This window comes from Ovis aries, chromosome 15, assembly GCF_016772045.2.
Source record: "Ovis aries strain OAR_USU_Benz2616 breed Rambouillet chromosome 15, ARS-UI_Ramb_v3.0, whole genome shotgun sequence".
In the NCBI taxonomy this organism is placed as follows: Eukaryota; Metazoa; Chordata; class Mammalia; order Artiodactyla; family Bovidae; genus Ovis; species Ovis aries.
This window is the reverse complement of record NC_056068.1, coordinates 21,010,772-21,154,950: the sequence shown is the minus strand read 5'-3', so window position 1 is coordinate 21,154,950 and position 144,179 is coordinate 21,010,772.

The window sequence follows — 144,179 nt, the reverse complement described above, 5'->3', positions numbered from 1 at the left end:
AGATAACCTTTATCCAAATTCATGTTTTTAGTTTTTGTATATGTACTTTAATTGCTATGTACTATTTCAGTGTATCAATAAACCACAACTAATTCTCCATTTATCTGTTGATCAGTCAGTCAGTTCAGTCGCTCAGTCACGTCCGACTCTTTCGACCCCATGAACTGCAGCACGCCAGGCCTCCCTGTCCATCACCATCTCCCGGAGCTCACTCAGACTCAGGTCCATTGAGTCCGTGATGCCATCCAGCCATCTCATCCTCTGTCATCCCCTTCTCCTCCTGCCCCCAATCCCTCCCAGGATCAGAGTCTTTTCCAATGAGTCAACTCTTCGCATGAGGTGGCCAAAATACTGGAACTTCAGCTTTAGCATCATTCCTTCCAAAGAAATCCCAGGGTTGATCTCCTTCAGAATGGACTGGTTGGATCTCTTTGCAGTCCAAGGGACTCTCAAGAGTCTTCTCCAACACCACAGCTCAAAAGCATCAATTCTTCGGCCCTCAGCCTTCTTCACAGTCCAACTCTCACATCCATACATGACCACAGGAAAAACCATAGCCTTGACTAGACGGACCTTAGTCGGCAAAGTAATGTCTCTGCTTTTGAATATGCTATCTAGGTTGGTCATAATTTTTCTTCCAAGGAGTAAGCATTTCTTAATTTCATGGCTGCAGTCACCATCTGCAGTGATTTTGGAGCCCAAAAAAATACAGTCTGACACTGTTTCTACTGTTTCCCATCTATTTCCCATGGAGTGATGGGGCCAGATGCCATGATCTTTGTTTCCTGAATGTTGAGCTTTAAGCCAACTTTTTCACTCTCCTCTTTCACTTTCATCAAGAGGCTTTTTAGCTCCTCTTCACTTTCTGCCATAAAGGTGGTGTCATCTGCATAGCTGAGGTTATTGGTATTTCTCCCAGCAATCTTGATTCCAGCTTGTGTTTCTTCTAGTCCAGTGTTTCTCATGATGTACTCTGCATAGAAGTTCAATAAGCAGGGTGACAATATACAGCCTTGACGTACTCCTTTTCCTATTTGGAACCAGTCTGCTGTTCCATGTCCAGTTCTAACTGTTGCTTCCTGACCTACATACAGATTTCTCAAGAGGCAGGTTAGGTGGTCTGGTATTCCCATGTCTTTGAGAATTTTCCACAGTTTCTTGTGATCCACACAGTCAAAGGCTTTGGCATAGTCAATAAAGCAGAAATAGATGTTTTTCTGGAACTCTTGCTTTTCCATGATCCAGCGGGTGTTGGCAATTTGATCTCTGGTTCCTCTGCCTTTTCTAAAGCGAGCTTGAACATCAGGGAGTTCACGGTTCACGTATTGCTGAAGCCTGGCTTGGAGAATTTTGAGCAGTACTTTACTAGCGTGTGAGATGAGTGCAATTGTGCGGTAGTTTGAGCATTCTATGGCATTGCCTTTCTCTGGGATTGGAATGAAAACTGACCTTTTCCAGTCCTGTGGCCACTGCTGAGTTTTCCAAATTTGCTGGCATATTGAGTGCAGCACTTTCACAGCATCATCTTTCAGGATTTGAAACAGCTCCACTGGAATTCCATCACCTCCACTAGCTTTGTTTGTAGTGATGCTTTCTAAGGCCTACTTGACTTCACATTCCAAGATGTCTGGCTCTAGATTAGTGATCACATCATCATGATTATCTTGGTCATGAAGATCTTTTTTGTACAGTTCTTCAGTGTATTCTTGCCACCTCTTCTTAACATCTTCTGCTTCTGTTAGGTCCAGACCATTTCTGTCCTTTATTGAGCCCATCTTTGCACGAAATGTTCCCTTGGTATCTGTAATTTTCTTGAAGAGATCTCTAGTCTTTCCCAGTCCATTCTTTTCCTCTATTTCTTTGCATTGATCACTGAAGAAGTCTTTCTTATCTCTTCTTGCTATTGTTTGGAACTCTGCATTCAGATGCTTATATCTTTCCTTTTCTCCTTTGCTTTTCGCCTCTCTTCTTTTCACAGCTATTTGTAAGGCCTCCCCAGACAGCCATTTTGCTTTCTTGCATTTCTTTTCCATGGGGATGGTCTTGATCCCTGTCTCCTGTACAATGTCACGAACCTCATTCCATAGTTCATCAGGCACTCTATCTATCAGATCTAGGCCCTTAAATCTATTTCTCACTTCCACTGTATAATCACAAGGCATTTGATTTAGGTCATACCTGAATGGTCTAGTGGTTTTCACTACTTTCTTCAATTTAAGTCTGAATTTGGCAATAATGAGTTCATGATCTGAGCCACAGTCAGCTCCTGGTCTTGTTTTTGTTGACTGTATAGAGCTTCTCCATCTTTGGCTGCAAAGAATATAATCAATCTGATTTCAGTGTTGACCATCTGGTGATGTCCATTTGTAGAGTCTTCTCTTGTGTTCTTGGAAGAGGATGTTTGCTATGACCAGTGCATTTTCTTGGCAAAACTCTACTAGTCTTTGCCCTGCTTCATTCTGCATTCCAAGTCTAAATTTGCCTGTTACTCCAGGTGTTTCTTGACTTCCTAGTTTTGCATTCCAGCCCCCTATAATGAAAAGGACATCTCGTTTGGGTGTTAGTTCTAAAAGGTCTTGTAGGTCTTCATAAAAGCGTTCAACTTCAGTTTCTTCAGTGTTACTGGTTGGGGCATAGACTTGGATAACTGTGATACTGAAAGGTTTGCCTTGGAGATGAACAGAGATCATTCTGTCATTTTTGAAATTGCACCCAAGTACTGCATTTCGGACTCTTGTATTGACCATGATGGCTACTCCATTTCTTCTGAGGGATTCCTGCCCGCAGTAGTAGGTATAATGGTCATCTGAGTTAAATTCACCCATTCCAGTCCAGTTTAGTTCGCTGATTCCTATAATGTTGTTGTTCACCCTTGCCATCTCTTGTTTGACCACTTCCAATTTGCCTTGATTCATGGACCTGACATTCCAGGTTCCTATGCAATATTGCTCTTTACAGCATCGGATCTTGCTTCTATAACCAGTCACATTCACAACTGGGTATTGTTTTTGCTTTGGCTCCATCCCTTCATTCTTTCTGGAGTTATTTCTCCACTGATCTCCAGTAGCATATTGGGCACTTAATGACCTGGTGAGTTTTGGTAGCCTATCATTTTGCCTTTTCATACTGTTCATGGGGCTCTCAAGGCAAGAATACTGAAGGGCTTGCCATTCCCTTCTCCAGTGGACCACATTGTGTCAGACCTCTCCACCATGACCCGCCCGTCTTGGGTTGCCCCGCAGGCACGGCTTGGTTTCATTGAGTTAGACAAGGCTGTGGTCCTAGTGTGATTAGATTGACTAGTTTTCTGTGAGTATGGTTTCAGTTTGCCTGCCCTCTGATAGCCATTTGAATTGTTATACTGGTATGAACAATAAGGAAATCAACTTTGCAGTTTTGTTTCCTTGTACATGTGTCTAAAAGTAGTATTTTTAATCTGACTTTTATTACAAAATCTCTCTCTTCTGTGGATGCACCAATGCACATTACCAATTGTGTGTAAGAATTATCATGCATCCGCATCTTCAACAAACTCAATATTATCTGGCTTGTAATTTTAAAATTTGCCCATCTTATATTATTGACACTAATGGGTTTTGTTTTAATTTGCATTTGCCTGATTACTAGTCTCATTGAACATCTTGCATATATTTTTGCTTCCTTCATGTGTTTGTTAAAGATAATATAAGATGAAAGGGAATGACAATGAATTGAGGTGCCAAAAGTTTCCATGGCTGAGAGTGGAATTCTTCAAAAACTGGGAGACATGATTACAAGTTGAGATGTCAACAGGGAGGAGAGTGGAAGGAGTCAAGAACGTCTCAGGATCAAGGGCATGTGAATGATGGTTTGGAAGTGGCACTGGGAACCCAAAGATCCCCCAGTGGAAGAACATGGGGTTGCCTCCAGAAGGCTGAAAGGGCATGGTCCAGGAGAGAGCCAGGTTTTAATTTAGGTGATGAAAAGAAGTAGCAAATACAAGGCGAGGAGTTGCTGACTGGGAGGCCCAAGGACCCATGTGAAATATTTGTAAAGAAAGGAATGGGTCAGAATTAGGCATAGAGGGAGCAGTGTGGAGATGGGGATCATGGGTGTGAGACATGATGTGGCTGCCCCTGACATTCCTTCAGAGGAGGGTAGAAACCTGTGTAGTGGGATTGTCTTCTCTCAGTGGTAGGACAGCTCCTAGGAGAGGGGTTTGGCTTGTTGCTCTTACTCATTGTGGATCCCAAGAACCTAATGTGGTGCCTTCATCTGAGTCCACAGTTTCCTGTTCTTTAAGAGACCTAGCTAAATGCGACTGGAACCCAGAGCCAGAAGCACTTGATAATTTCTGTTTCTAGAGCAGGGTTCTCAAAATGAATTCAGAATTTAAAAATAAAAGTTACTAAGCAGCTACCCTAAAAAGTACTTAAAAATATTTCTGCTTTAGCTATATAAATACAAGTTATTTTCTTTTCAGTTTAGCCTTTATAAAAACATGACAGGAAAATATTTTTATTATTTAAAACATGGCTTTCCACTGGGAGTGCATTTAATGCAAACACCAGTCCTGAATGAACTGTGGATTATGTGGCTTCATATACTACATATTATGTGTTTACTTTATATACAATGAACCACCATTAAAGGGATATATTTGGGGAACATTTGTTACTTGTAGTACTTTTGATGCTTATAAAAATAAAATTTTACTAAAATTTGGTGCTCATGGAAAAATATTTTCTTTTGTCATGTTGCATCAAATTTGTAAGAGCAAAGCAATTGCATCATTAAAAAAATACCAAATCATAAATCATCTAAATCAAAGTTCAGTTTAGTCTCTCAGTCATGTCTGACTCTTTGAGACCCCATGGACTGCAGCACACCAGGCTTCCCTGTCCATCACCAACTCCTGGAGTTTACCCAAACTCGTGTCCATTGAGTCGGTGATGCCATCCAACCATCTCATCCTCTGTCGTCCCCTTCTCCTCCTGCCTTCAGTCTTTCCCAGCATCAGGGTCTTTTCCAGTGAGTCAGTTCTTAACATCAGTTCTTCACATCTGAATCAATGTAGTAGTCGTAATTTCTTGAAAATTTGTGAAGACTTTTCAAATTTACCAAGAGTCAGCAGTGAGGCTAGACAGAGCAATTAAGGCTGAAACCTCCTTGGCGAGTGTTCCATGTCATGTCAGAAGGTGGGGAGCCACATCTTGCTCCTGGAGTTTGCATGTCACCAGGGGGTCTCTTGTCTTTGCCTTTTGCCCAGATTGAGATAACACATTTCTTGTAACTTTCATTTAAATATTTAAATGTGAACTTAAATACTTATTTAAATAATCAAATTTTTGGTTTAATAAAAACCTATTGTTAGAAACAAGAGAAGCAACATTCAAGAACAGTAAGTCTTACTCCAGTTTATCTTCCATTCTGCCCTTTAATTTTCCTACATTTCCAACCCGAAACTGGTTTTTCAGTTCATGATGTTTCAATGAAATGGAATTATCCATTGAAGTAAGAATGCGCCTAGCTCATCCCTTCAGGTCTAGTCAGTCAATCTGTACTTAAGTTTGGACAGTGAGACAGAGACAAGTTTGCAAGCTTCTCAAAGGTTCCAACTTGCTAACATTCTTTCATTCAACAAACATCCAGTGAGTGCCTACTATGTGCCAGCACTGTAGAAACTCTGGGGAGACAGAGGGAATAAAATGCCCATGAATGCCTGTCACCAAGCTTATATTTGGCATGGCGCATAGCCGAGCAGAGAACCTGCCTCCTCTGGCAAGAGGAGGCAGGTCATCTCCTAGTGCCTCCAGGTCTCTAGCCACAAACGAGGAAGAAGCACTTTCACTTTATTTTCCCCGAGAGTGCTTGTCTTTTAAAGAATCCCTAAAAAGTCAAGCAAAGCCTGGTTGAGTTGCTGATGTCATGGGGAATTTGGCTGATGTAGCATACAGGCTTAATTGTCAGAGACAACCTCCTTCTTCTCAAAAACATGCTCCACCTTTGAAAGCTTCTCCACAGCCATTTCTCTCTGTAACCCTAGTCCCTCGATGCCCTGTCTCCAATCTCTAGTCCTTCTGTCCTGTCTCATCCAGGCACATCACTCCTTAACTATACTGCAGTGTCTCTCCCATCTGTGTGCAAAAAAAAAAAGGAGATCTTTAAAAAAGGAGATCTTAGTACAGTTTCTGCCTTCTCATAACTTAATTTTACAGAATATTTAAGGCATTTGAGATGTGATCAAAAACAGTGTGTCTGAAAAAAAATATTTTCAGTAACACCATCATGAAAGTAGAAATATATTAACATAATGGATATTTTTTTTCCTTCAAAGTGACTACATTTGGTTGGATCCATAAATTCTGATATGTTTAAAAAATTAATTATATTGTAATTGGGAATGCAATGGGCTGTAAAAATCAGATTACTAAATTGCTGTATTTTAACACATAGAACAAAGGATGATGTGAAGAAAGACAATCAGGTGGTATAAAGAATGTCATGGATTGTGGTAAAGGTGACATAAGTGTGACTTCTAGTCATGGGGAAAGACCCTGCAGATGTTTGGAGTCCTGTGTTTGGCCTTGAAGGAAGGATGAGTTCTGGATAGGGAGGAAGGTAGGACAGAGTGGATGGGGTGTGTTGCAACCCTGAGTGGTATGTCCACTGGCTGGTCTGTCCCACTCCATTTTGGTGAGAGGAAGAGTGATCCCTTCACTCAGTCATTCCTAACCAAGGTGGATAGGGACTGGATCTACTTTGGGGTGTGGGAAGATGGGTTCTTGTAGAACTGAAGCCCTCCAGGTTTTCTACCTGGAGGTTGGGAGGTTGCCAGTTTCTGTAATCCAGGAAGTAGGGTTTTAATATCTGTGTGGAGTCAGACAATGGGTCTTTGGTCTAAAGTTAGAATGGAGAGTGAGCTGGACCCAAGGCTCCTGCATAGAGATGAGATAGTCAAAGGTTCATACAACAATAAAACAACAATACAAGTATAAATACAACAATAAAAGTATAAATTAAGAAAACAATTAATTGATATAGAGAGGCAACCAAGAAACCTGTCTGTCATGGATGGAGAAAAGTTCCTAAGAAGTGTTAAGGACAAGCTTGTGCATTATGTTTGCTTGGGGTTTGAATTTATGCTACCTGCTAAAAAATTAACATAAAATTTGTTTTGAACCAATAATACCCTGGCAAGAGGGAGTGTAAAACGACTCTGGAGGGGCAAATCCTTAGTTTGCATGCATTTACCATCAATAGGAGCCTACTAAAGATGAACTCACAATCTGTATTTGCCTAGCAGCATGTTCAATTCAATGTTTCTTGTGGTCTTGGAATTTTGACAGGAGCCCCAAAGGCTGAGAACAACACATGCTAGATCACTTACAAAGAACAAGTGAAACTTGTTGACTTTCTTTTGACCTGCCTTCAACATAGGTAAGGATAGGCTTACATTTTGTTTAAGAGGAATTTCAGAGTGAGAATTTCTTCAGAGAGAGAGAGAGAGAGCGCGCTGTAGTTGAACTAGGTGTTCTCTCACACTCTCCCAGTCAAATGTGGGTGGAATGAGGTGTCAAATATATACAAATAGGTCATGCTTCGATTAATGATGAATATGACGAGTGTGTCATGGACAAAGGATAACAATTGACCCAGTTCTGTGAACCTGGGGTCCAAAGGTTTGGTGGGAAGTAGTGGTAACATGGCATTGGTGCCTTCAGGTGATAATAGAAAGAGGAATGTTCTTTTGCTCTCCTAAAATGCCCAGGGTGCTCTTCAGAGATTCCCCTCTTCTGAGAATCTACATCTACACATTTCCAGTATGGGCAATTCTTCAATAGGGGCCACTCTGGAAACCCCCAATCCTTGGCTTCTTGGTTCTGCATTCAAAATATTCCTGCTGTAATTATCCCATCCCTCTAAGTGAACCCCTTCCTCAGTCTCCCATCCAACAGGTACATATCTGGCTCACAAGAAATATTCATTTTTACCCCCATTCAATGGAAATGTGGCTTCTTCCCATGGTGGTCTTCTAGCCTCACTTCCTCAGGGCATCTGGCCAGCCTCTTGCTGTTATACATTTCCCAGCATAAATGAAGGAAAAAAGAACAGTTTCTACATCTCCTAAATCCCACAGATACAAAAAATACTGAGTGATTATCCTGTCAAAAATTATCTTTTTAATCTAATAAGAACCCATGAAATAACTACCCCAAACAAAGCCAAGATCTTGGTAATAGTCTAAACCTAATGGTATGCGTCTCCCATCTCATTCCCCTGCCTCCCTCAGCTCTAAGTAGTCATCATTTTGAATCCTGTATTCAAAATTCCTTGGTTTCATTCTTCCATAAAATTGTTTTTTGAGGTATAATAAACATACTTAAAATTGTACAGATCTTAATACTACCACTCAATAAAATAATTAAAAACATTAATGCATGCAGTTGCTCAGTTGTGTTTGACTCTTCGTGACCCCATGGACTGTAGCCTGCCAGGCTCCTCTGTCCATGGAATTTTACAGGAAAGAATACTGGAGTGTGTTACAAAAACATAAATGTGATAGACAAAATTCTGGCAAAACTTATTAAGAAAAAAATAGGAGGTAAGACAAACAGACAATAATAAGAATAAAAGGGAACAACACTAGAGATCCAGTGAATATATAACAAAACAAACATCTGTGAACAATTTTATGCCAATAAATTTTAAATATAAAATATAAATTTTTCTGGAAAAATATAATTTAATAAAGCTGACTTAAGAAAAAAGAGAAAACATGACTAGATAAATTATTACTAAAAGAATTAAATCAGTAGTTAAAACCATAACACCTACCTTTCCCAAACAGACAAACAACAAACAAAAATCCATGAGACTCAGATAACTGCTGGAAAAATTGAGACATATACATTTCCTATGACTCTGTGTTTTGATTTTGGAAATCATCTTGCTTTGTGGATGAACTTGATCCACAGCCATATGAACTTAGATGTGGTATTTAAAAAATTTTCAATCCTTCAAAGAAAAAATCACAGGATTTAAAGAGATGTAGATGAATTTTTGGCATTTTAAGAATTTCATAAATAAGTAATTAGCCACAGTTTTAGTAAAAATAATTACTTTGAAGAAACATTTTTCTTGGTTTAAAAACATCAAGTGTTCTAGACAAATGTGTCCTTTTATAGCTAACTTTGCTAATCAATTCATACCACTGGCTTCAGAAGCAAAATATTTTCAAACTATGTAGGAATTACTGGAAATCCATCTTTTAGGTTAATTGTGTCATAGTAGCCCTTTCCTGGGCAGTTACAATGTTTTGAGAGACGTAATTCAGCCCAACTATGGCTAGATCTACATTTTCATGAGCCCTGCTATGATAGTACTCTACTGAGTCTTCTTCAGAATTTTTGTTGTTGTTCAGCTGCTAAGTTGAGTCTAGTTCTTTGTAACCCCATGGTCTGAAGCATGCCAGCCTCATCTGTCGTCCACTATCTCCTGGAGTTTGCTCATTTCATGTCCATTGAGTTGCTGATGCCATCTAACCATCTTATCCTCTGCTACCCCCTTCTCCTTTTGTCTTCAATCTTTCCCAGCATCAGAGTATTCTCTAATGAGTCAGCTCTTCACATCAAGTGGCTAAAGTATTGGAGTTTTGACTTCAGGATCAGTCCTTCTGTTGCAGAAACCAGTACTCAAGACACCTAGCACCATACTCGGAGAGTCGGAGAACTCAGGTTTATTATACCATGGGGCCTAGAGGAGTTAACACTCCAAGCTCTGAGCCCCAAACAAAGGGATTACAGAGTTTTTATAGGCAGACTGTAGTGGGTAACACTAGCTGTTAATAGGCTGGTTTAAACTAAGAGGTTTCACTCACGCGGGAACAGTGGTCAAGATGGGGAGGGGGATGCCTGGCCTGGACAGGCATGATTAAGCAGGGGCTGGGTGACTGCAAAGAGCAGGACAAGGGCGAGTGAGATAAACTCCAGTTCCTAGTATTGCAAGTCTCCACTTTCTGAAACTACGTGACCTATATGATCCAGATTTTGCCAGGGGCAAGGTGAGTTACAGAGGCAGATAGAGGTAATATTTTAACTTTTCCTCTTCATTCCCTGCCTCTTGATGCTTCCATCACTTGTAGAAAGCATCATCCCATGTTTTGGTAGGACATTCAGAGCTCCCCATCATTTAGGGGGCTATATTGAGCTATTACCATTTGTAACTTTATGGATTCAATCTGAGAGGTTCTGAACTAGGTAACTGCATTGAGAATACAAGGGCCAAACAAGAGCACCACGAAGAACATGAAGAGAAGAACTGTTAAAGGGAGAAGCCACGATGCCCAGCTCCGGATATTGTTCCAGTCACCCCAGGAATTTGCTAGTTCCTCTCTCCTTTTTATGATCTGTTCCCTTAGCTGTTGGGTCATGTCCCTGACTATTCCTGACTGGTTTACATAAAAGCAGCATTCTCCCTTCGAGAAGAGGCAGAGTCCTCCCTTTTCAGCTGTCAGTAGGTCTAGCCCTCTCCTATTCTGTAAAACCACCTCAGCCAGGAAGTCTAGTTGGTCCTGTAGGGCCACTAAATATTTGATTACCCTCTCAACGTCGTCTGTGAAGCCTTTGGGTAGTGTATGGTAAAAGGTGGCTGATGAAGCAATTTCTCCTATTTGCATACATATCTCAGCCATGATTCTTAGACCAACTAGTAGGGGTATAAACTGGATGGCTTTTTTGACCGTGTATGTGCTGCCAGAGTTATGGTCAAAGTCTGGTTGTTAGGGACAATATTCATCTGGGGAGTGAGGAAAACTAAGGTGCAGATACCCATCCAATTGACTGGTAGACATAAGTAAGCATCTGTCCCACAAACAAAGAAAAGGCCTTGATGGGGGTGGCACTATATTGTGTTTGTGGGAGATTGAGTGGGCCACTCACCTTTTATAGTTTGAGTACATAGGTCCCTGGCTAGACTGCCTACAGGTTGAGTTCAACCATCATTTGTAAAGCATTCTGGTGCCTTTTGAGTTAACTCAATTGCTCTTAAGACTGACCCATGTAAGGGTGGCTCTATAGGAGTTCCCATGGTTGTTGCATTATTTAATGGTGCTGGTGTACCTGAGTACTGTGGAGCTCCTAAGGATAAGCAGAGCCAGTAATCCCTGGCCAGCTGGGGGTTGGTGTGATCAAGAAGGTGAAGAGTTGCACTGAGAACCTGATACAGACGGGGGTCTAAGGGGAGTTAGCTCTGTAGCCTAGGTCTTACTGCCAACAGGCAGAGCCTAATTTTTTAGGGCAAGTTGGTCCATGATTTTGTCTCTCTGCATTATTGTCCCTGTCCAGTAGGTCTGTCCATTTATTTGACAGATAGACACCTGTTCTGTGTTGTAACATCTGCGTGGCATTTGGGGGTAAGATAGAGGCACAGGGGGCATGATGGCAATGCTATGGTGTCAGGATACTGCCCAGGTTTTGGATCTTCTGGTGGGGGAAAGGTAGTGGCAGCTGGGGGCATAACTGGAAAACATTTTTGGCACCCTGGATATATGTCACATGGTTATGAAGGCAGTAGGTCATTGGTCTATAGGATTGGCTATCTATACATTGTTCTAGCTGATGGCTGAGTAAGCGATTTTCCCAGGGTTGACTGTAATGTTGACACGTGCATGATGGATAAGGAATGACACCATCTGTTACAGCAAGGGACACCAGAAGGCTGCGAAGCAGCCTGCACATAACAGATAACTAAACACTAGCAAAAGGTTTTCTCCCCATCTTTGGGTTGTCATAGCTATAGCAACTGAGCCTATCGTGAAGGGGGTCAGTTATACTGTGGGGCAGTTTAGTTAATAGAATTGATCATAAAGGCTTCTAATAAGAATGAGGCTTCCCACTACAGTGAGATAACAGACAGCTAATCACAGCTTTTGACCCAAATCCCAGTCCTGGGGTGTGACTGAATCTAGTCCTATAGCAAAGAGCACAGCAATAATACCAATCAGGGGTAAAGTCCAGGGTTGACAATGAAAATCCATTGATATTTTGATAGCCGGATCCTCAAGCTTCCACCATGCAGTGACTAGCCAGCTGCCAGAGTATGGCTGGAGCAAGGAGGTAGAATCCTCAGACTTCTGTGGTGCATTGACTAGTCAGCTCCCAGAGCAACTAGAGCAGGGCTCAGCATCCTTCATGGGTGAGGGTCGTTGTTTTGGAGGGGATTTTATGGATCACGAACTGTTTTCCAGGGGTCCTCATCACAGGAAGCCGCTGCCTTCTTGACTCTGGTGTGGCAGATCCAAGGGATGACGCCTGTAACTTTAACATCAGTGGGGGTTGCCAGGACAACCGTGTGAGGACCTGCCCAAACTGGTTGAAGTGCTTCCTTTTTCCAGTCCTTAACCCAAACTTCATCTCCTGGCTGATCGGGATGAACCCAGCTGCCCAAAGGAATGGGTTTCTCAGGTGATATGGTGGAAGACTTTTCTCAGGGCCTGGAGGTGTTGGGACATCTCCAGGTCAGTTATTGCTTGGGGGTTTCCTTTGAGTTTTCCTATCACTGGGGGTGTTCTCCCATAAAAGATCTCAAAGGGAGAATAGCCTGAGGATCTTGGGGTACACAGGGCTCAGAGTAAGACTAGGGGTAACATGTCAACCCAAGATAACTGGGTCTTTTGACAGAGTTTACCTAATGTAGTCTTGAGGGTCCAATTCATGCATTCAACTTTCCCTGAGCTCTATGGCCTGTAAGCAGTATGAAGCTCCCATTTGATTCCCAGTGTTCTACATAAAGTTTGGATTATCTCAGACACAAAAGCTGACTCATTGTCAGACCCTCTGGAGAGAGGCAGCCTGTATCTCTGGATTATGTCTCTTAGTAAGGCCCTGGCCACTTCTCAGGGGGTGGGCGGCGGGTAGGCTTCAGCCCATCCCAAGTAGGTGCAGACTACCACAAGTAAATACTTATAACCCCTACAGGGCTTGACTTCAGTAAAGTCTACTTCTATATCTTCAAAGGGCAGTGTCCCAACTGTCTGCACCCCTGGGTTGGGTCTTGGTCTTTGGCTGGCGTTGTTTTGTGCACAAGTCACACATCTAGCCCTATCTGGGCACACAGGGTTGGGAGTTTAGGAATGAAATAGTAGTGGCTCAATAAACTCTCCAGTGCAGTTTTTCCTAAATGAGTTGTCTCATGATGTTGTTTTACCAGCTGGACTGCTATATTGTTGGGGACAAAGAGTCTTTGGTCTGGGAACTTCCGCCAGCCCTCTTTTTCTTTGATTCCTTCCTCATTTAGAGCCCATTGATCTTTCTTGGTGTATCTCAGGGATGGAGGCAATTCTGGTCCAAGACAACCTTAAAGATTGACTCGGGGCCCACTGTGGGGCTTGGTTGTGTCGCTGCCTTCTTGGCTACCTGGTCAGCTAATAGATTTCCTTTGCTGATTGGATCAGTTCCTTGCTGATGGCCTTTACAGTGGATGACTGCCACTTGGGAACGCTTCCAGACTGCTTCTAACAGCTGAAGGATTTCTTTTTTTGTTTTTAATCTCCTTTCCCCCTGCTGTCAATAGTCCCCTTTCTTTATAAATGGCTCCATGTACATGTAGAGTAGTAAAGACATACCTTGAATTAGTATAGATGTTGACTTGTTTCCCTCTGGGGTGCCTTAGCACCTGGGTGACTGCCACAGCTCAACCCGTTGTGCTGACCACCCTTGTGGCAAGGCCTCAGCTTTCACTATTTTCTCCGTTGTTATTATGGCATAGCCTGCTTTATGCTGTCCATCTTGGGTGAAGCTAATTCCATCAGTCAAGAGTTCCAGTTCTGGATTCTGGAGGGGAATAGCCATCAGGTCTGGCCTGCTCGAGTAAATTTCCTCTATGACCTCTTCACAGTTATGATCGGGGCTTCTCGTTTCAGTAGGTAAGAAGGTGGCGGGGTTTGGCATCCTCATAGCCTCAAGTTGGACCCATGGGTTTTCGCAAGGCAGTCCTTGATAGTGAGTCATCCTGGAGCTGGTCAGCCACTTATGCCCCTGGCTGTTCATCAGGGCAGTAACAGCATGGGGAACCTTTGCATTTATATTTTGTCCTAGAGTAAGCTTATCTACTTCTCTGACCAAAACCACAGTGGCAGCTAAGGCCTGGAGGCATGGTGGCCATCCCGTGGCCACTGGATCCAGTCGTTTGGACAGATATGCGACTGGGTGCTGCCACGGCCCAGTTGTTTGTGTGAGGACCCCAAGTGCAGTGTGATTTTTCTCATGTACAAAGAGGTTGAAGTCCCGTGTTACATCTGGCAGCCCTAATGCTGGAGCGCTGGTCAAGAGTCTCTATCTCCTTGAAGGCCTTTTCCCGTTCAGGTCCTCACTCTGGGGGTCCTTATCAGACCCTGCTCTGGCTTTAAACAAAGGCTTAGCAATATCAGAGAAACTTGGTATCCAGGTCCTACAGAATCGGCAGCCCTGAGGAACTCTCGGACTTCTTTCTTGGTGTTCGGCTGAGGTTTTGAACAAATGGCTTGCTTCCTCTCATGCCCGAGCACCCGATGCCGTTTTGAGATGACACACCCCAGGTACTTGACCTCCTGTCTGCAGATCTGAGCCTTTTTACAAGACACCTTGTACCCTGTGGTGGAGAGCAGAGCCAACAGGGCTTTGGTGCCTCTCCAGCTGTCCCTGTGGGCAGGACTGGCTAGCAACAGGTCATTCAGGTACTGGAATAGGGTGCAGTTTAAAGTTTCTCTGGGAAAGGCAGCAAGGTCCACAGCCAGGGCTTCACCAAACAGGGTAGATGAGTTTTTGAAGCCTTGAGGCAGTCGAGTCCAAGTCAGTTGTGTCTTTCTCCTGGTGTCTGGGTCTTCCCATTCAAAAGCAAACAAGCGCTGGCTGGATGGTGACGGCTGGAGGCAGAAAAATGCATCTTTCAAATTGAGGCAGGTGAACCAGCTTGCCTGAGTGGGTAAGAGACTCAAGAGAGTGTAGGGATTTGGGACCACTGGATGGATGGTGATCACTGCACTGTTGACGGCACGGAGGTCCTGGACAGGGTGGTAGTTGTTCCCTCCAGACTTTTTGACTGGCAAGAGTGGAATGTTCCAGGGAGACTGACCTTCGATTAGGATCTCTGCATCTCATAGGTGCTGGATATGGTCCTGAATTCCCAGGTGTGCCTTCCGTTGCACTGGATATTGTTGCTGTCTAACAGGAATGGCTCCTGGCCTCAGGTCCGCTATAATGGAAGCATGGGTTTTGGCCACACCTGGGGGTCTCTCCTCTGCCCAGACATCAGGGAATTCTTTTAGCAGGCTGGGGGGATTTATTTGTTCCCTCCCTGAGGAATAGAGACACCATTCATCTTCCCTGGGCACAGTCACAGCCATCATCAGAGCCAATTGGCTCCACAAGGTGAGGCTCGCAGGCTTTCTGGGGGCAAAGGTGATTTGTGCCCCCGGTTTTGTCAATAAGTCTCTACCTAGCAGGGGAATGGGGCATTCTGGTAAGTACAGAAATTCTTGAGTCACCAGATGGCCCCCTAGCTGACATGAACGGGCCTTGCAGAATGAACAGGCTGCCATGTCCCCTGGGGCCCCAACAACAGTTGCTGTTCAGCCTGTGAAGGGAGCTGCTGGTGTGGTTACCACGGAGTGTTCAGCTCTAGTACCCACCATAAAAGTCATTGATTGGCTACTTTCATCATGACCGTGGGCTCCTAGGGACCCAGTATCGGGAAGCCTGGTCTTCTCTAATCTGATTCTGTTCCGGCCAGGCTGATAAGGTTTTGGACAGCCGGCTCAGGCTGCTACTTTTCTCTGTTGGGTAGATTGAACTTCTTTGACCCTCCAGATGTCCATCTGAGATGGGGGCACTCATTCCTCCAGTGACCAATCTCTTTGCAATGGGTGCACTGGTCATAGTGTAGTGATGATCTCTTCTTAGTTTCCCCTTTCCACGAGGGAATGGTCTGTTTCACTGGATCTGAGCTCCTTAATGCTGCTGCTAGCAGGGCTGCTTTCTGTTTCATTTTTTAATCTGCTTCTCGTTGGGCTTCAAGGTCTTGGTTTACAAAGACTTTATTTGCTACCTCCAGAAGCTGTGTGGCATTCATCCTAGTGAAACTTTCTAGCTTTTGGAGCTTTTGTTGGGTGTCTGCACAGGATTAAACCTCAAAGGCAGTGTTAATCATCCTTTGATTCTCCGCTCTCTCAGGGTCAACCGGGGTGTATGTCCAGAATACGTCACACAGTCTTTCATAAAAATCGGTGGGCGGGGGGTCTCATATGCTTTTTGGATTATCGTTGTAATTTTGGACATACTGGTGGGCTTTTTGGCTCCTGCTTGAAGTCCATGTAGAAGGGCATCATGGTATCGACCCAGAATTTCTTGTCCTTGTCTGGTATTGAAATCCCAATTAGGTCTCGTCTCCGGCATCACTTCTTGTGCCCATCCTTCTGCATCTAAGACCTCTGTGGGAGCTTGTCCTCAGAGCCACTTTGGGATTCTGTCCAGATGCATCGCCTTTCCTCAGTGGTAAAGAGAGACATACGGAGCTGGCGACAGTTGTCCCATGTAGGCTGATGGGTGTAGAAAATGGACTCTAGGAGGTCAGTCATAGCCTATGGCTTATTAGAATAAGCTGGGTTATGGTGTTTCTAGTTTAGGAGATCAGTAGTGCTGAAGGGCTGGTAATAGAGGATGGAGCGACCAGGCTGGACTTTGTCGAGGAACTTGAGTTTCTTGCAGTGCTATCTGATGGGCCGCAGCCAGCTTGTTAGATTGTTTAACTGAGCAGAGTCGCCTCCCTACTGGCTCAGGGCTGGAGTCTTGCTCATCAGGTGGTGTGGGGGACACAGAGGGAGGTGGGCTGTCTGGCAATGGTCTGGCGCTGGTTGTGGCTGGGCTTGTGGAGTCAGGGGAACATATGGCGGGGGCAGTGGTAGGTCTTCCACTGGATCTCCCTGGAATATAGAGGTTTTTTTTTTTTTTTTTTCCTTCTTTCTTTTTTTCTGAGTGGTTGGGCCACAGATACCCTACTCTGTCCCTGCCCATTCATGCAAAATCTTGCCTATGGGGGCAGTGTCTGTGCTATTAGAAGCCAGGAGTCTACGTATGGAAACAGATCTGGATGTCCTGGAGTCCCAGTGACGACCTGGTGCACTGCTTGAACAGTGGGCAGGTCGAGCGTGCCCTCTGGTGGCCATCCAATGTCAAAGGCTGGCCAATCGAGCGCGCATAAATTACAAAGCTTCCTGAGGGTCATCTTGACTGTAACCTACAAAACCCTTCTTAAAGTTCTTTGTCATGCAATCTAAAACTGTTGGCTTAGAGCAACTTCCCCCCATGTTGACAAATGTAATCTACCTGGCAGGGTTTTGAGGAAAACCTAATCTCTGAGATGTCAGCTCAAGGAGTCAGTTGACAGAAAACCGATAACCCAATAATTTCTCCCTCCCTGTGTATCCCGCCCTGAGTCGGTGACACAAAGACAAACAAGGGTGGGTGTCCCCTCAAAAGAGGAGACCATTCAGGTGGCTGCTTGGCCACATCCCCAGAGGGAACTTAGGTGCCTCTTAGAATTGGCGGATCAGTATAAACCCCTGATCCGGATCTGTCTCGCAGGGAGGGACTGGGTCCCCCAGAGGCAGACACCACCTTGAGCAGTATGAGGTCACCATGGAACTGCAAGTTAGGGCCCTCTTGGACTCCATAGCCACAAAGGCCGTGAAGGCACTCCACTGAGCCTGAAGCGCAAGTGAATCAGGCCGCACACTCATTAACATTCATTTTTCATCCGCCTGGCCAGTCTCCAAGAGAGATTTAAGATGCCTTTTAGCATTGGCAGGTTGGTATGAACCCCTGACTTGGACCAGCCTCACAGGGAGGGATCAAATTCCCCAGAGACTGGCACCGCCTTTCAGCCTTATGCGGTTGTCACGGAACGGCAGGTTTTGGACCCTCTCATGCTTCTAGTCGAGGACTGTGGAGTTCACTTTCACTTCCTTCAGTCAGCAATCATGCATACACAGTCACTCAGAGGTTATCACAATACCTCCCTTTCCCAAGTCCCCAGGTCTCCCTATCTGATGCTCCCTTCCTGGGAGCCCAAGGAGGTGATCAATCTCCTCTTCTACCCATTGGAATAGGTTCCTGCCTAGGGACCGGCCCCGGGGCCTTACCTTATCCTGTGGCGTTCCTGGTGAGTTGGTCTGTCCCTCAAATGAGTCAGCTGGGGCTCAGCTGTCTGGAGAGTCAGAACACCGGTCGGAAAGAGAACCGAGAATACCATCAGGTGGTGCGCCTCCTCGTTCGTCTCGGGGCTCCTCCGCTCTGACCCGGCTGAGCCACCAGTCCGGAGGCTCAAGGGGGCAGCACGGTTGGAATCTCGCTGGGGCCTCCAGAAATGTTGCAGAAACCAGCACTCGAGAAACCAAGCACCACACTGGGAGAGTTGGAGAACTCAGGTTCATTATGCCGGTGGGCCCAGAGGAGTTAACACTCCAAGCTCTGAGCCCCGAACAAAGGGATTACAGAGTGTTTATAGGCAGACTGTAGTGGGCAACACTAGCTGTTAATAGGCTGGATTAAACTAAGGGGTTTTGCACACGTGGAAACAGTGGTCAGGATGGGGAGGGGAATGCCTGACCTGGACAGGTGTGATTAAGCAGGTTTGCAGGGGCTGGGTGACTTCAAAGAGCAGGACAAAGGTGAGTGAGATAAACTCCAGTTCCTAGTATTGCAAGTCCCCACTTTCTGAGACTATGTGACCTACGTGATCCAGACTTTGCTAGGGGCAAAGTGAGTTACAGAGGTAGAAGGAGGTAAATTTTAACTTTTCCTCTTCACTTGCAATGAATATTCAGGATTGATTTCCTTTATGATTGACTGGTTTGATCTCCATGTTGTCCAAGGGACTCTCAAGAGTCTTCTCCAACACCACAATTCAAAAGCATCAATTCTTTGGTACAGATTTTGCCTAATTATTCTATTTCTGTCTTTGTCATTTTTTCACTAACCCCACAACTCAAGTGATATTTCCCTGATAAATTAGTGGTTATGGATAGTTAACTTGGTTTATGGGTCATTGCTTTCACAAAATATTTATTTTTATTTTTTACAGAAATATTTTTTTTAACCCCTTGCCTGAGTTAACATGCAGAGTTTTGTGTGAGTTTCCTCCTCTGGCTAAGACAGAATTGATATTATAATTCTTCACTCAGTGAGTTATTCAGGCATCTATATATTTATTCATTCATCAATGATTTATTTTTCATTGTCTGTATAGCAGGCATTCTTAGGTGCTGGGGACACAGAGATGAAGAAAGTTTGGACCCTTTCCTTGAATAATTCACAGTGTAGAGGGGGATGAATATGTGCTCATAGATTTATGATGGTGGAATAGGATAAATGCTCTCACAGAGCAGGGAGGACAGATGGCGGAGGAGTAGGTGGACGTGGAATACATCTCTCTCCACAGATACGTCTGGAATCCACCTTCAGACACAGAAGTGCATGCAGAACACCAGCTGAGAATGGACAGGAGTATCTGACCACCAGAAAAGAATATATAGAACCACACAAAACTTGGTAGGACAAAGGAACTTGGGGGAAGAACACTGTTAGTAGGACTGGACCTGCGCTTGGTGAGTGGGGGAACTGAAGTAGGGGTCTGACCCCCACATAGGGGCAATTGTCTGGGTCAGAGGAGAAACATTTAAGGCTGAGAGTGAGGCAGCTGATCTGTGGCAGCTTAAATGGAATGAGAATCAGACAGTCCTTACTGCAGCAATACGTGCCCTGGACAGGGACGCAGGTCCCCTTGGCACAGCAGCTGGACCTGGAGCGTAGGGATTGTGGAATTGTTCCTGGGCGAGGGCTGCTACTGACTGCAGAGAGGCAGCCAGAGGAGACATGAGGGAGGAGACTGTGGTGAGAAATGCCTCTGGAGGAAAGCCGGGCAGACATGAAAGCAAGGCAATACTGCTGGGTCAGGAGCCATCCCTGGAGCCTCTCTCTCCCTATACACCAGCAGCGGCAGCTGAAAAATAGAGAGGCTGGCCCATCAAGCATGTGAAGCTCAAAACAACAGAGTAGGACCTCATGCAGGGTGCCCCTTTAAATGCTTGGTGTGCTCATCTACAGAGTAGGACCCCAACCAGAGGTGCCCTCTGTGAGCCTGATGTGCTGAACAAAAAAAAAAGGACCCTAAGAAAGATAGCCCTCTAAGTGCCTGAACTGGCAGAACTACAGAGAAAGACTAGCTAGAGGCCTTCTGATTGCCAGCTACCAGAGGCTCAAAAATAGACTGTGATAGGGCCATAATTCCTGCAGCTGAGGTAGTTTGTGTCCCTGCACACTAGGCAGAAACTGTGTCTATGGAATATAAAAAGAACATTGAGAGCTCCCATAAAAGAAAACATACTACTTCTGATATCTGTTGATATTGGAGGCAAGAATACACAGGCATAGGACCAGATTAGAGTCTGAGCTGTCCCCACAGCAGGTCCAGAGACCAGAGCAGTGTTAGAGTGCATCCTAGGGAGGTGAGGTGGACTATAACTCCCAGTGAGGGAAAAGATACTGACAGCAGAAACTCAAGAAAGACATTTATTTTTCCTATATTTTGACTTGTCCTGCAGTTTCTTTTGGGTTTTCTTTTCTTTCTTTTCCCCCATTCTGTTGTAGTTGTCAATTTTATTAGCACTATGAACTTTAATTCAGCTTTTGAGTTTTTTTCCAATCTCACTTTTCATTGCTGTTATAAATTTTTGCCTCTATGTAGGCCTTTTGCATTTCTGGGGAGTTTTCCTATTTTTTTCCTTCTCTTTTTTCTTTTTAATTAAAAAATTTTAAACCTATTATTATTTTTTTCTACATTTATTCCTTGGTTTGCTTTCCTACTGTTCTTTTCCCCTTGTTTATCGTTTGAGCTACAAGGAAGACCCTGCAGTTAATCTTCAATATATGTAAACCTTTATATACCTCTATTTAACTTTCTATTTGTATTCTTCCTTTTTCTTTCTTTCTTTCTTTTTCTCACCATATTTGTTAGTTTTGTTTTCATTATTTTATTCCCAATTGGCACCTTGCTTTAGTTATGTTTTCCAGTTTGTGCTTTAGTTAGTTTTGTTCTTAACTGGTGGATATCATTTTTGGTTTCCTTTGTTTGCTGGGTCAGTCTATTGCACTTTGTTTTTGTTGGACTGTTTTGACTTTGCTTTTGGGTATATTCCATTATTTTAATTATTAGTCTATTGATTTTTTAACTGCCATTTGTCTGGAGTTCATTTTTGGCTGGGTATTTATTTTATTCTCACTTAATGCCATAATAAACCACCTGTGGAATTTCCATTCCTGGCCAGAGATCAAGTCCTGAGCTTTGGAGCAGGAGCACTAACTCCCAAACCCTAGCCCACCAGAGAACTCCTAATCCTAGGGAGTATCAAATAGTGAGAACTACCACAAAGGAAACCACTTGAATACAAGACCAGGCATCACCCAACTACCACCAGCACTCTGTGCAGGACGCCTCATCCAAACAACAAACAAGACAAAAATACAAATCCAATCATCAGCAGACAGGGTTATAACCTCACTCAACCCTACCCATCAGAGGGGGGAAAAATGCTAAACACAAATCTCACTCCATACGAAGCTTACACATACCACTGGACCAACCTTAGGAGGGCATAAACCAAAAGGAAGTAAGAATTCAACCTTGAAGCCTGGAAAAAGGAGACGTCTAACAAAATAAGATTTAAAAAATGAATAAGAAGAGAGATACTGTACAAATGAAGGAACAAACTAGAAACACAAGGGTCCAAATAAATGAGGAGGAAATAGGCAAACTCCCTGAAAAAGAATTCAGAATAATGATAGTAAAGATGATCAAAAACCTTGAAAACAAAATGGAGAGAATGCAAGAATCAATTAACAAAGACCTAGAAGAATAAAAGAACAAACATACAGAGACAACTGCTTGTGATTATGAATGACTTCGTTTTTTGCTTCTTGTGCTTTTTGGTTTCCTATTATGTATATGTTAACTTTTAAGAAATAAATGTTATTTTAAAAACCTTAAAAAATACTCTAGAAGAAATAAATAGAAGAATATCTGAGACATAAGAATGAATCAGTGAACTGGAACATAAAATGGTGGATATAACTTCTGAAGAACAGAATACAGTAAAAAGAATGAAAAGAACTGAGGTAGTCTCAGAGACCTCTGGGACAATATCAAATGCATTAACATTCAAATTATAGGGATCCCAGAAGAAGAAGAGAAAAAGAAAGAGTATGAGAAAATTTTTGAAGAGATTATAGTTGAACATTTCCCCAATATATGGAAAAGGAAATAGTCAATCAAGTCTAAGAGGCTCAAATAGTCCCAAACAGGATAAACCCAAGGAGAAACAAACCAAGATACACACTAATCAAACTAGCAAAGATTAAACACAAAGAAATAATGTTAAAAGCAGCCAGGGAAAAGCAACAACTAGCATACAAGGGAAACCCATACACTTAACAGCTGATCTTTCAGCAGAAACTCTGCAGGCCAGAAGGGAATGGCAGGATATAATTAAAGTACTGAAAATATACAACCAAGATTACTCTACTTGGCAAGGATCTCATTCAAAATTGATGGAGACATCAAAAGCTTTTCAGACAAGTTAAGAGAATTCAGTACCACCAAACCAGCTTTACAACAAATGTTAAATGAACTTATATAGTCAAGAAATATAAGAGAAGAAAAAAGACCTACAAAATCAATTCCAAACAATTAAGAAAATGGCAATAGGAACATATATATTAATAATTACTTTATTTTTTTTATTTTTATTTTTTTTACACATGGTAGCGTTCACACGTCAATGCTGCTCCACTGGGAGTTTTATTTTTATTTATTTATTTATTTTTTAATTTTAAAATCTTTAATTCTTACATGCATTCCCAAACATGAACACCCCTCCCACCTCCCTCCCCATAACATCTCTCTGGGTCAAATTACTTTAAATGTAAATGGATTAAATGCTCCAACCAAAAGACAGACTGGCTGGATGGATACATAAACAAGACTTATATATGTGCTGTCTACAAGAAACCCACTTCAGACCTAAAGACACATGTAGACTGAAAGTGAGAGGATGAAAAAATATATTCCATGAAAATGGAAAGCAAAAGAAAGCTGGAGTAGCAATCCTCATATCAGACAAAATAGACCTTAAAATAAAGATTACAAGAGATAAGGAAGGACACTACATAATGACCAGTGATCAATCCAAGAGGAAGACATAACAATTGTAAATATCTATGCACCCGACATAGGAGCACCTCAGTACTTAAGATAAACACTAACAGACATAAAAGGAGAAATTGACAGTAACACAATAATAGTAGGAGACTTTAACATCCCCTCTTACATCAATGGACAGATGATCAAAACAGAAAATTAATAAGAAAACACAAGTCTTAAATGATACATTAGGCAAGATGAATCTCATTGATATCTTCAGGACATTCCATCCAAATGCAGAATAATACACCTTCTTCTCAGGTGCACATGGAACATTCTCCAGGATAGACCACATCATGGGTCACAAATCAAACCTCAGTAAATTTAAGAAAATTGAAATCTTATCAAACATATTTTCTGATGACAGTACTATGGGAGTAGATATCAATTACAAGAAAAAACCCTGTAAAACACACAAACGCATGGAGATTAAACAATAGGTTTCTAAATAATGAACAGATTACTGAAGAAATAAAAAAGAAAGTCAAAAAATTCCTGGAAACAAATGACAATGAAAACACGATAACTCAAAACCTATAGGATGCAGCAAAAGCAGTTCTAAGAGGGAAGTTTAAAGCAATACAATCCTACCTCAAGAAACAAGAAAAACATCAAATAAACAACCTAACTTTACACCTAAAACAACTGGAAAAAGAAGAACTTAAAACCTCCAAAATTAGCAGAAGGAAAGAAATCGCAAAGATCCGAGCAGAAATAAATGAAATAACAAGAGTAAAGATTAATAAAAGTAAGAGCTGGTTCTTTGAAAAGATAAAATTGACAAACCCAATCAAAAAGTGGGCCAAAGAACTAAACAGACATTTCTCCAAAGAAGACATACAGATGGCTAACAAACACATGAAGAGATGCTCAACATCACTCATTATCAGAGAAATGCAAATCAAAACCACAATGAGGTATCATTTCATGCGTCAGTCAGAATGGCTGCTATCTAAAAGTCTACAAGCAATAAATGCTGGAGAGGGTGTGGAGAAAAGGGAACCCTCTTACATTGTTGGTGGAAATGCAAACTAGGACAGCCACTATGGAGAACAGTGCGGAGATTCCTTAAAAAAACTGGAAATAGAACTGCCATATGACCCAGGAATCCCACTGCTTGGCATACACACTGAGGAGAACAGAATTGAAAGAGACATGTGTACCCCAGTGTTCATCACAGCACTATTTATAATAGCTAGGACATGGAAGCAACCTAGATGTCCATCAGCAGACAAATGGATAAGAAAGCTGTGGTACATACACACAATGGAGTACTACTCAGCCATAAAAAAGAATATATTTGAATCAGTTTTAACGAGGTGGATGAAACTGGAGCCTATTATACAGAGTGAAGTAGCCAGAAAGAAAAACACCAATACAGTATACTATCGCATAGATATGGAATTTAGAAAGATGGTAATGATAACCCTACATGCGAGACAGCAAAAGAGACACAGCTGTATAGAACAGTCTTTTGGACTCTGTGGGAGAGGGCAAGGGCAGAATGATATGGGAAAATGGCATTGAAACATGTAAATTATCACATGTGAAATGAATCACCAGTCCAGGTTCGATGCATGATACAGGGTGCTCGTGGGCTGGGGCACTGGGACGACCCAGAGGGATGGGATGGGGAGGGAAGTGGGAGGGGGGTTCAGGATGGGGAACACATGTACATCCATGGTGGATTCATGTCAATGTATGGCAAAACCAATACAATACTGTAAATAAATAAATAAATAAATAAAAGAAGGAATAAAAAAAGACATACAGATGGCTAGCAGACACATGAAAAGATGCTCAACATTGCTCATTATTAGAGAAATGCAAATAAAAACTACAATGAGATATCACCTCACACCAGTCAGAACGGTCATCATCAAAAGTCTACAAATAAATGCTGGAGAGGGTGTGGAGAAAAGGGAACCTTCTTGCACTGTTGGTGGTGATGTGAATTGGTACAGCCACTTTGGAAAATGGCATGGAAATTCCTTAAAAAACTAGGAATAAAACCACCATATGACCCAGAAATCCCACTCCTAGGCATATAACCCGAGGAAACGAAACTCAAAAAAGACACATGTACCCTAATGTTCACTTTAGCACTCTTTATAATAGTTAGAACATGGAAGTAATCTAGATATCCATATACATATGAATGGATAAAGAAGTCTGGTACATATACACAATGGAATATTACTCAGCCATAAAATGCAACACATTTGAGTTCAGTTTGAATGAGGCAGATGGACCTAGAGCCTATTATACAGAGTGAAGTAAGTCAGAAAGAGAAATATAAATATCGTATACTAATGCGTATATATGGAATCCAGAAAGATGGTACTAAAAAATGTATTTGCAGGGCAGCAATGGAGAAACAGACATAGAGAACAGACTTATGGGCATGGGGAGAGTGGAGGAGAGGGTGACATGTATGGAGAGAGTAACATGGAAACTTATATTACCACTTGTAAATTAGATGGTCAATGGAAATTTGCTGTATGTCTCAGGAAATTCAAACTGGGCTCTGCATCAACCTAGAGGGGTGGGATGCGGAGGGATATGGGAGGGAAGTTTAAGAGGAAGGGGACATATGTATACCTATGGCTGATTTCATGTTGAGGTTTGATAGAGAACAACAAAATTCTATAAAACAATTATCCTTCAATTAAAAAATAAGTAAAAATTTTAAAACCAAAAAAAAAAAAAAAAAGCTATCATAGAGCTAGGAAAAGAGGGGCAGGGTCATGCAGAGAAAGGAGAAACTATTTCCTGTTCACTGAGGAGGTGAGTTTTGAGCTACATTTTGAAGGACTATAAAGAGGGAGGGTTAAGTAGCAGAATTAACAGAAATAAAGAAATGAATTCCTGAAAGTATCTAGGAATTTCTTACAAGTTCAATATGTAGGAGTATAAAGCACAAGGGGGAGTTTGGGAAGATAAAGTTAGAAATCTATTGTATATAAAATAGATAACCAAGTTTGTACTGTATAGCACAGGAAATTATATTCAATATTTTGTGCTAACCTATAAGGGAAAAGACTGTGAGAAAAATAGATATTTGTGTGTATCTGAATCACTTTGCTGTATACCTGAAACTAATACAACATTGTAAATTAACTATACTTCAGTGAAAAAAGGAAGATGTTTTGGGGACCATATTAGATATCTATTGATGTGTTAAAAACTACATAAAAACTTAGTGGCTTAAAAGCAGTGATTTATTTCAGTTTCTGTGGGTCAAGAATCGAGGAGCAGCTTAGCTTTGTGGTCCTATTTCAGGGTCTCTCACAAAGTTGCAGTCGAGAGGTCAGCTTGAGCTGTACTCATCTGAAAGCATGAATAAGGCTAAAGAATGCTTGTAGGTGGCTCACTCAAACCTGGGAAGGTAGTGTTGGATTTTGGTAGAAGGCTTCAGTTTCTCATCTCATGGACCATTTCAGAGAGTGTCATCACGGCATGCCAGCTGGCTTCCCCCAGAGCAAGTGACTGCCTAGGGTATAATGTAGAGGCCAGAGTGTCTTCTATGACCTGGCCTCCAAAGTCACATGTCATCATTTCTACAATATCTTAATGGTTCACAGGTCAACTATACACAGTACGGAGGGGACAATACAAGGAGGTAAATATCAGAAGGCAAGAATCACTGGGGCTATGAAGAGCCTGTGAAGAGCCTTGCATGTATGGCTTGGGAGTTTGGATTTTTAAAAATAATCATGAGAATGTCAGTGAAATTTGTCATTTCAAATAACATTGATGAAAGTAATATATGCACATTATAAGAGATTTGGAAAATATACAAAAATACAAAGAAAAAAATATCACCTTACCACCAAAGAGAACCGCTGATAACATTTTATTTTACTTCTTTCCAGTCTTCTCCTATTTATAAGGGTTTTCCCCTACTCTTTACTACAAAGTAAGCAGTTTTTCATATAACTGCAAAAAAAAAAAAAAAAAGATATTTTTAACAGAGTAGTTACGGAAGTTAAATTGGGGTCTTGGAACTCTTATGTCAGAGACCAATCAGTCCATGAGAAATAAAGAGATATTAGACAAAGCACTGGTAGCAGAGTTAGAGATAAATGAGTTGGGAGAAATTTCTGAGCTGGAATCCACAAAATTAGGTGGCTGATTGCATGTTTGGAGTACAGAAAGGAGATGCTAAGGGCAACACTCACATTTCTGGAGCACAAAAAGAATGTAATCATTGGCATGGGTACATGAGGGGTAGTTAGGAGTCTGTTCTTGAAACTTATTGAAAGAAGTGCCTGTGGGCATGTGGGCGCTCTGCAAGGGTCCAGTGGAGAGGAAGAAATTGAAGACCCAGGAGAAAGAGATGATAAGTGACAGAGTGTAACCGTAGAGGAGGCGTGAGCAATCCAGGTACGTGGCAAAAGGCTAGCTTTGGAGAGGATAAGCTTCTGAAGGGGCTTTTCAGGTGGCTCAGTGGGTAAAGAATCAGCCTGCAAAGCAAGAGATGCAGGAGGCACGGGTTCTATCCTTGGATGGGGAAGATCCCTCAGAGGAGGGCATGATAACCCACTCCAGTTTTCTCACTTGGAGAGTTCCATGGACAGAGAAGCCTGGTAGGCTACAGTCCACGGGGATCACAAAGAGTCAGACATGACCGAGTGGATATGCAAACACACAAGCATACTTATCTCACTTAATTCTTACAACACAGTGGGAAGTTCCTTCCTTCCTTCCTGTCTCTCTCTCCTTTTTCTTTCTTTCTGTTATTAGCCTCCTATAATTGGTGTGGAGATTTGTTTAGAATGGTTAAATCACTTTTTTAGGGTCATCCAACTAGTAAGTAATAGACCTAGGATTCAAATCCAGTTCTTCTTGGAGAGCGTAAGGAAAAGTTTGACTTCACTTTTGTTGTTCACTGAAAGCTTTTCAGCTCCAGTACTTTCCATTCTCATTCTGCCCCACATCTGGGCAAGAAACATGGGGAGCTTCCTCCTTTGGTGCTGTGGGAGGTCCAAGCCTATGCAGGGGCGCCCTCACATCCAGCCCAACCTCTAATCACCTGAGAGTGATGTCAGCCTCCTCTCCCTGCTCTTTCAAGCCATTTTGGGGACTTCTGAGAGCCCTGCGCTACTCTGCCCAGAAAGCGAGACATCAAACTTTTTATACCATTTTGGTGCATGTGTGGCAACTTCAGTCTCAACATTTGAACAAAATTTGGGGTGGAGGTTCATCCTACTCTATGGGGTAACCACAGCTACTATCATGAACATGATGTCTTGGAGATGACCACCACCACCAGCAGCGGTCTTTCTTCTCTTCTTATTTAGAGACGTTTACTGTTTCCTCCTCTGGGACAGGAGTTGAGGAAGGCAAGTTGGGCACGTAATACACACGTGTAAGGATGGGGTGAAGTGGCAGCAACTAGGTCATGGGAAAGAAAGAGAAGACAGATGATTTGGTGATGGCAGCGAGGTGGTGAGGCTTGCACATCTGTTAGGTGGAGTGAAGCACAGCAAACTGACCCAGCAGGAATGAGAGGACTGCTGGTCATCACTGTGAGTTACCCGTGCATTGTGGTGGCTCTAATTTGCATGGATGTGTATTTTCTCTAGCAGGGAACTGCAGCTCAGGAGAAGAATCTGCATGGAATTTAAAGACCCCCTGAAAGTCATTTAGGGGGCCAAGGACTGCAGGTTAATAGTTCTTCTGACTGAGAGATCCTCATGAAGATGAAGAACAGGCTTTGTTAGAAGAGGACGATGGGAGGAAAGAGGTGATTATATTTTAAAAAATAGAGTTATACATTTTGTAGACTGAGCAGACATTCTCCAGGGATGGCCATGAGAGCAGCCGGCTGAAGTCAAGAGGATGCAAATGTTATTGGAGGGGAGGAACCCAGGTACCCAGGACACAAACTTTGAAGATAGCCAAGCGCCTTCCCTTCAAGTTCTTTTCCTTTGTAGAGATTGTATGTGTATAAAATCTGAATGGGAGGTATAATGATTGATGAAATTAGCTATTATTTTTACCTAAGCCAGAAAGCTATTCCCAGTAGGATTACTGTTGGCAAGAAAAATGAATTTTTCTTCAATGTTGTCACTGACATGGTTAATATATGGAATTGGGCATCTTCTAAGACAGCTTATACAGTTCCACTGGAATAATGAGAACCAAGGTCTGTCTCTCAGGTTCAAGGATAGTTGATGGTAGATTTTTCAATCTTAAATCTTTTAATCTTAAGTAACAAATAAGTGAAAAAGAAGATATAATGATATAACTACAACATGGAAGCTACCACATCTGATAGATGAGAAATGCAGCAACTGGCCTTTCATTTGGAGGGAATTTTGTCTTGGTGTTTGTGACACTGGATCTGTCTTTCTGACAATATTCCAAACAGACTGTCCTTCACCGAGGAGTCAATTACCATCTGGTTGTTGGATTACAAACTGGCTGTGATCTTGAATAAGCGAAGGTTACATAAACTGAAACTATTCCTTAAGAACCAACCTAAACCAAATCAAAACACTGTATATGAAAACAAATCAAAAGAAATTAATAATAGTGTTTTGGTGATACTATGGAATGTTGTCAGTATGAATTTGGGAAGCGTTCCAGCTCTATCAATGAACTTTTCTGTTCATCCAAAAATATTTGTATATTCAACTATGTTAGATTTTCTGTTTTATAAAAGCTATACTCAGTACTCAGATATTGAGTATTTCCTTTTGCTGGGTGAATGAAATCCACAGATCTGCAGAATATTTATATTTACTAAAAATAATTAGTATAAGATCAGAGGGAAAACAGAGGCCCTCTCTACCCTTCAGGGGCTGAATGCAGATCGCCGTGCTCTGTAGGAAGAGTGGGAAGGAAGGCTTGCCCAGGGAAGGCTTGAGGCAATTTCAAGGGTTGAAACAGCTGGAGCTGTTTGTCCATCAAAGGAAAGTGTAACCAAAACATGAGAAGAGGTATTTTTCAAGATGGGGATGACTCTGGCTGAGAATGACTACTCTTCTTCAGTTTAAACTTCTATGGGTTCCTGTTGAGGGGCAGACTTTTGAATAATAAAATAACTGATCGAAACCATCTGTCTTGAAAACACTGTGCTGGCCTGAAGAGACCGCATGATGTTCTATTAAAAAGGTTGAAACTGTATCTGAAGCCAGATGTGTGGCTGATTACAGAGCTCTCTGAAAGCTTTAGGATTTCCCCCAAGACAGTCTATTATTGGAGGAGTTGCTCAAAATGAGCACGCTGTATAACAGCAATCATTTACTGCCTGTTTACAATGTGCCAGGCACTACATAAAGTCTCCCTGTTTTCATTGTCCAATTCTTTATCTCTCAAACTAAAATTCCAGTCCCTAATTGCACTTCCTTCTACCTCTTTCTTTGCATTCATACACACTTTCCTTCTGAGCTAATCTTTAGCTTCTTGAGTTCCGGGATCGTGTATGGGGTGATGTCCTTGGGATGCTAAAGTAGGTAATGCAGGCATTTTGTGTCTTCACAGAAGAACCTACACACTGACCCACAGTGTTCGGCTCCATGTAGAGCTCAATTTTGTCTAATGGATGAATATATATTTTTACAGGTGACACACATTTGCCTGGACAGCAGCAGACTTAATAAAACAGCTATATTTCTAGTATATCTGGCCGACTCTATGCGACCCCATGGACTGTAGCCCACCAGGCTCCTCTGTCCTCAGAATTCTTCAGGCAAGAATGCTGGAGTGGGCTGCCATTTCCTTCTTTAGGGCATCTTCCCAACCCTGGGATCAAACCCAGGTCTCCTGCATTGCAGGCAGATTCTTTACCATCCGTGTGAGCCACCAAGGAAGCCCTATCTGAACCATAGTCCTTGCCAGAGAAATCACTTGCTTCTTGTTTCACCATCCATATAGGGTATCTAATAGATTCATGAGAGACAATCAGAGGTATTCTGCATTTGTACAGTATCAAATTGTGACTTACTTTTTAGTACCACGGTTAACACTGGCCCTCTTCGGTGACTTCAATTCTCACTGATTTTGGTGGTGTTCTGGATATTGCCTCCTTCAGTCACTGCCAAGATTGGAGACCAAGTCTTCTGCTCTTTGACGTTAAGGGCACTCTTACTGGTGCCATGCACATCAGTTCCTTATTATTTCCTAATTTGTTGAGTGCTTTTATTCGACTTGTTCTTAATGTATTCCAGCTCCAGTTCTCGCTTTTATACATGTCACCCTCTCTCATATTAAACATATACACTTTTCTTGCTGTGGCACTCTACTTTTTCTACTCTGAGTGAGTTCCTTGTCCAGCTGGTATGGCACCCAGAATTTTTATTTTTTAAGAGGTAGCCATTATTCCTCATTATTTATAATTTTGGATTCTGAGGACCAAAGGTCAACACCAAGGCATTTAGTCATTGACTCTGCTCTGAGCTCACTAGACTCCTGGGAAGAGACCAGCCTGGCATCACACTGGATGTGCACTCGTCACCGTGACATTCTCTGCACATATATACATACGCATGGTCTGAAGTCTCCAGTTATCAAATGTCTTCAGTAACAAACTAATGTTGAAACTAACTCAGTTGTTTGAGAATCTGAACCGCACTGCTGTCCTCTACTTTGAGGAGGATCACTAAGCTGTGAAACCTGAGGTTTCTAATTTTCCTCACCTAATTTTCAAGTTCAATGCCATTTTTTATAACTCTTGTTCTACTTAATCTAATCTTGTTTTACTTGACTGGTGACATTTTATACTTCTGACCACTTCCTTACTGAAGTTGGTCTTCTCTTGACTGTTGAGACACTGCTTTCCCTTGGTTATTTATTTTTTCCAATTTTTATTGAAATATAGTTGATTGACAGTGTCATGTTCATTTCAGGTGCACAGCAGTGATTCAATCACGTACATGTATATTCTTTTTTTAAAAATTTTATTTATTTTTAATTGAAGGATAATGCTTTACAGAATTTTGTTGTTTTCTGTCAAACTGCAACATAGGTATACATATATTCCAGCCCTTTTGACCTCCCGCCCATCTCCCACCCCATCCCACCCCTCTAGGTTGATACAGAGTCCCTGTTTGAGTTTCCTGAGCCATACAACAAGTTCCCATTGGATATCTATTTTACATATGGTAATGTAAGTTTCCATGTTACTCTTGCCATACTCTTTTTAAGATTCTTTTCTATTATAGATTGTTATAAGATACTGAATATAGTTCCCTGTGCTATACAGTAGGTCCTTTTTGGTTGTCTATTTTATATGCCAGACTCCTGGAATGCAAGGTCAAGTGGGCCTTAGGAAGCATCACTATGAACAAAGCTAGTGGAGGTATAAAATTCCATTTGACCTATTTCATATCCAAAAAGATGATGCTATGAAACTGCTGCACTCAATATGTCAGCAAATTTGGAAAACTCAGCAGTGGCCACAGAACTGGAAAAGGTCAGTGTTCATTTCAATCTCAAAGAAAGGCAATGCCAAAGAATGCTCAAACTACCACACAATTGTACTCATCTCACACGCTAGTAAAGTAATGCTCAAAATTCTCCAAGCCAGGCTTCAGCAATACATGAATCATGAAGCTCCAGATGTTCAAACTGGAAGAAAAGGCAGAAGAACCAGAGATCAAATTGCCAACATCTGCTGGATGATTGAAAAAGCAAGAGAATTCCAGAAAAATATCTATTTCTGTTTTGTTGACTATGCCAAAGCCTTTGACTGTGTGGATTACAATAAACTGTGAAAAATTCTGAATGAGATGGGAATACCAGACCACTTGACCTGCCTATTGAGAAATCTGTATGCATGTCAGGAAGCAACAGTTAGAACTGGATATGGAACAACAGACTGGTTCCAATTGGGAAAGGAGTACGTCAAGTCTGTATTTTGTCACCCTGCTTATTTAACTTATATGCAGAGTACATCATCAGAAAACGCTGGGCTGGATGAAGCACAAGCTGGAATCAAGATTGCTGGGAGAAATATCAATAACCTCAGATATGCAGATGATACAACCCTTATGGAAGAAAGTGAAGAGGAACTAAACAGCCTCTTGATGAAAGTGAAAGAGGAGAGTGAAAAAGTTAGCTTAAAGCTCAGCATTCAGAAAACTAAGATCATGGCATCCAGTCCCATCACTTCATGGGAAATAGATGGGGAAACAGTGGAAAAAGTGACAGACTTTATTTTGGGGGGCTCCAAAATCACTGCAGATAGTGATTGCAGCCATGAAATTAAAAGACGCTTACTCCTTGGAAGAAAAGTTATGACCAACCTAGATAGCATATTCAAAAGCAGAGACATTACTTTGCCAACAAAGGTCCATCTAGTCAAGACTATGGTTTTTCCAGTGGTCATGTATGGATGTGAGAGTTGGACTATAAAGAAAGCTAAGTGCTGAAGAATTGATGCTTTTGAACTGTGGTGTTGGAGAAGACTCTTGAGAGTCCCTTGTACTTCAAGGAGATCCAACCAGTTCATCCTAAAGGAGATCAGTCCTGAGTGTTCATTGGAAGGACTGATGCTGAAGCTGAAACTCCAATACTTTGGCCACCTGATGCGAGGAACTAATTCATTTGAAAAGACCCTGATACTGGGAAAGATTGAGGACAGGAGGAGAAGGGGACAACAGAGGATGGGATGGTTGGATGGCATCACCAACTCAATGGACATGAGTTTGGGTAAACTCCGGGAGTTGGTGATGGACAGGGAAGCCTGGTGTGCTGCAGTCCATGGGGTCGCAAAGAGTTGGACACGACTGAGCGACTGAACTGAGCTGAACTGAATTGAACTGAATAGGTATCTGTTAATTCCAAACTCCTCTTTCATTCCTCCTCCTTTCCTCTTTGGTAACTACATGCTTGTTTTCCATGTTTTAGTCTATTTCTGTTTTGTATGTAAGTTCATTTGTATCATTTTTTAGATTCAACATATAAATGATATCATATATTTGTCTTTCTCTGTCTAACTTACTTCATTTAGCATGATAATCTCTAGGTCCATACATGTTGCTGCAAATGACACTATTTCTTATGGCTGAGCAATATTATATTATATATATGTATAATTGTATATATGTTAATATATATACAGTGCATATATACAGTTAATATATATAGTGCATCTTCTTAAGCCTATTGTTTGTCAGTGGGCACTCAGGTTGCTTTGGTGTCTTCCATGTCTTGGCTATGTTAATAATGCTGCTTGAACACTGGGGCACATTTATCTTTTCAAATTAGAGTATTTGTCTTTTCCAGATATATTTACAGGAATGGAGTTGCTGGCTCATATAGTAGCTCACCTCTATTTTTAGTTTTAAAGGGGCCTCTGTATTATTTTCCATAGTAGCTGCACCAATTTAAATTCCGACCAGCAATGTAGGGTTCCCTTTTCTCCATACCCTCTCCCCAGAAAGAAGTAGAAAATATGAACAGACCAATTACCGTACTGAAATTGAATCAGTAATTTAAAAACTCCCAAGAAACAAAAGTCCAAATCAGGTGGCTTCACAGGTGAATTCTAACAAACTTTTAGAGAAGAGTTAACACCTGTACTGTTGAAACTATTCCAAAAAATTGCAGAGGAAGGAACATATTCAACTCATTCTATGAGGCTACCATCACCTTGATAACAAAACCATTTAAAGATATCACACAAAAAAGAAAGCTACAGGTCAATATCACAGATGAATATAGATGCAAAAATTCTCAACAAAATATGAGCACACTGACTCCATCAGTATATTAAAAAGATCATATGTCATTATCTAGTTGGATCTATCCCAAGGATGAAAAGATTTTTCAGTATCTACAAATCAATCAATGTGATACATCACATCAACAAAATGAAAAATAAAAACCATATGATCATCTCAATAAATGCAGAAAAAGCAAATGCTTTTTGATAAAATTCAAAATTCATTTTATGATAAAAACTTTCCAGAAAGTCAGCATAGATAGAGAGAATATACTTCAACATAATAAAGGCCACATATGACAAACCCACAGCTAACATCAAACCCGATGATGGAAAGCTGAAAGCATTTCCTCTAAGATCAGGAACAACACAAGGATGCCCAGTCTCGCCGCTATTATTCTCATTTTTATTTCCTTCCCAGTATCTATCTTCCTTTGCACATTCCTTAAATGCTGATATTCCTTAGGGTTCCATTTTTTTCTCTTCTTTTTATGTTATATACTCCTTTTGATTAATGTATTTGCTTGGTCTCATAACTCCTAGGGCTTCAGACTTATCTATGATGGTAGATTATACCAATCTGCATCTCCAGAGTTTCCTCTTGAGTGCCAGACCTAATCTTCAAAGTACCTAGTAGACAAGATCACTTAGATGCCTGAGAGTACTTAAAATGAACATTCCAGGGAACATGTCCCCGGCTGAACTGGTTTTCATGTCCTTTGTCTTCCTTCCGCAGGCTTTACTTTATTTAAAGGCTAGACATCTCTATTCTGGCTGCTCAAGCCAGAAGCTTTAGAATCATCTTAGATTTACTCTTTCCTTTCACCATCTTCAAGGTCTCAAAATTCAAGTCCTCACAAGTGTATTCTTAAAACTGGACCCTCTTCTCTATCCTTGAAGTCATTTGTTTCCATGGTTTTGAAATTTGCCATCTACTTGTCCCCCAATTTGGTTCCTTTCCCTCCTTTTACTTTCCCCATCTGTAATCAGGGTAATATTTCTCAAATGGGGATTTGATGATGACTCTATCCTGACTAAAATCTTTCACCACCTACTTATGAACAACCAGGTAAAGGTTAAGCTCCTTGATCTGAGATATTAAGAACTGTGCCTCAGGCATACTGACATTGCTGTTGCTTCCTAAACAGTTTCTCCTTGCACATGATATGCCACCTTCAAATTTCCCTAAAGCTCTATGGATGGAAATGTAGATGGGACCTTCTGAGTGTGCCAGGATGGCACCAAAGAATCCATGCTAGGGCAGGACAGACTGTGGACATGGCTTCCAAAATGCTTGCTCATTTCTTGTAGGAGCAGATGGAACTTTTCCCAGGAGAGGATAGAGCCTTCAGGAGAGTGAGGATGTGAAGATGCTTTTGAGGGTTCAGGAGTAGAGAAGATGGAACTCTTAATAAAAAAGGGAGATAATCTGCAACATGGGGCCTACATGAAACAGGGCTCAGGTTATAAAATCTTAACAGTATCCCTGAGAGGATGTGCTCTTGGGGCCTAGTGGATCCTTATAGCAGATCTTAAACCAGAAAGTCTTTTGTTAAGTTCTGGGTTACAGAGTCATGATTTCACCAATAAGCAGAGCAATTTCAACTTGAAACTGAGGGATAGGTCTTGGACTCAGACAAAGAAGAAACTACTTTTCTAGTAACTAAGGAGTATGACTAATAACATATAGGATTTTTGATTATCTATTCAGTACTAAACACAGTTCTAAGAGTTTTATATTTACTTATTTAATCTTTACAAATTATGAAATAGATACTATTTTATTCTTATTTTACAGATGAGCAAACAGAGGCACATAAAAGTGAAAACAATTGCCTAGAGTCATAGCCCCATATGGTAGAGCCAGAATTAGAACCCAGCATTCTGACCCTGAGCATCTTCTTTCAAGTATCTTGCACCAGGGTTGCAGGCAGGATGAGGCAGGATGCAGGCAGGAGGAAGAGTTTGAACCAGAGAAAGAACCTATGGAGCAGAGAGGATTTGTGGCTGCCCACTCATAGCTTTTACCATTCATGCACCATGTACACACACACACACACACACACACACACACACACACACACGCTCATGTACATATACAATGAGCCACCAAAACTTAGAGATGGCAGAAGGAGCACTTAGGTTTTGTCTTTGAAGAAATTCCCTCATTATTTCTAGTAACAGACTGGGAATGTTACCCTAGCAAGTCAAAACAGGAACAATGTGTCATTACAGTTGCTTTCACATTTCTTTTCTCATTTATGGGTAATTTTTAAGCTTAAAGGTTAAAAATGAGAATTTTGAGATGTAATTTTTGCCATAGCTATTTACAATTCAGTTTTAAACATAATTAAAAGATAACTTTAAAATACAAAACTAAGAGGAGATTTTGGTAGGTAATTTGGTTTGAAGATGTACAGAGTCACATCAAAGAAAGTGCAGTCTTTCCAACCTGAATTAGAGAACATTATTATTTCTACCTTGGAGGAGGAAATGGTGACCTACTCCAGCATTCTTGCCTAGGAAAGCCTATGGACAGAGAAGACTGGCAGCCTATAGTCCATGGGGTTGCAAAGAGTCGGATACAACAGCAACTAAATAACAGCAACAACAGCAACAATTATTTCTACCTACTGCTCTCTGAAGTGATCTGGAGCTCAATACCTCATACTGTTTCAATAGCAACAGCTGTGGAGAAGTTGGGACAATCTGGGACCTAGCTTCTGGTTTTGTCTGTGATCACGTCTTATGCAAAGATGACATTTGGAGAAGTACTCACCTATCTGAATTCCTGTGGGAGCAATTATTTCACCTGGGATTCTTCAGTGCTGAATGTTTGCAGCCTCCTAAAATATATCTGTTGAAATTCTAATCCACAATGCAGTGATATTAAGGGGTGGGTTTAAGTTAGATAGGCGGAGCCCTCATAAATGGGTTAGTGGCCTTTTAAGAGAGATCTGAGAGAGATACCTCCTAAAAGATACCTGAGAGACATCTCTCACTTTTTCTTCCATGGGAAGACACAGTGAGAACACAGCCATCTATGAACCAGGAAGCAGGTCCTCACCAGATACGGAACTTGCCAACACCTTGATCTTTGGACTTTCCAGTTTTCAGAACAGTGAGAAATAAATGCTCATAGTTTAAGCTACCCAGACTATGGTATTCTTGTTATAGCAGTCCAAACAGACTAGCACAGGTGCCAAGAAGTAGAATGTCACTCAGACAAGCTTACAAACTTGTGCACATCATTTGAAAATATACAGGACTATCTTGCTGAGACAGTAGCAATTATTATTTAAGTGCAGCCTACTTCCTCTCCTTTCTCTCCTTTCCTCTCTCACAGGCTGTGTTCACAAAACTCTGCTTTCTTCTCTGCCTGCATCATTGTTCTCTGGTTTTGCAAAATAGCCTTTCTTTGCAAGTCCCAGACCGGACTCTTTGTATCACTTTATGTGCATGTCATAGTCTGATCTGACTTTGAATTGCATTTCAGGATGCTGGAAGAGAATCTGATACTTCAGTTAGGTGCACACTTGGATCAAATAGCTGGAGCTGAACAGGTGGGCATGACTGTACAGCTGCCCACTCAGGAGAACTGTTGGTGCAGATTCTCTGAGAAATAGGACATGGGCAGAGAAGGGGATGGGAGGGATTAACTAGCAGAGAAAATGATTTCAGCGCCAAAACCACAGCAGAAAACGTTTTCCTGGCATATGCTAACTGAATGCCTCAAAGTCTTAAAAGCAGGTTTGTGTAAATGGGGTTATATTAACATTAACACTTGAATGTGAAGACACAGAAGGGTTAAAACAATTGTCCAAAGTCAGAGCCCTGTGTGGCAGAGGATTCTGCTCCCGAGCCCGTCCCTTAGGCATTTTGGATCAGGATGCATGGAAAAAGGGAACCAGGAGGAAGAATTTGGACCAGAGAAAGAAACTGAAGCAGAGGGAATCTGTGCTTGCTCACTTATAAGTTGCTGTACACACATGTACATACACACACAGATGTACACACTCTTGTCTACACACACACTCTCAATCTCAGCCCTTGCTGATGTTAAGACCCTCCCTTCAAGTATTTCTGGGCGTCTCCAAGGGGTGTCTTTACCTGTGCCCGTGGGTCTGAGTTACAAGTTACTCTTATTTTGAACTCTGCCAGACCAATGAGTGCTGCTGCGGCTCCAGCTAGTTTTGCTTGTTCTGCATGGGTCTCTGCCCCCCATGAGATCCAGACTCCTGCTGCTTCTTACTGTTCACTAACTCTATTAGCCCCCATCACACCCCACCCCCAACCCCATGGCATGAGGCGGGAAAATCCTTCCCCTTCTGTGTGGCACTTAATTGGGGCAGGATGGGCTTGGTGGGTGTCACAGTCCTGTCTTGTTGCAGCATTTGATGTAAGAGTTCCTCCCATTCTCACATGAGGCTCCTTTTCTCGCAGGGTCACACATCCTGCCAGGACGGCTGAGTTCAGATGGGTCCAAGAATCAGAAAGACAAATATCAAATGATATCGCTTATATGTAGAATCAGCAAATGATACAAATTAAAGCAAAAATAGTCTCACAGATTTAGAAATTTATGGCTACCAGAGGGAAAAAGAGTGAGAGAGGATATATTAGGAGCTTGGGATTAGCAAATACACGCTACTATATATTGATATAGAATAGATAAACAGCAAGGTCTTACTGTTTAGCCCAGGAAACTACACTCAGTATCTTGTAATAACCTCTAAGGAAAAATAATATGGAAAATAATAGATATATGTATAACTAAATAATTTTGCCATAGACCTGAAAATAACACAACATTGTACATTAACTATTTGTAGTTGTTGCTGTTTAGTCGCTAAGTCATTTCCAAATCTTTACCACCCCATGGACTGTAGAATGCCAGGCTACCATGTCCCCCACTATCTCCCAGAGTTTGCTCAAATTCATGTCCATTGAGTTGGTGATGCTGTCTAACCAGCTCATTCTCTGTTGCCCCCTTCTCCTTTTGCCTTTAATCTTTCCAATGAGTCAGCTCTTCCTATAAGATGGCTAACATATTGGAGCTTCAGCCTCAGTCCTTCAAATGAATATTCAGTTGATTTCCCTTAGAATTCCTGGCTTGATCTCCTTGTTGTCCAAGGAGCTTTCAAGAATCTCCAGCACCACAATTCAAAAACATCAATTCTTTGGTGCTCAGCCTTCTCTATGGTCCAAATTTCACATCTGTACACGATTAATGGAGAAACCATAGCTTTGACTATATGGACCTTTATTGACAATGTGATGTCTCTACTTTTAAATAATGCTGTCTAGGTTTGTCATAGCTCTTCTTCCAAGGAGTAAGTAAGTGTCTCTTAATTTCATGGTTGCATTCTCTGTCCATAGTGATTTTGGAGCCCAAGAAAATAAAACCTGTCACTGCTTCCACTTTTCCCCCTTCTATTTCCATGAAGTGATGGGATCAGATGCCATGATCTTAATTTTTTGAATTTGTTTTTAATATTGAGTTTTTTTTTTAAGCCAGCTTTTCCACTCTCCTCTTTCACCTTCATGATGCACAGAAGTTAAATAAGGAGGGTGACATAGCTCATAGCTTCATTGAGTTATGCAAGCCCTTTTGCCACCACAACGTTGTGATTCATGAGGCAGAACTCAACTATACTTCAGCTGAAAAGAAAAGAATCAGCCACTGTCTGAAATCACTTCTCCTTGTGACCCCCGAGGCCTTGCTGCTGATCTGCTCTTCCAGGAAATATTCTTTTTGATTCCTTCTTTCACTTTGGTCTCCATTGCATCTTTACTTCTGTTCCTTCATGAAGAGCTGGGGTATCTGAACCCCAAGACTGAACAGTTTCAAGCTTTTATTACAGCAAATACCTTGTTTCTGTGTAAATTAGTGATTGCAAATGAATATTTGGGGTATATGTATGTGTGCTACAGGATTTCCCTGTAGCTCAAATGGTAAAGAATCTGCCTCTGATGCAGGGGGCCAGGGTTTAGTCCTTGGATTGGGAAGTTTTTCTGGAGAAGGGAATGACAATCCACACCAGTATTCTCACCTGGAGTGCTCCATGGACAGAGAAGCTTGGCGGGCTACAGTCCATGGGGTTGCAAAGAGCTGGACATAACTGAGCGACTAAAACACACACACGTGTGTGCTATTTATTATTGACTCCACAAGCTAGACTTGCGTATGTCAGCTGAGACTCCAGACACATGCAACTTCACCGATTTTCAAGGGGTGAGACAGACTGTCTCAGGGTTGCATGGGGCTTCTAGCTTCCTTATAGACTACACAAATCTTTCACACATACTGCAGTGTTTTTCCTGGTCTTTGCTAGTGTACCAGAATTCTTTAAGCATAGATTTTACCAGTATTCTTTAGCATGGAGTTCTTCACCTGAATTTTGGACACCGAGGAGCTCTATGAGTGAGTACCAGGAGTCTACGGCTGCTGGTCTTTAAACACTCAAGCACTTAACATATATTTAATTTTAATATTGCTCACAAAATGAAGTTTTGATTAGAGGTTCAGAATGTTTCCAAGTTTTTGGACACAAACTTTCACTGTTGCCTATCATTCTTTCATTATAGTGAGGCTGTTATTATACATACAAGATACTATTTGCTTACTTTTAACTCCTTATTCTATCTTAAAGACACAAATGGAACTGCTTATAGTGATTATCAGAATTTATTTGCTTTTGCTAATAGACTAAGTGGTTCAGTAGACTAAGAAATTCTTTGTTTAACTAATTGTGTAGAATTGTGCAATCTTGGGTTTTTTAATTTGTCTGAGACCCATATTCCTTCATGGCAAAATGAGATTGGACTAGATTATCTTTAAAGATTTTAGGTTTCAATATCATATGACTTCAGACATTTTTTTTTCTTTTTGGGGGAAATAAATGGTACATAAATAATATCAAAGAAGTTAAAAAATAAATTAATTCTAACCCAGCGGCTTTGAATCCATGGTTTGTTTTCATCTGGATTCTGGGGAGGCCTTACAAATAGCTGTGAAAAGAAGAGAGGCGAAAAGCAAAGGAGAAAAGGAAAGAAATAAGCACCTGAATGCAGAGTTCCAAACAATAGCAAGAAGAGATAAGAAAGCCTTCTTCAGTGATCAATGCAAAGAAACAGAGGAAAACAACAGAATGGGAAAGACTAGAGATCTCTTCAAGAAAATTAGAGAAACCAAGGGAACATTTCATGCAAAGATGGGCTCGATAAAGGACAGAAATGGCCTGGACCTAACAGAAGCAGAAGATATTAAGAAGAAGTGGCAAGAATACACAGAAGAACTGTACAAAGAAGATCTTCACGACCCAGATAATCATGATGATGTGATCACTCATCTAGAGCCAGACATCTTGGAAAGTGAAGTCAAGTGGGCCTTAGAAAGCATCACTATGAACAAAGCTAGTGGAGGTGATGGAATTCCAGTTGAGCTGTCTCAAATCCTGAAAGATGATGCTGTGAAAGTGCTGCACTCAATATGCCAGCAAATTTGGAAAACTCAGCAGTGGCCACAGGACTGGAAAAGGTCAGTTTTCATTCCAATCCCAGAGAAAGGCAATGCCAAAGAATGCTCAAACTACCGCACAGTTGCACTCATCTCACATGCTAGTAAAGTAATGCTCAAAATTCTCCAAGCCAGGCTTCAGCAATACGTAAACTCCCTGATGTTCAAGCTGGTTTTAGAAAAGGCAGAGGAACCAGAGATCAAATTGCCAACATCTGCTGGATCATGGAAAAAGCAAGAGAGTTCCAGAAAAACATCTATTTCTGCTTTATTGACTATGCCAAAGCCTTTGACTGTGTGGATCACAATAAACCGTGGAAAAGTCTGAAAGAGATGGGAATACCAGACCACCTAACCTGCCTCTTGAGAAATCTGAATGCAGGTCAGCAAGCAACAGTTAGAACTGGACATGGAACAACAGACTGGTTCCAAATAGGAAAAGGAGTACGTCAAGGCTGTATATTGTCACCCTGCTTATTGAACTTCTATGCAGAGTACATCATGAGAAATGCTAGACTGGAAGAAACACAAGCTGGAATCAAGATTGCTGGGAAAAATATCAATAACCTCAGATATGCAGATGATACCACCCTTATGGCAGAAAGTGAAGAGGAGCTAAAAAGCCTCTTGATGAAAGTGAAAGAGGAGAGTGAAAAAGTTGGCTTAAAGCTCAACATTCAGAAAACGAAGATCATGGCATCTGGTCCCATCACTTCATGGGAAATAGATGGGGAAACAGTGTCAGACTGTATTTTTTGGGCTCCTAAATCACTGCAGATGGTGATTGCAGCCATGAAATTAAAGGACGCTTACTCCTTGGAAGAAAAGTTATGAGCAACCTAGATAGTATATTCAAAAGCAGAGACATTACTTTGCCAACTAAGGTCCGTCTAGCCAAGGCTATGGTTTTTCCTGTGGTCATGCATGGATGTGAGAGTTGGACTGTGAAGAAGGCTGAGCACCGAAGAATTGATGCTTTTGACATGTGGTGTTGGAGAAGACTCTTGAGAGTCCCTTGGACTGCAAGGAGATCCAACCAGTCCATTCTGAAGGAGATCAGCCCTGGGATTTCTTTGGAAGGAAAGATGCTGAAGCTGAAGTTCCAGTACTTTGGTCACCTCATGCGAAAAGTTGACTCATTGGAAAAGACTCTGATGCTGGGAGGGATTGGGGGCAGGAGGAGAAGGGGACGACAGAGGATGAGATGGCTGGATGGCATCACTGACTCGATGGACATGAGTCTGAGTGAACTCTGGGAGATGGTGATGAACAGGGAGGCCTGGCGTGCTGCGATTCATGGGGTCGCAAAGTGTCGGACACGACTGAGCGACTGAACTGAACTGAACTGAAATCAATTTTGAAAAAGTTATATTCTTCATACTTGTTTACTTATGTGTAAATATAGAAAATACTTAATATTCCTGCTGTGGAATTAGTAGCTGGAGTTCATATCAACTCCTCATAGATTTATGCAAGTTGGATTTAAAAAATAATTGTAAAGTAATGAGTTTGTCCTTAGAGTTTAGACAGCATAAAATTTATTTCAAATTAATATGGTCAGGTGTCATTGCTTTTTAATGAAATTCCTCTCTGACAATTTATTCATGAAACCACTCTCAGGCCCATGGTGATGGGCTCCCTGGCAGTTAGCATGCTTGCTTCTTTGGGAAGGTTCATACACTTGCTTGACAAAACAAGTGACAGTAGTGAAGCCTGGAGCTAAGTATACAGTCTCTGTCCACATCCATTCTTGTAGACATGGGATCTAGGTTTGGGGATGGAGTATTGCTCTGGACCATAGCTCAGCTACCCAGTGCAGAGAACTGTTCTCAAGACAGCGTTACCAAATTCCCTGATGGAAAGAACAATGGAAGATGCTTCTAAGACATATGACTCCACAAGCCACTGTCCTGGAGGCTCTGATTCCACAAGGTATGGGTCAGAACCTGTGAATCTGTATCATTGTTGAGAACTCCTGATAATTTATTTCATCAAGAAGTTTGGGAAAATATTTCATTTTGTAACACATCGTCTCCCTTCCTTTTTTTCATTTCTAAAATCATAAAATTACTACATGATTACTGCAATCAGGGATGCTCTTACTTTCTGAATGTTTTCCTGGATTACTGCCCCCCTCCCACCTACCATTCATTTCATATACCCTCACCAGCTTATTCTCCTGAAAATTCAGCTCAGATCATTATTTTCCTATTTAAAGAATACCTAAGCTGCTTGCAGAATTATTTCCAGATTCTCAGTGTGGGACTCATGAAAACCTATAAATTGTTCTCAGGCAGTTCTTTCAAATTCTTTCTTACCAAGTGCCTTTGTATACTTTAGGATTCAGGCAGAGGTGGCCATTTGATTTCTGCTACATACATTCTTTAATGCCCTAACTCTTTGCCTTGGCTTATACTCTTCTCTCTGCCTAGAGTACTATTATATATGTATGCCTATATCTTATTGCGCTTCCCAGGTGGTGCTGGTGGTAGAGAACTCGCCTACCAATGCAGGAGACATAAGAGACACAGGTTCGAATCCCGGGTCGGGAAGATCCCCTAGAGAAGAAAATGGTAACCCACTCCAGTATTCTTGCCTGGAACATCCAATGGGCAGAGGAGCCTGGAGGGTTACAATCCACAGGGTCACAAGGAGTCAGACACGAGTAGAGCAACTTAGCATGCATGCATGCACCATGTCTTATCTATCAGGGGCTCAAAAGTTACCTCTTTTCTGAGTGTGACCTCATTTAGTCAGTCCAAGAATAAGCATTTACTCACAACTGACTGTACATCAGGCACTGTGCTGAGTTCTTTATATGTTTGTCTCATTTGATTCTCAAAATAACCTCACGAGAGAAGTTTCCCTCCTCTGGATCTCATTTGCACAGTAGAGTTGCTCCTCATTTCCTCAGATTTCACATTTGTGAACTCACCTGCCCACTAACATTTCTTTATAACCCCATAACCAACACTCATAGGGATTTTGGTTATTTTTGGATGTGTGCAGAATGGTGAAAAATTTAAATCACTGCAAGTGAACTTCCCAGCTGAGGTCAAACAAGGAGATGCTCTGCCTTCTTGTTTTAGGTCATGCTTCTCACACTTTTGTTAGTAGCTTCATCTTTAAAATGGATGGTCCCAAGCCTAGTGCTGAGGTACTGACTAGCCTTCCTAAGTGCAAGAAAGCTGTGACTTGCCTTATAAGGAAAATCATGTGTTAGACGAGCTCTGTTCAGGCATGAGTTATAGTCTGCTGGCCATGAATTCGTCGTTAATGAATCAACAATATAGTCCATCCAGAAACAGGAAGGGGAATTTCACTGATCTGTACATGAGGCCGCTCTGGAAAGTGCTAAAGTGATATCTCTCATATGTGATGAAGTTATGGAAAAGAGAGAAAAGCAGCTAAATTTATGGATTCATGAGATGATGACCCATAAGAAAAGAATAATGGATGGTACTGTTGTAAGGCTGAGAGCCAAAGAGATTTATGGTCCCTGTTACCCAGGGTTAGGCAAACGTTAAACCCTTCTTGGCTAATGCTGTCTTGGCTGGCTCTTGCATTCCAAAAGCGATATGGCATAAAAGATGTTACACTTGCAGGCAAGGCGGTTCTCCAGGTCAAGAAGCTGCAGAATAATTTTAAAGATTCGTGCTAAATATTATACAGGGAGAGAATCGTGGAAAAGCAGATTTTCAGTGCTGATGAGACTGGCTTGTTTTACAAGGAAGTTGGCAAACAAACCTATATAATGCAAATGGCATTTCAGTTGATGAAAATGTTGTGATCTGAGGCTCTGGGGATATAGTCCTATATTTCCTCAGGGAGCCATAGTTTAGTATTTGCTAATTGAGTGTTCACAGTGATTTTATAGAATATAATGGCTGCTAATAATGAGAATCATTGTATTTTGTTTTAAACTTTTAAAATAAAATATTAGCTTCTACCTTGTTTTATAGATATTATGAGTGAAAGTTGCTCAGTTGTGTCCAACTCTTTGCTACCCAATGGACTATACAATCCATGGAATTTTCTAGGCCAGAATATTGGAGTGGATAGCCTTTCCCTTCTCCAGGGAATCTTCCCAACCCAGGGATCAAACCTAGGGATCGAATCCACACTGCAGGCGGATTCTTTACCAGCTGAGCCTTATACTCCGTACCAATTCCCCTACAGTACTATTAGTACTATTTTATAAACTCCTTGAGGGGATCCACTCACCATTCTTTTGGCCACAGTTTTGGAGTACCCGTTGTGATACAATAAGAGGCAGTGGATAAGACTGCAGCCCTGTCCTGGAGTAGTGTATAGTCTAGCAAGAGACACAGAGGAGTAAAGAGATGGTTGTCACAATAATTCAGAAAGGCACAGGAGGCTGGCTCTGATTCACTAAGGGATTACACATAATTTAAATGTCTAAGCATTGAATGAATGGATCTGCGATCTAAATATCTTCTTAATGTATACTTTACCAACGTTTGATTGTCTTTACCTCTGAGTAACTGATTCGATCTCTATCTCCTTATCTTCTTGAAGATGCATACTAATTAATGTATGACTTTGGTGAATATCAAGATAGTTGATTTATATTCTCTTACTATCACTAAGAAGAACACAGCTCTCCTTAGATCTTGAAAGAGGAGAACTGCACAGGCTCAGCCTTGTGAAGATGCAAGCTTGTGAAATGAGAAGGTAGCACCTACGTGGGCAGAGGATTAGGGCTGTGCCAGAGAACTGGGCATCCGTGCAATTCAGATAGCATTGCCAGGTGCTCAGTTGACCTGCATGCAAGGCTAGGAAGATGCCAGCATCACTGGGTGAGCACCACAGGATGCCTGGTTCCAGTGGCCTTGGTCTTATACACCAGCCCTAACTAACACTGGTTTGGATCAAGAATTTACAGTCAGATAACAAATGAGTCACTTCTTCTTTCCTATTTTGGCAAGAATTGAAAATAATTAGTGATCTATTCAGTGCTTCCAAATACTTCTGCTAGTCTATTTGGATGGAGACTTAAATGCATTTGGTTGAACTCTGGTTGATGTTCAACAGAGGCTGTGTTTTTAAGCCATTTCTTTTATCTCGTAAAGAAAGAAAATTGGACAGAAGCATTCATTTTAAGGGAGAAAAAGGAAAGAAAATGAAGTGGACCTTGGGCTAGCTTTCAAGACTTTTCTTCTCAATCTTCTCTCCTGGATTTTAGACTCACCTGCCCAGACCTTGACCTGATCTCTAGACTTCGCCAGATTCTTTCTGTGACCCCATCATTCTCCTTCTCCCAGGTGGCTGGGAAGGCCTCCTCAGAATGTCCCAGTCCCTGCCATCAGTGATTAGACACCCGCTCTGCCCTATTGCTGTGGTGTATAAAGTTGAGTAGGACCTGGCCTCTGATCTGGAGGAATTCATTGTCTAGCAGAGAAAAGTCATATAAATGAGATGATTTTTGATTGCTTTGTGATGAGTAGCTGTTGCTTCTTAGTAGCTAAGTCATATCTGACTCTTTTGTGACCCCATGGACCTTAGCCCACCAGGCTCCTCTAACCGTGGGATTTCCCAGGCAAGAGTACTGGAGTGAGTTGTCATTTCCTTCTCCAGGGAATCTTCCTGACCAAGGGATCGAACCCATGTCTCCTACATTGGCAGGTGAGTTCTTTACCACTGAGCTTCCAAGGAAGCCCTTGAAAATGTTATAAAGAACAGCAGAGTGGGTGAATGATGTAATTGCTCCCTATTACTTGGAGAAAAATCTCAGTCTGCCCAGAAATGCCTCCCTGCTCTTGCCTTTGGGTTGTCTCTCAACAGAGTTGTCCCTCCCTGGGTATCCACAGCAAAGTGGGGGGTTGGTTTCAGGACCCCCGTGGATACCAAAATCCACAGATACTCAAGCCTCTTATGTCAAATAATGTGGTTATTTGCATATAACCTATGCATATTCTCCTATAATCCCATAATCTCCCATAATCTCTAGCTTACTTATAATACCTAATACAATGTAAATGCTATGTAAATAGTTGTTGGTGGATGAGAAATTCAAGTTTTGCTTTTTAGAACATTTTGGAAATTTTGGGGAATAGTTTTAATCCCCAGTTGTTTGAATCTGTGACTGGGGACCACACATATATGGAAGGCTGACTGTGGTCTCTTTCTCTTCATGGTCCTCTCCATCCTTGACTCTCAGAAGGGCTGCCTTACTTCTGCTCCGTTGCTCACCGGTCCCTTGGCGTCTTGGAAGCACATTCCAAAGACATATGTCAACCAAAGCTGGTTCTTTCCTTTTGTGAAGCTGGCCCTTTTCTCCCACTGGTCTTGACTGGGATCGGGTCTATTTCTACTTGGGGCCTCATCGGTCACAAATCTGTTTCCCATGTAATAAGTTCATTCAGGTTTTTCCATAACACCTTAACAAACAAAAAACCTGGACGAACATTTTGGCCAACCCAATATCTCAGCTCATAAAAAGGATTATCAGCTCCTGAAGGCAAGCTTATGCCACTCACCTCATTAATGTATCTCATAAAAACCAATATAATTTTTGAGGCCATAGAAGTAGCTCCTACACAATGTTGAAATTTAGTTTTGTCAATATGGCCTCAGTATTCACAGGGCTTTGCAGACAGAATGAAAGCCGATAACGCAGAGAGGGGTGACCTAGGGAAATTTTTCAACTAGAAATTGTTATTTTTTGCATATTTCAAAGCTGATTATTTTTTATTTGACCTTGGTAAAAATACCTATTGAATTTTATAGAATAAACCATTTAATTTCACGTCCCCAGTGGTTCACACTCTCTGTCCACTTTCAGAAGAGCTTCAACATTAGTGTGATATTTTATCACTTACTAACAGAAAAGAAATGGAATAAAAAATCTCCCAGTCTTTTGATAATCTAAACTGGGACTCTTAAAAGATGGAATAAGGCTCAGAATTCAAAACGTTTATTCATCTCATCTGACTTTGGCCTCTATGGAAAGAGGTAGGATTCACATAACCTGAATCAAAATATTTCCCTATGTTTGGTAACTTCTGTGCTCAAACGTCTCATTAGTTCCTTCAAAGGTTTCTGGGACCTGTCAATTATTTGAATGCTTTTCTCCTACCTTGTAGAGATCATCCATTTCCTTCATACTCCTTCCATTTTCATCTTTGTGTGCGCATGTGTGTGTATGAATTCCACTTTGAGTTTTCACCCATTTACAGCACCCTGTAAAAAGATTAAAATTAGATCTTTTTGACATATTTTTCCAAGATTGTAATGAAAGGTTTGGTGAAGAAAGGGATTAAAATTACTGTTTTCCATGCCATGCTCACTCTTGATAATTTGAAAAGCATGGGAATTGTAAACTTTATTCCCCCAATAAGAGAGAAAAGTTTTTTTTTTTTTTGTATATGAGCCTTAAGTTTTTTTTTTTTTATGAATAGGATATTCCCCCAATAAGAGAGAAAAGTTTTTTTTTTTTTGTATATGAGCCTTAAGTTTTTTTTTTTTTATGAATAGGATTTCTTTGTAGAATATAAGACAATTCATTATCCTCATTTTGTATATTTCTCTATTGTTGGATTCCCTTCTTAGCTCAATCATGATATTATTTTTCTATTTCTCTCTTTAATCAAATTCTGTAGTGTAAAAACTGCCCAGGATCTCCCAAAACATGGTATTTTCATTTTCATGGCTTTGACCTTCCACTCCTTTCATCTGGAGAGCAAAGAGTATTCTTGGAACCAAACCCAGTGCTTCCATGCTGTTCTTTGGGTCTTATTCTCCACTTTTTCCAGCAGTTATTTGAAGAGAATAAAATCAACTTTGTTATAGACTAAGGACCCATTTTCTAAAGTGTGCTCTAGTTCAGCAAGATGCTTCACCGAAAAGGTTCTGTGGTCATAAAAGTTGGACACATGCTGTACATTCTTTGCCCCTTCTTGGAGAGTTTTGATGCACATCTTAGAACATAGTAAACGTAATAAAGTCTCTGAGAAATCTTGCCTTTGAAAAACTTATTTACTGTTGTTTACTTGTCGTTTCCCAAATGTGTTTGATCACCTACTGAACCCCTTCTAGAGAACATGCTATTGTTAGGCAAAACGTTCTGGGAAAGGAATTAGGGACTACAGCTCAGTAAGCCTGGATAAAACACAGATATGCAATGGCTTGGGCTACCCAGGTGGTTCAGTGGGTGAAGCATTTGCCTGCAGTGCAGGAGACATTGGGAGACATGGGTTCAATCCCTGGGTCAGGAAGGTCCCCTGCAGGAGGGCATGGCAATCCACTCCAGTATTCTTGCCTAGAGAATCTCATGGATAGAGGAGCCTGGCAGGCTACAGTCCATAGGGTCATAAAGAGTCAGACACGACTGAAGTGATTTAGTACACATGTACATGTGACTGCTTACTTCTATAGCTGGCTTTTCACGTCCTGTTTGTTTTATCAGTGAAATGCAAGCTTGATGTTCATCAGTTTTTATCCATTCATTGCTGAATCTCCAATGCTCTAACAGGGCCTCACGTGTATTTGCACTTGATACCATTTGGTATAATAACTGGAAGGATGTGTGTGCATCTCTGGACCATGGACACCATGACTTTCTTAGTTCAGTCCCAGGGGCAGCCCTAGTTTTGGATCAAAATTGGACTTTTAGAGTTGTCTGAATTCTTTAACCGGTTGTTTCTTCTCCCAGTTTTAACACTCAGAACTTCCTGAATTCTTTAACTCTAGTAATTGTGTGCCACACAGTCACCCTATTCATAGCTTTCCATCACTGTAATATTTTGGACGAGACCGTCTGTGTATTTGGGGAAATTCCATTGTTATGAATCTGGCCTCCCAGTGTAGAAGTCCGCACTCACATTTTCTGAATCTCTTCAAGGAAGATGCCTGACAAACATAAGTGCACAGTGTTGTAAGGAGATAGGTTTTGCTGTGGAGTTGGTGGCCCAGCTGAAGTCAGTTTCTAACGCCCAAACAGGAGCATCGGAGGGGTCTTTGGGACATAAGACAGGTCAGCAATTGCCTGATCAGGCCAGTCCTTCGAGTTGGTCTGAGCCTTGTTCTTGGAAACGCAGTTAGGAGTCTAGTTCTCCAGGTCCCCAGAACTGAAATCATTCCAATACATTCAAATGTCCCCACTAAAGTTGTCTTCCTCTACCACAGAACGTGACATCTATCTGATAATTCCACAGGTTAAAATTCTGTCTCAGAAGACTTTGTCTCATTGCTAAATAGTTGTCAACAGCACTTTTCTTATTTCACTCACGTACACATACACGCACTGCTTTCTTCCATTACTTCTTTCTGCTGCCTGTTTTCCTACTTTTCGATCACACTGTATGTATGATTTTCCCTTTCTGAAAACCAATGTCCATGATTCACTGTTCATAATGGGTCATTTGTTTTCTTTTGATAACTGAGGCACATGAAAGGACTCCTGATCTCCTAAATTATTTCTTACTGTGCCTCTCATACACCCCAGAGATTCTTCTTCATTGAAGTGATTATGCATAAGACTTGCAGGATTTTTTCTTTATAGCTTGGATCTAAGCTAAATTTTAATGATTTAGTTTAATCTTCCAATCATTACATCTGTCAAACAAAATTGGGAAGAGAATAGTGCACAAGATTAATTTTGGCTTCTAGTAAGAATGACCCAAAATAACTGACTTAAGTGAGACAGGGTTGTATTTTTACTCTTGAAAGACAAGTGTGCAAGTAGGCTGTTGAGAATTAGTATGGTGACTTCATACTAACTGGACCCAGTGTCTGTTCTCCTCCTTACCCTTAGTAAAAGGCTTTCATCTTCAGAGTAACCTCATTCTCGTAGCATGGCTGCAATAGCGACAGCTTTTTCAACCTCCCTGCCACCTGAGTCAATCTCCGCTTCAAGAAACAACACTCAGTGACTTTCACTCATGTCTCTTTGATCAGTCCTACCTACAAGAGACACTTAGAAATGTAATTTTATAACTGGGCAAACTGCCACACCCAGTGATGCATGGTTCTGTTCTCATACAAAGGAAGAAGAGGAAATGTATTTTGAGGAAGCAGCGAGGAGTCTCTGCTTTGGAAACTGAGCTTTTAATTTGCTGTTTTCCAGAAGGTGCTATTGACTGTAAAACCAATATAACAGTGTTGTGAAGATTTCTCATAAAACAGATCTTACATAGAAAATATTATGACTCAATTCTTTGTGTTTGGAGAACTTTCCAGGAGTTTGTGTGGTCTCAGGGGCCAGAAAGTGGGCAGCAATTACCTGTGTAAACAGCCGCTATAAACAATGCTGTCCTATGAAATCAAAGCCACGTTTAGGTTGCTGTTATAACTTCTGAGATGCTTTCAAAAGAGAGCACAAGATGCAAACCATACTCCAAATGAAACATTTTAATAGTGCTGCAACACAATGAATTCTTAAAAACAAGATTCACAATTCAAGGAATTTTGAGCTTTTAAAAAAGATTTATGTCTTCTGAATGCAAAACAGAGTCAGCCCTCTCTGGGCTCATTATAAAACCCAAATCATGGTCACCATCACAGAAAATAGCTTTGTTATTTCTTCTTGTTCCTTGGTAGATAATGGGAGGTCAGGTCAGGTTGATCTAATTCAAGGGAGGATCTGCTCAAGATAAAGACGGATGATGCAAAGAAGAAATAGCCCACCAGGGTGTTGCCTCGGAGAAGCTATGCTGGCACAAGTATTCTTTTGCCATTTTACAGTGACAGGTTCAAAGTTTAAAACCAGATTCTAAGATTTATAGCATATGACACATTATCTTTAATGACTTAATGAGGGAGCACTGGATTGAAATCAGTGATTCTTTTTAACACTTCTGTGATGTAATTACCTATTTTCTATTCAGGATATTTGTAATCCATCAAACATCAGCTTAAAAGTCTTTGTAGTACTCAGATATCCAAGAGCCAGAATATTGAATCATGTTTTTTTCAGTTACTTGTCTGAACTAATAATAAAGAACTCAGATTTAAACTGCTGTACAATTTTTGCCTGTTCTCCTCTTCCCTCCTACATATTCCATCCTTGTAACAAACAACTGGTTCTGCTCAGCCAGTGTGATGATCCATAACCACCCTCCCTTTCTTTTCCTTTTGTGGTTTGCTGCAGTAAAAGGAGGATCCAGTGATGACTGCCTCATAAACAATAAACACTGGCTTTTACCAAAATGAAGAAAGAATGATACCTATCAGAGGCCATGCCTCTGTGCCCCATTTTAGAGAAGAGGAAACACAGTAGTATTATATCTTGGGAGGATGGATGAAAGTTTCCAAAGAGACTGGTGAAGATAGGATGGGTGAGCTCTGGGTTGACCATGGTGTGGCTGGAGTCAGGCAAACGTGGAGGAGGCTGTGTACAGCAGTGACAAGTGGCTGTCTTCCCATCAGAGTCATGCTACAGGGCTGTCAACTGGCCCCCTCTCTGGTCTCACTCAGGCAGATGTCTAACTAGCCTAGTCTTCCCTAGCACATCCTGGGTGCTGGAGAAGCAAGACAGTCTTTCAGCACACTGGTGAGCTTTCCATTTAAACCCATCAAAGCTCAGCTGAGGTGGAGAATTACTCACTTATCCAAGAGGTCTCTGTGTGGTTCTGCTTCTCTGTGTGGTTCGGATGCATCCTAATCAGGGTAGAGTAGCAGAAATAAGACAGCAGCAAGGAGAGAGGGTGGGGGTGCTGCAGGCAGTGTGGCCACATGTACACACAGGGTGGCAGGTGGATTAGTGTAGTCACGTGCTTCTGGCATGAATAGAAGGTCAGCTTCAACTCTATGTCAGTGTAAGGCAGGCTATGGCAACTGACACCATCCCTCACAGGTCCCAAAATCAGATTCTCTGTGCTTTCTGAATCTGCCTTGGCAAATCCTATTTAAGTTATTTTACTCCTTTATCAGTTACTTAAAGTACAAAAGAAAAGATGAGTAAAAATATAAACAGTAGGTGCTATTAAGCACTTTAAAAGGAAAGAAGCCTTTCCTGACATCTTAATGAAAAACGTAAAAGAGCAGCAACATTTTTATAGTATACATTTTATGCAAAATTTTTACTTAAAGTCATCTAAAGAACATGTCAAGCTAAAACAGTGATTATTTCATTTTGAATAAAATTAATTTGTCTATTTCTTCAAACTCTAAATTATGAGGGAAGACAAGTGTGGAGCTTAAATCATCCTCTAATTTTGGAGCCAATTTTTTACTGTTTATTCATGAGGAACTTTCAATAAGGCACCTGCTGCCTTTTAATGATCAAAAGAAAGATTAAAAGAAAGCAAAGCTCAAAATAAAGCAAAGTAGAAACTCAGAGCCTAAGTTATAGTTCTGCCTTCCTGTTTTTGTCTGCTTGGGTTTGGCTACAGACTTAGTACAGCAGATGGTCTAGTGATGAAGAATATTGACTTGACTAGCATGAGAAAGGGTTTTCTAGGTGGCGCTAGTGGTACAGAATCTGCTTGCCAATGCAGGAGACAGGAGAGATGGGGATTCAGTCCTTGCATTGGGAAGACCCCCTGGAGGAGGGCATGGCCACCCACTCCAGTATTCTTGCCTGGAGAATCCCATGGACAGAACAGCCTGGTGAGCTACAGTCCATCCATAAGGTCACAAAGAGTTGTACATGACTGAAGCGACTTAGCACACAGCACAGTATGATAAAACATTTGGAGGATCAAGATCCTTAAACTATTATTTCCAGGAAGAAAATGGATTATGATGCCTTGGAACCTCTGATAAAATGATGATGATAAAGGATTTAGAACTGTATTTTTCCTTTTCAGAGCATAGATTATTAAGTTGCTAGGAACAACTATGAGATTTCTTTTTCTAAAATACTTTAGCATAGTATTTTGGGTGGTAAGTTTTTTTTTTCTTATAAAATTTGAATTTTACTTTGGCCCAAGAGGCACCTTTCTCAATAACGTTGACATAATCTTCTACTTTCCTCTCTTTCTTTGTATAATGTACACATATCTCTTTGTTATACAGACGTTTATACAGAAATTACATAGGAGATGTAGAAGCAATGAAATCCTCATTTCCAAACAGGAAATCACCCTGGAATCTAAAAGATTAAAAGGGCGCTTGTAAAGGAGAAGTAGGCATGTCTGACACATAGTAGGCCATTATTGACTAGTAAATGACTGTTGAAATGAAAGAATAAGGGAAACTCTCCTTCATTAAAGGGACTTCCCAGGTGGCTCAGTGGGTAAAGAATCTACCTACAATGTGGAAGCAGAAGATGAGGGTTTGATCCCTGGGTCAGGAAGATCCTCGGGAGTAGGAAATGGTAACCCACTCCAGTTTTCTTGCCTGGAGAATCCCATGGACAGGGGATCTTGGCAGGATATGGCCCATAGGATTGCAAAGAGTCAGACGTGACTGAGGGGACTGAGCATGTATACATGCTCCTTCATTGAAAGCCCTTTGCCATTAGTAGTGAAAAACATGATGGCATATTTTTTCTACATAATGTCATTCTTACAATATCCTTGGGAAATGAGTATGTCAGGTGTCATTGTTATTGCTATTTGCTGATGAGGAAATTGCAATGTGAAGTTTGAAAAGACTGGTAAGTGACAAGTCTGAGACTCGGCTTCAGTCAGATGACTTTAAATCCTAGGTATTTTTGCCACTTTTGATATCTGTCCTTTGTGTGTGTATGTGTGTGTTTACACTGAAGCAATTCAGTTTTCAATGATTGCTACTGCCAGCGTCTGAATATTTGTGCTGTCCCTAAATTTTTATGTTGAAAATCTGATGCCTAAGGTGGTGGTACTGGGGACTGGGGTATTAAGAAGCGTGGGAGGTGATTAGTAGGATTGTACGTGTTAGTCATTCAGTCATGTCCAGCTCTTTGCGACCCCAGGGACTGTTCCCAGTCGGGTTCTTCTGTCCATGTTATTCTCCAGGAAAGAATACTGGAGTGGGTTGCCATGCCCTTCTCTAGGGGATCTTCCTAACCCAGGGACTGAGCCTAGGATTTCTACATTGCAGACAGATTAGTTACTGTCTGAGCCAAAACCTAGGAAGCCTCATTAGTAGGTTTAGTGTTATTTAAAAGAGGCCCCAGAGCTCCTTCACACTTCCACCATGTGAAGATATGAGGAGAAGTGTGTGACTTGTAAGATAGCCCTCATCTGAACATGCTGGCCCTCTGATCTCGAACTTCTAGCCTCCATAACCGTGAGAAATAAATTTCTGTTGTTTTCAAGCCACCTAGTCCATGATATGGTGGTATAGCATCCTGAAAGAACCGAGACTTCTATCTACCCACAGTGCAAACCAGTCAACTCCTTGTTGTCAGGCCACATGATTATTTGATTTACATTGGATCACATTTTCCAGTTCCGTTTTTTGCCCCTAACTATTAATGTCCATCCTGTGTCACATTACTGGTTCTGGAATGGCTGCTGAAAAAGAAACTTGTTGAGATAAGAAAACAGAATGATAAAAGATAAATAATCTTGAGAAAGAAGAATTGTACTAGAAGGCTGATTTATATAGATACAGCATGGTGTTTTTATTACAAAGCTGCAGGTCCAAGGTCTTTGTGTTGGAGATTTTTCTTAGGCTAGAACATCCATCTCCTGTGTCTGTCCTTCTAAACGTGTGCACAGTTCAGCAGGACACAAAGGAGTTTAACAATAACAAACATTCAAGCGTCCAATCATCCTTTCTGCTCAGTGATGGGTTCTCAATTCTTTCTGTGGACACGGCCATCAGAACACCAGGCAGGACAGAGAGGCAGCAAGGCGTTTCTTGGCAGAAGCAGCAGCTCAAAGAACTAAAACAAATTCACACACCAGGGTGATGTTTTTCCTGGACACTGCAGAGAACAGCTGAAATGGAGAGAGGTCTGTGTCCTACCAGGGGGAGCCTCTGCCTGGTCTCTTCTTTCTGAGTGTGACTTTTTTCCTGTGGCATGCAACCTTTGGAGACAATAGAGCATAATCTAATTTTTCCTTCCCCACTGTTGTCACACATTTGTATAAGACTTAAGATCTGCAGATATATTATACTCAACCTTTTCAGCAATCCAGGAGTTGACCACAGGGAGAATACAGTAACATCTTGTGTTTATGTAATGTATTGTGCCTGGGAACCATCTGTGCTTTGGAGATAGCTCAGCAATGTGTCAGTCTCTGCCTGCTGGTCTCCAACAGCAAGAGCTGAAGTGATGACTGTCTTGAGAGCCTCTTTAGAGAAGAAAGGAGCTGCTAAGCCCATTTCAATAACCTGGTACACTGGAGGGTTGCCTCAGCTCCTGGAGGCCCATGCGAGCAAGGATGTATGGCTTTCTTACTTGTATCGGCATGGTATAATATTATTTGAACACTGTTTGGATAAGTTAAAGGGTTTAAAAACTCTAGAATAACCACTAAATATGGAATCAAGTAAACAAAATCATCCTGAAAAGATAAAATAATCTTGAAAAAGAAATCTTCATTCATTCATAGATACAGTACCATGTTATAAGGGCTTCTCAGTGGTAAAGAATCTGCCTGCCAATGCAGATTCTCCCCTGGAGAAGGAAATGGCAACACTCTCCAGTATTCTTCCTGGAAAATTCCACTGACAGAGGAGCCTGGTGGGTTACAGTACATGGGGTGGCAAAGAGTTGGACACAACTGAGTGATAAAGACAGACTAGATAAATACAACACAATGAGTTCAGAGTAAAATTCATGTCTAGACTAAGGCATTAAAGCAATTCAATGAGAAAAAGAAAACCTTATTAACAAATAGTGCTAGAACAGCTACAGAAAAGTGACTTTCAACCTATATCTCAGACTAGACACAAAAATTAACTAGATTTAGATTATAGCCTGAAGGTAAAAGGGGGTAAAAATTGGTTTTGGAGATTGAAAACACATAGATATTACAATAGTTTGTGGTCCTCCAAAGATCTATAGTATAAAAAAATATTTAGTATTAATATTTCATGTTGAGGGGTTAGGGTGATTAAAAACTATATAGAATAACTCCCTTGGAAGAATTTTGGGTTGAATTGTGTCTCCTCAAAAGATATATTGAAGTCATAGCCTCTGGCACCTATGAATGTGATCTTATTTGAGAATAGGGTCTTTGCACATGTAACTAAGAAGTAAGTGAAGATGAGGTCACATTGAAGTAGGGTGGGCCCCAGTTCAATATGACTGGTGTCCTTGTAAGAAGAGGAGAGGCTTGGAGGGACATGCAGGTGAGAAGGCTATGTGAAGACAGAGGCAGGGGTTGGAGAAAAGTGTTAACAAGCCAAGGAATGCCAAAGATTCCTGGCAAATCACCAGAAGCTAGTAAGAGGCAAGGAAGAATCCTGGCTCTTCTGACACCTTGATATTAGACCTCTAGTCTCCAGAACTGTGAAAGAATAAATTTCTACTGTTTTAAGCCACCCAGTTTGCTATTTTATTATGGTAGCTCTAGGAAATGAATATGGGGTTAACAATATAAAAAAGGTTGGGAAACATTTTTTCTAGAGGAAAGTATAGGAGAACATATTTGCACATTTGGGTTAGGTAAAGTTTTCTTAGATGCATCCAGAGAGCACTAGCCATCACGGAAAAAGTAATGAAAACTGCGCTTTATTACATTAAGCACTTCTGATCATTAAAAGATCAGACATTAAAAGGTTATTGTTGAGAAAATGGGTAGTGAAATTTACAGACTCAGAGAAAATGTTTGTAGCACATATATCTGACAAAGAACATGTCCAGAATATACAGAGAACTACAATTAAAAAATAAAGAGGCAATCCAATCTACAAATGAATGGAAGACTAGGATAATTCACAAAAAAAGATATTTGAATGGCTAATGTGCTTTGTGCTTAGTCACTCTGTCCTGTCAAACTCTTTGCGACCCCATGGACTGTAGCCCACCAGGTTCCTCTATCCATGGATTCTCCAGGCAAGAGTACTGGATTGTGTTGCCATGCCCTCCTCCAGGGGATCTTCCCAACCTGGGGATTGAACCCAGGTCTCCCACATTGCAGGTGGATTCTTTACTGTCTGAGCCACCAGGAAAGCCCATATGGCTAATACCACATTAAAAATGCTCAATATAATTAGTCATAAGAGAAATGCAAACTGGAGTTATGAGATTATATATATATATATATATATATATATACACATATATATATGATGTGTGTATATACATGTGTATATATATATTAGAATATTATTTGGCCATAAAAAAGAATGAAATTCTGCCACTTGTGACAATGTGAATGGATCTAGACAGTATTATGCTTATTGAAATAAGTCAGATAGAAAGAGACAAATAATCTGTTCTTTGTGTGTAGAATCTAAAAAATAAAACATATATATATATAGCTGTTAGTCTGACAGATACACAGAAACAGACTAACAGATACACAGAACAAACGAGTGGTTACCAGTGGGGAGAGGAAAAGAGAGAAGGGCAGCACTGGGTATGGGATTAAGAGATACAAACTACTGTGTATAATATTTCCCTGTGCTCTACAATATATCCTTGTTGCTTATAAGGATACATTGTACAGCACAGGGAAATACAGCCATTGTTTTATAATAACTTTAAATGGAGTGTAATCTATAAAATATTAAATCACTATGTTATAGATCTGAAACTACTGAAATATTGTAATCAAACATGCTTCAGTATAAAAAGAAAGACCAATAACCCCAAATATTTGCCAGGACAACATGAGCAGGTGAAAGTGTAAAATGTACAACTCTTTTGAAAAATAGTCTGTCATTTTCTCATGAAGTTGAGCTTGCAGTTGCTTCAGTCGCATCTTACTCTGTGACCCTATGGACTGTATAGCTGCTAGGCTCCTCTGTTCATGGGATTCTCAAGGCAAGAGTACTGGAGTGGGATGCCATGTGCTCTCCCAGGGGATCTTCCTGACCCAGGGATCGAACCCATGTCTCCTGAACTACAGGCAGATTCTTTACCCACTGAGCCACCAGGGAAACCCAAAGTTGAGCATACACCTACTCTGTGTCCTAGTGCTTCCACTCCTATGTATCTGTCAAAGAGAAATAAAAACATATGGATACAAAAACTTGCACACAGATGCTAATAGCCCCAAGCTAGAAACAAACCAAGTGTCCAAGAGAATGGATCAGGGTATTGTGATGCATACTATTCACTAACAATAAGAAAGAAACAATGGACAGTCTCAACCACATAGACGGATCTGAAAACATGCTGAATGATAGAACCACGCAAAAGTATACACACTCCACTCTTCCATTTATACAAAGCTCCAGATCAGAAAAAAATAAATTCAAACTGCAATGATAGAAATCAGATGAGTGGATGGCTGGAGTGAGAGTTGAGGAGATTTACTTCAAAGGAACATAAGGGAACTTTCTAAAATGATGGAACTCTGACATGCTGATAGGAATGTAGGTTACATGTGTATGCATGCTTAAAACACATCAAACTAATGAAGTAGTTAATATGTATGCATTGTGTGTGTGTATGTTCAGTTGCTCAGTCTTGTCCTACTCTTTGTGACTCCATGGACTGTAGCCCACCAGGCTCCCCTGTCCATGGAATTTTCCAGGCAAGAATACTGGAGTGCGTTGCCATTTTCTGCTCCAGGGAATCTTCCCGACCCAGAGATCTCATTGGCAGGTGGGTTCTTTGCCACTGAGCCACCTGGGAAGCCTCATCTATTTATTGTTTCATTTGTAAATTCTCTCTCTCTTTCTCCTTCTCCATCCATAGAGAGACACATGACTCTGTAGGAAGGTTACAGCAGCTGCCTAAGCACTATATACAGTTTGCTTACAAGAGTTTTTGATACCTTACCTTTTTCTTTTGGGCCCCAGTTTTATTATGCAAAATGAGGAGATTGGACTTCACGCTTTCAGAACTGTAGTACATTTGGATGTGGAGGTGCTTTCCAACTCTAACATTTTGTGTGACTTGCTATTTGAATTGCTTCACTTCATCAGGCCATCTGTTTGAAAACTTCTGATACCCAGTCACACCCTGAATAGATTAAAATAGAGCTACTAGGGTGGAGGTGGAAGAGCCTAACTGTTTCCCATTCCATGTGGCAAAGAACAGAATATATGAGTTTTCCCCGATGTGGCTGAGTCAGTATGGAGGAACTCAGTCAGGTGAGTGGATACCTTATTTGCAGACACATTGAAATTCCTGAGAGGACCCTGTTTGCATTGTGCAAGCTGAATGGACACAAGGGTAATTGTTGTGTCAGAATGTGGGGGCTGACGGTGCAAATGTAAAGCGTATCTTCTTCCAAGGCCAGGACCACCTTCCTAGGAGCTTAAACTCTGACACATCTTGTTGATGTGTAGGTAAATCAAAGGAAACATGAAGAAGCTGTGTAATGAAGGTCAAATCATAGTCAAGCCTTTATAAAAGGAATATTGGAAGTTCCTGGTGTAGAAACTCCTGCATTTTTACAAGAAACACCCCACTCACACCTATGGATAGATCAACTAAACAGAAAATTAACAAAGAAACACAAACTTTAAATGATACAATAGACCAGTTAGACCTAATTGATATCTATAGGACATTTTGCTCCAAAACAATGAATTTCACCTTTTTCTCAAGTGCTCACAGAACCTTCTCCAGGATAGATCACATCCTGGGCCATAAATCTAGCCTTGATGAATTAAAAAAATTGAAATCATTCCAAGCATCTTTTCTGACCATAATGCAGTAAGATTAGATCTCAATTACAGGAGAAAAACTATTAAAAATTCCAACATATGGAGGCTGAACAACACGCTTCTGAATAACCAACAAATCACAGAAGAAATCAAAAACGAAATAAAAATATGCATAGAAGCGAATGAAAATGAAAACACAACAACACAAAACCTATGGGACACTATAAAAGCAGTGCTAAGGGGAAAGTTCATAGCAATACAGGCATACCTCAAGAAACAAGAAAAAAGTCAGATAAATAACCTAACTATACACCTAAAGCAACTAGAAAAGGAAGAAATGAAGAACCCCAGGGTTAGTAGAAGGAAAGAAATCTTAAAAATTAGGGCAGAAATAAATGCAAAAGAAACAAAGAGACCATAGCAAAAATCAACAAAGCCAAAAGCCGGTTCTTTGAAAGGATGAATAAAATTGACAAACCATTAGCAAGACTCATCAAGAAACAAAGGGAGAAAAATCAAATCAATAAAATTAGAAATGGAAATGGAGAGATCACAACAGACAACACAGAAATACAAAGGATCATAAGAGACTACTATCAGCAGTTATATGCCAATAAAGTGGACAATGTGGAAGAAATGGACAAATTCTTAGAAAAGTACAACTACCCAAAACTGAACCAGGAAGAAATAGAAAATCTTAACAGACCCATCACAAGCATGGAAATGGAAACCGTGATCAGAAATCTTCCAGCAGACAAAAGCCCAGGTCCAGACGGCTTCACAGCTGAATTCTACCAAAAATTTTGAGAAGAGCTAACACCTATCCTACTCAAACTCTTTCAGAAAATTGCAGAGGAAGGTAAACTTCCAAACTCATTCTATGAGGCCACCATCACCCTAATACCAAAACCTGACAAAGATGCCACCAAAAAAGAAAACTAAAGGCCAATATCACTGATGAACATAGATGCAAAAACCCTTAACAAAATTTTAGCAATCAGAATCCAACAACACATTAAAAAGATCATACACCATGACCAAGTGGGCTTTATCCCAGGGATGCAGGGATTCTTCAATATCTGCAAATCAACCAATATAATTCACCACATTAACAAGTTGAAAGATAACAACCACATGATTATCTCAATAGATGCAGAGAAGGGCTTTGACAAAAATCAACATCCGTTTATGATAAAAACTCTCCAGAAAGCAGGAATAGAAGAAACATACCTCAACATAATAAAAGCTATATATGACAAACCCACAGCAAACATTATCCTCAATGGCGAAAAATTGAAAGCATTTCCCCTAAAGTCAGGAACAAGACAAGGGTGCCCACTTTCACCACTACTATTCAACATAGTTCTGGAAGTTTTGGCCACAGCAATCAGAGCAGGAAAAGAAGTCAAAGGAATCCAAATTGGAAAAGAAGAAGTAAAACTCTGTTTGCAGATGACATGATCCTCTACATAGAAAACCCTAAAGACTCCACCAGAAAATTACTAGAGCTAATCAATGAATATAGTAAAGTTGCAGGATATAAAATCAACACACAGAAATCCCTTGCATTCCTATACACTAGTAATGAGAAAGTAGAAAAAGAAATTAAGGAAACAATTTCATTCACCATTGCAACGAAAAGAATAAAATACTTAGGAATATATCTACCTAAAGAAACTAAGGACCTATAAATAGAAAACTGTAAAACACTAGTGAAAGAAATCAAAGAGGACACTAATAGATGGAGAAATATACCATGTTCATGGATTGAAAGAATCAATATAGTGAAAATGAGTATACTACCCAAAGCAATCTATAGATTCAATGCAATCCCTATCAAGCTACAAACGGTATTTTTCCGAGAGCTAGAACAAATAATTTCACAATTTGTATGGAAATACAAAAAACCTCGAATAGCCAAAGCAATCTTGAGAAAGAAGAATGGAACTGGAGGAATCAACCTGCCTGACTTCAGACTCTACTACAAAGCCACAGTTATCAAGACAGTATGGTACTGGCACAAAGACAGAAATATAGATCAATGGAACAAAATAGAAAGCCCAGAGATAAATCCACACACCTATGGACACCTTATCTTTGACAAAAGAGGCAAGAATATACAATGGAGTAAAGACAATCTCTTCAACAAGTGGTGCTGGGAAAACTGGTCAACCACTTGTAAAAGAATGAAACTAGATCACTTTCTAACACCACATACAAAAATAAACTCAAAATGGATTAAAGATCTAAACATAAGACCAGAAACTATAAAACTCCTAGAGGAGAACATAGGCAAAACACTCTCTGACATATATTACAGCAGGATCCTCTATGACCCACCTCCCAGAATACTGGAAATAAAAGCAAAAATAAACAAATGGGACCTAATTAAACTTAAAAGCTTCTGCACAACAAAGGAAAATAAAAGCAAGGTGAAAAGACAGCCTTCAGAATGGGAGAAAATAATAGCAAATGAAGCAACTGACAAACAACTAATCTCAAAAATATACAAGCAACTTATGCAGCTTAATTCCAGAAAAATAAACGACCCAATCAAAAAATGGGCCAAAGAACTAAATAGACATTTCTCCAAAGAAGACATACAGATGGCTAACAAACACATGAAAAGATGCTCAACATCACTCATTATCAGAGAAATGCAAATCAAGACCACAATGAGGTACCGTTTCACGCCAGTCAGAATGGCTGCTATCCAAAAGTCTACAAGCCATAAATGCTGGAGAGGGTCTGGAGAAAAGGGAACCCTCTTACACTGTTGGTGGGAATGCAAACTAGTACAGCCACTATGGAGAACAGTGTGGAGATTTCTTAAAAAACGAAATAGAACTGCCTTATGACCCAGCAATCCCACTTCTGGGCATACACACTGAGGAAATCAGAAAGAGACATGTGTACCCCAATGTTCATCGCAGCACTGTTTATAGTAGCCTGAAGATGGAAGCAACCTAGATGTCCATCAGCAGATGAATGGATAAGAAAGCTGTGGTACATATACACAATGGAGTATTACTCAGCCATTAAAAAGAATACATTTGAATCAGTTCTAATGAGGTGGATGAAACTGGAGCCAATTATACAGAGTGAAGTAAGCCAGAAAGAAAAACACCAATATGGTATACTAACACATACATATGGAATTTAGAAAGATGGTAACGATAACCCTGTATGTGAGACAGCAAAAGAGACATAGATGTATAGAACAGTCTTTTGGACTCTGTGGGAGAGGGAGAGGGTGGGATGATTTGGGAGAACAGCATTGAAACATGTATAATGTCATGTAAGAAATGAATTGCCGGTCTAGGTTTGATGCAGGATACAGGATGCTTGGGCTGATGCACTGGGATGACCCAGAGTGATGGTATGGAGAGGGAGGTGGGAGGGGGTTCAGGATTGGGAACTCATGTACATCCATGGTGGATTCATGTTGATGCATGGCAAAACCAACACAGTATTGTAAAGTAAAATGAAGTGAAATAAAAAAAGGAAAAAAATTAAAAAAAAAAAGAACACTAAGGAAAAAAAAAAAGAAGACTAACACAACATTCCAATAAATTACTAGATGTCCATCAGCTGACGAATGGATAAGAAAGCCATGGTACATATACACAATGGAGTGTTACTCAGTCATTAAAAAGAGTTCATTTGAATCAGTTTGAATGAGGTGGATGAAACTGGAGTTTATTATACAGAGTGAAGTAAGCCAGAAGGAAAAACACCAATACAGTATACTAACGCATATATATGGAATTTAGAAAGATGGTAACAATGACCCTGTATGCGAGACACCAAAAAAACACAGTGTATAGAACAGTCTTATGGACTCTGGGAGAGGGCTAGGGTAGGATGATTTGGGAGAATGGCATTGAAACATGTATAATATCATATGTGAAACAAATTGCCAATCTAGGTTTGATGCATGATACAGGATGCTCAGGGCTGGTGCACTGGGATGACCTAGAGGGATGGAATGTGGAGGGAGGTGGGAGGGGTGTTCAGGGTGGGGAACACGTGTACACCTGTGGTGGATTCATGTTGATGTATGGCAAAACCAATATAATATTGTAAATTAATTGGCCTCCAATTAAAATAAATAAATTTATATTTACAAAACCAAAAAAAAAAAAAAAGAAAGCCAGCAGTATTAGAACAAACAATTTTCATACAGCACCCCAAAGTCTCTCTTAAAAGCCTGCATTTGGCGTGATCATTGTGTTTGTTTTCTTTCCAGTTCTTGTTCGGAATAACTTTCCAAAGTCAAGTGGCAACTACTCTCTCCTGCTCCTGTTTCCCTTTCATCTTTTATGGAAAGGGTTCTTTACTTTCTAATTCCTTTTATATCTGATTTTATAGCTGATTTTAATGAATAGTGATAGCCATGGTTGTCCTCTCCAACACAAAGACCTGGTTGGAATGAAGCCACAGCTAGTAACTAAGAGGAACATATTGTTATGGCTTGAAGTTAGCATTGTAGGGAACAAACTGAGCTGTGAGCTTACAATAAAATTCCACTTACTCTTTCCACCCCATTTCAGCAGCATTTCAAAAGCAATCTATTTCGTTGGCAGGTGGTATGATGTGGATTATTTAACATTTGTTAGCTTTTAAATACTTGAAGCAATTCCTTTATTGTAGCTTAGTGGTTAGAATTGCATTACCTTCGAACCCAGTGCGTGATATAATGTTATCAATCACATATTTTTTTAACTTAAATTATGTTCCAAACTCGTTTTTCTGATCAAGCCATGAAAATAGCATGTATCTGTTGAATTGTTCTTACAGTGAGGTGACATATTCAGAGGAAAGTAGAATCTCCCTCCTCCAGAGTTATATAGTCTATTGTACCATCTATGTGGCCTGGAATTAGAGCTGGTGAGCTTTCAGAAGTGCAAGGCTACCCAATCCTGCTGGTAGTTATGCAGTCAACTCCCTTTCCCATCACTCAAAGTGATGACTCCTAAGTTCTGACTCTCACCTCTCCCCTGGGAGGTTATGACAGTCATTTTGGTGGGGATTTCAGGAGGGACAGGAGATAGTATATTGTGTGGCCCACTGATCGTCCTGTGGCTACCTTTGCCTGACCTCTGCTGTGGGCTCTTTTGCATCTTCTGTTGAATGTAACTCCTTCACCCTCTCTATTTCCTAACAGAATGTCACTGCATGTAGGCACAATGTAGGGACTCGATTTTTATTTGAAGAATAAATTGAATGCCTGCTTGTTTTGCATAGTTTTCCTACTTTCAAGAAATTTCCAGGACTTCTCCTAAGAGGCACTGAATTCCATATGGTGCTTTCTCCTTTTTGCTGGACATTTGCCAATCACCCAAACACTAAGCTCATATGCCAGTGTTTTATATTGAGGCTTTATAAATCTGTTTTTTAATCATGTTGTCCAAAATATCCTGGTTGCTATCAGTATAGCCATTATCTTTACAAATACGCCCTCAGGCATGTGCTTTGGGAATCTTTCTAAAAATTCTAATTTTTTTTTCTTCCAGGAAATTAACATTTATTGATCCAAGCGATGTATTCTACATACATCATCTGGGTGTTCAACGCTCATTGTGTAGTTCAGTACAAATAATGAAATTATCCCCATTTAATAAGATAGGAAATCGAGGACCAAAGTGGTTAAGGGACTGATCTAAGCATTCAGTATAGACAGTGTACTACTAATGGTCTTTTCCACTGCTCCTTGTGCCATGGGGTTCCCTGACAAGGGCTATTTGAGGATGACAGAAAGCTTGCTAAATGTTCAGAAGCACACAGTGCTAATGCACTTGAGTGATCCTACCCCATCCTCTAGGCTTCATAGTGGAGATGTGTTAGACTAGTCAGGTCAGGTTTGCCCTCACATCTGGGGAGGACGATGTGACCTATCACTCCCCAGGCCTTTTCACAGCCCTTAAAGTCACATGCTGTTTATCACCTTCCTTTATAGCCACTCACAAGTGTTTCTCTCTTTGTTTGCTATCTCTGTTTGCTTTCCAAATTAAGAAGCAGCCTGCACATTTCCCACAGACTCAGTTAGAGACTGCTGTGGGATGCCCCTACCTGCCTGCCTGCATTTATCCCCAGATTTCTGTGAAATTTCATTATTTTGGTTTTGGGCTTAAGGCAGAGGTGTCACTATTCAAGCAATGTCATTCAGTGAAAAACATTTTTTTTTTCTTCTAGTAGCTAGTACCAACTCTTAGAAAGTCACAGGGACCAGAGGATTCACTTAGAAGAACGTGATGAGTAGATTTCTTTGAGGATAGGAACTGTGTCACATGTCATATTTATCACTGGTGTCTGGCACAGTTCCTGGTACATAATTATTCAGAAGTGTTAGTGTCATAAAGAAATTAGATGTCATTGTCTGGTACATTAGAAAGCAGTTGTAAAACTCTAGTACCCAAGTGAGAGGAACATCTGTTTCTAGAAGCCAAATTTATCCCCTAGTTCCCACTTTCATGTATTTAAGATAGAGTCGGCATTTTTCAGACAAAATTGGCATTAAAAGAGGGATTTCCCCTACTGTTATTCCACTTTCTTACATGTTTTAAAGATGGCCCATTATTTTTTGAGTGCCTCTGTGTTTTCATTTTTTACAAGATAGTACATTTGGGGACTTATAGAAATTTAAAACTATGAAAATTCACATGAATTCTGGAAACCTGAGCCTGGGCAGAACTAGAGAACATGCAACTATACGAGAGAGTTAAATAAACAAATCTGCTTAGAAGGGTAAGAGAGTTACAAATCCTTGGTGCTCAGATGTGTCTTTCTACCAAGTCCCACCTGAGAGCTGGTTAATTAATGAGCAGAGCTTCTCCAGGTCAGGGCCAGGGTTCACTGGTTTTTGTTTCTCCAGCTCACCACTAGTAATTTGAACATAATAAGTGCTTAATAAGTTAGTTGGATTTATAAGGAATGATAAAAAATAGGATTTTTTAAAAATTTACTTTTTAATTGGAAGAAAATTGCTTTATAATGTTGTGTTGGTTTCTGCTGTATAACAATGCAAATGAGCCATTATTATACATATATGTCCTCCCTCTTGAGCCTCCCTCGTCTCTCCCCATCCCACCCCTCCTGGTCATCAAACAGCACCAGACTGAGCTCCCTGTGTTAGACAGCAACTTCTCACAAGCTATCTATTTTACACATGGCATTCTATATGTTTGGATAAGGCAATGGCAACCCACTCCAGTACTCTTGCCTGGAAAGATCCCATGGATGGAGGAGCCTGTGGGCTGTAGTCCATGGGGTCGCACAGAGTCAGACATGACTGAAGTGACTTAGCAGCAGCAGTAGCAGCAGCAGTCTATATATGTTAATGCTTCTTTCTCCTTTTTTCCCATTCTTTCCTTCCCCTACTGGTCCACAAGTCTGTTCTCTGTATCTGTGTCTCCATTCCTTCTCTGCAAGTAGGTTCATCCAGTTTTCTAGATTCCATACATATGCGTTAATATACGGTATTATTTTTTTTTTTTCGCTTGCCTTCTTGGAAGTCTGGGGTCTTCTGCCAGCATTCAAAAGGGGTTCTGTAGGAGTTGTTTCATATGCAGATGAATTTTTATGTATTTGTGGGGAGCAAGGTAATTTCCCTGTCTTATTCCTCTGCCGTTTTGAGAGTCCCCTCCCCTTCAGAAATGAAGTTTTTAATTTGAAAAATAATCAAAATCAAGAAGTTTGGGGGATATAAGAGATCTATTTCTTGAATGTATATACTTTTTAGGTGTTAGAGGATGAAGAGAATAACTGATATATTTGAGTTAAGGTTTTTGGCCTCTGAAAGCAAGAGCAGAAATGCTCTTCAGAGTGCGCACAGCCCTGCCATCTATTTATCTAAATGCATCTTTACCTGATATGGGATGATGGATTCATTTCACTGCTTATAAAATTTTCATTTTCACGTATTTAGACCAACGGCTCAGTTCTGAACTCATGGAAAAGCTTACACTTAGAATATTAAAAACACACAGAAAACAAATAGCTCTGGCAGCCACATTAACTCACAGTGTTGTCACACCCCAGCTTTGGTAGAGTCCTGACTACTGCTTAGAACTGCACTTGATAAGAAAAAATATGATTGTGGTTTCCGTCCGTCTGCCCTCTGATTCCCTCTCTCTGCGCCTACCATCTTACTGGGATTTCTTTTACCCTGGACGTGGGGTATCTCTTCACGGCTGCTCCAGCAAAGTTCAGCCGCTGCTCCTTACCTTGGAGTAGGGCATCTCCTCTCCGCCGCTGGCTGCTCCAATGCCGCGCAGTCACCTCTCGCCAGTCCAGCAATACGTGAACTGGTGAACTTCCAGATGTTCAAGCTGGTTTTAGAAAAGGCAGAGAAACCAGAGATCAAATTGCCAATATCCGCTGGATCATTGGAAAAGCAAGAGAGTTCCAGAAAAACATCTACTTTTGCTTCATGGACTATGCCAAAGCCTTTAACTGTATAAAATGAAAGTGAAGTCGCTCCGTCGTGTCTGACTCTGCGACTCCATGGACTGTAGGCTACCAGACTCTTCCATTCATGGTGTTTTCCGAGCAGAGTACTGGAATGGGTTGCCATTTTCTCCTCCGAGGGATCTTCCCAACCCAGGGATTGAACCCAGGTCTCCCGCCTGGCGTGCTGCGATTCATGGGGTCACAAAGAGTCAGACACGACTGAGCGACTGAACTGAACTGAACTGAACTCCCGCATTGCAGGCAGAAGCTTTACCATCTGAGCCACCAGGGAAGTCCTGTGTGGATCACGATTAACGGTGGAAAATTCTGAAACAGATGGGAATACAGACCACCTGACCTGCCTCTTGAGAAATCTGTATGCAGGTCAGGAAGCAACAGTTAGAACTGGACATGGAACCACAGACTGGTTCCAAAGAGGAAAAGGAGTACATCAAGGCTGCATATTGTCAGCCTGCTTATTTAACTTATATGCAGAGTACATCATGAGAAACGCTGGGCTGGATGAAGCACAGACTGGAATCAAGATTGCTGGGAGAAATATCAATAACCTCAGATATGCAGAAGACACCACCCTTATGGCAGAAAGTGAAGAGGAACTAAAGACCCTCTTGAGGAAAGTGAAAGGGGAGAGTGAAACAGTTGGCTTAAAGCTCAGCATTCAGGAAACGAAGATCATGGCATCTGGTCCCATCACTTCATGGCAAATAGATGGGGAAACAGTGGAAGCAGTGGCTGACTTTATTTTGGGGGGCTCCAAGATCACTGCAGATGGTGACTGCAGCCATGAAATTAAAAGACGCTTACTCCTTGGAAGGAAAGTTATGACCAACCTAGACAGCATATTAAAGAGCAGAGACATTACTTTGCCATTGCTTTGCCATCTAGTCAAGGCTATGGTTTTTTGAGTGGTCATGTATGGCTGTGAGAGTTGGACTATAAAGAAAGCTGAGCACTGAAGAATTGATCCTTTTTAACTGTGGTGTTGGAGAAGACTCTTTTTAAATTTTTTTAAATTTTTATTTTTTTAATATAAATTTATTTAATTGGAGGTTAATTACTTTACAACATTGTATTGGTTTTTCCATACATCTTGAGAGTCCCTTGGACTGCAAGGAGATCCAACCAGTCCATTCTAAAGGAGATCAGTCCTGAGTGTTCACTGGAAGGACTGATGCTGAAGCTGAAACTCTGATACTTTGACCACCTGATGTGAAGAGCTGACTCATTTGAAAAGACCCTGATGCTGGGAAAGATTGAAGGCAGGAGGAGAAGGGGAAGACAGAGGATGAGATAATTGGATGGAATCACCGATGCCATCACTCAATGGAGATGAGCATGAGTAGACTCTGGGAGTTGGTGGTGGACAAGGAGCCCTGGCTTGCTGTGGTCCCTGGGCTCGCAAAGAGTCAGACACGACTGAGTGGCTGAACTGAAGAAACAATGAACAGGAAGAAATATAAAATAGGCTCCCAGAGGGCTAACACAGGAGTGGCTTTTTTAACAAAAAACCACCTGCGCTTAGGTGACCAAACTTTCACTGAAAGCAGTAATGATTTCTGTTAATATTTCCAAAGCAAAATTTGGGGCAAGGCAGCTCAGTTGGTAAAGAATCTGCCTGACATACAGGAGACCTGGGCTCAATTCCTGGGTCTGGAAGATCCCCTGGAGAAGGAAATGGCAACCCACTCCAGTATTCTTGCCTGGAGAATCCTATTGACAGAGGAGCTTGGAAGGCTATAGTCCATGGGGTCGCAAGAGTCGGACACGACTTAGCGACTAAACCACCACCACCACCAGGAAGAATGTGGTTCAAAGGTAAGGTTCTTTTTTCCCCCTGAGTTCTGGATGGATGGTTGCCTTTTCTTTGTCCTCCCTCCCCCATCATCATTTATCATCTATCTATCTATCTATCTATTAACTATTTGTCATCTATCTTTGTAATCTATCTCTATATATGGCATATATCTACCTATGTATATATCTATCTACTAAAAGAATTGGGATGAAATCATTTACAAAGTCATATAAGTGCAAAAACATTATATTTAGGAACAAGGCCCACCTTGACCTCTTTACTCTTGTCTCAAACACTTATACTTGTTCAGGTTCTCGCACTTAAAACAGTTATTTTCTCACAGTGTATAGTGCCCATCTGAGCCAGCCTCTTCTCATTTTTTTTGCCTAAATATATTAATATTTTTACATTCCATAATGCCTTTAGGTTAGGTAGATACTCAGAAAGATTTATTAAATGTAAGACTATAGGAATCAAATACTGAAACAAATAAATGAAGTTAGTAAGCATAGTTGAATGCAGTAAACTGGTGTGTGTGTAATAAAATTGTGTGTGCATGTGTAATAGAAATTGTGCGAAGCAGGCAGGAGGATAGGTGGACCCTACTATGTACTAGCTGCGGGAATGTGCACAAATGTCAGAACTTCTTGACGGTGATTTCTCCATCATTGAGACATCTTAAATAAGAATGCAGTTTGATCATCAAAGCTGGTTCATTGGCCTCTCCTAATTATTTGACTTTATTGCCTGTCAATTCTATCCCCTTCACCATCATGAGTAATCAAAGTTAGGACTGTTCCATAGAAGTTTCATTATAGGTTAAAATTACATGTTTAAGAAAGTATTCTGATTAGGAAGCTACCTCTGAATAATAATTCCACTTTGAGCTTTCTGGGTATTACTTGTTCTTAGGCAAAGGATTTAACATTTTGAGAAAGCAGTGTGTATTTTAATCTGAGTAAACTATGATCCTGGAGACTTAATTCCCAAGATTGATGCATTAGATCTGTTGAATTGAAATCAAAGTGAGGTGTACATGTGTCCTGGGCCTCCTATGAGGCTTGGTTCTGGGCCAAGGTACATGTGAATGTAGAGGTGAAAAATGGGGACGTTCAGACGGGACCTCACGTTTGCAAATATCCATCAATTTATAGTTTTAGATATTGTTTTACAAATATGGGCTTCCCTGATCGCTCAGTGGGTAAAGAATCCGCCTGCAATGCAAGATACCCTAGTTTGATTCCTGGGTTGGGAAGATCCACTGGAGAAGGGATAGGCTACCCACTCCAGTATTTTTGGGCTTCCCTTGTGGCTCTGCTGGTAAAGAATCCACCTGCAATTCGGGAGACCTAGGTTCGATCCCTGGAGAGCCCCCGGAGAAGGGAAAGCCTCTGGCCTGGAGAATTCCATGGACTATAAATGGCAACCCACTCCAGTATTCTTGCCTGGAGAATCCCAAGAACGAAGAAGCCTGGCATGCTGCAGTCCACGGGGTCGCAACTTCACTTTCACTTTCAATTTCATATAGTCCATGGGGTTGTAAAAAGTCAGACATGACTATGTGATTTTCACTTTCACTTCTTTTACAAATGTACAATGGTTATAATCATATGTTAAAAGTGCTGACTTATTAAATCAAAGTTTTAAGGTAAAATTCTGTAATTATTAGATCCTTAAGAAATACTAATGGCTTGAGCTCTTTCAAGTTTTGAAGGTTTAACCTGCCGTGTGAGGCCGCTGTTGGCCGCTGTTGTGCTTGTGTTACCAACTTTTCCACAAGATGATGTGCTCTGGCACAAGCCATAGAATTGTTTGGATTCCTTTTACCTCTCAGAACACTAGTGCAAAGATTTCTCTGCCACATTGCCCTTTTACCAGCCAACCAGTAGTAGGATCAGTGATGGTGAAATCTCTTTCTAAATTAAGTGCTCTTGACATATTGTATGGCTGTACCTAGTCCCTGAATTCCAGAGATTTCCCTGAAACTATCAGCTAACTGGGTCTTGACATGCAGAAGCCTAAACTCTTAAGAAATTTCACGTGAAATGTTTGCTTCTGGCAGTGGTGGTTTGGACCAAGCTGACATATTTTAAGAAGACATTTTAAAAATATGTCAATCTATTTTTTTCCATGTGCTGATTTTGCTCTATGTATTTTGATGTGAAATTAGTAGGGATATATGTATATATATATATATATATATATTCATCTCTCATATATATTATATATATTCCTTATATATAAAATAAATATATCCAATATATATATTATATGTATCCCATATATATATAACAAATATACCCCACATATATGTATATACACATATATATGTTTAGAATCTTTCTGTCTTCCTGATGAAGAAAATCTTTATGTTGTTATGAAATGACTCTATCTGTAGCAGTGCGTTTTGCTTTAAAGTAATTTGTTACCTTTCTTTACAGTTTTTAGGTTTTTCTTGAGCCAGTACCATATTTGTATCCCAGATTTTGAGTAGAACTGAGAATTCCAGTCCTTGTTTTATGTTAGAAGTTTCAAAAAATACTACCTGGGAGATTTTTGGTACCCATGTTTCCCACAGTGTGAAAGAGATCTATCTTTTGGAGTTATTGTTCAGTTGCTAAGTTATGTCTGACTATTTGAGACCCCATGGACTGCAGCACACCAGGCTTCCCTGTTCTTTGCTGTTTCCCAGAGTTTGTTCAAACTCATGTCCATTGAGGTGGTCATGCTATCCAATCATCTCATCCTCTTGTCAACCTCTTGTCCTGCCCTCAGTCTTTCCAAGCATCAGAATCTTTTCCAGTGAGTTGGCGCTTTGCATCAGGGAGCCAAAATACTGGAGCTTCAGCATGAGGACTTCCAATGAATATTTAGGGTTGATTTCCTTTAGGATTGACTAGTTTGATCTTACTTTCTAAGCGACTCTCAAGAGTCTTTTCTAGCATCACAGTTTGAAAGCATCAATTATTCAGTGCTCAGCCTTCTTTATTGTCCAACTGTCACATCCATACATGAATACTGGGAAAAACTATGCCTTTGATCATTAGGGACCTTTGCCAGCAAAGTGATATCTCTGCTTTTTAATATGGTGTCTAGGTTTGTCATAGCTTTTCTTCCAAGGAGCAACTGTCTTTTAATTTTGTGGCTGCACTCACCATCTGCAGTGATTTTGGAGCCCAGGAAGATAAAATCTGTGATTTTTTCCATCTTTCCCCCATCTATTTGCCATGAAGTAATGGGACCAGATCCACAATCTTAGTTTTTTGAATGCTGAGTTTTAAGCCAGCTTTTTCACTCTCCTCTTTCACCTTCATCAAGAGCCTCTTTATTTCCTCTTTGCTTTCTGCCATTAGTGAGGTATCATCTGCATATCTGAGATTGTTCATATCTCTCCTAGCAATCTTGATTCCAGCTTGTGCTTCATCCAGCCCAGTATTTCTCATGATGTATTCTTCATATAAGTTAAATAGGCAGGGTGATAATGTTTAGCCTTGATGTACTCCTTTCCCAATTTTGAACCAGTTCATTGTTCCTTGTCTGGGTTCTAACTTGCTTCTTGACCTGCATCCTGGTTTCTCAGGAGGCAGGTAAGGTAGTCTAGTATGCCCATCTGTTTAAGAAGTTTCCACTTTAGTTAGAGAGAAGAAAACTCACCCATAGAAAGAAACAGGTGAGGGTTAGAGAGAAGGGGTACATGGAGTCCCATTTAGGTTGCTATTTCCAGTGGTTTCTGAAGCCAACTGTATATCTGACATTGCAAAGGTTGTCTTTCATCTCAGTCTTTCCCAGATTCTGAGACAATAAAACAAATCCCTAGCTCAAACTAGTTGAGTTGAAATTTAATAAAAATTGGATTTTTATCATTTGCAATAAAAAATCTTTATTAATGTGTTTAATGATGACTTTCCATTTGGCTATAGGAGGATATTAGGGTGTGGTTTTAAGGAAAATACTTTCAACTGGATGCTCTGTGGTAGTTGTTATAGCTCTGCTCTGGGATTTTAAGAAACACAATGTCAGGCAGTGCTACACAGGGATTAGCACAGTCAATGTAACTTCTTTTAAACAGTGATACCTGGAAAAAGTGTTTTATTCCATAGGGCTCATCCACAAAGCCTCACTTTTGGGTTATTACCAAAGCCACTACATGCAGGACCTAAAATAAGTGAGCATCAGTTGTGAAAAAAATCACCTTACAGGCATGATTCCCAGTTCTCTAGGCAAATGGAACAGTCAAGGGGATAAAAACAAAAAAAAAAAAAAAAAAAAGATAAAAAGTTCACAATTAGGGGATAACTGAGTGTGGATTAGTCTCACTTTGAAGCTTTATTATCACTATTACATTATTTGGGGAATTTATCAAAACCCCATTTTTTCCCCTCTTTGAATAAATGAAAATTAGTTTCAGGGATTGAAGTCTGCTTTGCTCTGTGAAGTTTTGATCTGTTACTCTCATGTCTCCCTCTGGGTTCACAGATAGCTGCCCAGTTCTTCCAACACCACTGAAAGCAGAGCCTGTCAAGAGATTGGTACCATTGCCTGTGGTAGCAGAAAAATAGCAGAACCAATAAATCAGAAACATTCCAAACTGACCCTGAGCCCAATATTTGTTTGTATTTATTTAATCTTAAGAATATTTATTTTCTTTTTGTCAAGAATAAGAGAGAACTGTTTTGGGAGTTGATGAAATCATAGGAAATGAGACCAAGACATAAATCAGTCAGTCATGAATTACTCTTTTCATTTCTACCCTTTACCCTGGGCTGTCAAATTAGCAGAAATTAGGAATTTGGATTATATAACATAGTTGGACTTTACAGAAATATTTACCTCAATAATTTGTTATGAGACTGTATCTGTAAATTTCATCTAGCTCACTTTGAATATGAATCTAAATGCCATGACTCAGCTGACACTGGAAACTGATTCAAGTACACAAAACATAAAAGTGGCAACAATGATGTGGTGGTTCCCTAATTAGCTATCATAATTAGAAAATAAGGTATTTTGCTTAAGTACATTTTATAAATAACTGAATGTTATTTTTAAAATCACCAAAACTTAAAAATTTAAAGATACTTTATAAAATATTTCTAAGATGGATTACACATTTCCTTGTCTTATTACATAGTTTAGGAACTACAGTAAACCTTATTTTTTTCCAGCAAATATCTATAAAACACCTATTATGTGCCAGGCACTGGGCAGGGTCCCCAAGCTATGAAAAAGAACAATACACATTGTTCTTGACCCCATGGTAGTACTTCTTAGGCATTATTTAATGACTCATTTATTATGAATATGCAGTATAAAAGTGAAGTTTTCAAGTGCTTTTGACTTAGGACTGAACATCTTTCAACAGTTAGTTTGGCTATAGTTGAATCCAAACACATTTTTTTTTTTTGCCTCATGACTTCTGATTTTGGAGTTTTCTTTTGTAAGACTTTCTACACTATTGGGTCACATAAAGCATTCTATATTTTATTTTTTGCTTATAGTTTCATCCTGCCACGAATGATTGGAATCAAACTCTGTATACTGTACAAAAAAGAGATACAATTTTTTTGAAATTTAAAAATTGAGGTAAAATTTTCATACCATATTATATTAGTTTCAGCTATACAACACAATGATTTGATATTTGTATATGTATATTGCAAGATGATCATCAAAATAACTAGTTAACTTGGGTCATCACACATGGTAGAACACATTTTTTTTTTCTTGTGATGAGAACTTTTAAATTTAATTTTATTTATTTTTATTTTGACTGCGCTGGGTCTTTCTTGCTCCTTATGGGATTTCTCTAGTGGTGGTATGAGGGGGTCTTCTCTAGCTGCAGTGCACAAGCTCTCTGTTTGGCCCATGGCACAAGGGACCTTAGTTTCCCAGTGAGGGGGTCGAAACTGTGTCCCTCTATCAGAAGGTGTATTATCAATTACTGGGCCACCAGAGTAATCTCTGATGAGAACTTTAAAATTCTACTCACTTAGAACTTTCAAATACAATGGAATATTAAGCTGTAGTCACCATGCTGTACATTACATCCTCACGAGGTATTTATTTTATAATTCAAAGTTTGAGACTTTGGACACTCCTCCCCCATTTCCCTGCTGGCTCAGACGACAGAGAATCTGCCTGCAATGCAGGAGACACAGGTTTGATCCCTGGGTCAAGAAGATCCCCGAGTCAAAAAGATCCCCTGGAGAAGGAAATGGCAACCCATTCCAGTATTCTTGCCTGAGGAATTCCATGGACAGAAGAGCCTGGTGGACTATTATAGTCCATGGGGTCACAAAGCATCAGGCACAACTGAGTGACTAACAGCCAGGCCCCATTTCAGCTCCCTCCTCCCCCGATACAGTTTTATTTTTCTTCATATCATCAGCCAGTTTTTCTAACATTTATTTAACTATTTATCTTTTTCCTATAGATCCATTGGCCTCCATTATCAGCTGCCAGTTCTCCGTGGATCTATTCCTGTGTTCTATTCCTATTCCACTGTTTGTCTATCCTTGTGCTTTTAGCATCCTGCTTCTTATCACTCTCATTTTGCAGGATGACCTATCTTCTAATAACCTGAACCTCCTTTCTTTGCCCTTTCTTTTCACAGTTGACTTAACTATTAAAAAGTTGTGCTGTTCCCTCTTAAATTTTAGAAAGTCAAGTTGCCACCAAATTCCCTATTTAGATGGAAATTGCGTACAATTTAGAAATTAATTTGGGGGAAAACTGACATCTTTACTATAACACATTAATTCTCCAGAACAAGGTATTTTTGTTTCATTCATTTATATCTTCTGAAAGCAAAGGAGAAAAGGAAAGATATAAGCATCTGAATGCAGAGTTCCAAAGAATAATAGCAAAGAGAGATAAGAAAGTCTTCCTCAGCAATCAGTGCAAAGAAGTAGAGGAAAACAACAGAATGGGAAAGACTAGAGATCTCTCCAAGAAAATTAGAGGTACCAAGGGAACATTTCATGCAAAGATGGGCTCGATAAGGGACAGAAATGGTATGGACATAACAGAAGCAGAAGATATTAAGAAGAGGTGGCAAGAATACACAGAAGAACTGTACAAAGAGATCTTCATGGACCAAGATAATTGGGATGGTGTTATCACTCACCTACAGCCAGACATCCTGGAATGTGAAGTCAAGTAGGCCTTAGAAAACATCACTATGAACAAAGCTAGCAGGGGTGATGGAATTCCAGTTGAGCTATTTCAAATCCTGGAGGATGATGCTGTGAAAGTGCTGCACTCAATATGCCAGCAAATTTGGAAAACTCAGCAGTGTGGCCACAGGACTGGAAAAGGTCAGCTTTCATTCCAGTCCCAAAGAAAGGCAATGCCAAAGAACGCTCACACTACCACACAATTGCACTCATCTCACATGCTAGTAAAGTACTGCTCAAAATTCTCCAAGCCAGGCTTCAGCGATACGTGAACTGTGAAATTCCAGATGTTCAAGCTGGTTTTAGAAAAGGCAGAGGAACCAGAGATCAAATTGCCAACATCCGCTGGATCATGGAAAAAGCAAGAGAGTTCCAGAAAAACATCTATTTCTGCTTTATTGACTATACCAAAGCCTTTGACTGTGTGGATCACAATAAACTGGAAAATTCTGAATGAGATGGGAATACCAGATCACCTGACCTGCCTCTTGAGAAACCTATATGCAGGTCAGGAAGCAAAAGTTAGAACTGGACATGGAACAACAGACTTGTTCCAGATAGGAAAAGGAGTACATCAAGGTTGTATATTGTCACCTTGCTTATTTAACTTCTATGCAGAGTACATTATGAGAAATGCTGGGCTGGAAGAAGCACAAGCTGGAAACAAGACTGCTGGAAGAAATATAAATAACCTCAGATATGCAGATGAAACCACCCTTATGGCAGAAAGTGAAGAGGAGCTAAAAAGCCTCTTGATGAAAGTGAAAGAGGAGAGTGAAAAAGTTAGCTTAAAGCTCAACATTCAGAAAATGAAGATCATGGCATCTGGTCCCATCACTTCATGGGAAATAGATGGGGAAATAGTGGAAACAGTGTCAGACTTTATATTTGGGGGCTCCAAAATCACTGCAGATGGTGACTGCAGCCATGAAATTAAAAGACACTTACTCCTTGGAAGGAAAGTTATGACCAACTTAGCATATGCAAAAGCAGAGACATTACTTTGCCAACAAAGCTCCATCTAGTCAAGACTATGGTTTTTCGAGTGGTCATGTATGGATGTGAGAGTTGGACTGTGAAGAAAGCTGAGTGCCGAAGAATTGATGCTTTTGAACTGTGGTGTTGGAGAAGACTCTTGAGAGTCCCTTGGACTGCAAGGAGATCCAACCAGTCCATTTTAAGGAGATCAGTCCTCGGTGTTCTTTGGAAGGAATGATGCTAAAGCTGAAACTCCAGTACTTTAGCCACCTCATGCAAAGGTTGACTCATTGGAAAAGACTCTGATGCTGGGAGGGATTGGGGGCAGAAGGAGAAGGGGATGACAGAGGATGAGATGGCTGGATGGCATCACCGACTTGATGGATGTGAGTTTGAGTGAACTCCGGGGGTTGGTAATGGACAGGGAGGCCTGGCGTGTGGCCATTCGTAGGGTGGCAAAGATTCGGACACGACTGAGCGACTGAACTGAACTGAACTGAATAATTAATTTTAGAACTTTTTCTGTAAACATCCTGTGAATTCTGTTAGTGTTAGTCACTCAGTCCTGTCTGACTCTTTGGGACCCCATGGACTGTAGTCTTCCAGGCTCCTCTGTTCTTGGGGATTTTCCAGGCAAGAATACTGAAGTGGGTAACCATTTCTTCTTCTGGGGATCTTCCTGACCCAGGGATTGAACCTAGGTCTCCTGTATTCTGGGCAGATTCTTTACTGTCTTAGCCACCAGGGAATTCCAGAGAAATCTGTTGGGTGACATTCTAAATATTGTATAGATTTTACTGCGCTTGTAAACAGTATAATATTTTCCAATTAATCATCACAGGTGTAGAGAAATTCTACTGAGTTTTGTAAATTGATCTGACAATAAAGCTTACTTCTTACATTACTACTTTTATTTGTTGATTCTGTTAGATTTCCTGGCTATATGATGACATTATCCGCATATAATGAGATTTTAGATTTTCTTTATAGTCTTTATATCTCTGAGCTTTTCAGTGTCTCATAGCTAACTAACCAGGACTTTGAAACATATAAATGGTAATAGTAAGAATCCTTGTGTTTTTTTTTTTTTTTTCTGATCTTAGTGGAATGTTTTAAAATTCTTCTGCAAGAATGATGTTTGCTTAAATTTTTGATACATGGTCTTCAATAACTTGAAGAAATTTCCTTTTATTCTTAGTTTTCTGAGTAGTGTTCTAAAATTATGAAGTAATTAAATTTCATCCAATTCATTTTTCTGCTTCAGTTGAGATAATCATATGATTTTTTTCTTCTTTAGTTCGTTAATATTATGAATTACATTGATATATTTCTAATGCTGAACCAACCTATGTTTCTGGAATAACCCTACCTAATCATAATGTAGTATTTTTAATATGCTTAGGTTTGCTTAGCATATATTTTTATTTGGCATCTCATACCAATGTTCCTGAATTGTTTTATAATTTTCTTTCTCTATCTTGTTCTTACCTGAGAATCAAGTTTTAGTAATTCCATAGAATGAGTAAAGTAGTGTTTCCTTTTTCCCTAAATTTTACAATGATAAAAAATAAGCATATGTTCTTTGAATATGTGATAAAACTTGGCAGCTATAGAATTACCTGGGATTGAAGCTTTTGTTGCATGAAGGATTTTAATACTGTTTCACTATTTCTATTTTGATTTAAGTATAGTTGATTTACAATGTTGTATTAGTTTCAGATATACAGTAAAGTGATTCAGTTCCATTTCACTTTTAAAATGACTATTTATTCCAGTTTTTAGTTTTTGAGTTAATTTTTATATATTTCCCTTTTTGTCTATATTATCAAATTAGTTACTGTATGATTATTATTCCCTTGATTTCTGTTGCAACTATTATTCTCTTTTTCATAATGCAATACTTTGCTATTTTTATACTTTTGCAATATGTATTATATAAATTCATGAATTAGAGACTAGTATATGACATACACAACACTATACAAAATATTACATATAATGTGTACACATGTGATATATATGTGATGGATATTTCACATGAATGTAAAAATACATTGTATCGTATATGATACTGTATATATTTCTATATACTAGTTCCATTACCATATATAAGTACAATATATGATAGAAATATAATACATATACTATATATAGTACAAAAGTTAGAGGCTATGATATACATTATTCAGAGTTATTACATTTCATTCTTTCTTTTTCTCTGTACTAGTGCGCTTGCTCTTGCTCTCCATGCCTCACCTCTACATTTCCACTCTTACTAACGGTTTATTTATATTACACATTTTTTCATATAGCTAGTTTCAGGCACAGTTAATCTCTACTGCTCTTTTATCTTTCACTGATTTCTCCTTTTAGTCGTAATGTTTCCTTATTTTGTTCCTTTGGGTGTGTGCTCCTTGCTCCTTTTTCCAGATTCTTGAGTTGAGAGCTGTGCACTTGTTTTCAATTTTTCTTTTTTGTTGGCAAATGTATTACAAACTAGAAATTTCCATTTAAGTACTTGTTTAACTGTATTCCAAAATTTTGGCATACTTCCTTGTGGCTCAGTTCTGAGTATTTTGTAATTTCCTTTATGGTATTCTTTACAACCCAAGGGTTAGTTAATACTATGTTACTTCACTACCAGGCATATGAGATTAAAAAATCCTCTGTTGCTGGATTCTAATTTCACTCTATGATGAACAGATGATATAGTCTGTATGATGACAACTTTTTTGAAATTTAATACATAGTTTTATGGCTATTCCATATTCACTTATCTCTGGTGTAAAAAATGTAGCAATGGTCATCTGTTTGATATAAATTTCTATACATCTATTGGTTTAGGTTCATCAGTTGTGATATTTAAATCTCCTATAGTCCTTTGATTGTTTTTACATGATTTAAAATTTCTAAAAGGATTGTGCTAAAATCTATGGCTATTGATTTTAATTCTGTATAACAATGTTTTAAATATTTATAGGCTATATGCTTAGGTGCATATATGCTCTTTATCCTTATATCTTTTAATTTATAATTCCTTTTACTAACATATATTGGACTTTCCTGGCAGCTCAGACAGTAAAGAATCTGCCTGCAATGCAGGAGGCTGGGTTCAATCCCTGGGTCGAGAAGATCCCATGGAGAAGGAAATGGCAACCCACTCCAATATCCTTGTCTGGAAAAGCTCATGGATGGAGAAAACTGGCAGGCTATAGTCCGTGGAGTCACAGTCAGAAATGACTGAGAAACTAACATATACCATCTCATATAACCCAAGCTTGGAGATACCAAGAAAGTGAGAAAATTCTAGATGGCACAAACATGAAGGGATCTGGTGACCAATCATATAAACGGGGGGCTTCCCAGGTGGCGCTATTGTTAAAGAACCCACCTGCCAATACAGGAGACGTAAGAGAGGTGGGTATGATCCCTAGGTTGGGAAGATCCCTGAAGAAAAAGAATGGCAACCTACTCCAGTATTCTTGCCTGGAGAATCCCAGGGACAGAGGGGCTTGGCGAGCTACAATCCATAGGGTTGCACAGAGTCAGAAGTGACTGAAGTGACTCAACATGGCATATAAATGGGAAGGTGGCTCCAGCTTTTAACTTGGAATCTGGATGAGTGAAAATATTAATTACTGTGATAAGATATACAGAAAGTTTTAAGGGCAGGAAGGAGTGAAAACGATGATATGGGCATTTATTCATTCATTTATTTCCTTGTTAAGTAATATTTACTGAGTGCTTACCATAATTTTTGCTGCAAGTTTTCTGGGATAATTTAAGATGAATTAGCCCTAAGTTTTCCCAGGTGGCTCAGTGGTAAAGAATCTGCCTGCCAAAGCAGAAGACTCAGGAGACATGGGTTCCATCCCTAGGTCAGAACAATCCTCTGGAGGAGGAAATGGCAACCCACTCCAGTATTCTTGCCTGGAGAATCCCATGAAGCCTTGTGGGATACAGTCCTTGGGGTTGCAAAGAGCTGGACACCACAGAGCAACTGAGCACACACACACATGCACACAAAGCACAAATCATGGTGTAAATGTTCACACACATGAAATTGAATATGGTGGGTTACATATGGTACATGATGGAAGTCAGCTCCATAAACTCTCTAATCATCTCCAGGAAATTTTTCAGGCATAAATAGATTTAAGGTAACAGATAAGCATTCTTTACAGTCTACAACTCAACTCCAAAATTTATAAAAAATTCAGTTTACTCTTGTATCTGTAATTATCCCATATGATAGCACATACATTTTCTCTTTTTCTATTTTGCATTTTCAAAACTTTTTTAAACGTTTCAGTTTTTAATTTTTACAATATTGTGTTGGTTTCTGACATATAACAACACGAATCAACTTTCTCTTCTGAGCCTCCTTCCCCTCTGCCCTCCAGGTCATCACAAAGCACCAGACTGATCTCCCTGAGCTACATAGCAACTTCTCAGCAGCTATGCTACTTTGTCCATTCATCCCACTCTCTCCCAAAGAACGAATTTGCATGAGTTCTAGTGAGATCGATGGAGAATTCTCTTGCCTGGAGAATTCCATGGACAGAGGACCTTGGCAAACTACTGTCCATAGGGTCACATAGAGTTGGAGCCTGTTGTACAGAGTGAAGTAAGTCAAAACGGGAAAACCAAATATAGTGTATTAACACATGTATATGGAATCTAGAAAAATGATATTGATGAACCTATTTGCAGGGAAGGAATGGAGATGCAGATGTAGAGAATACATTCTCTTAAAAGCAGTGGTTTTCAAAAGCCAGTGAGCCCATGAATCACCTGGATGATTAGTAAAAATGCAGATTCCTAGACTCCAACCTCAGAGATTCAGGAGGTCTGGAGTCAACCGAAGAGTTTATTTAACAAGTTCTTCAGCTTATCGTGATACTAAAACTGTATTTTGAGAAAAGCTGCTGTAAACTCTACTACTTCAAATAAAGAGTCTTAATAAACAAAATTTCCCAGAACTTACTGCCTCCCAGGCTAGGAATAGACAATTGGAATACCTGTAGATTTATTTGGAGGTGATCTTGCTTTTCAGATGCTGTAAATTTGCTTAAATACACGTGGAATATTTTTGCAATGTATTAATAACCTGAGGGAAATAATCTTCATGTGGTGTTGGAGAAGACTCTTGAGAGTCCCTTGGACTGCAAGGAGATCCAACCAGTCCATGCTAAAGGAGATCAGTACTGGGATTTCTTTGGAAGGAATGTTGCTAAAGCTGAAACTCCAGTACTTTGGCCACCTCATGCGAAGAATTGACTCATTGGAAAAGACTCTGATGCTGGGAGGGATTGGGGGCAGGAGGAGAAGGGGACGACAGAGGATGAGATGGCTGGATGGCATCACCGACTCAATGGACGTGAGTCTGAGTGAACTCCGGGAGTTGGTGATGGACAGGGAGGCCTGGCGTGCTGTGATTCATGGGGTCACAAAGAGTCGGACACAACTGAGCGACTGAACTGAACTGAACTGAACTGAAGATATAAAAACATAATTTTCTTATATTTCCAGCTGCACAGATAGTCTCCCAAGCTAGTCTAATTTCTATACGTGTATAAGGGCTTTATTTTCTACTCAGAGATTCCTTTTGAAATAATCTTTGCCACAGTGACTTCACACATTCTTTTCTAGCTAGCTCCATGATGAAAGGGGGCCATCTTGTTGATAGTTTCCTGATTTAGCAAAAAGAAATTAGTGAGGAATCTTTCTAGTTTTTCTTCTTAGCTTAGAAGGTAAAAATTTAATCATTTTGACTTTGCTAAAATCTTGTTTTCTCCTTCATATATCAGATAAATGCAGCAAGGCATAGTGTTCTTGGATTTCTGTAATAATCTTGGGAACATTTTTGGGGAAAATATCACAATACTCCTTATCAATAAAGAGATTATTTTTTCCTTCCCATTCAGGAAAACTCCCTTGAAATTGCACCCCACTGACAATTGCAGCAGGTTTGGGAAGCTATTCCAATTTAATCATAAGAGATTCTACATAGATTAAAGCCTGTTTAAATGCAAAACTGCTTTAGTAATGAAAGGTCAAAGTATAACTGAAAATAAGGTGACAATTGAGTCTAATTTAATATCCATAGCATTAAAAAGATCAAGTCAATCATTATATATTGACAGATATAGACCTTTGGACTAGGATAATAAGATTCCTCCCAAACTGGACATTCAATAGATAATGTAATGAATAAGCATATAAAATAGGCCATTGTGTTTATCCAGTTAGAAAATTATAAAAATTTATGGGTAAGCAATGTACAAGTGATTTTTCATAAAATATCCTGAGTTGACAGCTAGATAAAAAGGAAAAACATGCAGAAGATTGGAAGAGGGCCATTGTGAATGGAAAAGTACACACTGAAACAAATTAGTGTCATCAAACATGAGGCTGTTGGAGGACCTGGATTTAACCCAACAGCAAATGAAGAGACTTTGCTGCAGCAGGAGAGTGAAGAGACACACGAGACTGGAAACCAAGGAGGACACAGAGGTGCTAAGGATTTGGAAGCCTAGCAGCACACAAGTATTTCTCATCATGGAAATAACCGTCAAGTTCCGATGACTGTGTATAGTATTTGTAGCCTAGATTGTCTCTTATTTGCTGATCTAATAATATCTGATCTAAATATTAATAATCTTTGCTCTGTCAGTGTGAACTGTCAGTAGGAGTCCTAGGTCAGCAGCTCATGATACTGCTAACTTTTTTCTAACTATTTATTAATCACTTGATTGATTAATTTTTCTGGAATTTTGATAGGACTAGTATTAACTTTCCTGTCTTCTCATTTTCATATTCCTGTATCCTGCATCAAACCTAGACTGGCAATTCTTTTCTTATATGATATTATATATGTTTCAATGCCATTCTCCCAAATCATCCCACCCTCTCCCTCTCCCACAGAGTCCAAAAGACTGTTCTATACATCTGTGCCTCCAATTGAAATAAATAAATTAAAAAAAAGAACTCATTTTCATATTCCATTTGTTACTTCTCTTTGAAGAGCAGGGTAACACTTGCTAGTCTTAAGTTCTGGTTGTTAGAAAATGCATATTTAAAACATAGAGAGATATCATAAGCACATATTAGAATGACAAAAATTAGAACGATTGATCACATTCAGCACTGAGGAGGATATGGAGTAACTGGGACTCAAAACACTGCTGGTGGAAATATAAAATGAGTAAAAACCATTTTGAAAAACACTTTTTGGCTGCTTCTTAAAATTTTAAATGCCCACACTTACTATAGGATCCAGTCATTTCATCCTTAGGTATTCACCCAAGATAATTGAAAGCATGTACACATAAGACTTGTGTGTAGATGTTTATAGCAGGTATATTTGTAACAGCTGGAAACTGGAGACAATCCCAATACCCATCAATAAGAGAAATGGATAAACATCTATTTTATATGCGCAGATATGTTGTGGCTTCCCAGGTGGTGCTAGTGGTAAAGAACCTGCCTGCCAAAGTAAGAGCCGTAAGAAAGTAAGAGATAGAGGTTTGATCTCTGGAAAGATCCCCTGAAGAAGGAAATGGCAACCCACTCCAGTATTCTTGCCTGGAGAATCCCATGGACATAGGAGCCAGGCAGGCTATAGTCCACAGGGGGTCAAAGAGTTGGACACAACTGAAGCGACTTAGAACACATGCTGTGGTATATCTATTCAATGGACTACTACTCGCCAGTAAAAAGGAAAGAGCTATTGATACACGGCATGACATGAATGAATCTCAAATTTTCTGAATTAAAGAACCAGCAGAAAAAAAAATGTGTGTCTATTATCCCTTTTATTTGAAACTCTAGGAAAAACGAGCAAATCTGTCAAGACAGAAGGTAGCTCAGTGGCTTCTAAGCCAGGAGTGGGTGGGGAGAGAAGGGAGAAATTATAAAGGAATACAAGGAAATGTTTGTGCTAATAGATATGTTCTTGATAATGATACTGGTTTCATGAATGTACATATATGCCACCAGTCATCAAATCGCATATTTCAAATATGTGTTGTTTATCATAAGTGAAATATACCTCAATAAAGCTGAACAAAAAGTAAAAAAAAAAAAAAAGAAGAAGAAGCTACCATTAAGCTTTCACCACCAGCATTAGGAAAAAATAGAATGCATCTGGGTAAGGTGTACATAAGTGGCCCAACAGTATGTGTAGAAGCCATAAGGGTTTTGTGATCCCAATTCAAATCAGTTTCACTTGTATTTTTAGGTAACAAATGCATATATAATTTTCTGGCAAGCAAAATATGGTGACCATAAAAGCTTTGGTATGGTGATAGTCACAAAAGCAAATAACTAGGTGAGATTGTCATTGTTGGTAAAAATAGCACCGCCTGAAGAGAGAGCAGACCTGAGTTCTAGTTGGAGCTTCCTTTGACACATTATTGACAAGCTGCCAGTACTGGGCTGGGGGAGCCTCTGTTTTCTGTTGTGAAATTGATGATTATGTATACTGCCTGTGTGCTAAGTCACTTCAGTCATGTCCAACTCTTTGCAGCCCTGTGGACTGTAGTGCTCCAGGCTCCTATGTCCATGGGATTCTCCAGGTAAGAATACTGCAGTGGGTTGCCATGCCCTCTCCAGGGGATCTTCCTAACTTAAGGACTGAACCTGCAGTTCTTATGTCTCCTGCACCGGCAGGCGGGCTCTGTACCACTAGCTCCACCCGGGAAGCCCAGATTATGTATACTAATCACAGAGAAATAAACATGTGAAAACCCCCATTCTTGTGATGCTTCTTTGCTCTAACTTATAGAATTAGATCGCCTCCCCTTTACACCCTAAACATATTCCCTTCCAGTTATTTAAAAAACAAAACAAAACAAAAAATACCTATGGTCCTGATTTTAAATGCAGATTCCGAAGCCACTGCCAAGATACCTGGGAAGCCTGAGGTCAGGAGGAGAATATGCATTTTATGAATAGGTGGTGTGATGCGGAGGGGCTGAACATCATGCTTTATCTCTAGCCAGATAATAAAAAGGATATCTCATCTCTATCATTTCTCCAAATTATAGATTATTAAATCTAGTAAACAGCTCCTCCGTACTACTCTAGCTTTGAAAATTACAGGCAAGTGTTTTTCAATGTCATATCCTTACACAAGGAAAAAATTTTAAACCATTTTTATTGTTTCATCTATCAGAAAAATCAGTCAAAAATAGAAACACTTTTCACAGTGTTTATTGCTCTATCATCAGCCTTTCAGTTTGTAAATTACTGAAATAAATGCACTATCAGAGGATGGGCTCCCCTGGCCTGCATCTGCTATAAATTAATAATACTGTGGGCATAATAACCTTGATAAGCCCGTGCACTAGCAATTCAGTTTCTAATGAGGGTTGGTTAAGGAACTGAGTACCCTAAGTACAGATTCCAGAACATGCTAGAAATAACCACTACAAGATGTTCTGGAACCAAGCTTAATATTAGCTTAATAGATATTGGCAAGCATTCTTTTATATGATAAAACAAATAAGGCAGTGGAATTTATTGTACTATTCAGTAGGGGGGAAAATAAAAAAAAATCTGTAAAGAGAAAACAGAAAAAAACCCTTTGCTTTTAACAGAGCACTAAAACAAGCACCTTCTAAAAGAGATTGCTTCCCACATATTGTCCTCAGCATCCTTGTAGACATCCTCCTTTGCCCTCTCCCTCAGCCCTCTCTTCAGGCAATCAATTGCAAGGTTCTTATTGAATTGACATGCATACAACCTCTCAGCTTATTCTCTTCTCTCCATTACTCTCATCTGAGTTAGGCCTTCCTTGCCTTTCACCTGACCATACACCACAGCCAAGGCTAACTCACTGTTGAGTCTCCAAGTATGGCCTTCAAACCAACAGCATCACCTGGGGACTGGTGTCAGAAATGCAGATTCTCAGGCCTCTCTCCAGACCTCCTAAATCAGAAATTCTGGGGGTTGCAGCATGGAGACACTGGCTCAAGGAATCCTGCAGATGATTCTGATATGTACACAAGAGTGAGAACTATTGCTCTAATCCTTCTCCCCTCTGCCAGGTTCTCCTCCTAGTCACAATTATTTTATTTACCACTGTTAGTTTCCAAAGAACAGATATGATTGGGTCACTCTCTAGGGTAAAGACCTTCTACCCACCTTGTTGTTTATACCAGCCAAATGTATCATCTCCCACATCCTTGCTATGCGCTAGGTAGTGTGGCTCCTAGCACCATAATAAATATCGAGAAAAGGTGATGAATGGATGAGTGACCACCTGCTTTTTTGTGGTGCATGGACCCACCAGTGATTCTTAGCTCTGGTTACACATTAGAATCACCTGCAGGGCTTAATAAAACCACTCCACCCAAGAACAATTAAATGGGTCTTCAGTTCAGTCACTCAGTCATGTCTGACTATTTGTGACCCCATGCACTACAGCACTTCAGACTGCCCTGTCCATCACCAACTCCCGGAGCGTCCTCAAATTCATGTCCATCAAATCAGCGATGTCATCCAACTATCTCGTCCTCTGTCATCCCATCTCCTCCTGCCTTCAGTCTTTCCCAGCATCAGGGTCTTTTCCAATGAGTCAGCTTTTTGGATCAGGTGGCCAAAGTACTGGAGCTTCAGCTTCAGCATCAGTCCTTCCAATGAATGTTCAGGATTGATTTCCTTTAGGATTGCCTGGTTGGATCTCCTTGCAGTCCAGGGGACTCTCAAGATTCTTCTCCAGCAACACACTTCAAAACAATCAATTCTTTGGCACTCAGCTTTCTTTATAGTCCAACTCTCACATCCATACATGACTACTGGAAACACCATAGCTTTGACTAGATGGACCTTTGTCAACAAAGCAATGTCTCTGCTTTTTAATGTGTTGTCTAGGTTTGTCATAGCTTTTCTTCCGAGGAGCGAGTGAAGTGAAGTCACTCAGTCATGTCCGACTCTTTGCGACTCCATGGACAGTAGCCAACTAGGCTCCTCCATCCATGGGATTTTCCAGGCAAGAATGCTGGAGTGGGTTGCCATTTCCTTCTCCAGGAGATCTTCCCAACCCATGGATCAAACCCGGGTCTCCTGCATTGTAGGCAGACACTTTACAGTCTGAGCCACCAGGGAAGTCATTCCAAGGAGCAAGTGTCTTTTAATTTCATGGCTGAAGTCATCATCTACAGTGATTTTGGAGCCCAAGAAAATAAAGTCTGTCATTGTTTCCCCATCTATTTGCCATGAAGTGATCAGACAGGATGTCATGATTTCGTTTTTTGATGTTGAGTTTTAAGCCAGCTTTTTGACTCTCCTCTTACCTTCATCAAGAGGCTCTTTATTCCTCTTCACTTTCTGCCATAAGTGTGGTGTCATCTGCATATCTGAGGTTATGATATTTCTCCTGGCAATCTTGATTCCAGTTTGTGCTTCATTCAGCCCAGCATTTCTCATGATGTACTCTGCATATAAGTTAAATAAGCAGGGTGACAATATACAGCCTTGAAGTACTCCTTTCCCAATTTTGAACCAGTTCATTGTTCCTTGTCTGGGTTCTAACTGTTGCTTCTTGACCTGCATACAGGTTTCTCAGGAGGTGGGTAAGGTGGTCTGTTATTCCCATCTCTTTCAGAATTTTCAGTTTGTTGTGATCCACACAGTCAAAGGCTTTAGCATAATCAATGAAGCAGAAGTAGATGTGTTTCTGGAAGTCTCTTACTTTTTCTATGATCCAATGGATGTTAACAATTTGATCTCTAATTCCTCTGCCTTTTCTAAATCCAGCTTTTACATACGGAAGATCTCGGTTCGTGTAGTGTTGATGTCTAGCTTGGAGGATTTTGGGCATTAGTTTGCTAGCATGTGAAATGAGTGCAATTGTGCAGTAGTTTGAACATTCTTTGGTATTGCCAGCTTCCCATTAGCTATCTATTTTACACATGGGAGTGTATATATGTCAATGCTTTCTCAGTTCTTCCCATCCTCTCCTCCCCCAGCTGTGTCCTCAAGTCTGCTCCCAAGTCACCTCCCCTGTCTGAGGTGAATGTGAATCAGTTGTAGAGATGCCAATGAACCTAGAGCCTGTTATACAGAGTGAAGTAAGTCAGAAAGAGAAAAACAAATATCATATATTAATGCAAATATATGGAATCTAGAAAAATGGTACTCATGAGCCTATTTGCAGGGCAGGTATAATATTTATTGTTTACTCTGCATGCAGCTCCATAAGGAAGATTTGTCTGTCTTATTCACTGCTGTATTGCCAGTACTGGAAATAAGACATGACACATAGTGAGTGCTTAATGAATACTGATAGAAAGAATGAATGCCTGCCTCCTATGGTCAGGCTGCCAGTCCCCTGGTTCACTGCAGAGCCTGGGCTCTGTCTTGGTGGACCTCTCCTCCACCGTGGCTCCTCTAAGACAGGATCTCAGCTCTTCTCTGGCCTAGCTGTGGTAGCTGTAGAGATTCTGTGAGCATGACCCGAGTCTGCCTGCTCACAGCTATTGCCACCCCTCCTAGCCCTGCCTCTACCCTGCCTGTTGGCCTCCTCTGTTAGCCCACATCAGTCCGCCCAATTCTGCTGCTTATGTTGACCTCTGCCTATTTCAAGGCACCATTTGTAGTCTATACTAATCTGGTGGTGGGGACACCTGTGGATGGACCTAGTGTCCATGATATTAGCCTGTTCCATTTATCTCCTGTGCTCCAAGCTGCTTTTCTGATAGAGGATGTGTCAACCTTGTGATCAACCAAGATCAATCATTATATTTGTTATTCTATCTGCTGCCCATCTTCCTTGACAGTGAGTTCCAAGAGAGCAGGGGTTTTCACCTGTTTTTCATTCATTATTGTATCTCCCATGTCTATAACAGTGAGTGAGCCATTGTAGTCACACAATGTACAAATATTTGGTGAATGACTGAATCCATGAATTCCACTGTTATTGCTTAAGACCTTTGCTACTACTGCTGAATTCTCAATTTCTGAAAATTAAATAAGAAAATCAACACAAAGCAATGGTTCTGTTTGAGAAAATTTGTGGAGTAAGCTGCCATGATTCTTCATTAGTTCTTCATCATTCAAACCCTTTGTTGCTTGATCCTGAACAGTGAGTAAGCAAGAAATAAATCATATGTGTGGAAAGTCACTTCAGGAATGCTAATAAAGGTATAAAATAAATGGAGTTTCACAGTCATAATACAAAATCAACAGGCATCCACTTTGAAGTTTGAAAAATTGGCATCTCAAAGTTGCCAAACATCCAGATGTTAGATGAGATGTAGTACAAGCAGTTGTGTAATTGACATTTTTACTGTTCATGGTGAGGAAGTCAGAAGAGAAGCAAACTATTTTCTCTTATGTTGAAAAAAAAAAAGGCAATTCTGAATATCTTCCTAGAATGATATTTCTCAAGCCCCAACAGCTCTGGGAACAAAACCAAAACCAAACCCAAACCCAAATAAAATAGCCAAAGCTTTTGATGGTCACAGAAATGCTGGTTCTCCCTGTAGCCTCAGATTAAAATAATAATAATAATAATAATAATAATAATAATAATAATAATGACAATGACTCTTATTTGGTGAGGTGTGTGGGGGGTGGGGAAGAACTGTGCAGGAGACTTACATATATTATCTCATTTGGTCATCCCAGTTGCCTACTGAGAAAGAAGTCATTATCCTCAAGTAAAAGATAAAGAAACTGAAGTTCAGCAAAATCTAAATGACTTTCAAGGGGGAATTCGTGGAATCAGGAAGGAAAACCTCTCCTCTGCTCCTGGCTCCCATGCATCACCCACTTTCCTGACTTCCCTCCTTGGCTGTTTACATCTCTCTGCCCACAGCACTGGAAATCTTTGCATGCATGCTCAGTCACTTTAGTTGTGTCCAGCTCTTTGCAATCCCATGGACTGTAGCCCAGCCAGGCTCCTCTGCCCATGGGATTCTCCACGCAAGATTACTGGAGTTGGTATCCATTCCCTTCACCAGGGGATCTTCCTGACCCAGGGATGGAACCTGCATCTCTGTGTCTCCTGCATTGACAGGCAGGTACTTTATTGCTAGTGCTACCTGGGAAACCCTAGACATTCTTACCTTAACAATAAGCATAAAGCATTTAGTATGAATTCCATCTAGTCAAGGCTATGGTTTTTTCCAATAGTCATGTATGGATATGAGAGCTGGACTATAAGGAAAGCTGAGCACTGAAGAATTGATGCTTTTGACCTGCGGTGTTGCAGAAGACTCTAGAGAGTCCCTTGGACTGCAAGGAGATCCAACAAGTCCATCCTAAAGGAAATCAGTCCTGAATACTCATTGGAAAGACTGATGCTGAAGCTGAAGCTCCGATACTTTGGCCGCCTGATACAAAGAGCTGACTCATTTGAAAAGACCCTGATGCTGGGAAAGATTGAAGGCAGGAGGAGAAGAGAATGACAGAGGATAAGATGGTTGGATGGCATCACTGACTCAGTGGACATGAGTTTGAATAAATTCTGAGAATTGGTGATGGACAGGGAGGCCTGGCGTGCTGCAGTCCATGGGGTCACAAAGACTTGGACACAACTGAGCAACTGAACTGACTGACTGATGAATGTGGGACATATTTATATTAAAAACATCATTTGTTGTTTCTCTGAAATTCAAACTTAATTGGCTGTCTTGTGTTTTTATTTGTGGAATCTGGCAATCCTATTCTGGTTTATCCTTTTAAAGAATTATTTATTTTGTGCTGTGGTATGAGGGTTTAATAAAGAATAAGAAGGGAAGCTGCAAGAAGTATTGTACTTAGACACCTTAATCTGCCATCTCTTTCAACTCTTGAGCCTCTAACACCATTTACCAAACTGGGTCTGAAGCCACACTTATTTATGAGGCTTTGTCTCCATGTCCTCAGTTTATGATGAACAGCTGGGGATGGAGGGTTACCTGTGTGTCCTACTGCAGCCCCTCTCCAGGGCCTGGTTCTGTGCCTTCACAAATGGGCTGCGTCTGTTGGCTCTGCCCAAACTAAACTGGGCCAATCCAGAGGGGCTGGGCAGGGCAGGGAGCTGTGCCTGGAGGGGAGATCTGATCTGGTCACTCACTGACACTTACTTGTTACCCCAAATCAAGACTTGTGACACTCGTCGTCATTCACAGACAAGGCAGAATTGAGTTATTTGACACTTGTGTTCCTAGCTGAGGGGGAGCAAAGCCTTCTTGTTTCAGTTCATACAGTAAACAAGCGTCCTCTTCACAGTATATTAAGTGCCTTTTTTAAAAAAAAATTCTTTTGCATTTTTGTGCCTTTTGTTGCTGATTTTGTTGTATAAAGTGACCCAAAAGCATAGTGCTGAAGTGTAGTGCAGAGGCCCTAAGCACACTTAAGTGTGCCTTATGGAGGGAATAAGTATCTCAGGTAAGCTTCATTCAGTCATGAGTTAGGCTGTTGGCTATGACTTCAATGTTAATGAATCATATATATTCATAAAACCTTTAAACAGAAACAGGCATAAAACAGAATATATATCCATCTGCTGATGAAGATGTGGTCACACCTGTTAGCCTGTTAGCTTCACAGGAACCTAACTTACATTTCTCCAAGGAGTTATGATTCCAAAGTTTCTAATTTAGTGTTTGTGGTGATTTTTTGAAACAGAACTCTTGTGAATAATTGGAGAAGGAAATGGCAACCCACTCCAGTATTCTTGCCTGAAAACTCCATGGACAGAGGAACCTGGTAGGCTACAGTCCATGGGGTTGCGAAGAGTTGGACATGACTGAGCAAATTCACTTTCAACTTTCACTTTTTTGTGAATAATAAGACCTATACATCCTAATTATATGATTTCTAAGGCTGTGACAGACAACTCGTTGGCACATACACCTTGGAGGTAAGGGAGACAGATTATTAAAAAACACTTTTCTCAAAAGAGTAAAAGGTGACAGTCTCTGGTATTAGAATCTAGAGAGGGAATGCCAATGAACTTGCTAATTTTCCACACATTGAAGGTGATCCTCTTGAGAAAATACCAGTGGCAAGCTTTCCTGTTTCTAGCATTTATTTTTCCTTTACAAGCTTAATTTTTATTCATACTTTTCTGAAAGAAAGTTTCTTGGCAGCAGGTGATGGTACTTTGGGGATTTTATCTTGGGATCAGATATCTTTTTGTTCCGCTCCTAGAAAATCCAAGGAGAGAAAAAGCAATGGATTGCTTCAGAGTTTGACAGGCATAGGGTTAAGATGTTCCATGAGATGTTTATTAATATAACTAGGGAAGGCCAGGCCAGAAGGAGCCATTTATTCACATCAGTTCCCTTAACCTGTTTTGCCTGAATGATTCAATTTATTTATTCCACTGGATCTTGTTTCTTCTGGGAATTCTGAGGGATGTTAATTAAACCACTACAACTCAAGCATTTTGTAACTATTGCTTTTGAAAGAGAGCCTTGTCCAAAAGTCCTTTCATCTCCTGAAATGAGGGACAGAGATCTTTGAACAAAACCAGACAGGTAGACTAGATGTTCCGTCTTCAAGCACTCTTCCTTCCTTCCTTCTTTCTTTCTCTTTTTCCTCTAAGAACGTGTCTGACATGGAGAACCTGGCTTCTCTGGTCCTGCCTTACTGGGATTTGTTGGTTAACCAGCAGGTCCTTCTTTCAGTTCTCTCCCATGGTGCATTTGGCTCAGCAGATCCAGCCAGAAGCAGGTGGTGAAGTGACTTGTCCTTGATTTTGCTGCTCTTTTACCTCCCTAGTTATGGTCCCTGGTGTTCATTCTCTATCTTTTCCACTTTCATTTGCAGAAAAAAATTACCAATTTAAAGAGTGTTCAGTTCAGTGCAGTCTCTCAGTTGTGTCCGACTCTTTGCAACCCCATGGACTGCAGCATGCCAGGCCTCCCTGTCCATAGCTAACTCCCAGAGTCCCCTCGTACTCATGTCCATTGAGTCGGTGATGCCATCCAACCATCTCATCCTCTGTCATCCCCTTCTCCTCCTTCCTTCAATCTTTCCCATTATCAGAGTCTTATCCAATGAGTCGACACTTGCATAGGTGGCCAAAGTATTGGAGCTTCAGCTTCAGTATCAGTCCTTCCAATGAATATTCAGGACTGATTACATTTAGAATTGACTGATTGGATCTCCTTGCAGTCCAAGGGACTCTTAAAAGTCTTCTCCAACACCACAGTTCAAAAGCATCAATTCTTCAGCACTCACCTTTCTTTATAGTTCACCTTTCACATCCATACATGACTACTGGAAAAACCATAGCTTTGACTAGAAGGACCTTTGTTGGCAAAGTAATGTCTTTGCTTTTTGATATGCTGTCTAGGTTGGTCATAGCTTTTCTTCTAAGGAGCAAGTGTCTTCTAATTTCATGTCTGTAGTCACCATCTGCAGTGATTTTTGGAGCCCCCCAAAATAAAGTCGGTCACTGTTTCCACTACTTCCCCATCTATTTGCCATGAGGTGATGGGTCCAGATGCTAGGATCTTAGTTTTCTGAATGTTGAGTTGCAAGCCAACTTTTTCACTCTCCTCTTTCACTTTCATCAAGAGGCTCTTTAGTTCTTCTTTGGTTTCTGCCATAAGGGTGGTGTCATCTGCATATCTGAGGTTATTGATCCTTCTCCCAGCAATCTTGATTCAAGTTTGTGCTTCATCCAGCCCAGCGTTTCTCATGATGTACTCTGCATATAAGTTAAATAAGCAGGGTGACAATATACAGCCTTGATGTACTCCTTTCCTGACTTGGAACAAGTCTGTTGTTCCACGTCCAGTTCTAACTGTTGCTTCCTGACCTGCATACAGATTTCTCAAGAGGCAGGTCAGGTGGTCTGGTATTCCCATCTCTCTCAGAATTTTCCACAGTTTCTTGTGATCCACACAGTCAAAGGCTTTGGCATAGTTAATAAACAGAAGTAGATATTTTTCTGAAGCTGTCTATTTTGATGATCCAACAAATGTTGGAAATTTGATCTCTGGTTCCTCTGCCTTTGCTAAATTCAGCTTGAATATCTGGAAGTTCACGGTTCATGTACTGTTGAAGCCTGGCTTAGGGAATTTTGAGCATTACTTTGCTAGCGTGTGAGATGAGTGCAATTGTGCGGTAGTTTGAGCATCCTTTGGCATGGCCTTTCTTTGGGATTGGAATGAAAACTGACCTTTTCCAGTCCTGTGGCCACTGCTGAGTTTTCCAAATATGTTGGCATATTGAGTGTAGCACTTTCACAGCATCATCTTTTAGGATAGAAATAGCTCAACTGAAATTCCATCACCTCCACTAGCTTTGTTCATAGTGATGCTTCCTAAGGTCCACTTGACTTCACATTCCAGCATGTCTGGCTCTAGGTGAGTGATCATACCATTGTGATTATCTGGGTCATGAAGATCTTTTTTGTATAGTTCTCCTGTGTATTCTTGCCACCTCTTCTTAATATCTTCTGCTTATGTTCAGTTCAGTTCAGTTCAGTTCAGTCGCTCAGTCATGTCCGACTCTTTGTGACTCCATGAATTGCACCACGCCAGGCCTCCCTGTTCATCACCATCTCCCGGAGTTCACTCAGATTCACATCCATTGAGTCCATGATGCCATCCAGCCATCTCATCCTCTGTTGTCCCCTTCTCCTCCTGCCCCCAATCCCTCCCAGGATCAGAGTCTTTTCCAATGAGTCAACTCTTCTCATCAGGTGGCCAAAGTACTGGAGTTTCAGCTTTAGCATCATTCCTTCCAAAGTCCATACTATTTCTGGAGTGTATAAGAGTATAAATTGGTTCAGCCATTTAGTAGGGGCAATCGGCAATATCAATCAAAATTTAAAATGTGGCTACACTTTACCCTAGCAACCCTGCTTCTACAAATTTGTCCTACAAATAAATGCACAAAGATATATAAAACAATGATCATAAAGCATTGTTTTTAACAGCAAAAAAATTCAAAAAAACTAGAATTTAATCTTCAATGCCTTATGTGAAATCCATTTAAGAGAATAAAGCCCATCTCTCTGAACTGGATGGGATGATGTCTATAGCTAAACATGGCAAGTTTCAGGAAATGCATAGTATAGTGTAGCTGTGTTAGAAGAACATATGTGCATAAAATAATATACAAGGATATTTATGGTTTGTTGGTAATGGTGATCCTGAGGGGATGGATGGGGGAGAGGAGAAGCTGAAAGTGGCTTTTATTTATATTTTTTATATGGTTTACTATTTATTTTATTATAATAAATACTTGCTACTTTTATAATGCTATAAAAACACATGAGAGGTTTCCAAAAGTTTTATTTTTCATTCCAGGAACTTGGACTTCCCTGGTGGCTCAGACAGTAAAGCGTCTGTCTACAATGAGGGAGACCCGAGTTCAAGCCCTGGGTTGGGAATATCCCCTGGAGAAGGAAATAGCAATCCACTCCAGTACTATTGCCTGGAAAATCCCATGAACAGAGGAGCCTGGTAGGCTACAGTCTATGGGGTCGCAAAGAGTTGGACACGACTGAGCGACTTCACTCACTTCACTCTGTGGAGAGGCAGTGAGTACTTACCACTTGAGTGACCACGTATGACAATGTTGGGCCACCATATTGTCCATTTAATCTCCACCATCCATTTAATTGGTCCTGGATGTATTTAGATGCTCTGCATCTCATTTCTGACCTGTATAGGAGCATCTGTGACACACCACAAACAGGTATGAAGACTATGTATCCATGCAAAGAGCAGCTGCCAAGAAGTGAGGTCCAGTTGTATGCGTACACGCTCAGTCACTCAGTTGTTTAGTTGTATCTGAATCTTTGTGACCCCATGAACTGTAGCCCGCCAGACTCCTCTGTCCATGGGATTCTCCAGGCAAGAATACTGGAGTGGGTTGCCAGTTCCTCCTCCATGGGATCTTCCCAACCCAGGGATCAAACCTGGGTCTCCTATGTTTCCTGCATTGGCTGACAGATTCTTTGTCACTGAGCCACCTGGAAAGCCCTTTAGTGTGCAAGGAAGCCCTAATTGGTGTGCAAGAGCTGGAAGCTCATCTTTTCACTGAATTTTGATGACCTTAACCAATGTGAGTGGTTCATAAGTGGCACGACTGAGAGCTTGTCCTTTAACAGACAGCAGGAGGGACAAAGAGAGTAATTAAAGTGCTGCACTGGCCTGAATCCAGAGTGAGAATTCAGGAATTCTGCTTTCAACAGTTTTATACATGATCAGTTCAAAAGATGTTTGAGGCCTAGTCAGCATATTTGTTGAGATGGCATAATTAATTATGTGCTTTGTGAAAAGAAATATTCTTTGAGCTTTGATTTGATAGATTCATTCAGTTATTCAACAAGCATTTACAAAATTCCTAATATGTAATAAGCACTGGGCATGATTTAAATATGAAATGGATTATTCAGTTGTGCTTAGCAAAGACTGTAGAGAAATATTAAAATATTTCAGTGCTGAGGAGCTGACTGTTGTTGAGGTATGAAGCATGTGACTGCCATAACTATAAAATACACCACCATCTGTTATAATAAGAGAAACTGTTCGTTGCTTTCTTAAAAATGTTAATGAAGAAACTTCCCCGAGGAGGATATGTAAAATCTCTTCATTCAATTTTAAATTGCCATGTCCCTTCACCATGTTCTAAAACATATGATAAGTCAGTATAGCAAAAAAATTTTTTCTTTTGGCCAAAGACTGCAGGCAGAACCTAGGAGCTGTTTTTATTTCAGATCTCAAGAAAAATGTTAAAGGAGAGCAATTAAATGTCATTATTGGGGTAAAGATTCCATCTAAGGATGCGTCTTTAAAGAGAAGGAAGACAGGAGACAAGCAGGAAGAAATAACACAAAGATTCATGGCTGCAAAATTCAACAAGAAATGGATCAGCATAGATACTTCCTACATGGACTGATTTCAAAACAACTTCTGGTACTTCCTGGAAAGCATGGTGCTTATCCTTGCTTCATTATGATTCTCTTCTGGGCTGAACCTTGTCATCATGTCAGGGAGACAGCCATATCGGCAATAGATTGCAGAATTACCCTTGGCTGTCCCCTTTCCTTCATTCTTAGTCCTGTTTTCTGTACCTTCAGAATGCATCCCCAGCATATTCACCCCTCTGCAGTTCTACTGCCTACATCTGAGTCCAAACCCCTCTCTTCTCTCATCTGGATGAACTGGTCCTCCTGCTGCTCCTAACCCCCAACAATCCCTTTCCCTTATAGCAGCCAAAAGAATCTTTAAACTAATCCAAGTCAGATCAGGTCATTCAGTTCAGTTCAGTTGCTCATTCGTGTCCAACTCTGTGACCCCATGAATCACAGCACACCAGGCCTCCCTGCCCATCACCAATTCCTGAAGTTCACTCAGATTCACACCCATCGAGTCAGTGATATCATCCAGCCATCTCATCCTCTGTCATCCCCTTCTCCTCCTGCCCCCAATCCCTCCCAGCATCAGTCTTTTCCAATGAGTCAACTCTTCACATGAGGTGGCCAAAGTACTGGAGTTTCAGATTTAGCATCATTCCTTCCAAAGAAATCCCAGGGCTGATCTCCTTCAGAATGGACTGGCTGGATCTCCTTGCAGACCAAGGGACTCTCAAGAGTCTTCTCCAACACCACAGTTCAAAAGCATCAATTCTTCGGTGCTCAGCCTTCTTCAGAGTCCAACTCTCACATCCATACATGACTACTGGAAAAACCATAGCCTTGACTAGATGGACCTTAGTTGGCAAAGTAATGTCCCTGCTTTTGAATATGCTATCTAGGTTGGGCGTAACTTTTCTTCCAAGGAGTAAGCGTCTTTTAATTTCATGGCTGCAGTCAACATCTGCAGTGATTTTGGAGCCCCCCAAAATAAAGTCTGACACTGTTTCTACTGTTTTCCCATCTATTTCCCATGGAGTGATGGGACCAGATGCCATGATCTTCGTTTTCTGAATGTTGAGCTTTAAGCCAACTTTTTCACTCTCTTCTTTCACTTTTATCAAGAGGCTTTTTAGTTCCTCTTCACTTTCTGCCATAAGGGTGGTGTCATCTGCATATCTGAGGTTGTTGATATTTCTCCCGGTAATCTTGATTCCAGCTTGTGTTTCTTCCAGTCCAGCGTTTCTCATGATGTACTCTGCATATAAGTTCAATAAGCAGGGTGACAATGTACAGCCTTGACGTACTCCTTTTCCTATTTGGAACCAGTCTTTTGTTCCATTTCCAGTTCTAACTGTTGCTTCCTGACCTGCATACAGATTTCTCAAGAGGCAGGTCAGGTGGTCTGGTATTCCCATCTCAGAATCTTCCACAGTTTATTGTGATCCACACAGTCAAAGGCTTTGGCATAGTCAATAAAGCAGAAATTGATGTTTCTCTGGAACTCTCTTGCTTTTTCCATGATCCAGCAGATGTTGGCAATTTGATCAGGTCATTACCCTGCTAAAACTTTCCAATTGCTTCCTTTTGAATTTGAAATAAGACTTGAAGTCCTTACGCGGTCTGCCAGGCATCATGGGCCTCTGTCTCTTCCACTCCACCTGACATCACTCTCCTTGTCACTGCCTGAACCCCTGTCACATGGGTGTCTTTTCTACAGCTCATCTTCCCTCAGGATCTTGGCATTTGCTCCACTACTGCCTGAGCCATCTTTCTCACGTCTTTGTACAACTCCTGTAGCTTCAGCACAAATGCTCCTACCTTCCATAGGCTTTTCCTAATCACTTTCTTTAAAATATGCCTCTCCTAGTTTCATCCACCTCATTTGGTTTGAAGGAGAAACTTCAGGAGGCTTATAGTTATGTTTTATTTGGGATATGTACCGGAAAGTTGTCCAGGAAGCTCTAACAGACACCTTAGGGCTCTAAGCCATTTTGTCCACATAAAACTTGCTAAGCTGGTACCAAGTGCCTGGAGAGTAAAGCCATTTCTACTGCATTTGTCAAGCTGCACAGAGTAGGAGCAAGTGATCTGTAGAATTTTAGTAGTGCTCACCACATCCAGTCTGCTTTTCTTCCCTGGAGAGAATTAGTCAGGTGACCTCACTTTCAGAAGATGAGACTGTCCACTAGTTATGGCCAATAAATCGAGGAGAAGTAATATCCATCTCTTCCTGTCTGAAATGCAGATGAGCAAGGTGATATTTCCAGGCATTTTCTTCCCCTCCATTTTCTTCCCGCTATTGAGGAAGGAGCTTCCTGTCGAGTTGGTGGAGCCCCAGTTTTGGAGTAACCTGGATCCTTGAGTCCTCTGTGGAGATAAGCTATTCCAGAGGGTCATCTTGGCTCAGAGATGCATGAGTAAGAAAGGAATCTTTGTTGTGTTAAGCTCATGGAATTTCAGTTACTCTTTCTGCCTCAGTGTCATCTCAGTGTACTGACCTATCTTGCTCCAAACCCACATGTGTAAATAAGGCTGACCATAAGGGAAGCTACCACCTCTGAAATGACTTTTGCAAAGCTTTCCTCAACAGGAGTCCATACTGGACGTTAGCAACCAAATTCAACTAACACTTGTGTCCTAAGGGCACCCAGGAAGGATGAATCATAGGAGTTTAGAATTTGTATCCCCGCAGGTGACCCTGGAAGCTCCATGAGCTGCTCTGTGTCCCAGCATATGGTGCCCCATGTTACTTTCTGGTCCTTTGAGTCTTAGCAATAGTGCTTCTCAAACTTTTCCAGCTACGAACCTCTGGCATCCCTGGAGAGAAAACAGGAAATTAAATTTTCTTTGACCACTAACTACAGTCAACATTTATTGTGACACAGTCTGTGAAGCATTCCCTAATTTTTTCAGCTGTTCAGAGAAGCCTTCTCTGATCACCCATTTAAAACTGCTATCCCTCCTCATACTGTGACTCCGTATTCCCCTTCCCCACTGGCCTTGTCATCCCCTAATCTGCTGCATGATTTGTTTGTTGCTGTGTAAACTGTTTGCTCCTCCCAGTAGAATGTAAGCTCTACGAGGGCAGAGGGTGTCCCTGCCTTTGTCATTGTATCTTCAGTGCCTGAAGAGTTTCTAGCATGTGGTGGCTGGGTGTTGACTCTATGCAGTGCTCTGTAAGCAGGTAGAGAACACATTCCCCAAGAGTGTGGGCATCTGGGGCTGGGGAGGGGGGTAGGGCAGGTGGACAGGCAGGACTGCCCCCCACCCCAGGCAGCAGCTTGTGACAGACAGGCTGGTGCCGAGCACAAGCCTCAGAATGAGCTGAGGACACGGGCAGATGCGGAGCAAGGGATCGAGACAGCAACACAGCTGAAGCCCATGATGTCTGCAGAGCAGTCCCCCTCAGCCCCTAGGACTTCAGAACATTTACTACATTTTTGAAATGCTGAATGGTATTGGCTTTCTTATGGAAAACAAACAACAGAGCTTTGAATTTTGACATGGGGTCTGAGTGCTCTGGAGAGAAGGGAAATAATAGGCACATGAGCAGGCTCTTCCCTCATTCTGCGGCCATCCTGCTCAGAAGGCAAACTCTAGGTCACTATTTACTCTGCCACAGGCAGCGTGCTGTGCACTTGAAGGAAACTAGCCAACGTTAACTGAGACCCTCTTAAGTGCCGGGTAAATTTACTAACTGTTTTACACTGTTTAAGTCACTTTATCATCATAGCGTCCCTGTAAATCAGGTGTTCCTATCACCCTGACTCACAGAGGAGGGAACTAAGGCCCTGAGAGGCTCACCCACTTTTCTGAGATAATAGAGCTTGAAGGTGGGCACAGCGGATTCCATCTTGGGTGCTCTGATTCCTGACTCTGCTCCAGTAATGGGTGTGACGGTGCCCGTCTACTTTCTACCCTTCGTCTCAGTTCTTACACTGGACATATGTGATAGGGACAGTTAGAGCCCGAGTGTCACAGGTGAGGAGGCTAAGGCTTGAGAAGGCTGAGCAAACGTGGCCAAGGTCACCAAGTATTTTAGCACTGGACCCTGCGCTCAGATTTATTTAGTTCCTATTCCCTGGTGGCTCAGATGGTAAAGTGTCTGTCTGCAATGCAGGAGACCCGGGTTCAGCTCCTGGGTTGGGAAGATCCACTGGAGAAGGAAGTGGCAGCCCACTCCAGTACCCTTGCTGGAAAATCCATTGGACGGAGGAGCCTGGTAGGCTACAGTCCATGGGGTGGCAAAGAGTCTGACACGACTGAGCGAGTTCACTTTCACTTTTCATTGCTCTCTCTTATAGCACCCTGTAATTTCCCGTTGCTGATTTATTTACTTGTCAAGGCTGTACTAAGATTTTCTAGTTGGTGGAGAATTCTTGGTGTTGAACAAACAAGGTTATTGAGGTCCTGGGTTTCCCTCTGAGTGACTGTAAGTTCCCCATTTGCACCCCTCACCCACCATCCATTGGTCACTGTCCTTTGTAATTCTTTGTGCCCAGAGGTTCATTGCAGTGAACTACCTCACCTGGCTTACTTGTCCTCCAGCTTCCAGTTGGGTTCAGACAGAGGCACTAGCAGCACATCAGAGACTGAGAGGAGAGAGAGGCCGGTGTAGCCCAGTGCACCTGTTACCCTGCCCGTCCTCGTCTCCTTGCTGTGGCTGCTTTTGGGAGGCTCTTTTCCTATGGCTCTGAAACACGATAACATCACTCCTCCCTGCTACCCTTCACCCAGTCACTCTGTACCCTATAAAGCCTATAGGTGGTAATAGCTTTCCACTGTTAGTTTCCTTATGCTTCATCATCTCTTATAGGTGGATGTGTTGTTTCCTCACAGGTATCTGACCCTTAAACAAGTCACGTAAAATTTTAGAGTCTCAGTTTCCCTTTTTGTAAAATGGGGTGTGTAATACCTACCAAAATGGTTTTGTGACATTTCAGTTGCTTGGTGCAATATCTGGCCCGAGGTAAATGGCAGTAGATTATAGCTGTTTAATAATCACTACTGGTATAAATATTCTCTGCCTTGAGGACCTCAAGCACTTATATTCAGTGGTCTGTCACTATACAGAATCATCTTAAATGGCACAAATGTACAATGTACTTCCCCTTGATAGCCTCGGTGGGAATGCAAATGAGTGTCTTCATGGATTGACCAGTAAACCCATTACTTTTCACTGACGTTGACCATTGGAAATGACAATAATAGCTTTCTTGAAAAGTGAAAGTGAAAGTCGCTCAGTTGTATCTGACTCTGCGATCCCATGAACTATACAGTCCATGGAATTCTCCAGGCCAGAATACTGGAGTTGGTAGCCATTCCCTTCTCCAGCAGATCTTCCCAACTCAGGAATCGAACTGGGGTCTCCTGCATTGCAAGCAGATTCTTTACCAGTTGAGCTACCAGGGAAGCCCAACTTTCTTGAAGTCATACTTTTTTTTTTTTTTAATTAACCACATACTGTGACAATTAAGTAGTCAATTAATTCTCAAAATGATCTTCCTTAAGTGGTGGTTACCAGCCGTAACTCAGACAGATCTACCTGCCCCAGGCCAGTCTCAGCCAGGCAGAGCTGAGATCTAACAGGGGTCTAACTCACATTTTTCTGTCCTTGAAGCTGAGCTCTTCATCCTCATGGGAGCCAAATGAGAGTGGCAGTCACAGCAGCTCTCTCCACTCCTTCCAGGAGGAGGCTTGGCTGTCTTGGTGATGCGTGTCAGAGAATATAACACTCACTTCCCTTCTTTCCCCCCAAACCTACTTATCATTCTGTCACACAGAAGGCAAACTGGGTCCCCTGGAGTGCTTAATGAGTTTAGTAAGCCAGGGAAAGGGGCAGTGCTGAGACTCGAGGTGGGTGTGTTTGATGAAGCTGCGGAGACTTCAAAGTGAGGTCAGGGGTCTGTGGAATCCATCAAAGCAAGCCTCTTGCCAGGACCCACACAGAAGGATGATAGAGCAGGAGGGAGTCCTGCAGAGAGGGAGGGCTGGCCTGGGTGAGGGAGAGGGGACGGGGAGGCTGGCAAGAGGACTGCAATAAAGGCAGCAGCAGGAGTGAGGCCTCTGCACGGCACGTGAGGGGTGGGGTTTCTACTAATGAGAAACCTGGAGAGAGAGGGTCCCCATCAAACCTGAACCTTTGAGTTAGAAGATCAGAACGCCATGCCAAAACCCTGAGGACAGCGAGTTCAAATTTGCTTTCTCATTAGCTGAAATATTTGAAATAAATAAACTGATTTCTCTGGAGCCCACTTTATTACATTAGGAGTCATCTTTCATCAGGGTTGGGAGGCGAAAGACACTTGTGTCTCAGAGGTATACCCAATTTGAAAATACTTGAATAGGCTATTTGATCATTTATGAGAAATGAAGGTGACATACTTAAAAGTTTCCCCTTTCCCCCACCCTCAAACAAAGAAAACACTCCTTGTATATGTTAACCATTAAAAAAAGAAAAGAAACCCCAGCTTTTCTTGCTGACTAAGACAGTAGGAGAAGACAGCTGATATAATACATCAAATTCAAAGGCCACCTCACTAGGAGGAGCTTAGCAGGGAGCTGGGAGCCTTGACATAACCTTAAAATATTCAGTGAAGGGATTTTTTTTCTCCATAGAACAGCTTTTGAGGATGGGCTTTGATAGTCTCTGAATAAACTCAGCACTGAGTAAGTACCTGTAATATTTTTAACTGTTTAGCCCATGTTAGAGCCCCTGGGTCTCCCTGCTTCGTGAGAGTCAGATAAAATTGGCTTCTGTCATCTGTGGATCTATGTGGGGGTGTGGGTGGGTGGTTACATTCTCTTGGTCATTTTCGGGTCTTCCTTAGTTTATGCATCATTTCATTAGTCTATCTCCATCCCACGTGAGCAAAAGACCAAGACATAAAACTAGGCGACTTCCTTGATTGCCACTTTATAGTGCATATTGTGTAGTAAAATCATCTGGCTACTTTTGATGCTTCACATCACAAGTGTCTTGATGGTCTCATCTTCCTTCCAAGTGTCTCATGGTGTTGCTATGAATTGGATGTATCCCCCACAAATGCATATATTGAAGCCCTAAAACCCAATGTGATGGTGTTCAGAGGTGGGACCTTTGGGAGATAATTAGATTTAGATGAGGTAACAAGGGTGAAGCCCTTGTGACTGAATTAGTGCCTTGTTAAGAAGCAACATCAGAGGGCTGTTCTCTCTCTTTCTCTCTACCATGTAAGGACAAATCAATAAGGTTACCACTTACAACCCAGGAAAAGGGCTCTAACCAGAATCTTACCACACTGGCACCCTAATCTCAGACTTCCAGCCTCTGGAGCTGTGAGAAAAGACATTTTTGTTGTTTAAACCACTCAGTCTGTGATATTTTATTACAGCAACCAGAGCTGACTGAGACAGACATTTTCCCCAATGAAGTTAGTTTCTCCCCTGCCAACCACCAAAAGTAATTTTGGTATTGCTATTAATGCTTCCCAGGTGGTGCTAGCGGTAAAGAACCCACCTACCAATGAAGGAGACATAAGAGATGTGGGTTAGTCCCTGGGTTGGGAAGATCCCCTGGAGGAGGGCATGGCAACCCACTCCAGTATTCTTGCCTGGAGAATCCCACGGACAGAGAAGCCTGGTGGGCTACAGTCCATGGGGTCACAAAGAGTCAGACATGACTAAAGAGACTTAGCACGCACATTAGGACAACTGACTTTTTCACCCATCTCCCTCTCAAGTGTCAAAAAGGAAAACATCTTTTAATTCCTCCCTCCAGTACCATTTGTAGGTAGGAGATATGTCCCTGGCTTTGCTTCTAACTGGTTGGTTGGTCCTCGGTATCTGATTTTCCATTCCTTTTAGGTTTGTGTTTATATGCTGATCAAGTGCAGTAGCTGGAGCAGATGATTTGTAAAGTCAGTTGTTGTATTGAAATGCATGATCTGATGATGTACAGAGATGAAAAATTTTAGATAATCCCTGAACAATAGCAAAACCTTACTAATAAAGATAGCATAAGGGCTAAGAATGCAAATGGCTAGTCTCTGGGGACTTTATCTTTCAATCCAGAAAGATAATTCTGGGAAGATACTTTACAGTTCATTTTACTTGAGTTCCAGTTAATCTTAAAGTCAAGATTGAATACAAAGGAGGTTAATAATTTGCTCTCCTCTTCAAAGCCCCACCTCAGGGTCTATCTGTGTATTTTTGTGCCAGGATTGGAATTAAATAGTTGAGACATGATTTTAGTTATTCCATTAGTCTCAACAGTTTTTTAAGGAAAAGAAATTTTTCTATCCTGCTTCATTTAAATTCTTTATCATTTTTCAAGTATCTATGGAACCCTTAATAATTTCTCCTATTACTCTTGGTAACATGATCATTTATCTCAAAAAAATGTGTTCTTTGAATCATCTGAGGATCTTGATAAAAATAAATTCCCTAAATCCCTTTTTAATTAAGGAAGATTCAGAAGTCCGTTGTACCCTGTGCTGAAGCACACTTCCTTCCCAGCATTTTTCTCCTGCTTTATTATCCAGAGGAATGTAAGAATCCAGATAAAGACCATTTGGTTTTATCTAGGTCAGGCCTAAAAGTCTCCTCATGGGAAGCATGGATTCCCTGATATGACAAAGTCAAAATAATTTCTAATGCCAGTGAATTTGCAAAATTAAAAAAAAAAAGTTTTCAGAGAGCAACAGAAGGGAACAAAAAGCCAGTTAGACAATCCTTTTTAGGAAAAAAAAAAATACAGGATCTTGAATTAGAAAATGAGAGCTGTGGCCTCGGCTCTATCCCTTGGACACAATTTCCTGCTATTTACAGGGACATTGATAATACTCTCCCCATGGTGCTGTACCGTATGTTACCTGTGGTGGTACAGGTGGTATGAGTCTCCCAGGGAGCCCAACAGGTACCCCATCTTCGCTGATTAAACTCTGGACCAAATGAGAAATAAGAGGAAGTGTCAGTAAGCGTTCACTGATGAAAGCTAGCTTGGTAGGTGTAGCTTAGTATAGGAGCTAAAATTAATGTGCAATTCCTGACACCCAGGTCTCAACCCTGGAACACCATGGAGGTGGGGAGAGACATTGCTAATTCATATTGAGACACTGTATGTGTTGGCTTTCTCTTCTTCAAGCAACCAACCTGTTTAACTTAAACAAAACAATTTTATTAGAGGAATGACAGGAACTCAGAATGTACTAGAAGAAGGGTAAGAGCCAAGCTACCCTGGAGGCAAGGTTGGGTTGAGGAGGCCACATGACAGTCTCATGGCAGAAACATTAGGGTGAGGGCCCGGACCTTCTATGACTGGAGTGACAACCATTTGTGGTCTCCTTATTTTTCTGTTCAAGATTCAGGATCCAAGGAGGGAGCATCTGAGTGCCATGGCTTTGGTTACCTGGCTCTCCTTGGACAAAGGTGAGTGGAGCCCTGAGGGGGTCCTAGCACTCTCTGTGTAGTGCTGAAGAGTCAATACCAATGAAAGAAATTAGGCTTCTGTTAGGAAGGGGGGATAGCTCTCCAAAAGTAATAAGATTCCAGTGCAGTCACTATCATATTATGAATTCGTAACAGAGCAGGACCCTGTGAGGCCTTTCTGGACAGACCTTTTCCTTATATACTCTGCTTCAGCTCCTCTCTGAAGTACCCAGATAATACTATCTGATACACACTTCTTGAGTTGTTTACAGATGCTACAACTTCCACCAAATGGAAGAAATTAACACATTTGCTTTGGAATCCAGCCAGAACCAGGAAATATTTGCAATAATTTATTGCCCATTTATTTTGCTTCCCATAAACCAATTATAGTTGATCATAAGCTGATCATATACCCCTTCCTTTCCTTGCCTCTAGAAATGTTTTGCTGAAACCCATTGAGTTTGAGCTTTTTACGCATTAGCTGTCCTAGATGTTTGCATGGCTCCTTACAATAAATCCTGCCTGTTGCTTTCCTACTGACAGCACAACCTACTGTCTGTAGACTGGCTTTACTGCTCACGGATGAGTGGGCCCAAGTTTTTGTCTGGTAATACATTTTGCTTATCTATAGATCTATTCTAGGGTTTGTATACAAGGTCCTTTAGATTTTGTCCTGAGCCAAAATTTCTAAATTTCTAGTCTGATTTGTCACTTTCTCACACTTTCTACTCTGATCATTACTTGTACACACCACATCCTTTCATATTTGTGATCCTAGTTTTCATCTGCCTTTCTTAGTCTCTACCTTCTCAATTTATACCTGGGAAACTTCTACTCACCCTTCAAGAGCCAATTCCTAGGTTACTTTTTATCTTTGTGGAAGTGCAAAGTAGAATTAAACCATCTCTTTTTCTCATTGTCCTGTGCTACCATGCACTTATACATCTCTACTATTATACAACTTATCATTTGGTATTATAATTATTTATTTGTGCATTTGTCATCATGACAAGGGCAGGGACTATGTATGCCTCACAATTTGGTACCTTTTACAAAGTAGCAATTTAATATATTTGGTTTTTGCTTTTCTTGAAATCTTCATGTTATGATTATTGATGTGAAGATCATTAGACTGGAAGTCAGAGAATTAACTCTGTCCTGGCTTTCCATCTTTATGATTACATAATCATAATGTCTCAGTTGCCTTATCTGCTTGAGAAATAGATTATACTATATCATCAGCTTATACAAAAGAGTAGTCTTAAACAAGAAAAAAGTTAATTTCTCTCTCTTCCTTAGCAGGACATCCTGAGATAAGTGTTCCAGGTCTGCCATGGCAGTTCCACAAGGTTACCAGGGCTGTAAGTTTATTCCCACTGATGCTCCACACTGCTTAGGAGCTGCCTTGGAGTCCACGATGGCTGCTTGAGTCAGTCCAGGCTCTGTCAGTATGGAAAGCAGGGGAAGGAAGGGGTGAAGGAAAGTCCACCTCATCTCTTTAGGGAAACTTTCTGGAAGTCTACATGATGCTTCTTAGATCCAATTGGCCAAAACTTAGACACATCACCAAGTATGATGCAAAGAGGAATAAGAAATACAGTTTTCTTCAGCTGGGCAACAACGGACTCAGCTAAATGTAAGTGTTCTCTGTGCCAAGACAAAGAGGAGAAAGTACCAGTTCAGTTGAATTCAATTCAGTTCAGTCGCTCAGTCATGTCCAACTCTTTGCAACCCCATGAATCGCAGCACACCAGGCCTCTCTGTCCATCACCAACTCCTGGAGTTCACCCAGACCCACGTCCATCGAGTTGTTGATGCCATCCAGCCATCTCATCCTCAGTCGTCCCCTTCTCTTCCTGCCCCCAATCCCTCCCAGCATCAGAGTCTTTTCCAATGAGTCAACTCTTCGCATGAGGTGGCCAAAATACTGGAGCTTCAGCTTTAGCATCATTCCTTCCAGTGAACACTCAGGACTAATCTCCTTCAGAATGGACTGGTTGGATCTCCTTGCAGTCTAAGGGACTCTCAAGAGTCTTTTCCAATACCACAGTTCAGAGGTGATGTCTTGGCCATAGTGACTATTTTGATCAAAGTGATTGAAGAAGGCATCTTGGGGATTAAAAACTAAGTTTAAACTTGAAAGATGAGAATAACTTAGTTATGCAAAAGGCTATGGAAATAATATGTCATGAAAAATTAGCAAATACAATTGCCATAAGTTACTACACAGGGATCGTGTTACATGTTCATCAATTTCCTGCAAACTCCTGTATCATTTTCCTTTTTCTGGACATTCTGGAAGACTATGTCTCCAAGCCTATCTTATAATTAGGATGAGGTCTTGTGACTGAGGACCGACCAATGGCCTTTGTTCCATTTCCAGGGCTGGGCACCCTTCTTTTTTCATGGCAATTGTGAATCCATGTGTTGAAGGTATGATGTCCCAAAAGGAAAGTAGTCTGGATCTCTGAGTCACTTTTCAGAGGAGAGTATATCAAGCTTTGATATGAGTGATAAATAATAATTTTGGTAAACCACTGCTATTTTGGGATTATTTGTTCCCTCAGCATATCCTGTCCTATTTTGGCTAATTTTAGTAATAGAGAATAAATATGACTTGAGAACTGGAAGTGAAGTATAGAGTGGGATGGTATAAGATGAAATTGGAGAAAGAGGCAGGAATGGGATTAAGGAGATCAGGTAGTGAGGTTATGACAATAACCTAGTTCAGAGGTGAGGATGTTTGGATTAGAGTGATGGCGGTTGAGATTGAAAGAAGCAAATAGACTTCTGGAGCAAGAAAAAGTCCTTTTATTCAAAAGAAAAATAGAAGAGATATTTTGATTAAAGAAGAGGTAGGATCTAAATCCACAGCCATTTAGTGTCCTCTTTGCCCCTAAGGTTTCTCTACACAACTCTAAGATTCATGGAGACACCGTCTGAAAGTCAGTGGGCTAGATGATGCTGAAAACCTTTCCAGCTTTCGCACTCTGAAATTTTATTGACTTATTACTTATGAGATCTCTAGCCTGGCCTATCTTCAGTTTGGATATTTGGTAAGTTAAATGTTAATTTGAGGAGCCAGACTAAAAATTAATTACTGAATTAAATCTTTGGAAACTAACAGCTGAGCATAGTGCCAAAAAATTTAGATGCTTCATAAAAACACATTTTTAAAAAATATAATTTTTTCTGACTAAATAATTAATGTGTTTTTTATGTGAAATCTTTAAAAATGTGAGGAGAGAAAGAGATTTCATAAAAGTCACTTACAGTTCCACAACCCAGAAAGAAACAGCATTCATTTACATTTTGGTTTCATCAGGGTGAAGACTGGAGCCTTGCAAGATGGTCGTGTGGCAATTTGTCTGGGAAAGGGAGTGGGTACCATAGAACAGGTCTTGAAATCAGAAAGAAGAACATATACAGCACAGATACCTACTTGTATCTTTAGGTGCTCTGAGCTGTGTTCTAAGTTCAGCCACACCTAAATTGTGACTACTCCTCTCAGGCTCCAAAAACTCCTACTGGGTAAAGAACAGGATAGGGAATCTGAGTTTTCCAGATGAAATTGTCATATCAGAACCAAAAAGACTTGAGATAAGTGCTAATTCAGTTCAACCCCTTGGTTTATAGATGTGGGTGGCCCAATGAGTCACCATGTCTTTGCATGGCAGGGGAAGCACTGCGTGACTTTCCTGGGTCCGGAGGGGCAGCATAGCATGGTAGTTTAGAGGACAGACTTTGAAAACAGGCTGCCTGGGTGAAATCCCAGGTCTGTAACTTATCAGCTAAATGATGCGAGGCAAGGTATTGAGTTGGGAAAGAGTGAAGTAGCTGGACCAAAGAGGAAATGATGCTCAGCTTTGGATGTGTCTGGTGACGAAAGTAAAATCCAATCTGCAAAGAACAGTATTTCATAGGAACTTGGAACATTAGGTATAAGAATCAAAGTAAATTGGACTTGGACAGGCAAGAGATGGTAAGAATAAAAATCGACCTCTTAGGAATCAGTGGACTAAAATGGATGGAAATGGGTGAATTTAATTCAGATGACCATTATATCTACTACTCTGGGCAAGAATCCCTTACAAGAAATGGAATAGCCCTCATAATCAACTAACGAGTCCAAAATACAGTACTTGGGTGCAACCTCAAAAATGACAGAATGATCTCCATTCATTTATGAGGCAAGTCATTCAACATCACAGTAATCCAAGTCTATGCCCCTGCCACCAGTGCAGAAGAAACTGAAGCTGATTTGTTCTATGAAAATCTACAAGACCTCCTAGAACTAACACCAAAAGAAGATGTTCTATTCATCACTGGGGATTGGAATGCAAATGTAGGAAGTCAAGATATATGCTGTTACTGCTGTTGCTGCTGCTAAGTCACTTCAGTCGTGTCCGACTCTGTGCGACCCCATGAATCACAGCATGCCAGGCCTCCCTGTCCATCACCAACTCCTGGAGTTCCCTCAGACTCACATCCATCAAGTCGGTGATGCCATTCAGCCATCTCATCCTCGGTCGTCCCCTTCTCCTCCTGCCCCCAATCTTTCCCAGCATCAGAGGCTTTTCCAATGAGTCAACTCTTTGTGTTAGGTGGCCAGAGTATTGGAGTTTCAGCTTTAGCATCAGTCCTTCTAATAATATTGTACAGGAAGCAGCAAACAAAACCATCCCAAAGCAAAAGAAAAGCAAGAAGGCAAAGTGGTTATCTAAGGAGGCCTTACAAATAGATAAAGAAAGAAGAGAAGTGAAAAGCAAGAGAGAAAGGGAAAGGCATATCCAACTAATTGCAGATTTCCAAAATACAGCACGGAAAGACAAGAAACCCTTCTTCAATGAACAGTATATAAAACTAAAAGAAAACAACAGAAGGGGAAAGATTAGGGGTCTCTTCAGGAAAATTGGAGATATCAAAGGAATATTTTGTCCAAAGATGAGCACAATAAAGGACAGAAAAGGTAGAGACCTAGTAGACACTGAAGAGAACAGGAAGAGATGGAAAGAATGCACGGAAGAACTGCAAAAAAGATCTAAATGAACCAGATGACTATAATGGTGTGGTCAGCCACCCAGAGCCGGACATTCTGGAGAGCAAGTCAAATGGGCCTTAGGAAGCACTGCTGTTAATAAAACTAGTGGATGCGACAGAATTCCAGTAGAACTATTCAAAGCCCTAAAGGATGATGCCATCAAAGTGTTGCATTCAGCATGTCAGCAAATGTGAAAGGCCTACCAGCGGCCACAGGACTGGAAAAGTTCAATCCTCATCCCAATTCCCAAGAAGGGTAGTACCAAAGAATGTGCTAACTGTCGGACAATTGTACTCATCTCCATGCTGGTAAGGTCTTGCTTAAAATCTTGCATGCTAGGCTTCAGCATTATGTGAACCAAGAACTTCCAGATGTCCAAGCTGGGTTTAGAAAAGGAAAAAGAACCAGAGATCAAATTGCCAACACTCACTAGATCATAGAGAAAGGTAAGGAATTCCAGGAAAACTTTGCCTCTATGGCACTGACTATGCTGAAGCCTTTGACTATATGGAGCATAATAAACTGTGGAAAGCTCTTAAAGACATGGGAATATCAGCCCGTCTTACCTGTCTCCCGAGAAACCTGTATGTGGGTGAAGAAGCAACAGTTAGAACCCTATATGTAGCAACTGATTGGTTCAAGATTGAGAAAGGAGTACAACAGGGCTGTCTGTTGTCACCCTGTTTGTTTAACCTATACCCTGAGCACATCATGAGAAGTGCCAGGGCGAGTGAGTTACAAGCTGGAATCAAGATAGATGGGAAAAACATCAACGACCTGCTATTACAGTGGTAGGCAGATGATGCCTCTCTAATGGCAGAAAGAGAAGAGGAACTAGAGAGCCTCTTGATGAGGGTGAAGGAGGAGAGTGAGAGTCAGCTAGAGACTAACTATTAAAAACACTAAGATCATGGCATCTGGCCCCATTACTTCACACAAGTAGAAAGGGAAAAGGTGAAAACAGTGACAGATCTTCTCTTCTTGGGCTCTAAAATCACCGTGGATAGGGAGAGCAGCCATGAAATCAGAAGACATCTGCTTCTTGGCAGGAAAGCTATGACAAACCTAGACAGTGTGTTGAAAAACAGAGACATTACTCTGCCAACAAAGGTCTATATAATCAAGCTTATGGTCTTCCTAGTGGTCACATATGTTTGTCTGAGCTGGACCATAAAATAGGTGGAGTGTCGAAGAATTGATGCCTTTGAACTGTGGTGCTGGAGAAGACTTTTGAGAGTCCCTTGGATAGCAAGGACATCAAACCAGTCAGAGTTAAAGGGAAATCAACCCTGAGTACTCATTGGAAAGACTGATGCTGAAGCTTAAACTCCAGTATTTTGGTCATCTGATGCAAACAGATGACTCATTGGAAAAGTCCCTGATGTTGGGAAAGATTGAGGGCAGAAGGAGAAGAGGGCATCAGAGGATGAGATGGCTGGAGGGCATCACCAATAAGATGGGCATGAACTTGGACAAACTTCGGGAGATGGTGAGGGACAGGGAGGCCTGGAGTGCTGCAGTCCATGGGGTTGCAGAGTTGGACACTACTGGGTGATTGAACAGCAACAGTGATTGAGTTCAAATGGGCAAAAAGTTCATTCAGATTTTGCCATAGGAGTGTATGGAAAAACCTGAACGAACATTTTGGCCAACCCAATACATAAGCTTTTTGTGCTTCAATTTTCTTTTCCTGAAAATGAGGATACTAATGATCCCTACCTCACAGAGTTTCTGGTATAGTAAGTTTGTGGTAAGATATTTCAAACAGTGCCTGGAAGACAGTAACGTCACAGAGAATGACAATCATCATTATTATTTACTATGGGAGTTGAGACTTGATAACAAGCCTCCTGACTCCCTGACTTTGATGCTCATCACCAGGTTTTTCTTCTTAGCTTTCTTGTACTGAACATAACTGCATTATAGTCTCTGCTGCTGCTGCTGCTGCTAAGTCACTTCAGTCATGTCCAACTCTGTGCGACCCCGTGGACTGCAGCCTACCAGGCTCCCCTGTCCATGGGATTTTCCAGGCAAGAGTACTGGAGTGGGTTGCCATTGCCTTCTCCTGTGTTATAGTCTCTACATGGCAAGCATGAAGTGAAAGTGAAAGTCCCTCAGTTGTGTCCAGCTCTTTGCAACCCCACGGACTATACAGTCCGTGGAATTCTCCAAGCCAGAATACTGGAGTGGGTAGTCTTTCCTTCCCCAGGGGATCTTCCCAACCCATGGACTGAACCCGGGTCTCCTGTACTGCAGGCAGATTCTTTACCAGCTGAGCCATAAGGAAAGACACAAGGGAAGACATGGCAAGCATAGTCAGGATTAAAAAAATAAACTGGATCATGTCAGCTTCCTAGTTGAATCCTTCAGTGGTTTCCCCTGCCTGGCATTACATATCTCTTCCCTGATGGCTCAGATGGTAAAGAATCTGCCTGCAATGCAGGATACATGGGTTTAAGCCTCAGATCAGGAAGATCCCCTGGAAGAGGGCATGGCAACCCACTCCAGTATCCTTGCCTGGAGAATTCCATGGACAGAGGAGCCTGGCAGGCTACAGTCCATGGGGTTGCAAAGAGTCAGACATGGCTGAGCAGCTCTCTTTATCTCCCTTCCTGCATGCCTCTCTCCTTGGGCTTCAGTCACTCTCTTCTACTTGGTTTCCTCATAAAGCTCCATGTTTCTTTGGTCTTGAAACTTTTGCTTGCATTGTTCTCTTTAGAACATTTCTCCCTCCCTCCCTCCCTTTTCATTTTGCCTTTTCATTCCTCCCTGTCCCTTTTCATCTTGTCAGCTTTTACTCATCCTGCAGAATTCACCTCAAGAATTGCCCTCAAGTGAAGATAAACAGCAGCCTTTATGGGGACTTTCCTTGGTCCCCCATTATTTTAGCTGCCCCTGCCCATTGACATGCTCCTGTGATATTATATGTATTATACTTTCTATGAAGAAATTATGTGTATTATACATAATGTAAGGGCAAACCAGTGGTTCAGCGGTAAAGAATCTGCCTGCCATTCAGGAAATGCAGTAAACATGGGTTCAATCCCTGGGTCAGGAATATCCCCTGGAGGACGGTGTGGCAAACCACGCCAGTATTCTTGCCTGGAGAACCTCATGGACAGAGGAGCCTGGGCTCCAACATGACTGAAGCGACTGAACACTCATGAATGAATGTATGTACATGCATGCATCCACCAACAAAGCTCTAGGAATGATGAACCCAAGATCAAAATAGAATTTATTATAATTGGGCTTATTTCTGGGTTCTGGGACCCTAAATGACTTTGATAATTTTTTTCTCTCTCTCTTCTTTCTCTTGTCAAGAGTGCTGTAAAACCGTGAAATCTTTCTCTTTCCCTTTCCTTCTCCTAACACTTTGAATAGTTCCTTCCCTACTAGTTTGTAAGACCCATGAAAATATCATTAATATTATTATTATCACAAATATTCTATCATTATATTTCTTTGTACCTACATAATGTACTGGAGAAGGAAATGGCAACCCACTCCAGTGTTCTTGCCTGGAGAATCCCAGGGACAGGGGAGCCTGGTGGGCTGCCGTCTTTGGGGTCGCACAGAATTGGACACGACTGAAGTGACTTAGCAGCAGCAGCAGCATAATGTACGTAGTGGTACTGAATAGTTATTTCTGGAATAAATGAATAAAGGAAATAATGAATAATAATATTTTTACTGATACAGCATCTGTATGTATACAAGGGGTGACACTTGAGCAGAATACTTCTGGTTTTTATTACCCTTCATCTTTGAAAGTGTACACTTGTAGATTTTTTTAAAGTACTATTTGAATTCATTGCAATAGAACAGGTTGATTGTTAAACAACATTTCCGTTAGTATAAACTAGTTCCTTCTTCTTTCTCTGCCCAATGCTAGTTTACATAATACCACATTTCTGCCACTCTCCAAAAAAGCATAAACTGCTTTTCTGGAGCCTCACATTTTAAAATAGATCCTTACTTTCTGTACAGGCAAAAGCATTTTCTGTCTTTTCCTCTGATTACAGCATGTATCAGTTTCCTGTTGCTGCTATAACAAATTACTACAAATTTAGTGATTTAAAATGGCATAAGTATATTGTCTTACATTTCTGGATGTGAGAAATCCAAAATGGGTCTCATTAGGCTAAAATCAAGATATCAATTTGCTGCACTCCTTCTGAAGTGTCAAGGGGAAAACTGTTCCTTGTCTTTTCCAACTTCTAGAGGTTGCCAGCATCCATTGGCTCAAAGACACCACTCCAAACTCTGCTTTGTTGATTTCTCTCCTTCTCAGACTCTCCTCCTACCTTCCTCTTATAAGGATCCTTATGATTACATTAAGTCACTCAGATTATCCAGGATAATCTTCCCACCTCAAGGTCCTTAGTACCTTTGCAAATTCCCCTTTGCAAAGTATAGTGTGTACAGTGTGTACATGTTCAGCCGTGTCCTTCTCTTTGAGACCCCCATGGACTGTGGCCCACCAGGCTTCTCTGTCCACAGAATTTTCCAGGCAAGAATACTGGAGCGGGTTGCCATTTCCTACTCCAGGGGATCTCTCCAGCCCAGGAATCTAACCCGTGTTTCCTGTGTCTCCTCCCTTGCAGGATGATTCTTAACCACTGAGCCATATAGTCACAGTTTTCTGGGATTAGAAAGTGGATATCTTTGGTGAGAATGCGGCCTTCTGCTACTATACTTTGCTTTTCAGACAGGAAGCAGATTTAAAACAGTTGTTTCATCAAATCCATTCAAGACTTAGAAATAATACAGTTCAATTCTTCTTATAAATGAGAAGACAGAGTCGTTTAGGAAAGATGCAACTTGTCTTTGTCCTTGCTCACAAGAAGAGTGGGTGGTTACTGAGCTCCATGACTCCAAGCCAGAGCTTTCTCACGGCACAATGTTGTCCTAAGAGTGAAGGAGCACAGAGGGATGAGTTCACATGCAAGTACCAGCAGGCCTCTGAGTGGGTTTGCATTTCATAAGGTAATATGAGCATCACACTCTTCTAATTAGAATTATTAGTTGCTGGAATCAGAAGGAAGAGTTCAGAGTCTTTCATATCCTGGGCTATTGAAATGAAACAAATTTTACCCCAGGAATCGCTCCATATTTATGCCTTGTTTTAAGCTAGTTTTTTTTTTTTTTTTTTTTGAGCAGCTTGATTAGAATCTTACTCATAGTTGAATTTGTTCCATTTGCTACATGGCCTTTTACAGCAGACATTGCCCTGATTTTTGGGTTGGTTGCTTGCCATCTATACTAGAGCTTCTCTAATAGGCTGCCCTTGGCATTGGGCTGTGATCTTGGGCCCAATCAGTTAAGACTAACAGAATAGAATTGCTGTGATTGATTGTAAGATGTTGCTTTGCAAATCCCAAAGAGGTATAAGAGGAGTCTGTTCTTGTCCAGACCAGGAGGGAGGTACAGCCATAGCCAAGTGCCCTGAGGCCTCAGGTCCATCTAGAACAGTACAATTCTATGAAATACAGGGCAGAGAAAGGGACTTAGCCAGGCTCCTCAGTTTACTTGCATGCAAGTTTAACATCTGACTTAGCTGATTTTTTGGACCTTCTTTGGATAAATTGCAGTGACTGGAAAGAGTTTATGCCGAAGCATTTATGTACATGAGTTTATGTATATTGGTTCTTTTCACAAGTGGCACAAAAAGAATGAAGGGGCACTGACAAAAGCCTTTCAGTGCTCTTTTTGAAGTAATCTTAAAAAAAAAACTTTAGTGGAGAATAATTCACAATAAAACTAATATGATGAATTAATATACATAGACATTGTAGCATGATCACCAAGATCAAGATGCTTGACACATCTGTCACCTCACATAGTTAACTCTTTATTTTTTATGTGATGAGAATGCTTCAGAACTACTCAGTGACTTTTAACATAATATATATTATCAACTATAGTCGTCATGTTGTACACTGGCTCCTCAAAGCTTTTTCTTCTTATAACTGAAAATGTCTATCTTTGACCTATATTACCTTAGTTGCCCCCTTTTCAGCCCCTGGAACTGCTATTCTATTCTTTGTTTCTATAAAATGGCTTGTTTTTCAGATTCCACATATAAGTGATTCTGCACATTAATTGTGTTTCTCTGTCTGACTTACTTCACTCTGCATAATGCCCTCTAGTTTCATCCTTGTTGTTGCAAATGGTAAGATTTCCTTCTCTTTTATGGTTGAATAATATCCCATTTTAAATATATGCCACATTTTATTCATATATTCATCTGCTGAGGGATACATAAGTTGTTTCCATATTTTGGCTATTGTGAAAAACGCTGCAATAAATATGGGTATGCAGATAGGTCTTTGAAATCCTGATCTAAACTCCTTTGGATAGGCATCCAAGACAGGGATTTCTGACCATAACAGTTCAATTTTTAATTTGAGGAACCACTATACCTTTTCTATAATAGCTGTGCCAGTTTATATCCCCATCAACTCTATTCAAAGGTTCCTTTTCTGCACATCCTTGCCAACATTTGTTATCACTTGTCTTTTTTATAATAGCCATCCTAACAAGTGTGAGGTGATATTTCACTGTGGCTTTCATTTTCATTTCCCTAACGATGAGTGATGAGCACCTTTTCATGTACTCATTGGCCACTTGTATATCTTCTTTGGAAATACATATTAATATGCTGCAATTTAGAAATTTTGAAACTAGAGTTCAAAAGAGGTATTAGTTGGGTTGAATGCTTTTAGAATTACTAAATATAGACCACTGAGATAAACAAACCAGTGATGCTATTTCTTTTAGGTGTGCAGAAGATAAGATGTTATCTCCAGCCATTTGGAAACATTCATAGGCATGTTTACAGAAAGGATTTTTAAGTTATTATTTAAGGGAAGTTCTTCTATATTAGCATTCCAATACTTTTAGTATAGTGATCTTATATGAACTCATGTCATAGTTAGAGTCAAACAATGTTGAACTTTTCCAGATTTCATGAAAAAAAAAAATGAAGCTAATGAGTAGAATGGGCTTCCCTGGTGGCTCAGTGGTAAAGAATCCTCCTGTCAATGCAGGACAGTTGGGTTCGATACCTGGGACAGGAAGATCCCCTAGAGGAGGAAATGGCAACCCACTCCAGTATTTTTGTCTGGGAAATTCCAAGGACAGAGGAGCCTGGGGGGCTATAGTCCATGGGGTTGTAAAAGAGTTTAGACTTAGTGACTAAATAAGAGTGAGTAGAATAATCCATTTTTCTCTCATGTATGTCTTTGTGTCTGATACTACTCATTTAGCATCATATATGCATGTAGCTATTTCATTTTTAAAAACTCCTTATTATTGGAGTAGGCTTAATTTTTGCCATTTCATGGTAATCTATAAACAGTGTCATGACTTCCAGCCCCTTTACTATTTGAATAAAGTTTAGAATACAGTTTGAGCGCCCTATTCCAGGTCTTTCTTTCAATCTATAGGCCTAAGTCTCCAACTAATTGACATGGTGACTAAATGTATCTGAGTGCCCTCAAACATGATGATTCTGAAGTGTAAAAGTTCCTTTCAACCTGCCTGTCATCTTGTTTCCTCACCATTCTTCCAGCTTCCCAAGCTTGAGACTGAGAGACACTCTTGATTCCTTTTTTCCCCTAATATTTAAAGGATTGCCATGTTCTATCAAATTTACCTCTTCAACGTCCCTGTCATTCACCTCTACCCATTTCTGATTTTATTATTTTGACTCCAGTTTCTCTCTTGAGAATGAGATACTAAAGCAACTTTCCAATCTATTCCTGCAGTCTTTACCCTTACATCTTTTCTCTGTGCTGCACCCAGAAGGTTCTTTCAAAAACACAAATGTAATCATCATACCATCCTGCTGGAAAATAATTTGTTAGCCTCAGGAAAAAGCCAAAATTTCTATTATGGCCTGCAATACCATCTGGGAATAGCGAACTCCCTTTGCATCATTTGAAGTTAATGCCACATATGAATTATCTCTTTTAACGTAAAGCTTAAAGCTCAACATTCAGAAAACTAAGATCATGGCATCCAGTCCCATCACTTCATGGGAAATAGATGGGGAAACCGTGGAAACAGTGTCAGACTTTAATTTTGGGGGGCTCCAAAATCACTGCAGATGGTGATTGCAGCCATGAAATTAAAAGACACTTACTCCTTGGAAGGAAAGTTATGATCAGCCTAGATAGCATATTGAAAAGCAGAGACATTACTTTGCCAACAAAGGTCTGTCTAGTCAAGGCTACGGTTTTTCCAGTGGTCATGTATAGATGTGAGAGTTGGACTGTGAAGAAAGCTGAGTGCCGAAGAATTGATGCTTTTGAAGTGTGGTGTTGGAGAAGACTCTTGAGAGTCCCTTGGACTGTAAGGAGATCCAACCAGTCCCTTCTGAAGGAGATCAGCCCTGGGTGTTCATTGGAAGGACTGATGCTGAAGCTGAAATTCCAATACTTTGGCCACCTCATGCAAAGAGTTGACTCATTGGAAAATACCCTGATGCTGGGAAGGTTTGGGGGCAGGAAGCGAAGGGGATGGCAGAGGATGATATGGCTGGATGGCATCACCGACTCGATGGACATGAGTTTGGGTAAACTCTGGGAGTTGGTGATGGACAGGGAGGCCTGGCATGCTGTGATTCATGGGGTGGCAGAATTGGACACGACTGAGTGACTGAACTGAACTGACAAAGAGTTGGGAATCAAAATAACATTAGATATGCTAGAAAACCTTTCCTAGAGACAATGAAGTTACAAAATGTAATTCTGTATCCAGCTGAACTAACTAACAAACATGCATCTAGGTAGAAGAAAGACCTGAAATTTCTTGTCTATCGACAGAAGAATGGACAAAGATGTGGCATAATATATATGTGATGGAATATTACTCAGCCACTAAAAGCAATTAAATAATGTCATTTGCAGCAGTATGGATGGACATAGGGAAGGTCATACTGAGTGAAATGTCAGACAGAGAAGGAGAGATATTGTACGACATCCCACATATGTGGAATATAAAAAGAAATTATACAAATGAACTTATTTACGAAAAAGAAACAGACTCACAGACTTAGAAAACAAGCTTATAGTTGCCAAAGAAAGGATTAGGGGCATTTGGGATGGACATGGATACAGTGCTATATTTAAAGTGGATAACCAAAGAGGACCTACCATATAACACACAGAACTCTGCTCAGTGTTATGTGGCAGACTAGATGGGAGGGGAGTTTGGGAGAGAATGTGTGCATGTGTATGTATGGTTGAGTCCCTTTGCTGTTCACCTGAAACTATCAAAACATTGTTATTAGGCTGTACTCCAATATAAAATAAGTTTAAAAATTGTTTTGGGTCTCAAGCACCCTTTTTAGGAAGTTCCTAAAAGATGCGCTTTGCTTCACACAAGAGAGAAGAAGCAAGGTGTCCTGAAATCAAGGCTTATGACACAGGAACAGGGTGAAAGCAATTCCTAGGATGACTAGAAGTCTTAGGACAATTAATGTGTGGCAGACCTCTGGAGACCAGTCTAGAGCAGGACCGAGATCTCCAGCAGTGGTGTGTGCAAGGAACAATGACAACAACAAAAAGTGAATCTTATGGGTTTCCTGGTGTGCTGGAATCCAGCTCTGTCAGAACTAGGGAATGAATGTGTGATGGTTATATAGCAAATGAAACAGCTGGACTAAATGAAGAAAGCATTAATTCCAGGGAGGACAATATAGACGATAGGAAATGAAACTGTAACACACTATATGGGTCTACTCTGCATTACTTTTACATAAAATGTAAACAATAAACATTGATTAACTTGAGAAAGGGTAATATAGCTCTTTTAGAAGAATAGGAAAAGATGAAGATTATATAGTTGTGTGTGAGAGAATGAGAGAAGTGGCTATGAGAGTTAAAATTCTCATTTTATTAGTAGGAATTAATAGATAACACTTGAATTTTTTTATAAAATCGTAAGAGAGCAGTGTAAAGAAGCTATCTTAAAATATGGAAATAAATACCAAGATAAACTGTCAAAAATATTGAAAGTGGTTGCTTCTGGGGAATTGGAATTAGGAAAGAATGGGAAGATATCTGATTTTTTGTGCATTATTTTAAACAGTAAGAATTTTAAAATTAAATTTAAAAAGAAAAAATACTGTTCTAAAATCTAACATTTTGACAAACATCTTGTTATATAATTCTTACAGAATGGTAACTATTCTGACTTTTTAGCCAAACGTCTAATGATGAGATATCTGAAAAGAATTCCAAAGTAGTAAAGTAGAAAAGCTACAAAGTTCCTTATTCCTGTATTACAAATTATTTTAAAAACTATGTAGTCTGTTTGAAAGTATTTCAATAGTAGAAAGACATTCAAGAAATATTTTTAAGTAAAAACTTGAACATGAGCAGTAAGTGTTCCAACTTTTAAAAATAATGAGGTCAGGTTTTTTCAACTATAAAATTATAGATTATGTTTTGTCTGTGTTTAAGTTCAATGCTACTCAACACAGGGTCTGACCATACTATGAGAGATGCTTGCTAAGTGTTTGGATGGAACTGAATTTTTGAGTCCCTTGGAGATCTGATCAAGCCAAGAATTAAGGGAGGAGGTGTTCTTAGTTGACTTGATACAATTTGATTTTTCTTTTTTTTTTGGAAAGAAAATGAAATTCACAAATTCCTAGAGTCTTTTACTAGGAGTGAAATTCCAAGCTTTTATGATCCTTGTCTGTAAAGGAACTTACTGGACTCTACGCCTTAGATTACTGACCTACATCTGGATTCTAGATGGATTCACTGTTTTCCTCATAGTTTATAAATCACACATCCAAAATGAAACTTCTTTTAATCTATTCCAGCCACAGCAGCTTGTCAGTATTTTGTTAGCAAGTGAAGAATGGGTCAAATAAAAGTTATTTTAATTTAGGGAACATTTTTTTTCTGTTTCCTTCTTTTTTTATATTTGAATTGTGTTTTCCTTCAGTTAAAATCTTCTTTTTCATCTGTTAATTGGTAATTCTTATGATAACACTTTCTCCTTTGAGTAGTCTTTCCCAGTTATTTTAAGGTAAATGTTTAATCAATACATACATATTGTTTATGGAAAATGTGATAGAAAACACCAGGCAAATATTTATAATAATTTGTAAGGCAATGGGACCCCACTCCAGTACTCTTGCCTGGAAAATCCCATGGATGGAGGAGCCTGGTAGGCTGCAGTCTATGGGGTCGTGAAGAGTCGGACACGACTGAGCGACATCACTTTCACGCATTGGAGAAGGAAATGACAACCCACTCTAGTGTTCTTGCCTGGAGAAACCCAGGGGTGGGGGAGCCTGGTGGGCTGCTGTCTATGGGGTCACACAGAGTCAGACAGGACAGAAGTGACTTAGCAGCAGCAGTACAATATTCACCGTGTAAGAGAGATTGTTCTGAATATTTTACTCATAAAATCTCACTTCACTCTCTTGTATTAGTTTTCTATTACTGCTACAACAAATTACCGCAAGTTATGTGCATTAAAACAACACAAATTTATATTACAGTTCTGGTGTTCAAAATTCCAACATAACTCCACTGGGCTAGTTAAGGTGTTAGTAGGGCTTCATTTCCCCCACAAAGGCTCTAGGAAAGAATGCTTCCTTTTCTCCCCCAGTTTCTGGAAGCTTCCCACATTCACTGGTTCGTGGTCCCTCCCTCCATCTTCAAAGCCAGCAACATAGCATCCTTCTGCCACTGCTTATGTTGTGACATCTCTTTCTCTGACTCCCTTCTTCCACTTGCAGGCACCCTTGTGATTATCTTAGGCCCACTAGATAACTCTCCGTAATCTCCCTATTTTAAGGTCAATTGTTAGCAACCTTGGTTCCGTCTGCAATTTAATTTTCTCTTTGCTAGGTAAGGTAACATACAGTTTTTAGAGTTTGGAACATGGGAATTATGGGTATATTCTGCCTATCATATCTCTTAACAACACTGTAGTACTTATGGAACTACTATTATTTTTTACCCCAACTTTACAGGTAAGGCACAGAGAAGCTATGTGAGTTCCCTAAGGTCCTTGTCCTTAAAGATTACATTTACACCAAGGTAACTCATCATTGGTATATTGTACTTTTAAAAAATGTCTTATTGGGTTCTGTTTTTATAGATTGTAGGCATAGTTTTGTAGGCTTTTCTCTTCATACTGTTTCTATTCCATTCACATTACTACATGAACTTCCCCCAGATCTTTAAAATGTCTGTATTGTATCTAATTTCAGCTTCAGGGCCTTTGCACATGCTACTTCCCCTGAGTGCACTGCTCACCCATATCTTCCTGTGGCTTACTCCCCCTTCACTGTGCAGATATCATCTCATCAAGGAAGCCTTCTTTAGCCACTGTTTCTAAAGGGACATACTATCACTCTCAGTCTGTACCTTCCTCTTTATTTCCTTCCTATCATTTGTCACTAACTGATTTTATGCAATATATCTATTATTTGTCTCCCTTACTAGAATGTAATCTCAATGAGGACAAGGGCTGTAGTTTTCTCTTTGTAGGTATTCAGTAAGTATTTCTTCAATGAAGGAATGAGCAGTGGATATTTTAAAATTAAGGAGAGTCATTCCCAATACCAGTACCTTAACAAGTACCAGCTTTCCTCATGTTCTTTTCATTCCATAGACATAATTTTATGTATATAATTTTAGCAGAGAGGCAATTACATGTGTGTGTGTACTTACCTAAATTTTATACATTTTCCATCTTGCTCGATGGTTTTCATACCTGTTAGTCTTAATAGTTATATGGAAAACATTAAATCAATGTACATAATTAAATATTATTCCATTCACTATCACTTAGGTTACACTTTCTTCTTTTCTTCACCACGTGCTTAATCTTTCACAAGTAACAATATCTTTGCCCATTTCCTCACTAGGAAAAGAATATCTAAGTTATTACTGTTAAATATAACATTAGTAAAGTACCCAGATAATGACTAACAAATAATTGTTGCTCAAAAAAATATTCGTTTCCTTTATTTAGGTTTCATTTCTGATATATTCCTATTACAAAATAATGCTATATTGAACACTTTATGCTGTTGAAAATTTTGTATTCTTTACTTAGAATAGATACCAAGGAGTGGTATTATTATATTGGTGTGGTTCAAAATATTTGCTAAATTAATAAAACTGAGTCAATCTATGGTAAATACTCATATCTTGGTTTAAAGTATGAGGTTTCCCAAAGACAGATGAGTGACATTATTCTTAATATTATATTTTATTTAGAATATAAAGTTCTTATTATTTCAGAAATATATATTTTCTATTCCTAGTAATATGTTAAGTCTTTCAAGGTATGAAATTCTTCTTTATGCCTCAAAACATTCAGAATTTTGTTTAAATTGGAAAATGATGATTTCACCTCTCTGTGGGCTGAGTGGATTGCTCATTTACTCCAGCTCTGAATCTCCTTTGCATTTCTTAGAATTTGTGCCCAAATTACTTCCTTCTCCTTTTTTATTTTTATTTGACAAATCTTTTTAATTTAACAGTTGCTCTTAAAAATAAATTCATCATAAGTTTGTTGCTATACTTGTCTCCATCTTTCCTGGTCTCAATTTAGTCACAGCATCTGTGCAAAATGGTAGGAAATTTATTTATTACCCTACCATCCAGAGGGAATGCTTGATTCTTGACATTTATATTCCTTGAACATAAAAGCCAGATAAAAGAAAATCAAACTTCATCCTCTAGGGACTGAACAGATTGCTTACCATGGTTAAGAGAGACTGCCTCCCCGCCTCCTCTTCCTGAATTATAAATACACTCTCAGGGTTTGTGTCCCCAAGTGACCAGATAGTTTTATTCTAAGTCACATTTTGTTGGAGTGATTTAAACTGAGGGGAAAAAACCTGTTGGCCTGGCAGTTGAATGGTTAAGAAAATAGTCTTTGGAGGTCTGCTGATCTGAGGGTCCTCAGCATTTCTGTGACCCAACCCAGTGATTCTTCCTTTGCTCATCCAATTCCTGAGCTGTCACTGTGATGAAAATCACTAGCTCAAAGTCTGTGTAAGGAGTGAATGAATGCAAAATGTATGCGAGACAATGGAGTACTTTTGTATGTTTGAGGTAGTGAGTTTTATATCCAGGCAAACCATTATTTAAGTAGTAGAATGTAAGAAAGATATCCTGAGGCATATATGTCTTCAGAAGGTTTACTAAACAAAGATCTTATAAATCCAGAAGAAAGTGATAAGCTATGTGGGATAAGAGTAAGCATTACAGATTGAATGTGTTGCCCCAACATTCATCTGTTCGAATCTACTCCCTCCCCAATGTGATGGTATTAGGAGGTGGGGCTTGAGGGAGGTAATTAGGATTAAAGAAAGTGATGGGCTTTCCTGGTTCAGCAATAAAGAACCTGCCTGCCAATGCAGAAGATGCAGGTTCAATCCCTGGGTCAGGAAGAGTCCTTGGAGAAGAAAATGGCAACCCATTCCAAACTTCTTGCCTGGAAAATCCCGTGGGCAGTGGGGTTTTGTGGGCTACAGTCCACGGGGTTGCAAAGACTGGGACACAATTTAGTGACTGAACATGCACGAAGGTTATGAGGGTGAAGTCTTCCTCATGAATACAGTTAGAATTCTTATAACAACCATGTTCCTCTATGTGAGGGTACAAGGAGAAGGAAGTCGTTCGCATCCCCAAAGAGGCTTCTCAACAGAACTCATTTGTGCTGGCAATGTGATCTCAGAATTCTAGCCTCTCGGATTGTGAGACATTCATGTTTGTTGTTTAAATCACTCACATTTGGTAATTTGCTATTGCAGCCCGAACTGCCTAGGGCAATTAATAACTTAGTAAAGTTCAATTTTGTTTCAAAAGAAAAAACCTAAAAAAGTATATTCTTAGTAATATAGAACAAATTTTTGGTCAAGGACAGAGGAAGGCAAAATATTTATTTACAAAGTGGATATTGACATTTAAGAAGTTAAATAATAAACACAACGATTGGTTTTAATAAGTTGGCATAACCATCAAATGATAAAGATAGAATATGTAAATCTTCAAGTGGGAAGAAGAGAGCCTAATCTATTTTTTGAAGGGCAGAAAAAGAAAAAGAAGCAGAATAAAAGTGTGGTAAATTGAAAAGATGAAAAGGGTAATGGAAACACATTCTAAAATAAAATAAGAATAAATACAAATGGATTTAGCTTATTGGGCAAAAGATAGTTTCAGAGATGTATTTTAAAAGTATGTCCCACATATAGAGCTTATATAAAAGGCATATTTGAAAGATAAAGAAAAGTTGACATTACATGTATGGCAAAATGCAATCTAGACAAAGTTGTGATAGCAATTTTGATACTAAAATGTGAAAACATAAGGGTAAAAGTGTAGCATAAAAGAACAATAGACTAAGAAACTAACTAGAGACATATATGTACTTTACAAGATAGGCTAAAATAAAAGCTACAGATAGGATTATTGGAGAAAATGAATAAAGCTATACTTAACAGTGGGGGCTTCCCTGATAGCTCAGTTGGTAAAGAATCCACTTGCAATGCAGGAGACCCTGGTTTGAATCCTGGCTCAGAAAGATCTGCTGGAGAAAGGATAGGCTACCCACTCCAGTATTCTAGGGCTTCCCTTGTGGCTCAGCTGGTAAAGAATCCCTATGCAATGCAGGAGACCTGGGTTTGATCCCTGGGTTGGGAAGATCCCCCTGGACAAGGAAACAGCTACCCCTCCAGTATTCTGGCCTCGAGACTATACAGTCCATGGGGTCTCAAAGAGTTGGACATGACTGAGGGACTTTCACTTTTCCCTTTCATACTTAACAGTAGCACATTTAAACATACTCCTTTCAGAAACTGCTAGATCAAGCAAAATGTAAGTGTATTACTAAATCACTTTGGTGAAAGAGAGAAATTATAAGAAAAATTGAAAATACTTAAAATTAAACAAACAAAAATAGTACATGTTAAAATTGTGGACTCAGCTCCAATAGTATGGAGGGTAAAATTTATAGCTCTAAAAATGTTTTTCACAAAACCACACAGATGAAAACAAATGAGCTGAAGATCCACAGTTGTAGAAACTGGAAAACAAATAACAGAGCAAATTGAAGGAACCAAAGAGAAGATATGAGCTAAATATCAGGGGGAAAAAAATCAGTGAGTTAGAGAATAACAATAACTAATGACTGCCAACTAAAAAGGAAAACAAAATTTAAAAACCAGAAAAGGAGAAACTAAGATAAAAGGGCTGGTAGCAGATACCAAATTTATCTTAATATGGAACTGAGTCTAAGTAATTGTGAGAACCACAAGTACAGAGAGAATGCAAATTTCTGTAAGCCTTCACTTGCTGGAATAATAATAAAAGAATTATGTTAGGCTGAATAATGCCTCCTAAAAGTTAGCCATGTTCCAACCCCCAGAACCTGTGAATGTTAACTTTAATGGAAAACAGAAATTCTTAGATGTGACTAAGTTGGATGGGGAGGTCATTGTGTGTTATCTAGGTTGGCCTTGAATGCAGTCACACTTATTCTTACAAGACAGAGAGAGAGGGAGAGATGAAGAAGAGGAGAAGACCATGAGACCCCAGAGGCAGCGATTAGACGGAGCCACAAGCCAAGGAATGCTGGAAGCCACCATCAGCGTGAAGAAGCAGGTCTAGGGCTCTCTCCTAGAGGCTTCAGAAAGAGCGTGGGCCTGCAGACAACTCGATTTTAGCTCAGGGAAACTGATTTTGCCCTTTGGCCTCTGGAGTAGTAAGAATATAAATTTCTGCTCTTTAAGGCATTAAGTTTGTGGTAATGTGTTAGAGCACCACAGAAAAATGATATAATAACCAAAGAAAATTTGAGGTGGGGAGAGGGGTAATAAGGAAAGGAAGCAAAAATATAGTAATTTCCTCATCTCTATCAGAGAGTTAATAAATATTGTCTAAAGTTTAAAAAGACTTCCAATAACCCCACCCCTCAATGTTGTAATTTATTTTTAATGTTTTCATATTCTTAAAGGTTATTTTTTGGAGGTACTATCTCTGACATTTATTCAGATTTACTTGTTTCTTTCTATTCCTGTTACAATCAAGCAGAAAATTATTGTATCTATCTTTAAGACTATATACATAGTATAATCCTTTCTTGCAAATATGTTTATCTATATTGCTCTATACTTGTTCTTCCCTTTCTGTGGCACATAGAAAAATATGTAGAATGATGTCATTAAATATTAGTGATGGTTGCTTTAGGGAATAAAATTTTGGGTGAATTTTCAACATTTTTCTTTCTATTTTTCTGTATTAGTTGACTTAAGCAAAAGACAAGTGTATGCAGAGTACATCATGAGAAACACTGGACTGGAGGAAACACAAGCTGGAATCAAGATTGCCGGGAGAAATGAAAATGACATCACCCCGCAGAAAGTGAAGAGGAACTAAAAAGCCTCTTGATGAAAGTGAAAGAGGAGAATGAAAAAGTTGGCTTAAAGCTCAACATTCAGAAAACGAAGATCATGCCATTCGGTCCCATCACTTCATGGGAAATAGATGGGGAAACAGTGGAAACAGTGTCAGACTTTATTTTTGGGGCTCCAAAATCACTGCAGATGGTGACTGCAGCCATGAAATTAAAAGACAATTACTCCTTGGAAGGAAAGTTATGACCAACCTAGATAGCATATTCAGAAGCAGAGACATTACTTTGCTGACTAAGGTCCATCTAGTCAAGGCTATGGTTTTCCAGTGGTCATGTATGGATGTGAGAGTTGGACTGTGAAGAGGGCTGAGCACTGAAGAACTGATGCGTTTGAACTGTAGTGTTGGAGAAGACTCTTGAGAGTCCCTTGGACTGCAAGGAGATCCAACCAGTCCATTCTGAAGGAGATCAACCCTGGGATTTCTTTAGAAGGAATGACGCTAAAGCTGAAACTCCAGTACTTTGGCCACCTCATCTGAAGAGTTGACTCATTGGAAAACACTTTGATGCTGGGAAGGATTGGGGGCAGGAGGAGAAGGGGACGACAGAGGATGAGATGGCTGGATGGCATCACTGACTCAATGGACATGAATCTGAGTGAACTCTGGGAGATGGTGATGGACAGGGAGGCCTGGTGTGCTGCGATTCATGGGGTTGTGGAGAGTTGGACACAACTGAGCGACTGAACTGAACTGAACTGATCTAAAATTTTTGCAAATACAGAATCACTATTCTTTTTGGGGGTATGATTTGGCTGGATGAAGCACAAGCTGGAATCAAGATTGCTGGGAGAAGTATCAATAACCTCAGATATGCAGATGACACCACTCTTATGGCAGAAAGTGAAGAAGAACTAAAGAGCCTCTTGATGAAAGTGAAAGAGGAGAGTGAACAAGTTGGTTTAAAGTCCAACATTCAGAAAACGAAGATCATGGCATCTAGTTCCTTCCGTTCGTGGCAAATAGATGGGGAAACAGTGGCAGACTTTATTTTTTTGGGCCCCAAAATCACTGCAGATGGTGACTGCAGCCATGAAGTTAAAGAATGCTTGCTCCTTGGAAGAAAAGCTATGACCAACCTAGACAGCATATTAAAAAGCAGAGAGATTACTTTGCCAACAAAGGTCTGTCTAGTCAAAGCTATGGCTTTTCCAGTAGTCATGTATGGATGTGAGAGTTGGACTGTAAAGAAAGCTGAGCACCAAAGAATTGATGCTTTTGAATTGTAGTGTTGGAAGACTCTTGAGAGTCCCTTGGACTGCAAGGAGATCCAAACAGTCCATCCTAAAGAAAATCAGTCCTGAATATTCATTGGAAGGACTGATGTTGAAGCTGAAACTCCAGTACTTTGGCCACCTGATGCGAAGAGCTGACTCATTGGAAAAGACCCTGATGCTAGGAAAGACTGAAGGCAGGAGGAGAAGGGGATGACAGAGGATGAGATGGTTGGATGGCTTCACTGAGTCAATAGACATGAGGTTGAGTAAACTCCAGGAGTTGATGATGGACAGGGAAGCCTGGTGTGCTGCAGTCCATGAGGTCGAAAAGAGTCGGACACGATGGAGCGACTGAACTGAACTGAAAAGAATGTTTACTTATTTATTCATTTAAAATAAAAAATTATTTCAGTGTAGGTGATTTACATGTTGTGTAAGTTTTAGGTGTACGAAATCAGTCAAACTTATACATATATCCGATTTTTTTTACATTCTCTCCCCATACAGGCCATTACAGAATATTGAGCTCCCTGCACTATAAGTAAATGTTCAGTCGGTTCAGTCACTCAGTCGTGTCTGACTCTTTGCGACCCCATGAATTACAGCACGCCAAGCCTCCCTGTCCATCACCAACACCTGGAGTCTACCCAAACTCATGTCCATCGAGCTGGTGATGCCATCCAGCCATCTCATCCTCTGTCTTCCCCTTCTCCTCATGCCCCCAATCCCTCCCAGCATCAGGGTCTTTTCCAGTGAGTGGACTCTTCACATCAGGTGGCCAAAGTATTGGACTTTCAGCTTCAGCATCAGTCCTTCCAATGAACACCCAGGACTGATCTCCTTTAGGATGGACTGCTTGGATCTCCTTTATAATTAACAATTTTAGTAACAAAACAAAAGATTATTCTTTTATAATTAAAAAGAAATCTATAAAGTCTTTTTATGTGTTCTTCGCAAACCAAGCATTTATAATTTTTCCAATCACTTCTCTTATAACCTACTTTTCAGAACTCTTAATTCACATGCTGGGTTTTCTATGCCCTTATTAGAATGAAATGAATACAAATTAATACCCTATGGATGGCTTGACCCTATCCAAAATCAATAATATTTTTCTACATATTATTCTGAAATTCTAGAGATACTGGTCCCTGTAATGCCCTAAAAACTGTGACAGGAAATACTAGCTATGTGAAGAAGAAATCAGAGGATAAGGCAGAATGAAATGTCAAAAGATATTTTAATACTATGAACTGTGTCTCTGGGGGTATGTGATGGTTTGAATGTGTGTGTCCTTTCAAAATTCCTATGTTGCAGTCATAACACCCAGTGTGCCTTTGGGAAGCAGTGGGGTCATGAGGCTGGGATCCTCATGAATGCAATTAGTGCTTTTGTAGAAGAGCCCTCAGAGACCTTGCTTACTTCCCTTCCATTCTGGAAAGACACAGCAACAAGGTGCTGGCTCTGCACCAGAAAGTGAGCCAAACAACAAGTCAGCTCGCACTGTGATCCTGGCCTTCCAGGGCTCCAGAACTGGGAGAAATGAATTCCTGTTGTCTCCAAGGAACTCAGTCTGTGATATTTTACTCTAGCTGCAGGAGCAGACTAAGAAGGAGGTTTACAGAGGGTGGAAATCACATAGTTAAAGAGCCCATTATCTCCCTTAATTAGTTTGCATCCAGGGTAGGTTAGTGAAAATGAGGGTGAACAGTAGGCACGCTGGCTGTCCTGCGGCTGAGTAAGCATAGTGACTTCATGAAGTTTCCAAAATAAAGCAAATGATACTTTGTGCTCCCTCACAATTCAAGGTTTTAGCTGGTATGCATTCTGCTTGCAGAAAGCGTCTTTGAGTGGCTGATACTCTGCTTCCATAGGCCCCCAGGTGTGTTTAGCCTTGATGGTGCACTTTTCCTGATAGGTTGTGTGCCTGTCAGTTTGTGGGTGATGAGGGCTGCTCCTCTGAACACCTAAAGGACAGAGAGTGATGATGGTGTGTACACCTAGCCCTTTGATACTTTTCTTTCCTTTCTTTGTCCTGGCAACCGAGGCCCCTGCATGATGAGACTGCTGAGGACGGGTAAGCAGTCTGCTGTTACAGTGGAATGACCCTAGAGTGGGAATCAGGAGATTTGGGACTTATTTCTATTTTGCAATTAATTTGCTATGCACCTCCTGAAAAAATAATTTATTTCATTGGCTCATGCCTTTTAAAAAATCATCTATATATGACACAGTTGGGCTGAAGCAAACTCCTTTACAGTTTTATCATTCTGTCACACTCACACTTAATATTTAATCAGCAGCAATGATAGGGATATTTCTATCCACATATGTGTTTTTAATTTAGTGTCATCATAAATAATAGTGGTCAGTTGTGATCCTTTTGGAATATCAAAGCTGAAGCTCCTCTAAGTGCTTTTGTGAAAATATTATCTCAAGGTAAATGACATTTATCTCTCAATTAGGTAGTAAAGGACAGGAATGGAATTTACATTCTGCTGATTTATGCACATATTTTATTGACTTCATTAAACTTTGCATTTAAACACTGTCAATGTGTGTAATTTATTAGAAAATTAAATGACAGTGATATTTGATACAGGCAGATGAGATGGAAAGGTTACATTTGCATGAATCCATGCTTCAGTTTTTTGTTTTAAGTTCTGAATTATAACAGAGTCCTTTCTCTTGTTATTAAAACGTTTTGCAGTGTATTGATTAAACCATCATCTGCTTGGAGCTAGGAACTGTTTTTTATGGCCTTCAGGAAGCATTCCATCCATGGTTGAATGAAGGAGTGCCAGAGGCAGTCATATAACCATGTAGATGAACACTGTTGCCCTCCATGGTCTAATCTGAGTGAAGCCAGCCCTCTGTTGGTGGTCAGCTTTTAAGGTATTTTTGGCTACTTTTCCCATTTCCCTTAGATATTATTCCAAATCCTTATCTTTTACTACAAGCTACCTATACAACTCTTGCTTCTTTCGCTTTCAGCAAATGGCTCTCACACTTGCTTCCTTGAGAAAACAGGTGGTCATCCCAGTGCAGCGATGCTGTCCCTCACTGACTTTCGGTGCTCAACAGAAGCAACTCCTTGGGCAGTGCTATTAAGTGAGGCAGCTAGCTGGTTGGGAACTCTGAGGCCACATTGTATCTGAATGTGTTACTGCCAGGCACATCATACTGGAGTACACCAGTCAAGCGCTGCACACTTTCTCACAGACCTGAGCTCTTCCAGCTCTTACCATTCCTTCATTACAAGCCAGAAATATGTCCATACACCTACCATTCTATCCTCCCTTCCACCAGAACCCTTCCTTTCCAAGGCCCACCTTCCACAAATGCCTCCATTCCCTGCCTTCTCCAAGACTTTGCTTTTTCTCTTATGTCTTTAGTTTCTCTCTCTGCTGCCTGTTTTCTGTCAGTCCAGTTCATTCTTGCATTCATTCATTCATTTCAGATTGAATTATTGATCCTAATTCTCCTCTCCCCTTTAATAAGATTATACATCCATCCTTTTACCATATAACTTGGCAGTGTTCTCTCACTCTCATTTCTTTGGGTCTGTTTCCTCAAGTGCAAAAGGAACTAGTTGGATAAGATAAAATTCTTTATATAGTTTAATATCTTATGGCACACTCAATATTTAATTAGCAGCAATGATATGGACATTTCTCTCTGGGTATATGTTTTGAGTTATGCGCCATAATCCTGAATAATAGTGGGCAGACTATATCAATACTTTCCCACCTCTTTGATGTTGGTCTTGGTCTTGTGACTTACTATGACCTGTGGAAAGTGCACAGAAGGAACAGTGTGCCAATCACAACCAAGGCTTCAGGAAGCATGACATGATTTTGCCCGCCTTCTTATTTTCCAGTGATCTACTGAAAGAACATGCCCCAGGCAGTCTCTAGCCCAAAGAGAATGGAGAAACACGTGGTGCAGAACTGAACACGACCCACAGCCTGGAGCCAAGCCCAGCCAAGCTCGCTGAGATCAGCTGAACTCAAGCTGACCCACAGATTCATGGTCAAGAAAGGAATGCTTGTGATTTTTCAGACATCGAGTTTTAGGAAGATTTGTTATTTAGCATTATTGCAGTAAAAACTAACTCATACACTACCCAATCCATTTTTCCACTCAACAATTATTTATTGGGTAGCTAATAAATGCCAGATACTTGTAGGCTTCAGAGTTACTATGGTGAATAAAACAAAGAAGACAAAATAAATGAGCAGAGTGATTTCACATCCTGACAAATGCTGTGAATAAAACAAACTGAGATGAAAAATCAGTGATGGGGGCCATGGAAGAGTGTACCTTTGGTTTGGGTGGTCAGGCAAGGCCTCTGGATAGCCATTTCAATAAGACATAGATGACAAGAAGGAGGCAGCCAGAGAATGACCCAGCCATAGCACATTCCTGCAAAGGAACAGCCATGGAAAATCCTTGGCTTCGGAACAGACTTGGGTCTCTCAAATAAGCAAAAACTGTAAAATTAACATGAAACATAATTCCAGGTACTAGAAGCTGGGCTGATATCTAGAAATAAAACCAAGCTGCAGGTAACAGCTGAGCCAGACTAGAAAATCAGGGTGGCTGCAAAGAGCGGCAGATTCTGGGCTTGAGATTTTGACCACTGTCATCCAACTCTAGGGTGAGTCATGCAGCTTATATGCAGCTGACAGACAACTGTCGTTCCACTGAACTGGACAGTTTCTTTCATTGTCTGCATCCTGCTTAGTATTTCTCCTGCCAAAATTGTTTCATCTCAGCTAGAGACACATTACATAGTTTTCACCAGATGCAAATACTCAGTTTTCTATGGGAAAACTCTGTTTGTTCCTCTTTTGTTGTCCCTCCACCCCCATTCTTTTAATCAAAGTTATACACACACCTGGTTTGAAGAGTCAAAGAAGTCTATAAGGCTTCTTATAAGAAACAGCCATCATCCGTGAGCAGCCCCTGCACACTCGCATCCACCCTTCCCAAAGCACTTAACCTCATTTACCTGGTTATTATCCTTTCACTTTCGTGTCTCTAAATAACAGATATATTGCTACTTCTTGATTTCCAATCTTTTGATATTTCATGCTGATTCTTCACACTTGACTATGAGAATTTAGTTTTCTTTCTTTTCTCTTCTCCCATCAAATACATGTATCTATTCTGATAACCTTTTCCTCTCAGTATAAGGTTATGAAAATTTTACTTACCTCACTGTCTGTTTATAGAAATGCTTTTGAAAGCTGAGTCATACAATACAATTTGACTACTTTTCTGTGTTAGGCAACCTCTGATATGGTCCCCAGTGATCCTTGCTGACTAGTATTCAAGACTACATATTCCCCTTCCCTGAGTAAGATGGGCTTACTGACTTACTTCTAACAAATAGAATATGGCAGAAGCAATGAGATGTCACTTATGAAATGAGATGTGGTGACATAAAGACAACTTACATTTGGGACATTCTGTTTTGTTCACACACTCTGAATGTGGTAGAGGTCTGTTGTTGCTGCTGCCAAGTCACTTCAGTTGTGTCCAACTCTGTGCGACCCCATAGATGGCAGCCCACCAGGCTCCCCCGTCCCTGGGATTCTCCAGGCAAGAACACTGGAGTGGGTTGCCATTTCCTTCTCCAATGCATGAAAGTGACAAGTGAAAGTAAAGTTGCTCAGTCGTGTCCGACTCTTAGCGACCCCATGGACTGCAGCCTACCAGGTTTTTCCATCCATGGATTTTCCAGGCAAGAGTACTGGAGTGGGGTGCCATTGCCTTCTCTGGTGGTAGAGGTCTAAATTTCCCCAAATTCTCATTCCCTAGTTAATCAATCAAGTAGTAATCTCAGTACTGCTGTGAAGAGATTCTGCAGATGGAATTAAGGTTCTTAATCAGTTGATTTTAAAATAGGAAGCATATTATGAACTGAGTGTATGTGTTCCCCAAAATTCATATATTGAAATTCTAATGCCCGATGTGATTATATTACAAGGCAGGCCTTTGGGAAATAATTAGGACATAAGCGTGAAACCCTCATGAATAGGATTAGTATTGTAAGGAAAGGGTCCCTAGAGAGCTTTCTCATCCTTTGTGCTGTGAGAAGACCCAGTGAGAAGACTGCTGTCTATGAACAAGGAAGCAGGTCCTCCCCAGATACAGAATCTCTCAGTGCCTTGATCTAGAACTTCCTAGCCTCCAGAATGTGAGAAGTACGTGTTTGTCATTCAAGCCGCCCAGCCTATGGGGGTTCTGATATAGCAGCCCAAAAAGACTTAGGAAAATAATTCTGGGTCATCCAAAGAGGCCATATGAACCCTTGAAAACAGAAGTGCAAGGCAGAGATGAGAAAAAAGAAGCAGATGTGTGGCAGAAGGGGAGACCAAAGATACTAAAAATATGAACAGGACTCAGGTCCCCATCAGCAGCTTCTAGATGAAGGGGGTCATGAGCCAGGGAATGTGGGCTTTGAAGCTGAGGGTGACCCTTGGTGAATAGCCAACAAGGAAAAGACAACCTAGTCTTACCACCATATGGGACTAAATTCTGCCAACCTCCTGAAGAGCCTGGATGTGGATTCTTCCCCAGAGCACCAGACAAGAGCCCAGTCTGAGACACAGAGCAGAGGCTCTGAGCTTACCTGGACTTCTGACCAATGGAGCTGTAAGATAATATGTGGGTGTTTTTTTAAGCTGCTAAATTTGCGGTAATTGTTGCAGCATCAATAGGAAGCAAAAACATTGCAGAAGCCACTGGTCAAACTGTGAGCAAACAAAGGAAGTTGGGGAAGTGATGTACCAAGGAGTCACGATAAGGTTGGGTAAGGTTACTTTATTAGATAAAATTTTCTCAAAAGATTACACGAAAGAGGTCATGCACTTAAATGCTTATTGAGTGCATGCTGGGGACACTGCCATGAAGAAGACAATGGTTCTGTTGCTGTGGAATTAACAATTTTAGTTAGAAAAGAGGATGTGTGGCTATCAATTACATTTATGTTCTGTTCTTCCAAGTATACTCACAACCAAGAGAGACTTCATCATACTTATTTGGATACATTTTAGGAAAATCCAAGATTATTTGACAAACATTTAATTTGTTGTTGTTCAGTCGCTCAGTCATGTCCAACTCTGCAACCCCATGGATTGCAGCTTGCCAGGCTTCTCCATCATTCACCTTATCATGGAGTTTGCTCAAACTCATGTCCTTTAAGTTGATGATGTCATCCAACCGTCTCATCCTCTGTCACCCTCTTCTCCTCCTGCCCTCAATCTTTGCCAGCATCAGGGTCTTTTCCAATGAGTTGGCTCTTCTCATCAGGTGGCAAAAATATTGGAGCTTCAGCTTCAGCATCAGTCTTTTCAATGAATATTCAGGGTTGATTAAACACTGACTAAATCCTCAGATTGGTCCAGGCCCAAGTGGTAAACAATGATTCCTGGCCTCACAATGTTTATGTAAGAAGGAGGCCGGTGTGGAAGGGTATGGCTTCCTACCTTCCTATCCTATGCAGTGTGATGTTTAAAAGAGAAGAGAAGAGGCCCAAGGAGTAGCAAGGTCAGGTTGTTAGAGCACTGACTGGGGTGCACATTAGTTAGGATATTTTTAATTTAGCGAGAACTGTCTTTTACATTTTGTCTTTCAAAATAACAAGGAATATGGTATCTTCTAGTTCTCTTGTTTCTGATTCTACTACAGATGCAAGAGAAAGCAAAGAATGCACTGCCCTTGCACATTGCCTAAATATTTATTTCTTCTCATAAAGTTAAGGGATCTATTAGAAATTTGGCCTTGAGCTGGACAGATGTGCCTATGCAGTAGAAGATTAGGTTTTCATGTTTGTGCTCAAGAGCACTATGGTGTTGACATGTGCTTTCCCAGAGTAATCTCATTACCATCACTCATTTACTAATTTAGTCAAGAGACCATTTGCTTAGGGGACCCCTGTGTGTATTTTAAAAATAGCTACACATTCAGGTTTCCTTGATCTCATAAAAAGAAAAAGAAGAAGCTGTTGGTTTTCCATACAAAAATAACTGATCTCAACTCAATCTGTTTTCTCCTATATATAAACATGGGCACAGATGTGTGTAACCTGCACTGAAATGATTTTATATAAGTTTGCATATATGGTTCTCTGTGTTCTTTTTGTTGAATAAATGTTACTCTTTCTTATTCATTGTTGTGTTCCCATGCCTAGCATAATACCTGCTACACAGGAAGTATTTAACAATTATTTAATGAATAAAAAAAAGTTTATCAGAATCTTATGAGTTTCCTAAAATTTAATGTATATTTTCCATTTCTTATCTTTCTGGGCTGCATTTCAGGTGATTTCTGCTATCAGTTTTCTAATTTAGTTCTTATTCTCTTTATCTGTGCCATTCAGTGGATCATCACTTGAACGCTTTTTAAAAAAATTTTAATGTTGTTACTTTTAATTTCTAAATTAATTTTTCTCAGTTTGCTTTTTGGACTTTGTCCTTCCTCTGTTTCTCTGGGGGCTTCCCTCGTGGCTCAGAAGTAAAGAATCCACCTGCCAGTGCAAGAGACATAGGTTCGATCCCTGGGTGGGGAAGATCCATAAGAGGAGGAAATAGCAACCCACTCCAGTATTCTTGCCTAGGAAATCCCATGGACGGAGGAGCCTGGTGTGTTACAGTCCACAGGGTGGCAAGAGTCAAACACGACTTAGCAACTAAACAACAACAGCAACTATTTCTCTGTTTAGACATCTTTATCTGAAGTCACTGTGAGGATGCTCCAAGTTTGTAGATTCCGGCATTTGAAAGTTCTTGCCTGTACCATCCTCACTGCGCCCGTGCTCTGTCTCTGACACAGCTGACCACAGGAACTCTGAGCCGGGGATGCCAATGGGTGTTTTCAGGTGTGCCTCTGTTGAGGCTCTGTCCACCAAATGACTTTCAGATCAGTTTTTTTTTTTTTTTTTTTAGTATTTTATATTTTAATTTCAGTTAGAAAATAAAGTTACATCAAATTGACAAATAGCAAAGAAAACAGAAATGATAACTTTCTGCCAGTCCTGTGAACTGCTTTGTCAGATACTGCTTTTCTTCACAATACCTACCAATGATCATTTTGAAAGTCTCTGCTACCTTTTTTTTTTTTTATTTTTATTTTTTTATTTTTTAAATTTTAAAATCTTTAATTCTTACATGCATTCCCAAACATGAAACCCCCTCCCACCTCCCTCCCCATAACATCTTTCTGGGTCATCCCCATGCACCAGCCCCAAGCATGCTGCATCCTGCGTCAGACATAGACTGGTGATTCAATTCACATGATAGTATTCAGATCAGTTTTTATATTAATGTCTCATTTTAGGTTGTTTTTTTTCTCTCTTGAGAATGTCTCATTTTAGGAATTGGGCTACCCACTTCAGACAGGAGCTTCTAGCTCTTGTTTCTGGTGGATGACTGGGAGTGGAGCCCAAAGCCTTCATTTCCTGGTCACGGTGCTTAAAACCATATCCCCCTTGGGCATATATGTGGTCCTTGTGCTTTGCCTGTCAGTTCCCTCTTCACTCTTGGCACCCTTTCTTGCTATTTTATGCTTGACCATGTATTAAAAACATTAAAAGAATACATTCTCCCCAGCATTTCTATGAGCTTGGAGCAGACACTGGGGTTTCCCACTGTGGTGGATACTGTGATATGTGGCCCAGAAACCCCTTCCCTGAAGGATTTGTTGACCCAGCTGCTG